General features: G+C 41.5%; 6 protein-coding genes across 10 annotated transcripts; 5 read left to right on the top strand and 1 right to left on the bottom strand.

Moving 5' to 3' along the window:
- The first annotated feature begins 45644 nt into the window (after window positions 1-45644).
- Window positions 45645-55029, top strand: urp2 (urotensin II-related peptide). Its single transcript, XM_047354784.1, has 5 exons — window positions 45645-46178; window positions 51969-52295; window positions 52408-52442; window positions 52905-53064; window positions 54206-55029. The coding sequence occupies exons 1-5, from the start codon at window positions 46058-46060 to the stop codon at window positions 54235-54237; spliced, it is 675 nt and encodes a 224-aa protein (XP_047210740.1). The 5' UTR covers window positions 45645-46057; the 3' UTR covers window positions 54238-55029.
- Window positions 55030-55128: 99 nt separating this feature from the next.
- On the bottom strand, window positions 55129-68296 carry LOC124861238 (chloride intracellular channel protein 4-like). 2 transcript variants are annotated; one of them, XM_047354782.1, is made up of 6 exons: window positions 65381-68296; window positions 58945-59054; window positions 58593-58718; window positions 58195-58301; window positions 56441-56622; window positions 55129-56332 (listed from the first exon to the last, which is right to left on the bottom strand). In XM_047354782.1, exons 1-6 carry the CDS (start codon window positions 67796-67798, stop codon window positions 56171-56173), a joined length of 3105 nt encoding a protein of 1034 aa, XP_047210738.1. In that variant the 5' UTR covers window positions 67799-68296; the 3' UTR covers window positions 55129-56170. The 2 variants fall into 2 exon arrangements, with proteins under 2 accessions (XP_047210738.1, XP_047210739.1); XM_047354783.1 differs by having other exon boundaries at window positions 68166-68286.
- Window positions 68297-68840: 544 nt separating this feature from the next.
- Window positions 68841-74597, top strand: rcan1b (regulator of calcineurin 1b). Of its 2 annotated transcripts, none has more exons than XM_047355572.1 (5): window positions 68841-68997; window positions 69147-69294; window positions 70662-70835; window positions 71182-71341; window positions 71736-74597. In XM_047355572.1, exons 2-5 carry the CDS (start codon window positions 69163-69165, stop codon window positions 71918-71920), a joined length of 651 nt encoding a protein of 216 aa, XP_047211528.1. In that variant the 5' UTR covers window positions 68841-68997; window positions 69147-69162; the 3' UTR covers window positions 71921-74597. The 2 variants fall into 2 exon arrangements, with proteins under 2 accessions (XP_047211528.1, XP_047211527.1); XM_047355571.1 differs by having other exon boundaries at window positions 68858-69012.
- A 2729-nt stretch (window positions 74598-77326) lies between these two features.
- LOC124861672 lies at window positions 77327-91914 on the top strand. Of its 3 annotated transcripts, XM_047355570.1 has the most exons (12): window positions 77365-77407; window positions 77545-77630; window positions 77713-77790; window positions 81606-81769; window positions 86020-86167; window positions 88715-88851; window positions 89225-89349; window positions 90147-90220; window positions 90324-90467; window positions 90638-90796; window positions 91058-91141; window positions 91239-91914. In XM_047355570.1, the coding sequence occupies exons 3-12, from the start codon at window positions 77730-77732 to the stop codon at window positions 91367-91369; spliced, it is 1227 nt and encodes a 408-aa protein (XP_047211526.1). In that variant the 5' UTR covers window positions 77365-77407; window positions 77545-77630; window positions 77713-77729; the 3' UTR covers window positions 91370-91914. The 3 variants fall into 3 exon arrangements, with proteins under 3 accessions (XP_047211524.1, XP_047211525.1, XP_047211526.1); XM_047355568.1 differs by lacking the exon at window positions 77545-77630 and having other exon boundaries at window positions 77327-77417; XM_047355569.1 differs by lacking the exon at window positions 77545-77630 and having other exon boundaries at window positions 77328-77407.
- Window positions 91915-102650: 10736 nt separating this feature from the next.
- plcd4a (phospholipase C, delta 4a) lies at window positions 102651-128102 on the top strand. Its single transcript, XM_047354680.1, has 15 exons — window positions 102651-102860; window positions 103049-103207; window positions 103383-103611; window positions 103892-104021; window positions 104101-104332; window positions 104404-104605; window positions 105672-105816; window positions 108729-108881; window positions 110082-110249; window positions 120061-120217; window positions 120318-120434; window positions 124444-124622; window positions 124720-124852; window positions 126379-126528; window positions 126891-128102. The coding sequence occupies exons 1-15, from the start codon at window positions 102836-102838 to the stop codon at window positions 126980-126982; spliced, it is 2271 nt and encodes a 756-aa protein (XP_047210636.1). The 5' UTR covers window positions 102651-102835; the 3' UTR covers window positions 126983-128102.
- A 2347-nt stretch (window positions 128103-130449) lies between these two features.
- On the top strand, window positions 130450-142813 carry slx9 (SLX9 ribosome biogenesis factor). The gene is made up of 6 exons (XM_047354681.1): window positions 130450-130941; window positions 131093-131210; window positions 139673-139741; window positions 141227-141398; window positions 142426-142491; window positions 142561-142813. Exons 1-6 carry the CDS (start codon window positions 130759-130761, stop codon window positions 142685-142687), a joined length of 735 nt encoding a protein of 244 aa, XP_047210637.1. The 5' UTR covers window positions 130450-130758; the 3' UTR covers window positions 142688-142813.
- Window positions 142814-144179: the final 1366 nt, after the last annotated feature.

Genomic DNA, 144179 nt, shown 5'->3' with positions numbered 1-144179 from the left:
GTGTCTACACTCAGTAGGTAAAGCCAACATTGTGACAATGTAGGGACACAGAATTGATGTGGAAAAAGGTGCTGATCAAATGAAAACAAAATGGGTAATTGTATGTAAAATTGCACATGATTGTTTATCACATTATACCTATAGTGAAACAAGAAGGTGGCAGAATCATACTTTAGGAATGATTTTCTTCATTCAAGACAGTAAATCTGATTGGAAGTTGGATAGGACTGAAGAAAATATGTTTGAGGGTACAAAAGACCTGAGACTGGTGCAAAGATTCACTTTCCGGCAGCTAAAAAACATACAGCCAGAGGTACAATAGAATGGATGAGATCAAAGCATATTCATGTGTTAAAATGGCCTAGTCAAAGTCCAGACCTAAATGAAATTGAGAATATGCTGTTCAGTAATGCCCTCCACCCAATCTGACAGACTCTGAGCTACTTTACAAAGAATGAGCAACAATTTTGTTCTGTGGATGTCTGTAGACACACCCTACAAGACCTGCAGTCAGAGGTGTTGTTTAAAATCATTTGCATTTAGTGTACCACTTATTTTGTAAATGTATCAAAAAGAATGTTACAAAATGTAATGCTAAAAGAAAAAAATGAGTGTAACCGTGCTGCACATTTGTGTGCAGGCTTTCTTTTTGGGTTACTTTTCCATAGAAGGAAAAGAAGGATGTAGGACCTACTGACATCAATGATGGGTTCTTCCACATCTGGATACTGGTTCTACAAGATGTGTTCTGCCAAGGGATGTGGTAGGAGCAAATTTAAGGAACTTCGATCGTCAAACATGTTGTGCAAGTAATTCACGTGTGGGAGGCGTTAGAATGGACAAGATGAGGCAGTGCTGTGTTTAGCTGTGTTTGGCTGCACTTCTGCTATGGAAAAACATCTTGCTGAGCTGATTACAGACCTGGAGAAAAAATACACGGACTCTTTCATCTTAATACTGGGAGATTTTAACAGCGCAAACCTCTCAAATGAACTCCCCAAATACAGACAGCATATTAAGTGTCCCACCAGAGACAAAAATACACTGGACCATTGTTACACAGCTTTAAAGGACTCATATCATGCTGTTTACCAGGGCTGCTCTGGGTTTTTCGGATCATTATCTAATCCACCTCATCCCAACCTACAGACAGAGACTAAGAGCTTCCAAACCCAAGGTTCACACTGTTAAGAAGTGGACTGAGGAATCAAAACAGATGCTACAGGCCTGCTTTGAATGCACAGACTGGACTGTTTTTGAAACCTCAGCCACTGACTTAAACCAACTAACTTATGTGGTGACATCATACATCAGTTTCTGTTAGGAGATGTGTGTGCAGACCAAGACCTTCTGCACCTTTGGGAACAATAAGCCATGGTTTACTCCATACCTCAGGAATCTGCGCAGGGAAAAGGAAGAAGCTCACAGCAGTGGAGATTGGGCGCGGTACAGGCAGGCCAGGAACAAACTAACAAAAGAGATCAAAGCAGCTAAGAGAAGCTACAGTGAGAAGCTTAAGAACAGCCTTTCTACTGGTGACACTTCAGCTGTATGGACTGGTCTGAGAAACCTGACTGCCTACAAGAGCCCCTCCACCCATCCTGAACAGAGTCGTCTCCTGGCCAACCGTCTGAATGGCTTCTACTGCAGACATGACAAGAAGCCATTCACACCTCAAATCCTCCCCTCTACATCCCATTCAGGAACAAATTCCTCCCATAAAGCAACCAACCCCCCACCATCAGATCCTCTGCCTGCACTAAAGATCTCCGAGGAAGAGGTAAACAGGCTCTTTCAGCACATGAAAACAAAGAAAGCTGGAAGCCCTGATAACGTCTCCCCATCATGCCTGAAAGCCTGCGCACATCAACTCGCTCCAATCTTCACAAGGATCTTCAACAAATCACTGGAGAAATGTGAGGTCCCCTCCTGCCTCAAACGATCCACCATCATCCCGGTTCCCAAGAAACCCACCATCGTAGGATTAAATGACTACAGGCCTGTAGCCCTGACGTCTGTGGTCATGAAATCCTTTGAGCGGCTGGTGTTGAAGCACCTGAAAGACATCACAGGCCCCCTGCTGGACCCCCTGCAATTTGCTTACCGAGCAAACAGGTCAGCAGATGATGCTGTTAACGTAGGTCTACACTTCATCCTGCAACACCTCGACCACCCAGGGACGTACGCCAGGATCTTGTTTGTAGACTTCAGCTCGGCCTTCAACACTATCATACCAGACATCCTCCACCAGAAGCTCACACAGCTCAACGTCCCAGCCTCCACCTGTCAGTGGATCAACAGCTTCCTGACAGACCGACAACAGTCAGAACTACCTTGAACTCAACCCACTCAAGACTGTGGAAATGGTGGTGGACTTTCGGAGAACACCACCCCCATACCCTCCCCTCACCATCCTCAACAACACTGTATCGGCCGTGGACCACTTCAGGTTCTTAGGAACCACCATCTCTGAGGACCTGAGATGGTCTTCACACATAGACACTGTTCGAAAGAAGGCCCAGCAGAGACTGTACTTCCTGTGGCAACTCAAGAAGTTCAACCTTCCACAGAAGCTGTTGGTCATCTTCAACACTGCCATCATTCAGTTTGTCCTGTCTTCATCCATCTCAGTGTGGTTTGGCTCATCCACAAAACAGGACAGGTCCAGACTGCAACGAATAATCAGGACTGCAGAGAGAATAATCAGAGCTGACCTTCCCTCCATCCAGGACCTATACAGGTCTAGGGTCAAAAAAAGAGCTGCCAAAATCTCTGCCGACCCCACACACCCTGCACATAAACTGTTTAGAGTTTGACCTTCAGGCCGCCGCTACAGAGCACTGTTTACTAAAACCAGCCGCCACAGAGACAGTTTCTTCCCCCAGGCTGTTTCTCTGATGAACATTCAATAGAGTACAGAACAACAGCATACAGATGTTGCAAATGCACCTTTTTTATTAGATATGTGTATATTGTACATTGTAAATTATAAATTTGTATATTCTGTAATGCAGAATATTGCATTGTACATTGTATATTGTACATTGTAAATTGTAAATTTGTATATTTTGTAATGCAAAAACAGAACAAAAGAGCAAAGTGTACCGGAGGCAAATTCCTTGTTTGTATGTACAAACTTGGCAATAAAGCTGATTCTGATTCTGATTCTGATTTCCTGTTTACTCTCTTACTCTGTGGTAAATAACAGGTTAATACTCACTTAAAACTGTGCACATATATTTATATTATATTGTAGATATGTTTATACTGTCTAATTTGTATTGTATTGCACCGACTACGCCAAAACAAATTGCTTGTATGTCCAAAAACGTACTTGGCAATAAAGCTTTTCTGATTCTGATTCTGATTCTGATATAAGTGTAGGCGACCCAACACTGCTCTCTACAGGCAAGGAGTACATAACATACATCACATCTCCGTTATAAAAAAAACTACCATTTTACCCAAATAGTGTAAATCACACTTGAAGCTTAATAATCATCCTTTGCAAGGAACTTCTCAGACTTTAAACTCTTACTTTTTAAGAGTTTTCTTTCCTGAACAACAACTTAGTTTAACAACGATACAAACCAACAATAACTTCACATTTCTTCACTTCTTTTCACAGTGAATGACGTTTCGGAGGTTTAATTACTCTACCAAAGCGTGATGTTTTTAAACAACTGTGTCAGTTTCTTTAGGCTTAACAGTTTCATTTACAGGTGAGTGAACAGGTCTTTCCATTACTAAAGAGGTGTCTTCCGGTTCATCAGCAGACATTGCAGAGACTTCCTGCATTGCGCTGACTGTTTTTCTGGAAAACTGTCCCCTCTTCTCTTCAGCAGATGTCTTTGGTTCCTCCTATATGTGCATCATTCAGCTGTTTGGACCACAATAGACTTGGGCTGATACAGGCTTTGTTTTACAACAGCTGGCTCCCATTTTTTCCCCAATTCTGAATCTTATAGTTTCTCCTTCCTTTAATTTAGGCAAATGTCTGGCTGTACGATCAAAATAACGTTTCTTTCTCCATTGTTTTTTCTTCAACTGTTTGTGTATACCTTTGTGGAGCTGAGGTTTTAACAGCTGAGCAGCTGTTGGCAGCTTAGTTTTCAACCTGTGACCCATCAGTAGTTGTGCAGGTGACAAATGCACTCCATCTAAAGGTGAATTTCTGTACTCTAGTAGAGCCAAATATGGGTCCCCAGCACTCTCCCTAGCATTTTTCAGGAAGCTCTTCACGGTCTGAACTGCTGTTTCACTTTGACCATTGGACTGTGGAAAATCTGAGCTCGACGTCGTGCGTCTAAACTCCCATTGTTTTGCAAACTCTTTGAATTCTTCACTTGCAAACTGTGGACCATTGTCAGACATTACCTCATCAGGAATTCCATCTCTAGCAAACATGGATTTCATAGCTACAATGATATGTTTGCTTGTTGTCTGTGACAGTCTGGCAATCTCTGGATACTTAGAGTAATAGAGTTTTAGAGTTTTTTGTTGTTTTTTTTACTTCTGCCTCTCTGCCTGCTCAGACGCTTTTCTCCTAAGCTCCCTGCTTCCTTGCATTCTTTTTCTACTAACTTTTTATCTCTTAGCCAAAATTACGGAAATATTGGTAAATATTCTTACCAGTGACTCCCAAGGATTATTATTGTTATTATTATTATTTTTTTATAATCAAACTTGAAAGCAGGACAAGTTGACGCCAGCTAATCAGCACAAAATGCCTCCCTTCACCACAGAGGACTTCGACAAACTTTTACAGAAATTGGCGCTTTTGGAGATGAAAATCCACCAACTAGAAGTGAATGTGGAGGTGAATATGGGGTATAACGATGATTCAACTCTGCCTGTGATCCCAAACAGTGACAGCCAGCTCAACAACTCAGCCGGCAATCAGAACACTGAGAATAAACCTACTGGCAGACACCCCCCTAGCATGTTTTAGGGGCATGCCCAAAAAATCAAGGTGGATGACTCACTGGAAGATCTCAGCAATTAAATAAATTAGAATGGCCTGAATTACAGAGAAATGTCCCCGTTTCCCCTGAGAAAAGGAGACTTCGACAGCGAGCTGCTGTCACAACAACTGATAGGAGTGAGACAGCTGGAAATAATGGAATTCCACTCCAAAACAGATTTGCTCCACTACAGAATGAAAACCAGAAAAATTATCCATCTTCTGAGAACAATAAAAGGTTTGAGAACAACCTTCATTCTAAACAGTCTTCTCCTAAATTACCCGAGAAAAAGCCAGACCAAGAACCCTAATAGTGGGCAACACAGCTGTGGATGGGATTAAAAACATCTGCAACAAGAAAAACACAGATGTCATGATTGGTACCAGTAACATGGTCTCTGATATCTCAGAGAATATTCTTGCAATCACAGAAAAGCGCCCGTCTCTAGAAAACCTTATTATACAATGTGGAGCCATGGATGACGTGGCTAAGAAAAAATCAGAAAGATTGAAGGAGGATTTCCCTTCTCTTTTAAATATTGTTGGAGGTCTCAATATCAAGGTGTTTCTCAGTGGACCCTTTGCACTGATTTTCTGTGGAGATGTGATTTTTTCGAGACTTCTGATGATTAATAAGTGGTTGAAAAAAACATGTGCCACCACACCTGTGAAGTTCATCGACAACTTTAATATTTGTTTGGAAAAAAGACAACTCTTCAAGCAAGATGGTTTCTGTTTGAACAAGCCAGGAGCCAGACGTCTCACATCTAATCTCTTCTATTCAGTAAATAATCTGCCAGCAGCTTCGACCTTCAGCAGAGAACATGGAGTATCAACAACTGGCTCCAACAGCTCCAGCAGAAACAATCAGCCAGTTGGCTGAGAAAGAGAGGTCATCACAAAAGGTCTCCCCGTCAAAATCCACAGGAGAAGTGGACACCCCCATTATACCCCCATCTCCCCAAACCCAGACCCAGACCAACACCCCCGGTAAACCCCCCTCACCCCAGACCCCGACCCAGACCGCACAGAACTCTCCCATCTCCCCACTGAGCCCGCTTTTTGCTTTACTGGATTCTGATAACATGAAAGGAGCTCTTAAAATCGGGACCCAAATGGCTCTGACATCTTCTCCATTCAACACCCCTCGTGGCCGAGGCCCTGCAACTAAACCAACATCTTCCAAATCCCGCAGAGCCCCACCACCTCCTAATCTATCTCCTCCTAATCAGGACCTTCAAATCACTTCTCTGTGATACAGTCTGGGCCCCAGTGGTAACTCTATCATAAATGAGCATGTCCAGGAAAAACTTGGGCCCCTAATAGGAGATAGTTGTAAAATCTCTGTGCTTATACATAACAGAAAGAACAAAGCCAAAAGGATAAGAGACAGTAATAAACAATCAACAAAAGCCATAAACTGTCAGGTACAACCACACACAACTAAGTCATATAAACTGGCTTTACTGAACATTAGATCTCTGTCAGGAAAATAATTTTTAATCAATGACTTCATTACTGACCACGATCTTGATGTTATATTTTTAACAGAAACATGGTTACATGAATTTAATGAAGCTCCCATTCAGATTAATTACAATTTTCTTTGTGAGAGCAGACAGCAAAGAAAAGGTGGAGGGATGGCCACTTTGTTTAAAGATTTGATAGAGTGTAAAAAACACACAAACAGGGACATATTTTGGACTTGATCATCACTAAGGGTCTAAACATTTCCAAGCTGTCTGTAACGGATGTTGCCCTATCTGACCACTTTTCTGTTATTTTCGAAAGCATCATCTGCAATGACTCAGTTTGCCAAAGAGACATTATAAGAAAATGCATCTTTAAGGACAGTGCTGCTGAAACCTTTAACCAGATTTATTCTTCTACCTCCACTTTGCCCTGTAACACTGTAGATGAGCTGGTAGAAAACTTTCATTCTAAAATCTCAGACATCATTGATTCAATTGCTCCAATTAAAGTGAAAGTCGTTTCTGGGAAGAAAATGTCTCCGTGGAGAAGTGCTCCACCAGTCAGAAGTGAAAACCAGGAGTGTCAAAAAGCTGAACGCAGGTGGCGAAAGACTGGACTCCAGGTTCACTATATTATCTATAAAGAGAGACTATACAGATATAACCGACAACTGAAAAAATGCAAGAGAATCCTTCTTTTCTGAGATCATCAGCAAAAACATTAACAATGCTCATGCATTATTTGCCACGGTCGACAGGTTAACAAACCCTCCTCTAACTGTAGCATCTGAACTCCACTCTACAAGGGCCTGCAATGAATTTGCTAAATTCTTTACTGAAAAAACCCTAAAGATCAGAGGAGCAGTCAGCACATCCACATCAACTCTAGTACCAATGTTGTCTCCAACTAGAACTGATTTTGACAAAATTTCCCAATTTCACCAAATAAACTACAAAAACGTAGAAGAAATTGTACAACAACTAAGCTCTTTTTCCTGCTGTCTCGATCTTTTACCCACAGCTTTCCTTAAGAAAGCTTTGCCTGTAATAACATCTAATTTAACACAAATAATAAACACGTCCCTTTTGTCAGGTGTTTTCCCCCAGGCCCTAAAAACAGCAATTATCAAACCTCTATTGAAAAAGAGCAACTTGGACAAGTTGCTACTGCAGAACTACAGGCCTATATCAAACCTCCCCTTCATCAGTAAAATAATTGAAAAAGCTGTGTTTCAGCAGTTAAACAACTTCCTAACAACGACCAACTGCTTCAATGTTTTCCAGTCAGGCTTCCGTGCTCACCACAGTACAGAGACTGCTCTTGTCAAGGTGTTCAATGACATCCGTATAAGTGCAGACTGTGGAAGAACCACAGGGCTGGTATTATTGGACCTTAGTGCAGCATTCGACACTGTTGATCACTCCATTTTATTAGAGCGCCTGGAAAACTGGGTCGGCCTTTCTGGTACAGCACTCAACTGGTTTAAATCCTACTTGAAGGACAGGGACCTTTTTGTGTCAGTAGGTAACTTTACATCAGAGAGCACAAAAATCACATGTGGCGTTCCCCAAGGGTCCATCTTAGGGCCCCTCCTATTCAATATCTACATGCTTCCCCTAACTCAGATTTTAATAAACAGCAACGTAAGTTATCATAACTATGCAGACGACACACAGCTATACGTTATGATGTCACCAGATGACCATGAACCCATTCAAGCGCTGGGTAAATGCTTAGAAGAAATCAATGCATGGATGGGCTTAAATTTTCTTCAGCTGAATCAAAACAAAACTGAAGTAATAATCTTTGGACCAAAAGAAGAGTGTTTAAAAGTTAGCACACAGCTTCAGTTAATACAGCTAGAAACCACCAGTCAGGCTTGAAACCTGGGTGTAGTGATGGACTCAGACCTGAACCTTCAGAGGCACATAAAGGTAGTAACTAGGTCGGCCTTCTATCACCTAAAGAACATCTCCAGGATTAAAGGACTAATGTCTCAGCAGGACCTTGAAAAACTAATTCATGCGTTCATCTTTAGTAGAATTAATTACTGCAACGGTGTCTTCACAGGCCTGCCTAAAAAGTCGATCAGACAGCTGCAGTTGATCCAGAATGCTGCTGTCCGCGTCCTCACTAGAACTAAGAAAGTGGCACACATCACCCTGGTTCTAAAGTCCCTACACTGGCTCCCTGTAGCTCAGAGAATAGAGTTTAAAATACTTCTGTTAGTCTATAAATCACTGAATGGCTTAGCACCAAAATACATTACAGACTTGTTGTCAGTGTATCAACCAGCCAGACCCCTCAGGTCATCTCGCTCAAATCTACTCTGCGTACCCAAAACCAGAACCAAACATGGAGAAGCAGCTTTTAGTTCTTATGCTCCACTAATCTGGAATAAACTGCCAGAAAACTGTAAAAGCGCCGAAACCCTAAGTTGCTTTAAATCAAGATAAAAAACTTATTTGTTTAGAGTGGCCTTTGACTGTGCCATCTAGGCATGATTACTTGCGTTTTCAATCCAATTTTCCTTTCATTTTCTTGTCCATCATTCTATTCTCTTTATTTTATTTTACTTTTTTAAATTACCTCTGTTGTTTGATTTTATCATTTGATTTGTTTTCTGTGTCTGTATCTGTGTTTATTTGCTTAGTGATTGTATTGTAATTGTATGTACAGCGCTTTGAGTGTCTCGTTGCTGAAAAGCGCTATATAAATAAACTTACCTTACCTTACCTAATAATCTACACCTAGCAGATATTCACTTTCATCAAAGTAAAACAAATCCACACCAACGTTTGCCCATAATCAGTCTTGTATATCATGGAAAACAAGTGGTTCTTTCACATTGCATCCTCTAAATGTATTACACACAGCTGATTTCAACAAAACATCCTCTATGTCTTTAGACCTGTTTGGCCAGATAGAGTGCTGTTTAACCAGTTTCTGTGACCACATAGACAGTTTCCTCATCCAGGCTGTCGCACTTAGCTGAGTACCCTAACTGACACTTAAACAGCTAAAGTACTCAGCTATACCTATTTACACATATTGACATCAAGAAGGCACTTTCATCCACATGAACTCACTAGATATTTTCTGGTGAGCACTTGTGTTCGGACTTTTCGTTGTAAAACAGAGAAATAGTTGTACAGGAAAATCGTCAGAAGATCAACAGTTTTTTATTAACCCACCTGGCACTAACAACCATGCCATATGTAAAGTGACTTAAATTAATTTTCTTCACTTTCAACATCAGCAATTGGTCTTCACTAGATATTTAAATGCAATGAGTTCCTTTTATATCAAAGACTGAGTCACTATTTTTGTCAACAAACTCTGAAACAGGTTTACCCAGTGAAGTGACTAGTGAGACTATAATATCATTGTGTTTGGACTTGTGCTGCACGACAAAATTTCTCCAATCTTAGAGTAACATAGTATAGTTCAAATGGAAAACTTATCAAACAAAAAATTAATTATACTCAAGAGAACATAATATGCATGGGCTAGGGTTAGGTCCCAAAGTTATCCCCAAAGATAAAGATTTCCTTCTTCAATCGCTCCTCTCCCATGGTCTTTGTCTGGTTCCTTATTTCTCAATTTGTTTTATCCTGGCAGGGCCATTAACTCATAAATTCAATACAGGCCACCTCAACACTATTTGTCTTATGCCAATAGACAACGGGATGGGATGACGGAGCAGAGAGGAGAATCAATGGCTCTCCTGACTGTCAGTTCGCTCACTCGTTTTCACATCTATTTACCAGCTGCCTCTCCCACCTTATCTCCATTCCCTTTCTCTCTCTCCTTTTGTCTTTTGAAAACCCAGTGAAGTGTTGTGCTTGAAAGACTGAGTGTTAAAAAAAACGTCCTAAAAGTGTAATCTGTGAGGCTTCAGCACTCCTAGGTTAAAAACCCTAAAAAGTTGAAAATATTTTCTGCCTCTTAATACACAGTATGAACTTTTCTTTAATTTAAACACAATGCTGCAGAATCTGTAATTGAAGGGTTTTAGAGAAAGTGTATTTTAAGCTCTATATCATCAACATCAATCAACAGCCTTAACAAGACCAAAATACTCCTTTGCTTCTTTTAGTCAAGGATGCAAATTATACAGAATGACAATAGAGGAGTGGGGGAGCACCTTTTAACCGACCTAATGGCCGTTATAAACTGTAATTTTGGGCCATTGCAGACAAAAGACAAGGATTGTAAGAAAATCATAGATAAATCTTTGTGCCTCTAAATCTGTGGTCCAACGTCATAGTGTGAGACGGGTTTAAGGATGGACGTTGTTAGGGTCTTGCGACCAAAGATACCCTGCGATAAATATGACAATGTCTGATTAGAATGACTATCTCACAGTGTGACAGCTTCTATGACCTACTTCTATTGATAAAACAATAGAATTGCAGAATAAAACCAGTGTTGTGCGAAATTCGGTTCTACAGCAAACCCCTGAAATCCCCTGAAATACTGTGTTCCCCTGGTCACACTGCACCTGTGTTACACCACAGAGAGGCTACGTCTATTTTTCCATATAATGTTTCAACAGTATTCTGTAGGTTTGGGTATGAGTCCTGTGAGGTTAGTTAGTGGATAGCAGACTGGTGAGGAGAATCCAAGGCAAGCACATGGTGGTCACAGAAGGGGAACAGATCATTAAAGGAGAACTGACTTTCAGACATCACCTGCATCTCAAGTCAGCCTATTTTCCCCAGCCACGACCGTGTCCACATTCTCCTCCTCCTCCTCCTTTTGTTTGTATTTATTTCAAGGCACATACATGACACAACAAGGGCTGCATTGTTCATTATGTTTGTTATGGTTAACTCTGGCAGCACAGACGGATGGAGCACCCTGATGACATTGCTTATTGCCATACAACGTAGCCTATTTATTTGTAAATGGTCATCGTACAATGTGGAAACATCAGACTTGATGTATCAAAGTTCATCAGGTCCACATTGCATAGTGTTTCATGGAACGATCTTATAAAAGAAGGCCATTATTCACATTATTATTATTTTTATTATTATTATAAAAGAAGTGCAGTGGACAAAAACAAAAGATATGTGAAAAGTCCACATTTATTATTTTGAAATAACAAATAAAAAAAAATAGGATTTGTCAAATAATTTTAGAAGAAACTTCTACTTCCTCTGCTCTGCTTGCTCAGATCCTTGCTGTTTGCTTGCATTCTTTCACTCGTAATTTCTTATCTCCCAGTCAAATACTACAGAAAAGTTAGACTAAACTACTTTAAATCAGTGACACTCAAAGATTTTCAGCAGTATTTTATTATTTTAATCACTAATGAGATGAGGACTAGAGGAGCAGATGCACTTTTCATGGCAACACAAGCTAATTTACAAGATGTCTCCCTTTTCCACAGATGACTTCGACAAACATCTTCAAAAAGTAGCAGTGATAAAAATTAAAATATATCAGCTTCAAGTGAATGTGGAGGTAAATGCTGTGTATGGAAATAAAACTACCCTACTGATGATTCAAAACAGTAATAAGACTGACAGCTAACTAGCACCACCAAGAAAAATAATGCTGATTTAAATGAGAGTAAACTGACCAGCAGTCCTCCCTGGACCTCTCTTGGTTCAAAGCCTAACTGTAAGAACGATGCACCGAGATGAAATCACCTGGCCGGGACTACAGAGAGACGTCTGTTAAACCGCGGCACCAAGAATTAAACAGCCTCAAACTGTGCTCATAACAAATGATAGGAGCAGACCAACTGAAAACACTGGAATCTCACTTAAAGACATGTTTGCTCCACTACTACAAGACTCTGATTCCCCAATGGAAAGCTCATCTTCAAACACCAGCAAGAGGTATCAGAACACATTGTGCTTCTAAACGTGTTCAAAAAGAGCCGGCCACCAGGCCACAAACGCTAATAGTGGGTGATGAAGAGCCATTAATGAGATTAAACACCTTTCAGCAAAAAACAGCAATGTAATTAATTTTTTCAATAATATGGTGTCTGTTATTTCAGAGAGAATACAGATGATTATGGATGAGTATCACAGTGAAATACTTCGTCATACATATAGGAGCACTTGATGTTGTGAAGCAACAATTGGAAATCTTGAAAGAGGATTGTATTAATTTGCTGAACAAAGTTCAAAGTCTTTATATTGAGGTGTTTTTCAGTGGACCTTTACCAATACCCTGCCATGGAGATGAGAGATTTAGCAGATCCCTAATGCTTAAAATAATTGCTTAAAAAAGCATGTGCAAAATCAGTAACCTTTATTAACCTTTATTAGCTACTGCATTTTCTGGGAACGCAGCATCTGTTCAAGGCAGATGGATTTTGTCTGAATAAATCTGGAGTAAAATTATTATGAATTTATTCTGTAAATCAGACACCAGAAGCCTATGCCACATTCAGGAAATTACAAGAAAATTCACAACTGATAAGAGGGTGTTCTGAAGGACAACTACAGCCTGCTGAGATAGGGATGAATCATGGAAAACAGATGACCCAGATTGAGACTTCTGGACCCCCCTTTAGCCCCAACAGATGATCCCAAACCTCCTTCCCCCAAACTCCCATCTCTCCACTCTCTACTCAACGCAAACTCCCCTCTCCTAGATTTCACTGACAACAAGAAAAACGTTCTCAACGTACTGGTATTATTGGCCCTTAATGTAGCATTCAGTGCTGTTCATCATGATATATTACTGGAGTGACTGGAGAACTAGGTAGGTCTTTCTGCTATATTTTGGTTTGAGTGTTAAAGGACAGAAACTTTTTGTGTCAATAGGGAACTTTAGATTGAAGTGCAGTTGGAGTTCATTGAATGATCGTTCAGTACTTGTGTTCCGATGTAGAACAAACTTCTGGAAAGGTGCAAAAAGTTTGAAATTTCAGTCTGTAGTCCAACTTTTCTTTCCTTTATTATTGTCACTGCAATGCACTTTCTTATGTTTTCATTATGAAAAGCAATCTGAATTTTTTGTTGCTGAAATGTGCTATGCAAATAAACTGTATTGTTACTGCGGTTGTTGTTCTTTCAGTTGGCTAATTTCTTTGTACCTCTTATGTCTCTGACAATACTTCGAAGATTCTCAATGGGGTTCTGGTCAAGGCCGTTCGCAGGCCGACCAAGTGCAGTAACATCCATTGTTGGGCACATTACTGTAAAAAAATAACTACTTATAGTCAGAAGTTTCTTCTCCCTATAAGTAGTTGAGTTAGTAACTAAGCTCATGCTACCCATTTCCTGGAAACGGGGGAGGGTTTGTACTTTTTTTTTTCTACGTTCATTGCTCTACAGTCCCTTAGTTAAACATAAACATGTGCGGTACACTCTAAAATGTCAGAATCTTGGCAAAAAGCTGATATAAACCACTTCTACGAACAACAGTTAAAAATACAAGCAGTTGAATCACCTTGTACACACCCAAACAGCATCAGCAGACAACACAAACCTAATGAATTCCAAAAATATAAGTTTTATCTCAATCCACCCAGGATTTAGTAAACAAAAACAGAGTTCAGGAGGGCGACCAGGAGGTCGTCCCGTGCAGGCGCAGAGTTCAGGCGGGCGACCAGGAGGTTGTCCCGTGCAGGCACAGAGTTCAGGCAGGCACCAGGACCCGCAACACAGAGTCCTGGGCAGTCGGCGGCGGAGACTTGAAGGCCGACAGAGACACAGAGACCGCAGCGGCCAGCGACGGCAGCGGGAACCCACAGGCTGACCAGGAGGCCGTCCGAGCAAAGTAGAGGACCCTCGGAGCATAGCGTCCGGCTTGGACCCTGGGGAACTGGATCGTGTGTCAGGCTGTGGTGTGTCAGGCATGAATTCCATGAGCACCACCCAGAGGAAACCAAGAAGGTGCTCAGGGCCTGGTCGTGGAGGCAGCCCGCCCACGGGCTCCTCCGGAACATGGCCTGGCAAGCCCTCAGAGGCTGAAGCTGAGCCTGCAGAGCCACCGGAGACAGGAACAGAGACTGGGGAACCCTCGGAGACCAGAACGAGGAAAAGCTGCTCTTTGAACTCCCCAGAGACAGGATCCGGCAGTGCGTCCTCCTCGAAACCTTCATCTATGGGTCACCCTCAGTGACGTGGGCAGGAGCTGAGGCTTCACCGAGACCCTCAGTGGCATGGGCAGGAGCTGAGGCACCGCAGAGACCCTCAATGGCGTGGGCAGGAGCTGAGGGTCGACGAGACCCCCGTTGACTTGAGCCGAGGCGTGGACGCAAGAGGAAGCTGTCTGAAAGGGATGTTCGGGTGCTAACCCGGATTGTATCCAAAAACATAAAACCACGGCTGCCCAAATCACGGCAGAATTAAATGTGCACCTCAACTCCTCTTTTCACCAGAACATTCCGTCGGGAGCTCCACAGGGTCAATATACACGGCCGGGCTGCTATAGCCAAACCTTTGGTCACTCATGCCAATGCCAAACTTCGGTTTCAATGTGAAACGTGTATTGTTCTCTGATGAGTCCACCTTTACTGTTTTCCCCACATCCGGGAGAGTTACGGTGTGGAGAAGCCCCAAAGAAGCGTACCACCCAGACTGTTGCATGCCCACAGTGAAGCATAGGGGTGGATCAGTGATGGTTTGGGCTGCCATATCATGGCATTCCCTTGGCCCAATACTTGTGCTACATGGGCGCGTCAATTCCAAGGACTACCGAACCATTCTTGAGGACCATATGCATCCAATGGTTCAAACATTGTATCCTGAAGGCGGTGCCATGTATCAGGATGACAATGCACCAATACACACAGCAGGACTGGTGAAAGATTGGTTTGATGAACATGAAAGTGAAGTTGAACATCTCCCATGGCCTCCACAGTCACCAGTTCTAAATATTATTGAGCCACTTTGGGGTGTTTTGGAGGAGCGAGTCAGGAAACGTTTTCCTCCACCAGTATCAAGTAGTGACCTGGCCACTATCCTGCAAGAAGAATGGCTTAAAATCCCTCTGACCACTGTGCAGTACTTGTATATGTCATTCGCAAGATGAATTGACGCTGTATTGGCCACAAAAGGAGGCCCTACACCATACTAACAAGTTATTGTTGTCATGATGTAGGGTTGTTTGGTTTTTGGTTTCGGGTTTCTTCTTATGTTTTTCACAGTTACGGTTTTGACTCGTTCTTTTGTTATTATTCTTCTGAGATTTTGAATCATGCTTCTGTTATTTTCCTGGTCATGCTTTTGTTTTGTCGTCTTGTTCATGTTTTGTCAAGTTTGGTTTTCGGATCTGGTTATGTTTTTGTTTCATGTTTTTCTAGTTATATTTCTGTTAGTTTGTTTCCTTGGATTTGCGTTCTGTTCAAGCCATGTTTTGCTCCTGTCACGTTGTGTTTTCTGTAAATTAAGTTTATTCAGTTCACCTGTCCAAGTTAATCTGTCTCCTTGCTCCACCTGTACCATGCTCCATTTATACACACCTGTTCAGTTAGTCATCGTGGAAACATCTTTCACTCTCATGCTCATGTTTTGTTGTAAAATCCACTCTTATTTTTTGATCATGCCATGCCTGTCTTGCCTGCCCGTTTGTTTTGTTCCTGCCTCCTGCTGTGAGTGAGTTTTCGTAATTAAACCTCTTTTTTTTCACTTGCCATCACGCTCACAGCCTCAGCCTGACAAACCACAGCCTCAGCCTCAGCCTGACTCCAGGCCAGACACTCCACAGCCTCAGCCTGACCCTAAGTCAGCCTCAACCCCCTCCACACGGCGCAGAAGACGTTGTAAGAGGGACGCCCCGGATCAAGTCATCGGGGGCCCCGGCGATGCCTCAGCTCACGCCACTGAGGGTCCGGCCGACGCCTCAACTCACGCCACTGAGGGTCCGGTCGACGCCTCAGCTCCTGTTCCTAGTCTGCAGGAGTTTAAGGAACGTTTTGTCCTCGTTCTGGCTTTTGAACCCAGAGCTGAGGGTTCGCCAGGCTCTGCTTCAGCCTCTGAGGGTTCGCCAGGCTCTGCTTCAGCCTCTGAGGGTTTGCCAGGCTCTGCTTCAGCCTCTGAGGGTTCGCCAGGCTCTGCGCCACTGGAGTTCCACAGAGTGTCTGGGAAGTCCTCTACTCTGCTCAGTCGGCCTCCACGTCTTTGGGGCAGGCCTGGTCGCCCGCCTGAACTCTGTGCCTGCTCGGGACGACCTCCTGGTCGCCCGCCTGAACTCTGTGCCTGCTTGGGACGAGCTCCTGGTTGCCCGCCTGAACTCTGTTTTTGTTTTTGGCCCTCCTACCAAGGCCCCCACCGCCCGCCCTGGTCGGGTTGTTTTTGTTTCTGGCCCTCCTACCTAGACCCCCCCCGCCCGCCCTGGGCGGGTTGTTTTCTTTTTGTTTGGACTGTTGTGGGCGTCTGGTATCCACCCTTAAGGGGGGGGGGGTTCTGTCATGATGTAGGGTTGTTTGGTTTTTGGTTTCGGGTTTCTTCTTATGCTTTTCACAGTTACGGTTTTGACTCGTTCTTTTGTTATTCTTCTTCTTAGATTTTAAATCATGCTTCTGTTATCTTCCTGGTCATGCTTTTGTTTTGTCGAACCTCAGGGGGATCAGCTGAAGCTGTGGCTGGAACACAGAGAGCTGTGATAGTCCTCTTGACAATGAATCCAGGCAGCCTTGAAAGCCGGACAGGCTCAGGTTGAATAAACCAGGGGCTTGGCTGGGCCGTAAATCCGTGGACAGAAACTGTTATGATTTGGGGTTGTTTGGTTTTTTCTAATGTTTTTCACAGTTAAGGTTTTAACTCGTTCTTTTGTTTATTATTATTATTATTATTCTTAGATTTTGAATCATGCTTTTGTTTATTATTTTTCTGGTCATGTTTTAGTCTTGTTCATGTTTTGTCAAGTTTGGTTTTGTTTGTATATTAGTCTCTGTTTTTGCCACAGCCACGTTTTGTTCTGTGTGTTAATTAAGTTTATTCGGTTCACCTGCTCAAAGTTAATCTGTCTCCTTGCTCCACCTGGTTTTCACTCCAGATATACACACCTGTTCAGTTAGTCATCGCGGAAACATTTCTCATATCATGTCTTATTTTTTGATCATGCCATGCCTGTCTTGCCTGCCCGTTTGTTTTGTTCCTGCCTCCTGCTGTGAGTGAGTTTTCGTAATTAAACCTCTCTTTTTTTCACTTACCATCACGCTGCCTGCTCGTCTGCATTGTGGGGTCCAATATCAAGTAAACCGTGACAATTGTGGTCTAAAACCAGGTGTTTCAGTTTCATTGTCCAACCCCTGTAGATATGATTATTATTATATCCAATGTTTATAATAGAAGCAAAGCAAAACAAACAAGATGTTTTAGAACTTGACATTTATTGCACACTAACAGACTACAACTGGCTATGAAATATATACAACACTCAAAAATAATACTTTTCAAGCAATTTAACAAAAAAATAAAATACCATTTGTGGTAAAATTAAATAGATGTCCCACTGTTCCAGACAAAAGCCAGGTAGATTGTACCTCATGTTTATCAGAGTAAACAAAAACATTATACCATTCATGCACTGAAAAAGTAAAGTGCTATGTATTTCAAAACTAAGGCATCCAGTTTTAAACATAACATAAAAAATAACAAAAACGTTTTGGCTATCTTATAACCATTTAAAAATCTAAACCTCTCCTCGGAGAACCTGTTTCTCTTTGGAAAAAGTACAAGCTTTCCCAGGCTGAACAGTCTCTCTACCAGGGTACTGGACCAAGTTGCTGCATTACATAGAATAGAAACTTTATTTGCTAGCCATGAGTTTTGTGGAAGGATGAAGCCATGTGAGTTGCTTCATTATATTAGAGTTGCTTGTAACCTGTATGGTCCAGGTCCCCGGTCGGTGCATGCATCCCTCTCGTGGACTGGTGGGCTGGGGCTGTCTGGGGGTTTGGGCATGCTTGGAGGTGTGCTGCTTTGCTGGCTGTCTTGTCCGAGGGGGGATCGGGGCGGTGGGCTGGGGGGTGGCATGGAGGGGCTGCAGCCTGTGGGGTGGAGGGGCTGTGTCCACTTCTAGGGCGTGGGGTCACTGGCATTTGGAACGGCTGGGCGGCGATGGTGGAGCTGAGCTGGATAGGGTTTCTCCCTGGGCAGTCGTTGCAGTGGCAGTGATGTAGTGTTTTTTGTTGCTGAGGGGGGTGTGGTGGGGGACACTGGCCCTGGCCAGGGACCTCTTGGTGGATGAGTTTGTCCCGTCATGGTGTGGGGTCGGGGCTCCGGTTGTGGGTGCTGGGTGGGGTGTGCCCTGCTGCGCCAGTGGGCGGGGGTGGCGTTGCGCGGGGCCTTCGCCTTGTCGTTGCGGCGTGCTGTGTGGTGGGGGAGCGGGGTGTGGCGGGGGGTTCTTAGAGCGGGGCTGTGTGTGGAGCTTGTGCTGTGTGGGTGTGGCTTCATTGGCTTCTCGGCCACGGAGTTCACCTGTGGGGTTGTGCCCCTGTGGGGGTGGGAATTCGTGGCGTTTGGGTTCGGGGGGATGTGGTCGATATCGGTGTCCTTGTTGTGGGTGGCCCTGTGGGGAGGTTCTTGTTGGGGTTCACTGGGGGGTGGGAGACTCATTGGGGTTGGGATCGGAGCTCGTTGGGGGGTCGGGACTGCTCCGTCCTGGGGCGGCTCCGGTTGGCCATGTGGACCCCTCTTTTGTACATAGCCCCCTCTCCAGAGGTGGATGGGGGTTGTGGTAAGGTAGGTAAGGTAAGGTAAGTTTATTTATATAGCGCTTTTCAGCAACGAGACACTCAAAGCGCTGTACATACAATTACAATACAATCACAAAGCAAATAAACACAGATACAGACACAGAAAAACAAATCAAATTATAAAATCAAACAACAGAGGTAATTTAAAAAAGTAAAATAAAATAAAGAGAATAGAATGATGGACAAGAAAATGAAAGGAAAATTGGACTGAAAACGCAAGTAATCATGTTTAGACGGCACAGTCAAAGGCCACTCTAAACAAATACGTGTTTAATCTCGATTTAAAGCAACTTAGGGTTTCGGCGCTTTTACAGTTTTCTGGCAGTTTATTCCAGATTAGTGGAGCATAAGAACTAAAAGCTGCTTCTCCATGTTTGGTTCTGGTTTTGGGTACGCAGAGTAGATTTGAGCGAGATGACCTGAGAGGTCTGGCTGGTTGATACATTGACAAAAAGTCTGTAATGTATTTTGGTGCTAAGCCATTCAGTGATTTATAGACTAACAGAAGTATTTTAAACTCTATTCTCTGAGCTACAGGGAGCCAGTGTAAGGACTTTAGAACCGGGCAAAGAGGAGGGAGAAGAGTAAATCTGGTTGAAAGTTTCAGCAGCACCGTCCTTAAAGATGCGTTTTCTTTTCATGTCTCTTTGGCAAACTGAGTCATTGCAGATGATGCTTTCAAAAATAACAGAAAAGTGGTCAGATAGAGCAACATCAGTTACAGACACCTTGGAAATTGGACTCTTAGTGATGATCAAGTCCAAAATATGTAATTCTAGAATTGCGCCGCTCAAGGTGGCAGCAGGTTGGAGTAGCTCTGTTACTTTTGATTCTGATTTATTCTTTTTTGGGAACTATTCCTCTTGTGGTGGATACAGTTGATTTTTTTTGGACTACTGTCCACTCTGGTGTCGGATGCTGTGCAGCTTGGAGGATTTTTCTTGATACTTTCTATTTTTGGACATTTGTTATGATGAATTGCCATGGCAACGGGGTTGTTTCTTACAACCGGGAGCAGCTGATTAATATCTCAAAAGCTCAAATAATGCTTCAACTACAACCCCAAATCCCTGATGAGTTGAAAAGGAGACGCCGTGGATGCAGAGCAGGAGCTAAGAGAAGAGAGAGAAGGAGGAAGTTCAAACCATCTCTTCCGTCGATTATGATGGGCAATGTGAGATCGTTGGGAAACAAGTTGGATGAACTCCAAGCCCTACAAAGGACCCAGCCAGAGTACCGTGCATGCAGTATCATGTGTTTTACTGAGACATGGCTGCAGGATCATATCCCCGACTCCAGCGTCTCTCTGCCGGGCTTTTTAACCATACGAGCAGACAGAGACTTAAAGAGGAGCGGCAAATGTAAAGGAGGTGGACTGGCAGTATTTGTGAACAACAGATGGTGTCATCCAGGACATGTTACTGTGAAGTGTCAACTCTGCAGTCCAGATATTGAACTGTTGGCAGTAAGTTTTCATCCATATTATTTACCCAGAGAGTTCACCAGTGTTATTTTGGCAACAGTTTACGTTCCACCTTCCGCTGTTGCCGACACTGCATGTGATGCCATCAGCTCAGTTGTTGCTAAGCTACAGACAGAAAACCCCAATGCTTTTGTGGCAATTTCTGGTGATTTTAACTATGCTTCACTCTCTGCAACACTTCCAACGTTTCAACAGTTTGTCAGCTGCTCTACCAGAGAAAACAAAACATTGGATTTGTTTTATGCAAATGTCAAGGACTCATACATCTCTACAGCAAGACCTCTGCTAGGCAAATAAGATCACAATCTTGTTTTTCTCTGCTCGAAATATAAGCCCCTTGTTCAGAGGCAACCTGTAATAAAGAGGACTGTGAGAAAATGGTCACAGGAAGCTGAAGAAGTTCTGCAAGGTTGCTTTGAGGTTACAGAGTGGGACGCACTGTGCCAGCCACATGGAGAGGACATCAATGCCATGACTGAGTGTGTAACCGACTATATAAACTTCTGTGTGGATAACATCATCCCCACCAGAACCGTGAGATGCTTCCCCAATAACAGACCATGGATCACCAGTGACCTGAAGGACCTGCTTAACAAGAAAAAAAGAGCCTTCAGAGAGGGAGACAGAGAATTATTGAGGAGTTTACAGAAGCAACTTAAAGTCAAGATAAGAGACAGCAAGGAGGTGTACAAGAAGAAGCTGGAGAGCAAGCTCCAGCAAAACAATATCAGAGATGTGTGGACAGGGATGAAGTAGATCACAGGCTCCAAGCAGAAGGATGATCAGACCGATGGACGTCTGGACAGAGCCAATGAACTGAACATATTCTTCAATAGGTTTAGTTCAGAAAGAAGCTCAGCATCCTCCTCTCCTGCTCACAGCCAAACAGACATCCCACCCTCCTTTGACCCACAGGACCCACAGCTGTTCAGTAACACCTCACATTTTTTATCTTCCACCTCAGCCCTAGATCCTTCTACATGTTTGCCATCAACCATATCAGAAGATGCTGATGCTTCCTTTGCTTCCCCCTTCCACCTGTGTGTCTCAAGAAGTCAGGTGAAGAGACAACTGGAGAGACTGAATAGGAATAATCAGAATCAGAATCAGAATCAGAAAAGCTTTATTGCCAAGTACGTTTTTGGACATACAAGGAATTTGTTTTGGCGTAGTCGGTGCAATACAATACAAATTAAACAGTATAAACATATCTACAATATAATATAAATATATGTGCACAGTTTTAAGTGAGTCAGAGTAAGTATAGAGCAGTATAAGATGCAAGAGCAATACAACAGTGCAGATGATCAGTGTGCAAGTATGGCAGTGCAAGTAAAGCAGGAGTCCAAGCTGAGCGTTAATGTAACGCATAGAGTTACAATTTACAAGTGTCCTGTCAGCAAAAAAAAAAGGGGGGAAAGGGGGAGTGTCAGTGTGGTTTCCGGGCTTTGTTAACAAGGCTGGTGGCAGATGGGAAAAAACTGTTCTTGTGGCGTGAGGTTTTGGTCCGGAAGGACCGCAGCCTCCTGCCAGAGGGGAGAGTTTCAAAGAGTGCCCGCTTCAGGGTCCTGGAGGTGTACAGTTCCTGGAGCGACAGTAGACTGCAGCCAATCACCTTCTCAGCAGACCGAATGACACGCTGCAGCCTGCCCTTATCCTTGGCTGTAGCAGCGGCGTACCAGATGGTGATGGAGGAGGTGAGGATGGACTCAATGATGGCTGTGTAGAAGTGCACCATCATAGTCTTCGGCAGGTTGAATTTCTTCAGCTGCCGCAGGAAGAACATCCTCTGCTGGGCTTTCTTGATGAGGGAGCTGATGTTTGGATCCCACTTGAGATCCTGGGAGATGATGGTTCCCAGGAAGCGGAAAGATTCCACAGTGTCAATTGTGGAGTCACAGAGGGTGATGGGGGCAGGTGGGGCTGGGTTCTGCCTGAAGTCCACAACCATCTCCACTGTCTTTAGAGCGTTGAGCTCAAGGTTGTTCTGGCTGCACCAGTCCAACAGATGGTCCACCTCCCATCTGTACGCGGACTCGTCACCATCAGAGATGAGTCCGATCAGGGTGGTGTCGTCCGCAAACTTCATAAGCTTGACAGACTGGTGAATGGAGGTGCAGCTGTTGGTGTACAGGGAGAAGAGCAGAGGAGAGAGAACACAGCCTTGGGGGGAACCGGTGCTGATGGTCAGGGAGTCAGAGACGTGCTTCCCCAGCCTCACGCGCTGCTTCCTGTCAGACAGGAAGTCAGTGATCCACCTGCAGGTGGAGTCGGGCACACTCAGCTGGGAGAGCTTCTCCTGTAGCAGAACTGGGACGATGGTGTTGAAGGCAGAGCTGAAATCCACAAACAGGATCCTGGCATAGGTTCCTGTGGAGACTCAGGTGGAGGCCTCAACAATCTCCTGGATTAAAGACTACCTGACAAACAGACCACAGTTTGTGAGACTGAAGGGTTGTGAGTCTAACCAGGTAGTCAGCAGCACAGGAGCACCACAGGGGACTGTACTCTCACCATTCCTTTTCACTCTGTACACCTCAGACTTCCAGTACAAGACAGACTCCTGTCATCTGCAGAAATACTCGGATGATTCTGCAGTCGTGGGGTGGATCAGAGATGGACAAGAAGCTGAGTACAGGATGGTGGTGGACCGCTTTGTGGCATGGTGTGGAAACAATCATCTCATGTTGAACGTGACTAAAATAAAAGAGATGATTGTAGATTTTAAGAGAAACAGGAATAAGTCAAACACTATTTCTATCATGGGAGAAGAAGTGGAGGTGGTGGAGGTGTATAAATACCTCGGTGTTCACCTGGACAACAGACTAGAGTGGAGATGCAACTGTGAAGCCATCTCTGGAACCTCTGGAGATCATTGTGGAAAGACGGATTCTTCATAAAATGAAGAACATTATGGAGAACTCTGAGCATCCTCTTCATGAGACTGTCCTACAGCAACAGAGTGTCTTCAGTCAGAGGCTTCTTCAGATCTGCTGTAAGACGGAGCGCTACAGGAGATCCTTTCTGCCCACAGCCATCAGCATCTACAACGGCTCTTTGAAGAAACCTACATAATATTAGCTATAACATTTAATTTCCCTTTGGGATTAATAAAGTATTTTTGAATTGAATTGAATTGAATTGAATGTCCCTATTTGTGCGTTTGCTGTTTAACATGTTGAGTCAAATCAAAATTTCCAAGAGTGTCACATAGATCTATTGCACTTCTGTCTTCAGGATTGTCCATGTGAATGTTGAAGTCTCCCACAATAATTACAGTCATAGTCAACACACATCACAGATAAAAGCTCATTAAAATTACTGATAAAGTTTGTTTTGGACTTATGAGGCCTGTAAATATTCAAGAACATTGTTCAGACCGGGCTCTTTACCTGGAGAGCCAAATATTCAAAAGAGTCAAATTTGCCCAGAAATACCTTTTTACACTCTAATAAATCTTTAAACAAAGTGGCCACCCCTCCACCTTTTCTTTGCTGTCTGCTCTCACAAAGAGAGTTCGGAGGCGTCGGCTCTATCAGAATGGGAGCTTCATTAAATTCATGTAACCATGTTTCTGTTAAAAACATAACATCAAGATTGCGGTCAGTAATGAATTCATTGTTTAAAAATGATTTTCCCGACAGAGATCTAATGTTTAGTAAAGCCAGTTTATATGACTTAGTTGTTGATATTAACTCTGTGTGTAGTTGTACCTGACAGTTTATGGCTTTCGTTGATTGTTTATTACTGTCTCTTATCCTTTTGGCTTTGTTCTTTCTGTCACGTATAAGCACAGAGACTTTACAACTATCTCCTATTAGGGGCCCAAGTTTTTCCTGGACATGCTAATTTATGATAGAGTTACAACTGGGGCCCAGACTGTATCACAAAGTAGTGATTTGAAGGTCCTGATTAGGAGGAGATAGATTAGGAGGTGGTGGAGGTCTGCGGCATTTGGAAGATGTTGGTTTAGTAGCAGGGCCTCGGCCACGAGGGGTGTTGAATGGAGAAGATATCAGAGCCATTTGGGTCCCGATTTTAAGAGCTCCTTTCATGTTATCAGAATCCAGTAAAGCAAAAAGCGGGTTCAGTGGGGAGATGGGAGAGTTCTGTGCGGTCTGGGTCTGGGGTGAGAGGGGTTTACCGGGGGTGTCGGCCTGGGTCTGGGTTTGGGGGGATAGCGGTATAATGGGGGAGTCCACTTCTCCTGTGGATTTCAACGGGGAAACCTTTTGTGATGACCTCTCTTTCTCAGCCAACTGGCTGATTGTTTCTGCTGGAGCTGTTGGAGGCAGTTGTTGATACTCCATGTTCTCTGCTGAAGGTCGAAGCTGCTGGCAGATTATTTACTGAATAGAATAGATTAGATGTGAGACATCTGGCTCCTGGCTTGTTCAAACAGAAACCATCTTGCTTGAAGAGTTGTCTTTTTTCCCAAAAAATATTAAAGTTGTCAATGAACTTCACAGGTGTGGTGGCACATGTTTTTTTCAACCACTTATTAATCATCAGAAGTCTGGAAAAATCTCATATCCACAGAAAATCGGTGCAAAGGGTCCGCTGAGAAACACCTTGATATTGAGACCTCCAACAATATTTAGAAGAGAAGTGAAATCCTCCTTCAATCTTTCTGATTTTTTCTTAGCCACGTCAACCCTTGGCTCCACAGTGTATAATAAGGTTTTCTAGAGACGGGCGCTTTTCTGTGATTGAAAGAATATTCTCTGAGATATCAGAGACCACGTTACTGGTACCAATCATAACATCTGTGTTTTTCTTGTTGCAGAAGTTTTTAATCCCATCCACAGCTGTGTTGCCCACTATTAGGGTTCTTGGTCTGGCTTTTTCTCGGGTAATTTAGGAGAAGACTGTTTAGAATTAAGGTTGTTCTCAAACTTTTTATTGTTCTCAGAAGATGGATAATTTTTCTGGTTTTCATTCTGTAGTGGAGCAAATCTGTTTTGGAGTGGAATTCCATTATTTCCAGCTGTCTCACTCCTATCAGTTGTTGTGACAGCAGCTCACTGTCGAAGTCTCCATTTCCCAGGGGAAACGGGGACATTTCTCTGTAATTCTGGCAATTCTAATTTATTTAATTGCTGAGATCTTCCAGTGAGTCATCCACCTTGATTTTTTGGGCATGCCCCTAAAACATGCTAGGGGGGTGTCTGCCAGTAGGTTTATTCTCAGTGTTCTGATTGCCGGCTGAGTTGTTGAGCTGGCTGTCACTGTTTGGGATCACAGGCAGGGTTGAATCATCGTTATACCCCATATTCACCTCCACATTCACGTCTAGTCGGTGAATTTTCATCTCCAACAAAGCCAATTTCTGTAAAAGTTTGTCGAAGTCCTCTGTGGTGAAGGGAGGCATTTTGTGCTGATTAGCTGGCGTCAACTTGTCCTGCTTTCGAGTTCAATTATAAAAACATCAAAGTCCTTTAAAAAAATAAAATAATAATAATAATCCTTGGAAGTCGCTGGTAAGAAGTTGTTTTAGTCCAATATTTCCATAATTTTGGCTAAGAGATAAAAAGTTAGGAGTAAAAGAATGCAAGCAAGCAGGGAGCTTAGGAGAAAAGCGTCTGAGCAGGCAGAGAGGCGGAAGCATCATTTGGGGACTGGGTTTGGGGCTGGGGGGTGGGAGCCGGGCCAGGTCACCCAGGTCTGCGCAGTACCGGCGCTGTCTGCCTGCCTCTGCCCCAGGAGGGAATGGGACCACCTCCTGGGTCCAGGGGCTGGTTGCCCCTAGGGGGTACCGGCGCCTGGACCTGGGAGTATAGAGTATGCATGGGGAGTGTGAGTGAGTGTATGACATCCATTGTTGTTTATCCTTATGTTGGGTGTGAGTGATTTTATGTGTATGCATGAGGGTGGGAGTGGGTGATTGTGACTGTGTGTGCCTGTTTTTTTTTTTTTTTTTTTTGCGAGAGGTTGGGTCTTGGACTGCTCCCTCTCGTGGATCAGCTTCCTCCCCGCCACACCGCCTGCCGGTGGTTGGAGTCTCTGCCCGCTGGTGTACTTGTGGTTCTCGGTGTCCGGGGCCGGGTGCTTTGGTGTGTGCTGGCTCACTCCGGGTGGCTGCTTGCCGGGGCCTGGCCCCCTGGGCTCTGTTGGGCCTCTGCTTGGGGGGTTTGTGTGTCACGGGGTCTTGGGCCTCTGGGTCCATGGCTGGATCTGCTCGGGCATGGACGGCTGCCGGCGGGGCCTGTGGGCTTGTCGCTGCGGCTCCCTGGGACTCTCCACTGCTCTTTTCTGGGGGGGTTGCGGTAGTCCTGGCGGTGCTTCTCCTGGGGTTCCTGTGATTTGGGGGGCCTTTAAATGTCTGTGGCTCGGATCTCCTCAGTGTCCGTCCAGGGACCATGGGGCAGACCTGTGGGTCCTCACACTCGCTATTGCATATTTTTGTGGAGAAACCTTGTATACAAAAGCGCGTCCACACCCATACTCACAGGTGTTAAGATTCAGGTGTTGACAGATACACAGATGTTCTATATTGGGCTGCACCTCTCACTAAGTACATTTTACATTCAGAATTACCATGTACTATTTTGTTAAAAAAAAAAACTGCTGCAGGTGTATAAGCAAGCAGGATGTAATCGTGTATTCTCTTCATCCTTCTTTCTCTCCTCCACTCTTTCTTCCTTTTCTCCCCTTTTTCCCCCATCTCTCTCTTTTTTGAGCTTCTTTTTTCCTTTTCATTTCGCTCTCCGTGTCCGTAACAATTGAAGTATTCCCAAAGAAGTTTATAGTAAAGTTTATTTTATAAATATCAAGCAGAGCATTAAAGCATTAGCTGTGATGCTCTGCTTGTGAAAGTAAATCTGTTGGACAATTTCTTGGCACTCAGAAAACAATTCTGAGCGATACTCAGTAAAAAACAGTAAAAAAAAAAAAAAGAGTTGCTTGTAACCGACATGGATAAAGTCTTTCCTGGTCATAATGTGCAAATCATATGTACATGTATACCAGAAGCAGCAGCAATAGCAACAGAACCAACAGGAGGAGCAGCAGCAGCTAACCCACCAGGCCTCTCTGGTAATTTTGCTGTCATAAATTCAGTATGATTGCTCAAAGATTTTTGGAATTTGTTTCTTTAGATTTTTTTCTTTTCTCTGTTTTTGTAAATATTCCTTTCCATACAAACCTTTTTCAGCACAATGCACTTTCACTGGCTGGGGAAGAAGGGGGAAAAAAGAATACAAACCAGCCCCAGCTGAAGCATAAAGTCTGAGTCCTTCCACAGCTTGGCCACATCCTATACAAACACAAGTAGCCCATGGCTACTGTTTTGGTTTGACAATGCGAAGAGGAGGACATAGTGTAAAGGACAAATAAATATCTACATACAATGTGGAAGAGATTAAGAAATCCTTTGGTTTTATGTCAAGTGAACTGTCCAAAATTAACATTTCAGCAAGAACAATTGATTGGTTTACTGAAGAACATGTGTGGTTCTAGACAAGGGCTAACAGGGGCCGGTGCCCCTGTAGAACTGGTCCTGACCTGTTGTGGCCCCTGCACTGAAGACATAATACAAAATCAATTTCTTGTGATGATATGTGCTGGCACTGAAACCGTAACTGATTGGTCTATTGGACTAATTTCATTTCTTACCTTTACAGTTTTACTTTAAATATTAGGGTGTTGCACCTTTAGCTTCAACCATATTGAGATAGGATCAGAGTTTTCATGTGCTACATCAAGGGTCTGCAACCTGCTCCAGAGCCGCAAGAGGCTCTTTGGCTCATATTGCCCTGTTTTTATGTTTTTGTTTCATTCTTTTGTTTTGTGCCCCCATGAAAAAACACTGGCCCCACCCTGTCCCCCCATTGGGAAATTTGGTCTAGAACCACCACTGGAGAAGGAAGTAAAGTAACTAAAAGTTTTGCTGACTAAGACAGACAAAAAGATAGCCATGTTGGAGCAGAGGATGGATGATAAGGAAGATTTGGCTCTAACTGGTCTTGAAACTGGACAGCGATCCTACGCTGGAGTTACTGTAAATGAAGAGACCAAAGAGGATTCAGGAAGAGTTGCCGAGTCTACAACAAGTAGTGGACTTTCTTCACAGTAAAAACAGACATTCAAAAGGAAGCTATATCTTTCTGTCACATGTAACCAAGAAAAACAAAGAAGGCAAAATCTGCATTTGTTATAAGATCCATCAGCAAAAAAAACTGAAATAACCTATTAATTCAATCAACTCAAAGATAGTAATGTGTACATAAGTGAACATTTCACAAAAAGGAATAGGGAGATTGCACAAGATTGTAGGAGAAATTCAGATGAAGCTAGAGAGAGATCTGAATCTACTTTTGCACGGTGATTATCTAGTTACAATGTTGGGAACAATCTTATGAGTTTTGCCTCATAAATAAAAAACAATTGTATTTCAAACATATCCCATGAAGTCACCACTGAGATGTAAATGAACATAAGGGTCAAAATACTTACGACCGTGTCAGCGTGGGCTCTGTACTTTAAAGAAATCTAGGATTATTATTGTTCTTTGGTAATAGTGATGAGTAACTTGCTGTTCATGATTTGCAGTACACATTAATGACCCTTTGCACTTTCTGATTACTTTTAACTTTTAATGTAAGTAATTAACTAAACAGGCCCTGATGATGAAGATCGTATGCACAGAGAACCAATTTTCTTTTGTTTGTTTAGATAAAGCAGAAGTTTCCTTTTATGTGGAATTCTGTAAATTACTGCTTTTGACTTTATTTGGCCATAGACAAGACGCTGTGATGCACAGGTAATGGCATTAAAGCACCCACAGAGAGGTGTGTTAGGTTATGACTTTGCTTCCTGGTCTGGACACTTCATTGTTACCATTTTGGAGGACTAATCTATTCAAATCAAACCAGGTTTTCACCAAAACATTTCCCATTTATCATTGAAGCCTGCATTGTTTCCCAGACACCACCTAGATAACCAGCTTTTACATGACTGCTTTTGGCTAGACATGTCATCACTGGACAAGTCAGGGAGGGGACCACAGAAAGTTATAGAGTACGAACAAGTTTTGGCAAACTCTTACACTAAAGCAACATTAATTTTAGTGACTTATGATTGATGTAACAGGATTTAATTGGCGTGAAAAACATTCTTACTTATATCCTGATGTCAGTCAGTTGTATTCATCCCTAAAACCTGATGAATGCGATAATTTTGTTAGATTCTGTTAATAAACAAGCCAGAGACAAGGTAGGCCTGAGGAGAGCCAGGGCCAACCTCTCCCATGCCATCACAGTGGCTAAGAAGCATTACTCTAGGAGGATAGCTGGACACTTCAGTGACAGCAGAGACGCAAGGAGCCTGTGGTGGGGGACACAGACTATCACTTACTACTAGCCCCAACCACAAACCTGTGATAACTCTGTCTCACTGCTAAACGAGTTCTTTGCCCAGTTTTAAGCACACAACAGCACATTTGAACTGAAATTATCATCTCTGGGGGCTGACGCTGTCACCAGCAGAGCATTGATTCACAGCAGAATTAAGAGCTTGGAACACCTGGTCATGCACCACATCAGGACTGCCCATCCCCTTTTCCTGGACCCCCCACCCTGTTTGCATATTGGTCTAACCAATCCATTGCTTTCTTTCCTGACAGGATGCCATAACCAGTACGGGTCAGCAAAAACACACCCAACCAGTCACACTGAACAAGGGTACCCCCCAAGGATGTATGCTGAGCCCCCTCCTCTTTGCTTCCTGTGCTGACCCTTGACTGTACACCTTCACACAGCTCCAACCTGTTCATCAAGTTTGCTGATGACTACTACTGCTGACGAGCCCTACTACAGAAGTAAGGTGAGCCACTTGGCCTAGTGGTGTGGCCACAACAAACCCTCTCTGAATGTACTAGAGAAGACAAAAGACATCGTTGCGGACTGTGGACGTCAGGAGGACACACCTCCCCGTATGCTTCTCTTGACTGACAAATATAGAGCTGCAGCAGAAAGGGTGAAAAGTATCATGTTCTTCAGTGCGCACTTCACACAGGTTCTCTCCTAGACCACCAACACCTCATTACCACCAGGCTGACAATGCTGTCCCCAACCAAACAGGATTTATCAGAGCCTATCTCCAGAACTTGATAGTAAAGAAGATGCAATGGCCTGTCAGTAATTCTGTCCCTAATGCCAATATAACATTTGTGAGATCAGTTTGGGTGTGGTCTTTGTGCTAGAGTGACCAACACAACCACATTGACAGACTTGTGACAAATGTTGTTTGAGGAATAGGATGCCATCCCACAGCATTGTAGGATCAGGCAATGACCAGCTGGTGTGGTTGTGAAAGATTCTCCTGTGATCTACTGAAGGCACTTTTTGTTAAGTGACTAAATTGTTAAAGTGCCCACATCTTTTGTTTCTGTAAACTTTCATCATCCAATCCAAAAAAACAACACCAAATAAGAATGTTTTTTTATTATTGGAAGCGAGGAATCAGCAAGTTTTTTTAAAGGTGCAACCCCCACACCCAACTCTGCTGCTCAATCAACAAACGCATTTTCATTACAAAATTTGAAAAATTTAAAGGTGAATAACCAGGCTTTCCAGCAATATAAGATTTATTGCCAATAATCATTGTGACAACAAAGACATAATCGACCAAAAACAAGCATCCATATTTTTAGTGCAAAGTTAAGATCCATACTATTAAACATGCATCTTAGTTTCTTTCTCCCTGATTCTGTACTTATCATACACTACCACCCAGAGAAAGACAACACATACACACATGCACACACACAGAGCCAGGTCATGCCCTTCTCGTGTTTCCTCTGACACATTGTAATAGATTTCGCTGTTCTTCCACACCACATCTAAGTGGCCTCACCTTTCACTGAAAACAAATCACTCTCTCTCTAAGTCTTAGACACACACACACAAACACTTTTTTTGACCACTACCTCCTTTTGTTCACACATTTCAAATCTTTCACCCCCTTTTCCAATTTTTTCTCATCTCTGACCTTCCTCATCTTTTTTCTCTCATCTGTCTCCCAAGGGTGTTCTCCTTTTCCTGTTCATCAAGCCCACCAACCTTTTCTCTCTATTCTATCTCTCCCACTCTATACCCTTCTAAATACTCACACTCTGCCGGCTAATGTTTTGAAACAAACAGCTTTCGACAAACACTGAAATGGGCTGGTTGGGATTTTACTCTTAATTGAAATCAATATCATGGCAGTGTTCTAATAGCATATTCAGCTACTCTGTTTTAGTTTGTATTAAAGGGAGGGATTTCACTATTATTTAGCTAAACAATTCTGATGTAATATTTTAAAAGTATTACTTAAATTTGTGATTTACCTAATGCATATATAGACAACTGAATTCTTTTAAAACATTATTTTTTTTAATAAGACTACTTTAGAGGGTATAATTTTCTATTATTTTACTTTAAATATACTGTTAAAACATAATTGTTAATTTTGTACTATGTATCAGACCATCTCTGTCCCTACTGAGAAGCGTTTGAATTGAGGTGGAATGATTCTGAACACTGCAAATATACTGTAGGAAATTATTTATAAATATTATATGTTAATGATAATGAATTAATTGTATAATCTAAAAAATATAATCTATATAATTATAAAAAGCAGGTAATATAATCAATATTCCAGTTGGTTTCCAAGCAATATAATGTAAAAGAGAAATAAAAATATTGAAAAATTAATTTATACGTACCAACTCACTTGGGAAAAATCTATAGGAAATTCACCAAGTAGCATGCATGCATACAGAACCTATCCTGTCACTTATTATTTCATAAACAGAAGCCAAAAAAAAACTCAAACAAGATACTTGAATGAAAATGAGTCATCTTTGGTTTGGTTTTGTTTGTATATTAGAGTCTCTGTTTTTGCCGCAGCCACGTTTTGTTCTGTCTGTCAATTAAGTTTATTCGGTTCACCTGCTCAAAGTTAATCTGTCTCCTTGCTCCACCTGGTTTTCACTCCATATATACACACCTTCAGTTAGTCATCAAAGAAACATTCTCAAACCAAGTCTTGTTTTTTTGATCATGCCATGCCTGTCTTGCCTGCCCGTTTGTTTTGTTCCTGCCTCCTGCTGAGTGTGAGTTTTTGTTATTAAACCTTTTTTCACTTACCATCACGCTGCCTGCTCGTCTGCATTCTGGGGTCCTATATCTCGCAAACCATAACACAAAATGTATTATTTGGTACAAAAACCTTTGTTTGTAGTTACAGATATCAGGTGTTTCCTGTAGTTCTTGATGAGGTTTGCACACACTGCAGAAGAGATCTTGTACCACTCCTCCATACAGATCTTTTCCAGATCTTTCTCCAGGTCCTCATCCGATCCTTGTGATTTTTAAGTAATTAAGTTGCATTTTATTGCATGACAAGTATTTGATCACCTAACAACCAGTAAGATTTTCAGCTCTCACAGGCCTGTTAGTTCTTCCTGTTCTCCACTTGTTATCTGTACTACTATTGGTCAAAAGTTTTATATATATCAATTACTCCAGCTGTGCAGCAGCAAGCATATTTGCAGCATTATCAATGACAATGATGACAACAGTGATGTTTAGCCCCCATTCTTCAGCTGCAGAGTAAAACATGGGATTCAGGTTTAATGCAGTGTGGCTTTTGCTCAATACTCATGTCTGCAAAACACACAACTTCATGTGCCAGTCATTTGTAATGAAGTGTGCCGTAAATGTTACAACAACTTGGTGGCTCTTGAAGTCCAGGTGTCAAACGTTAGTGCAAATCTAGTGGCATTATTCATCTTCTCCCACTTTATGCTTTCTTTTATTGTAAAGGTGTGGCACTGCTTTATCATTAAAAAAGCTACGTGAAGGTATAACGTACCTTGGGTTCAGCGTATTTACCATAAACCAAAACCCTTCGCCTTCGACTAAGCTGTATGCTCATAAATCCTTTGTGATATAGCAGGCAATGGAGTGGTAAATCTTCATAGCCCTTGGGAAATTAGCTGGAAGTTTGTTGCATTACTCCAGAGTATGCTGGTCTGCTGGTTTTGGCCGTTTTTCAATTTCTTTTAGCTCTGTGTGATGTCGCACCAAATGGGCATTTGTGGTATTTCCGAAGTACCTCAATTTCATTTTACATTGCTTGCAAAAAGTTGTGCTCATGTCAAGCTCTCTCCTTCCTGGGGCATTGTAGAATCCAAAGTGTGCCCAGACTCTGGCATTAAGCGACGGCGGAGTGGGTGGAATCACGCTCTCCTTCTGCTCTTTGCTAGCAGACTCCATTTAGACAAAGTGAGTTGGCTAACTAGCTTACTGTACGGTGGCCTAGACGGCCACTTTCTACATTGCCCTATTGGATGCGTAAAGTGATATGCAGTACGCTTGTGAGTAGACCTTAAACGTACTTTAAAAACAATACTTGGGCATTTTTAATCGATTGTGAATCTCCATGACTACTTTAAAGAATCGTTTTTTTTCAGCACCCATAGTTTTCAGGCTCTTTTCAGTAAAACATATCAATCCATTTTCTATACTGTGTTAAGAGAGAGAAACATCCTGGTCAGATCACATTATGACAAAATTATGTACTATTCAAACTGTGCATCTGTAAATGAATATTTTAATTTTACCAAATTAAAATCTTACAGCTTGATGTAATCTTCTAATACACTGGAACAACATTTATACAACATGAAAGCATGGAAAAAGATGAAACCTTTTATTGAACATTGCAAAGAAAAAGATTGAGTGCTGTAATATGAAAGTATGTTTGTATTGTAAAAAACATTAGAGTATATTTATGAATTCACTGTAAGACATTTAAAGTAAAAAGGAATTGTACAACTGAAAAAATAGAGACAGATACCTAATAATAAATGTGACTAAGTTTGCCTAAATTGTCGTCATGGTCTAGAAAGGACTCTGGTGGAATACAATATCACAAGACTGCCCTCTAGTGGAGTGAGTATACAATCTCCACCAACCCAAGGATCTCATTAATGTTTTTATTTTTATTTTTTTATTGCATGTTGTAGAAAATAAAAAAATAGGAATCTCCTGCTTTACACTGAAAATTTCCAGATTCACGACATAACAATTCAATTCAAAATTCAAAAATACTTTATTAATCCCAAAGGGAAATTAAATGTTGTTGTAGCTCATATTATGAAGGTTTCCTCAAAGAGCCGTTGTAGATGCTGATGGCTGTGAACAGGAAGGATCTCCTGTAGCGCTCCGTCTTACAGCAGATCTGAAGAAGCCTCTGACTGAAAAAACTCTGTTGTTGTAGGACAGTCTCATGAAGAGGATGCTCAGGGTTCTCCATAATGTTCTTCATTTTATGAAGAATCCGTCTTTCCACAATGATCTCCTGAGGTTCCAGAGGAGTCCCCAGAACAGAACCAGCCTTTTTTATCAGCTTGTTGAGCTTTTTTAAGTCCCTGGCTCTGATGCTGCTTCCCCAGCAAATGATGGTAGAAGAGATCACACTCTCCACAACAGACTTATAGAAGATATGCAGCATCTTGCTGCAAACACCAAAGGACCTAAGCTTCCTCAAGAAGTACAGTCTGCTCTGTCCCTTCTTGTAGATGGCTTCACAGTTGCATCTCCACTCTAGTCTGTTGTCCAGGTGAACACCGAGGTATTTATACTCCTCCACCACCTCCACTTCTTCTCCCATGATAGAAATAGTTTTTGACTTATTCCTGTTTCTCTTAAAATCTACAATCATCTCCTTTGTTTTAGTCACGTTCAAAATGAGATGATTGTTTCCACACCATGCCACAAAGCGGTCCACCACCTTCCTGTACTCAGCTTCTTGTCCATCTCTGATCCACCCCACGACTGCAGAATCATCCGAGTATTTCTGCAGATGACAGGAATCTGTCTTGTACTGGAAGTCTGAGGTGTACAGAGTGAAAAGGAATGGTGAGAGTACAGTCCCCTGTGGTGCTCCTGTGCTGTACAATAACAATAACAAATAACAACAACAATACCAATAATACTGGTATTTACAACTTTATTGCAATGTTTTAACAATGTTATGTATTATCATAGTTATATCTCATGTAGCATCCTGTCTGGTGCAAACAAACACACCACACCTATATTCTGCGGCAACTTCCAAAATAATATTGTGTCTTTTGATGTTTCATGTAGAAATTTATGCATCAGGCTTCATACTTTTAATAAAATGTCTGAATGGAAAAAGGGAAAAAGCAAGCGGTCAAAAAAACTGCTCCATGACACACTATGGAAAATTAAAATACATTATAAATGCCTTTATCTAACATAGAAATTCCAGAATTAGATATTTCAGCAAAAGGGTAGTGACCAAGATTGGTCTTCAGCAGGTCATAGTTATAGTCTTTTGTGGTACGCACTCCTGTGTAAACTCATCAGGTTGATTAAACAGACTACCCTCCATCAGTCAATAAAGTCAATAGTCCTCAAAAGGCAAATAACATTTCAATGTCAAAACACTTATTCAAAATATTAAATTATTAAACAGAATTTAATTAAATTTAAAATGTATAGTAAAAGAAATGAGAAAGGCAAAGGAAAACGCGGGGAACAGAAGAGCGGGATAGGGTGGTGGGAACATATAAACAAATGATGGAATATTACCTCAGATGTCTTCTAAGACAATCTCCACCCCTAATGGTAGCCGTTTTCCTCAATAATGTCCAATGTACTCACAACATAATGTTTAGATTGTTTGTACTGTACATAATGCAATGCCATTATATAATCCACTTTCTTTGTCCAAAGGGCTTTCATTCGCTCTGTAGCTTTGTGTTTGTCTATCCTATCCTTAGAAAAATGGTCATTCCAACCAGTAGATGACTTGTAATGTTGCAGTTTGCAGACTCCTTGATCTAGTACACATGTTAAATATCCAAAAAAGTCTGAGTCTGAAAAGATAATCTATTTAATAGCATATTTTCTTCGCAAAGCCCTGAATACATACCTCGTCGCCACCCACATGAAGTAGGTGTATGACAGCAGTTTGCCATAGGTGAGGGTAGAAAGGGAGACCGACCAGTAAATCGAAAGCTTTGCTTTTCAGTTCAGCTCTCTCTTCACCACTATGGACCAGGACAGCGTCCTCATTACTGCGGCAGCCGCACCAATCGGTTTGTCGATCTGTTCTCCCCTCAACTCGTGAACAAGACCCCGAGATACTTGAACTCTTCCAATTGAGGCAGGAGCTCCCCTCTAACCTGAAGAGGGCACGCCATCCTTTTCCAGCCCATGACCTTGGACTTGGAGGGGCTGATCCTCATCCCAGCCGCTTCACCCTTGTACTGGGGCGAACCGCCCCAGTACATGCTGCAGGTCTTGGCTAGAGGGGGCCAGGAGGTCCATGTCATCTGGAAAAAGAAGAGACAAAATCCACTGGTCCCCAAACCAGACCCCCTCTGGCCCATGTGGACCAGTTGGGCAAATTCCCATGAACCCTCCAATACCATGCAGAGGGTGTAGAGCTGGTCCAGTATTCCACAGCCAGGAAAAAAACCACACCGCTCCTCCTGAAGCCGAGGTTCAACTATCTGCTGGACTCTCCTCTCCAATACCCTGGCATATGCCTTACCAGGGAGGCTCAAGAGTGTTATCCCCATGTAGTTGAAACACAACCTCCGGTCACCCTTCTTGTAAAGGGGGGGACCACCACCCCGCTTTGCAAATCCAGATCCTCGAAGTACTTCTTCCACCACCCGAAAATGTCTCCTGTTGAGCTCAGCAGCTCCCCACTCCTGTAAACAATGTTGGCGAAGCACTGCTTCCCTCTCCCGAGACACTGGATGGTTTGCCAGAATCGTTTCAAGGCCGACTGGTAGTCATTCTCCATGGCCTCACCGAACTCCTCCCAGGTCCGAGTTTTTGCCTCTGCCACAGCCTGGGCCGCGGCACACTTGGCCTCACAGTACCTTCAGCTGCCTAAGAAGTCCCACAAGCCAACCACACACAATAGGACTCCTTCTTCAGTCCTTCAGCTGGTGCGGGGATTGCCGCCACGACAGGCACCCCAGACCTTATGGCCGCAGCTACGGGCGGCAGCATCGAAAATAGAAGAGGAGAACATAGTCCACTCGGACTCTATGTCTCCAACCTCCCCCAGAATCTGGTCAAAACTGTCCCAGAGGTGGGAGCTGAATACATCCCTGGCTGAGGGCTCTGCCATCCTTTCCTAGCAGACCCTTACTATACGCTTGGGCCTACCATGTCTGTCTGGCTTCCTCCTCTTCCGGAAGATCTAGCTTCCCACCAGGTGGTAATCGGTGGACAGCTCAGTCTCTTTGCCTGAGTGTCCAAGACATGTGGCCGAAGGTCCGAAGACACGACTACCAGGTCAGTCACCAAGCTCCTGCCTAGGGTGACCTGGTGCCAAGTGCACTGATGAATACCCTTATGCTTGAACATGGTCACTCATTTTCCATATCACTTCTTCCATAGTGGGTTGCGGAGAAGCTGGTGCCTATCTCCAGATGTCTTTGGGCGAGAAGCGGAGTACACCCTGGACAGGTCGCCAGTCCATCGCAGGGCAACAGACAAACAACCTAGCACACACTCATTTACACACCTAAGGGCAATTTAGAGAGACCAGTTGAACTAACAAGCATGTCTTTGGACTGTGGGAGGAAGCCAGAGTACCCAGTGAGAACCCATGTATGTACAGGGAGAACATGAAAACTCCATGCAGAAAGACCCCTGCCCAGGAGTCAAACCCAGGACCTTCTTGCTGCAAGGCAACAGTGCTACCAACTGCGCCACCGTGCAGCCCGTGACTGGCACAGATGTTCAATAATGAAACATCACTCTGGTTCAGATCGAGGACGCACCTCCTCCCAATCACACCCCTCATTGTCACTGGGTGTCACTGTTATTTCCCACGTGGGCGTTGAAGTCCCCCAGCAAAATGACGGAGTCCCCGAAAGGGGCATTATCCAGCACCCCGACAGGAATGCCAAGAAGGCCCTAAACTCTGCACCACTGCTTTCCCCACTGGACGAAACAACAGAGACCTCTCCCCAACCCAAAGGCACAGAGATGTGACCCTCTCATCCACCGGAGTAAACCCTAACTTGAGATGGCTGAGCTGCAGGGGGGCAACAAGCAAGCCAAGCAATAGTTAGTAGAAAATTTTATTGGCATCACTTTACTTAATGCCATCTTATAACTACTGACCAGGTTTTCCCATTTTTCCTATGGTGTTCTAATTATTTATCTTTGAGGTAGGATGGCCTCTTTACCATCGCCCTAATCTTTTGCTTTCACTACAGCTTCTATATCAAGTTTGATTGAATTGACTTTATAAACGAAGTATTGTGAATTGGTGCTATATAAATAAACTGAATTGAATTGAGTCAGGACTGGCTGCGGTGCTCCGAAACATTAACATTACTTTCAGTCCAAACAGACATGTTGGTCACATTCAAAGATTACTTTAAACCTAAATCTTCCACTGGTATGAATACTTGTGCGCTTAGCAGCGTAACAAGCAGTGTTGGCATCATGTGGGATTTAGACCGCATTATAACTATGGAGCGTGTATAGATTTAGTGGTGTTTGGGGTTTTTTCTTTTGTGTTTATTGATTTTTGACCATTTTCTTGCTGTTTATTATATTCCTCAGGTCTGATCTTTTCAGTTCATTAGCTGTCCTCTTTTTTGTTAGATGTCCTCCTTATTAGTTCATTCTTTTGTGTTTGATTCTTGTTACCTTTACATGTCTTTTTCAGTTCCCACTTTGTAAACTCTTATTTAAGTCAAATTCAGCTTTTTGCCTTATTCCTTACACAATATACATCAAAAAACATTTTATTCATTAGTGAATGCTCCAAAGCTTTTAGGAGGACTCTTTCTAACTTAAACCCTGTTAATACAGGCTTAATAACCCTGTTAATAAGTTTCTGGTAACTCTTTGTTAAATGCCTGCTTAAGGAATCTAAAGTCTATTGCTAAAAATAAAAAGGTATTTCGTTGATAACGACTTTATTTCCTCATAGTTTAGATCTTCTTAGTTGAAACTTAATCTGACATTGATGATCCTTTCACTGAGGCTTGTCGTCCTGGATAATCCCCTCTGTCTTCCGGTCATGGTGGAGGGGTTACAATTTAAAAATGATTTTAAATTTACATCTGTTACCATCATGGAGTTTAGCTCCTTTGAGCTTTTGACTTTTTCGATGTCTAACCGTAGTGTTTTTATTGGCCTATTATAGCTCCTGAGGCCCTCGTCGCTTTGGGATATCTAGCCATCAGCAGAGAGCAGTTATTCAACTCCGACCTCGGACGAGACAACCCGCCGAATTTAAGCATATTACTAAGCGGAGGAAAAGAAACCAACAAGGATGCCCTCAGTCACGGCAAGCAAAGCAGGAAGAGCCCATCGCCTAATCCCCATCTGACTGGTGGGCGTGGAAGATGTGGCGTACAGAATACCACTTGCCCGGTGTCTCTAGGGGGCCTGAGTCTTCCTGATCGAGGTTCAGCCCACGGATGGTCTGAGGCCGGTAATGGCTCCCGTCGCGCTGGGGTGTGGTTTTCTCGGAGTCGTGTTAATGGGGGAATGCAGCCCAAAGTGGGTGGTAAAATCCATCTAAGGCTAAATACCAGCACTAGGCCGATAGTCGACAAGTACCTCAAGGCGCCTAATGCGGAAGGTGGACAGGGGAGCCCTTCTCGTAGATATCCGCAGCTGTGTTGCCCACTTGGGACCTGCTTGCACGAGCCCTGGGCAGGTAGCCTCAGCTGGTTCTTAGAAGCTGACTTAGAACTGGTACAGACCATGGTAATCCAGCTGTTTAATTGAAACAAAGCATCTTGAGGGGCCCACGGTGGGTGTTGACGCGATGTGATTTCTGCTCAGTGCTCTGAATGTCAAAGTGAAGAAATTTAATGAAGCACGAGTAAATGGCAGGAGTATCTATGAGTCTCTCAAAAGGATATGTCTATGAGAATGTTGACTAAGAGAACACAGGGGGATGGTATTGGCCTCAGCAACTGTGCTGGCATGTCACCCTCACCTCTCCATGGGGCGTAACGGACATGTTAGGGCTATGTGAAGGTCTTTCAGCATGGTTCACGTAAGAGGTGGTGTCTGGGCAGAGAAAATTAGTTTAGGAAGAAATAATCTAAATAATGTTTTTTTCATGACATTTGGTTTTGTCTGTTGAGAAATACCAGCTACTCAAATGCTAGCAGGCAATCTACTTAGCTAAGGTGAACAGAGATTTCAGCCTGAGGCTAATTATTTGCTCTGTGTTGTGTTTTAAAGTTAAGACAACTTTATTCAAAGGTTGATTTTTAAACACAGATCAGCCATAATGTCCCATCATTGCTCATGCATTTTATTAATGGCATTTTAAAGGTAAATGTTATAGGTTGTTAAGCTATAGGCTTTCCTTTGTTAGTTAAAACAGCTAACAGGTAAGGCTAGGTGGTTCAGATGTTCCTTGTCGTCGCGTGATGGCTAGTTAATAATTATTTATCCAGAAAGGTTGTTGGTTCCAATTCAAAATAATATTTCCTTAAATATTATTGTACTAAATAAAGACAGCTAATTAAACACTATTGAGAATTTAGTATCCAGAAGGTTGGTTTTTATTCAGCAAATTGTTCTTTAAAATATTAGGGTATACCAATTATTGCCCGAGTTAGTTCTAGGACTAAAATAACATAATTTCCCAGTTCCTCAAAATAGCCATTGGTTCTCAAACATAAATGGTATTGAATGGTAATGTTGCATCAATTTGTTGATCATGGTTTTAAGCCATGACCGACTAATTGAAATGTATTGATTCTCTTGTTCCTCATTTGTATATAGTTCATTGGTTTTTCTTTTTCTTTCATTTTTCTTGGTAGTTTCAGTTGAGTTGTTCTAGTAGAGTTTAATTGTCATATGTTTGACTTTGAGTTCAATGAATTTTGTTAATAAATTCTGATTTTTAAGAAATTGTGTGAATTTATTCAATGTGTGTGCAGGGTTTTGCAGAGCTTGTTTCATCCTTTTTCCTATAGTTCTTACACCATAGCTATATTGGGCTGGTATTCACAGGACAACACTTAACAGACAAAATTATTATTTAATTAAATATGTATTATTATAATTATAATATGTATTACAACACTGCACTGCAAGTTTCAGAATTTCTCCCTAGTATGAAAACTGCACCCTCTTTCGTACATGAGGCCCCAGAACTGCCATTCAGTGCATAAGTGCAAACACAACAGTTGGAACCTGCCCTCTTCCAGCTCGAAGTTGTAAAGTGCCAACTTTTTGACTCATCTATAGAAACTTCATTAATGAGGCACCAACCAGAGGTATTGTATCTCCACACCGACCCAATGTATATTTAACTGGGCAACTACAAAGATGTAGGAGAGAGTCCTGCCTCTCTTCAGGAGCTTTGTTTCAGAGCCCAAACTGCGTGTTCAGGTGAGTCTAACAATATCTGCTTCGTATCCTTACCCACCAATAAGGTGACAATCTATGTCCCAAAAGTGAGATAATTACATCGACACCGACCAGCCCAGGCCTCCCACCCGCCCATCAGGGCAACCAATCTCTTTGTCCTTTTCTGCAGGTAGTGGGATCACATGGAAACCCACAGAGTTAGAGTAAGGTTTTCTCATTCTGCTTAAGGCAAGGTTTACCAAGCATGGTGGTCTTGCATCATCAACATCTTTGAAAACATCTGTCCAATCTAAGAGCTTTAGCTATTTTACAAAGAAAAATAGCTAAGAATTTCAGTCTCTAGATGTCCAAAGCTTGTAGAGACATACCCCAAAAGACTTGCAGTAAAAGGGGTTCAACAAAGTATTGACTAAGGGAGAAAAAAATACAAATGTAAACCCATTTCAGATTTTCATTTGTAAAAAATGTTGAACACCATATACAGGTCCTTCTCAAAATATTAGCATATTGTGATGAAGTTCATTATTTTCCATAATGTCATGATGAAAATGTAACATTAATATATTTTAGATTCATTGCACACTAACTGAAATATTTCAGGTCTTTTATTGTCTTAATACGGATGATTTTGGCATACAGCTCATGAAAACCCAAAATTCCAATCTCACAAAATTAGCATATTTCATCCAACCAATAAAAGAAGTGTTTTTAATACAAAAAACATCAACCTTCAAATAATCATGTACAGTTATGCACTCAATACTTGGTCGGGAATCCTCTGGCAGAAATGACTGCTTCAATGCGGCATGGCATGGAGGCAATCAGCCAGTGGCACTACTGAGGTCTTATGGAGGCCCAGGATGCTTCGATAGCGGCCTTTAGCTCATCCAGAGTGTTGGGTCTTGAGTCTCTCAACGTTCTCTTCACAATATTCCACAGATTGTCTATGGGGTTCAAGTCAGGAGAGTTGGCAGGCCAATTGAGCACAGTGATACCATGGTCAGTAAACCATTTACCAGTGGTTTTGGCACTGTGAGCAGGTGCCAGGTCGTGCTGAAAAATGAAATCTTCATCTCCATAAAGCTTTTCAGCAGATGGAAGCATGAAGTGCTCCAAAATCTCCTGATAGCTAGCTGCATTGACCCTGCCCTCGATAAAACACAGTGGACCAACACCAGCAGCTGACACGGCACCCCAGACCATCACTGACTGTGGGTACTTGACACTGGACTTCTGGCATTTCCTTCTCCCCAGTCTTCCTCCAGACTCTGGCACCTTGATTTCCGAATGACATGCAGAATTTGCTTTTATCCGAAAAAAGTACTTTGGACCACTGAGCAACAGTCCAGTGCTGCTTCTCTGTAGCCCAGGTCAGGCGCTTCTGCCGCTGTTTCTGGTTCAAAAGTGGCTTGACCTGGGGAATGCGGCACCTGTAGCCCATTTCCTGCACACGCCTGTGCACGGTGGCTCTGGATGTTTCTACTCCAGACTCAGTCCACTGCTTCCGCAGGTCCCCCAAGGTCTGGAATCGGCCCTTCTCCACAATCTTCCTCAGGGTCCGGTCACCTCTTCTTGTTGTGCAGCGTTTTCTGCCACACTTTTTCCTTCCCACAGACTTCCCACTGAGGTGCCTTGATACAGCACTCTGGGAACAGCCTATTCGTTCAGAAATTTATTTCTGTGTCTTACCCTCTTGCGTGAGGGTGTCAATAGTGGCCTTCTGGACAGCAGTCAGGTCGGCAGTCTTACCCATGATTGGGGTTTTGAGTGATGAACCAGGCTGGGAGTTTTAAAGGCCTCAGGAATCTTTTGCAGGTGTTTAGAGTTAACTCGTTGATTCAGATGATTAGGTTCATAGCTCGTTTAGAGACCCTTTTAAAGATATGCTAATTTTGTGAGATAGAAATTTTGGGTTTTCATGAGCTGTATGCCAAAATCATCCGTATTAAGACAATAAAAGACCTGAAATATTTCAGTTAGTGTGCAATGAATCTAAAATATATGAATGTTAAATTTTCATCATGACATTATGGAAAATAATGAACTTTATCACAATATGCTAATATTTTGAAAATGACCTGTATTGTTTGCCTTTCACCTCACAATGATGCATTACTTTGCATTGGTCGATATATAAAACACTAACAAAATAGGGCTAGGAAGTCATAGCTACTAGTTGATTAGTACATTAATATGAAATGCTAAGTAGATTTAAAATATATGGTAATGTCCTTGTGGTCCAGTGGATGTATGATGTTGGGGAAAGACATGGTAAAGGAAAATAGTAACAACTGCATTTTAGATTGTAGAATTATGTGCTGTTGAGCACTAAAATCCATTTTGGTGGAAGGCAATTAGTTCATGTTTTACTTTCATGTGGTAAAAACACAAGTAAACATATGAAGTGCAATGTGACGTTAAGTATCTTGTACAAAACAGCTTTAACTTGTGGAATATGGAGGTTCATTTAACATCACTACTTTCATCAATGGAACTGCCCCTATTCCAACAATTTGATTTACTCACCAGGCATTAGCGTCAAAGCTAAGCAGACAGACGAAGAAGCAGTGATGAGATGCTCTTGAGTTGACTTCTCTTCACCCAGCAACTGATACACACACACATTTTTATTGTTCTTGCTTTTCCAAACATCATCTTGCAATCTTCCTTTACATCATCCGTCCATTAAATAGACGGATTTAGGACAAGGGTGCATATTTGGCATTGCATTCCACCATCACTCTCAACTTCCTGTCTGAGGGATTAGTGGTGTGAACGTTAAAAGAAAAAGCCCCTTACGTGTTCCAATCTTCTCTGTGACCTTTGCTGTGCATATCACACTTCTTTTTATAATCTCTGGTTATGTGTGTGTTTGCAATTTTTAACATGTCAATTTTGGTTGCTTAAAGAGCTCTGTGTGAGTGTGTGTGTGTGTATATGTGTGTGTGTGTGTGTGTTCTAGCATTTGTAGCAGTGTAAGGCCCATTTTTCCAACACTTATGACATTCTGAGGACCCACTGTCTCTTATTGGGCCCAATGCCTGGTCCTCATAAAAAGAAGTGTTGTTTTGGGTTAGGGTAAGGTTTAGGACTAAGGTGTGAACTATGTTCAGGGTTATCTATGTACTGTAAAGGGTGAGTTTAGGGATAGGCCATAGAAATAAATGGAAAATGAATGGAAATCAGTGCGACATCCCTGTAAAGATAGAAAGACATAATGGGTGTTTGTGTGTGTGTGTGTGTGTGTGTGTGTGTGTGTATTCCGAGTGGCTCCAGGCCCTCATGCGTCAGAGATCCTTTCTATTTCTATGGCCCCTAAGCAAACATATTAAGAACCACGTTATCACCGCTTATGCAGCGAGGGCCACAGACACACATTTGCACAAACACACACATGCACACTAACACATTAAACTGTGTCCTAAGCACACATTCCACATTCACAAGAAATAGCTTTAAAACCAATCACACTAAGCTCTCTGCCAAACTGTCCAAATGTCACCAATCCACACAGTAGGAAGGGTGGGCCTAGAGAGCTTTAGGTCTTTAAGTGGTTCCTCTGAGCAGTCAGTCACATATTCAGCAAAAAGCTCAGGTTATAAAGGCAAAATTAAACAAGTGCACTAGGACCAGAAAAACATTTTAACAAGCCTTTTTCAAGAGGTGCAACTTCGGAGTATTTGTCTTAAAAAGGAAACCCAACAGTCCAGGTGTTTGGAGGACTTGGAGTTAACTCAACCTTCTGGATCTGTCACTGGGCTACAGTGCTTGAAGTGATGTCAATGTGTCTTTAAAGGAAGTCAAAATATTGGCCTATCTTCAAAGAGTTGTGATAATTTAAAAGGACAGCTTGAAATTTAACTTAGCTGGGCTATAGAGCACCAACCCGGCATCAGCAAAACACCTGAAGAATTTAATGCCAATTTGAAGATTAGAAGATAGCATACTATCGACTGAGAAGCAGCTGGAGTTTTTGGAAAAGAATCCGGATTCTGAAACAATAGCACACAGTGAATTCCTTAAAACTAACAACAGGCCGGGACAGACTTACAGACGCAATGCTTAACAGAGCAGCAGCTGTTTTTGTGATGAAGGTGGTTTTAATCAAGCTGATGCTATATGGAGTACAAGTTAATTCAGCACCCACTGAGAGAAGTGAAGAAATGGCTGAAACAACAGGTGAGACAGACCAGTTTGCAGACATGGTAACTGTTGAAATCAGCTGCTTTCAAGTAAACACTCCTCTTATTATCAGATACATTGTTGTGAACAAGCTAACTATATCTACAAAAATCTGTACAATTATTTGAAAAAGTATTGTTTTCCATTTATGATCCTGAGTAAAAGTGCCACAGTCTGATGGTAATTACACAAAAAATTGAAAACAAAAATATGATGGTACTTGTTTGATTTAGAACAGAAACAACAACAATGCCCACCGCTGCAAAGTTGACATTTGGACAGTTAACATTTTAATAATTACATTTACAAATGTTTATTGTTCATTGTTATATACAATATATTTACAAATATAAATACCATAAAAATTTATGAAAAGTATTTATATTTATTAATATTTCATCAGCCAGCTGACCTTAGGCTGCACATGCTTCTCTATATTCACAACTAATAATAGGTCATTTATTTCCTGTTTGTGTTAACCTATCAGACACCTTTTTTTAATTTACTATGTAAACATTTTTGTTTTGTAATCACAGCACCATCAAGCATTATGATCACACACAATGTTTAGTTGCTTGCACAAACCCAGGGAAATCCATGAATCAGAGCCGTCTCAGGACCAACTCATAATTTCCTGGAGACCGTCAGATGAAGGCTGTCAGCTGAGTCAGCTGAGTCGACATTCTGTACGGGATGCTAGAGCTGCCACAAATGTGTGGGGATTTGGTTGGGCGATGGACACAGCACTGAATGCTCTCTGATAGAGCTCCGGGTTCTGAACTGTCGAGCTATTTAGAACTTGTAGAACAACATCTGGCTTGAGGAATAACACTGCAATGCTATTTCCAAATCAATGTGATGCTGCAAGATGAAACACAGTGGAGTGATGGATTTCTTTAACTCAGTCATCTGAAGTTAATAAGCACTGATTGAAGTTAATGAGCCTCCCTAAAATAAGCTCCCTTGTAAACTGAAGCAATTATAATTTTTTTGTCATACATGAAATCAATTCAGACGTACATTGTATAAAGCAGCAGATCTAAACAAAAATAAATAATACAAGTTTCTAGTATTTATTTGCACTGATCATATAATTACTTGACTGAAGTTCTGGTGTTTTCCCTTTTAGTTCTCACTATGAGGGGTAATAGTCAGCAGAGTAACTGAGCAGGAAGATCTGATAGTTTTCCAGTTAACTGTTTAACTTTACAAACATTTAAGAAAAAGGCCACACTGTAGTTAAGTATTTTAAGACCAACTTCTAGCAGCTGTCTGTTCCTTTTCCATTCCACCTCTGTAGTGTTTTGATACAATGTCCAATTGTTTCGATAAGCTCCTGCAATGTCACAAGATCATAGCACTGCCCCGTTATTTTTGCAGCAGTGCGACTGAAATTATTTTTCTTCATTTGCAATAAAATTACCACCAGCTCCTAGATTTTCGATGCAGCCTGTATGATGCTCATGGTTTGAGTTTTCCAAAGTGAAGAATTGTTTGGTCTGTGTGTAGTTTACATAAATATAAGTAATAAGATTTTTCTGCTAAATGCATGCATGATCCCTCATTTTATTATGGGAAACAGTTTTAGCGCAAAGAGACGCTTGGTTTCACAATTTGAAATAGATGCAACCTCAGGTTTGCAAACATTCAGCTCCCTTTCATTGCTTTGTGCTTCAGTGCTTCAATGTATTATAGTCTGGCCCAAACAAGACCTTAGCATTAATCTACTTTGAAGAACACACTTTTTCCTGCAGTGGCATATACAGTTGAGTCAACTTGGGTTCTACAGATACAGCACCCTCGGCATTTGTTGTCCCCCTCCCTACAAAAACGTACAATATATTTTTTGCAGTAGAATAATCTCAATTTGAACATTTCCATTTTTTTTTCTGCCTTCCCATTGTGTGTAGTGACCAACAGCCTTGGTATTTGTCATAGTTCATTGTTGTAAACTTACTGCACTGACTGTGGCAAAGGAGGCTATATTGTATTCTTGTAGCCATTTACTGATCAACACACACCTACATTCTTTGAATAGGATGGGATAGAATGTGTCAGCTGTGATACCCAGACCATTATTGGAAAAAAAATAGCTATAGGCTATTTTAAATCTCTTTTTATGTGGAAGAATTTGAATAGAAATGCACCTCAGTGTAATGTCAGATTTATACCCCCAGAAAAATAGGAAATCGTGTATTACTAATTTTAATGTTCCTTGACACTTAAAAGAGTGCACATTAAAAAGGTTACATTTTTTCAATTGGCCATTGTTATGGAAAAAAATAAATAAATAAAATGTTCCAACTACAGGGGGATCACACTCCTCAGCCTCCCTGGTAAGGCCTACGCCGGGGTATTGGAGAGGAGAGTTCGGCCGATAGTCGAACCTCGGCTTCAGGAGGAGCAGTGTGGTTTTCGTCCCGGCCGTGGAACACTGGACCAGCTCTATACCCTCTACAGGGTGCTCGAGGGTTCAGGGGAGTTTGCCCAACTGGTTCACATGTGTTTTGGGGACCTGGAGAAGGCATTCGGCTGTGTCCCTCGTGATGCCCTGTGGGGGGTGCTCCAGGAGTATGGAATCGGGGGCCCTTTATTAGGGGCCATCCGGTCCCTGTACGAGCAGAGCAGGAGTTTGGTCCGCATTGCCGGCACTAAGTTGGACCTGTTCCCGGTGAATGTTGGACTCCGGCAGGGCTGCCCTTTGTCACCGGTCCTGTTCATAACTTTTAGGGACAGGATTTCTAGACGCAGCCAAGGGCCGGAGGGGGTCTGGTTTGGGGACCAGTGGATTTTGTCTCTTCTTTTTGCGGATGACGTGGTCCTGCTGGCCCCCTCTAGCCAAGACCTACAGCATGCGCTGTGGCGGTTTGCAGCCGAGTGTGAAGCGGCTGGGATGAGGATCAGCTCCTCCAAGTCCGAGGCCATGGTACACGACCGGAAAAGGGTGGCTTGTCCTCTTCAGGTTGGAGGGGAGTTCCTGCCTCAAGTGGAGGAGTTTAAGTATCTCGGGGTCTTGTTCACGAGTGAGGGAAGAATGGAGCGGGAGATCGACAGACGGATCGGTGCAGCTGCCACAGTAATGGGGGCACTGTGCCGGTTTGTTGTGGTGAAGAGAGAGCTGAGCCGAAAAGCAAAGCTCTCAATTTACCGGTCGGTCTAAGTTCCTACCTTCACCTATGGCCATGAACTTTGGGTCATGACCGAAAGTACAAGATCCCGGATACAAGCGGCTGAAATGAGCTTCCGCCGTAGGGTGGCCGGGCACTCTCTTAGAGATAGGGTGAGGAGCTTGGCCATCCGGGAGGGGCTCGGAGTAGAGCCGCTGCTCCTCCACATCGAGAGGAGCCAGCTGAGGTGGCTCGGGCATCTATACCGGATGCCTCCAGGACGCTTTCCTCGGGAGGTGTTCCACGCACGTCCCACCGGGAGGAGGCCCAGGGGACGGCCAAGGACACGCTGGAGGGACTATGTCTCTCGGCTGGCCTGGGAACGCCTTGGGCTCCCCCTGGAGGAGCTGGAGGAGGTGTCTGGAGAGAGGGACGTCTGGGCATCTCTGCTGAGTCTGCTGCCCCCGCGACCCGGTCCCGGATAAGCGGAAGACGACGAGACGAGAGACGAGCCATTGTTATGGGTACCATTTAAGTCCGGCTTCCTCCCGCAGTCCAAAAACATGACTTAATTGATCTCTCTAAATTGCCCTTAGGTGTGAATGAGTGTCTGTGTGGTTGTTTTTCCTGGAGATAGGCACCAGCTTCCCTGCAACCCACTATGGAAGAAGTGGTAGAAAATGATGACTGGATGACCATTTGAGTCCCTTTTCTGTTTCGTACTAGTAGTCTGTAGCAGTTCTGTTTTTACTATGTACTGGACCAGGGTCCCAAGCGACTCAAGTCTTGCTAAAAAAGCAATACTAAAAACTTACCTGTCTATATCTATCGCTCTATATCTTCCTACACTCTCCAGTATTTTTTCAGTGTTCGAGCCACCTTGCTATGAGGACCCCAACTAATTTGAGGTGGTACTCAGTGTAATATACAGTGAAAATGCTTTCTGTCTGCCCCCCAACACATACCAAAACATGTTATGATTAACATTCAACCACTACAGCCCTATAACTAGCAGAATTGTATTGTCGACAGACAGGTTAAGACAGGCTCCTTGGATTGTCAGCCTGTGGAGCGCTGCTGCTCCGAAATCATTAGAGATGATTTAAAAGCTAACTCTTAAGACATATATTCCCTCTATTCACTCCCCTTGGCATTTTTCATGTTTTGTTGTCTTACAACCTGAAATGCTGCAATTACAGCTGCAAGAGGCTTAGGATAGCTCTCTATGAACTTGCAACATCTTGCCACTGGGACATTTGCCCATTCCTCCAGGCAAAACTGCCCCAGCTTCTTCATGTTAGATGGTTTTCTTCAAGTCTAGCCACAGGTTCTCAGTTGGATTGAGGTATGGACTTTGTCTAGGCCATTCCAACACATTTAACTGTTTTCCCTTAAACCACTTGAGTGTTGCTTTAGCTTTATGCTTCCTCAGTCCCAGTCTCAAATCACAGGCCGACTGACACGGGTTTTCTTCAAGAATATCCCTGTATTTTGCACCATTATACCTTCCCTTGACTTGGACCAGTTTTACAGTCCCTGCTGCTGCAAAGGAGCATTATACTGCCACCACCTTGTTTCACTGTGGGGATGGTGTTCTTAAGGTAATGGGATGTGTTGGGTTTGCGCCAGAAATAGCGATTTCCTTAGTGGCCGAAAGGTTCAATTTTAGTCTCATCAGACCAGAGCCCCTTTTTTGTTTTCTTTATTTCATTGTTCTTTTGTATATTTTTATTTCACTTCACCAACTTAAAATGTTTAGTGCAGTCACTTAAAATAAGATAAAAAAATTAAATCACAGGTTGGAATGTAACAAAATAGGTTAAAAGGAATAAATCTTACTTTTGCAAAGCACTGTATTCTTCTCAGAACACATCTTAATACTACAATTGGTTACACTTAAAAAAAAAACTGCTTGTTTGGGTACTTACTTTCTCTGTCCAGGGAGAGGCTTGAAAATCTTAAACCTCCCAGGAGACTATAAATGCAAGACAAAAAGAAGGATCCTGTCAAAATTTGTATTCATAATCAGAGCTTTGCAAACTGCACAGAACTGGATCACAAATACAAATAATTTTTACAGATGCAGAAACCTTAATTTCTCATGGTTACAGAGCTCGATTTACAACCTCATATTATACACAGTACTAAATATACTTTTACATGTCAGACGTCAGGCTTCTTAAAGAAGATTTTATTTTTCTGAAAGTACCCAAAATGTTGCTAAAACGTTGAAGGGTCTTCTTCAATGCTTTCATAACTGAGTCTTTACTAGTTGCCTGTCAGCATAATGGGACAATTTAAGGATTAATTCCTTTTTTCTTCAGAATAAGCGTTCTACACACACAACATGATTTCAAGCACTTCCTCACTCATATCCATGCCTTAACATAATAATTACTCCTGCAAAGTCACATGTTAACATGAACTCAGTAGCACTCTGTGAGACACACTTCACTTTGACAAGAAATGCTGGTACACTGGCATGAGATCTTGTTACAGCTTTAATGGCTTCATTATCCCTGTACTAAGGATTTTAACTCTCTTGAGAACAGCTCAGACAAGTTTTAGGAGTCGTTAATCTGCAACTTTTCTGCATTTCCAGAGAATTACTTAAATTTATGTTCACTAAAATCAATATCCTTGCAGCATGCACATTGTAACCTATTTGTCTTTCTAGCAGGCTTTGGGAAAATGGCAAATCCTCTACCAGCTGACACTGTTGCATCATCAGTCCTGTTAAAACCCTCCCCGTTAAATCCAAGTCAACACATGAAATGCTGTTTTTTAAGCATAAAATCAGCTGGGCTTGATAGAACAACAAAAAACACAGAAAAAATGACTCCAACAAGTATGACTACTGGCATCATGCCTGGAAGATCACATACAAGCACAGACATAGCCAGAACAGATAATCGAGCGAAGATCCTGAAGATGATCTCAGCCCTCGCAGAGCTGCACAAGACCTTTAACAGCACTATGAGCTCACAAATCACTCTCATCTCTCATGGTAATATCACTATTTTTTTTCTCATTTGTGTCTTTTATAAAACCAGTTCCCATTCTTCTTCCTAATCAGCATCTGACATTTTCTGTTATATTTCTTTTGTTGTTAATTTCAGCAAACAGCAGAAATCCCAGAAGAAAAAGTAAAGTGGTAAGCTCCAGAATTCAGTTCAATAAACTTTATTTTAGTTTAATGATTTACAGCAAACATCATATTAAGGCACTTAACAAGACAAACAGGTTTGATTAAAATATTATTTGGAATGTGATTCAAATCCAAACTCCAATCATATAGTCAGATTATAGAATATAGTCCAATTCAAGCCAAATTGTAGCACATTACGGTCAGTTTAAGCTGATCATGAAAAGGCGATTGACCCTGGGGAAGAAAGCAGATAGTATCATGACTGGTTTGGACCATGAGAACTGGGACAAGAACTGAAATAAATGAGATTATGTTCTAAATGTTAGCCTACATTCTTGTTTACTTCAGGAACATTACATCATACTGATGATATTATTAAAGCAGCATAGCTTTATGTGCTTGATACTAGTAGTAGGTGCTGTAAGTTCCACTGCCTGATGTTTATTTCTGTTGTTGCTTTGTTGGAAGCATCCTGCTCCAGAGAGAGGAGTGAAGACAACTACTGCCACCCCGCCAGCCTTGGAGACCACTGCTTCTGGAGCAAGCCCAGACTTTTGTGCCCTGAGTCTTTCAGGTCGAAACGTCAGGAAGTCTCTGCCACCACAGAACAAGAAGACCAATAAAAGAGGTAAAGAAAGCAAAAACCCTTCTCTGACAGAGTCTGAGTTGAAGGGATAAAAGGAAAGTTCCTGAAATGCACCAACATGAGACGTGATCTGCTCTTTTAGCTGGTTTGCATTCACTAACATGGCTGTGATTAATTTTTACGAAATCAAAGTGGTGTCATATTTTTATTAAAGTAAGTCTGTCTTATAAAGCTTTATACAGCAGCTGTCAGCACATAGCTTCATCTAGTGAAGTGTAAGATATTACTGTAAGCACTGGATGTAAAAGTGAATGCTTTGGGCTTGACACAATGCATCTGTGTTTGGGACTCCTATTTTGAAGTATGAAAGGAAGAAGTTCTTGAGTTGTCCTATTGTGTCATTTAATAAGGCTTTTAGCCTGGGTGGCCAACAACACTTGAAGTACACTTTGACTAAGAAACCCAGAGAATCAATGGAAAATATGGGCTATAGGCTATTTTAAACTGATATGACTGAATCAAACACTGGAAAACCATTTTTTTCTATTTTGACATGTTCAGCAGCACTCTCTCTCCATAAGCAGTTCCTGGTCATAGAAAAAATACTACCTTCCTACCAGAGCCTTTATCTGAGGTGGGTTTCTGCCCTGCTCATCCTATTTTATAAAAAAACGTTGAAGCTTTTACTTGTTTTCTGGCAGGATTTTGCCTCCTTGATAGAAAAAAGGAAGCATGACAGAGAGGATATGAATAGTTGTAATCACGTGGAAATACTGCCGCTGGCTATCTGATTCACAGCCTCTTGGCCAAAACTATAAGAGCTCATCTCGAGCTCACTACTTGAAATATTTAGACTGATCTAAACTGAAGAGACTCTTTAAAACACATCACGTGGGACAGTAAAACCTAAGCTCTACACTGATTACAGATTATTTTAAACAAAATATGTGAAACCTTTGCCCTACTTGTCTATATTGCTAAATATGTCATTTTTGTGAACTGAATATTATGTATATTCTATTTTCATGAGCTGAATGCAACATTATACTGTAACTCTGGTGAATAGATGTAATGGGTGATTAAAGTAAAATTAAAGGCAAACTCTTAAATATATCTGCACTTTTTAATCAAGTCATTGATTAAAAGTAACTAACCAAGAACCAATTGTGTCTTTTCTCCACAGTGTGTTTCTGGAAGTACTGTTCCCAGAACTGATGTCTTCCAGCTAACACTGGTGTCCACTCCCCACTCAGCATCCATGTCTGATCTTCCTACCAGTGATATATTTTTGGCTAAGCATCAACGCAACCATCTACCCCAAACAACATTTCAAAAGAATCACATGTGTTCTCTTTTTTCTCTCTCTCCTTCTTGTTGCATCTAAATGTCAATAATGTTTGGTTATTTTCCAGCATTGTAATGGTTACATAGAGGTTCTCATCAGTGCATGTAGAACAATATCTGCTACAATGACAGGCTAACTGCACTGAATGCTGTGAGTGTATCATACATCCCTTCCTCTGCTGTGTCTTTTCTCTGACTTGTGCTAGGAGACTGTTGCTGGGCATCAGGAGGCACCGTACTTACCCACAGGCTGGCGCCAGCCTTGACTTGGCCTTTTTCATTCACTCATTTATTAACAAGACTGACTAATCAAAAAAAACGATGTGTGCTCGTGGCCAGGGCACATGAACCGACACCTTTGTTAACACGTTCTGTAAAAGGACGGGCACATGTCACTTTTGTATGTGTGCCATGTTCAAAATAAAGTTCATCTGTAGCATGACAAACAGCAGCCATGATGATGATGTATAAATATTTCATCAGCTTTGATTTTCTTTACTTTCACTGTCAAACTCTGATTCAAAGTTATGTTAGAAAAGCTGCTTAGTTAATTAAACCTGATGTTATTAAATGAAGAGGAGATCTTTGGGGCTTTTGTTGAGTTTAACTCTAAAACTTGATTCACAAAGATTTAAAGAGCTGTCTGCAAACTGGAACAAGTTGAAGCATGTTCGTTGATGCTCCTAAAAAACCTTTTGGTTTTTTTCCATGGCCTCTTTAGGACATCTCGTTGGATCAAACAAGCATCCAATTCACACTGCATTAAATAAAATGGATTTTTATTGACAAGATCAGCTGCAAAATCTGTAGCATTTGCCTGTAATTTCATCACCAGTTGTAAACAAAGCTGGCTCTAATTGTACAATACACAAAGTAGATACGCATTACAGAGTTTTAATTGTTTCTGACCAGCAGGCAGAGATGTTATACACCTGTCAGTTTGACACTTTATGAAGCCTGTCCCTCTTCACCATTTTGTACCTTATATTTTATAATTCACTTACTGTAGTTCCATCTGCTTGAGGCCAGCTAATAAATATCATGCTATAATTCATAAGAGGATGTTTGTTGCCTGCTGTCTCAGACAATTTCAAGTCATTTAAATAGGACAGTAAAGTCTTTATATTTTTGAAAAACTTGGTATGGTTTGATGTTCACCATAAAATTCTAAAAAAGTTCTTAATCTTAGTTTAAACATTTTTATGAGATGTTGGTTTGGTGGCATAAGAGAAGCGCACAGTAAGAAAAATAGTAGCAACTGCCACTTACTATTACACTAAAGAATATGAATACACATGGTACTGTTGCTCCCAGTCAGAAAACAAACTGAGAAACTGTGAAGGAAAGAAATAAGGACACCGGATGTTTAAAAACCAAGGCCTTGACTTGTGATCACAGTATAACATGTCTCATTTAATTGTTTGTGATATTTATTTTTGTTGTAAGTTATATCTCAAGCAGTGATTTTTGCAGTAAACCTGGCTCTGCCATCATAAGAAAATAAAGAAACATGCTCCATAAAGATGCAGCCCAACCGGTGAGTGCACAAAGACAAAATAATCTGTGTTTTTAGTAAATCTCTGTCTTTATATAAAAGCTATAAATTTATATCAGATCATGCTTGGTTATATTTTGACTCTCCCTTCATGTTGGCTCTAAACTTTCAAACTAGCTAATTGTAAAACTTGGATTTTGAATTTTTCAGGTTATCTTTTCCCTCTATAAAGATAAAACTTTAAATTTTCTTTAATCAGGCAGTTTATTTCTTCAAACCAACTCCTTCCATGTTTCCCTGGTCCTGCTTTTATTTGATTAGTTTTGCAACGTCCATATAGGCAAACTTGATCTCCTTTTCTGCAGGGCAGGTGCTGGTGAACTCTTTCCTTTGGTAGGCGCAGGTCAAATATCTCCACACACCAGTCATTTCTGCAGGGATCTCAAAACCACGATACTTCTTCACTACAACCTGAAGGAGAAACCAGAGAAGAGTGAGCACCACTGGTTGCTCTGGTGTAGGAGAACAAGTCACACAAGCTCCCCTGAAAAAAATGGTACTATGCTTTAGTGACCAAACCTTTAGAATGTGCAGCTTAGGAAGCAGGTTACAGTCTGCAAGGGTGAGTTCAGGCCCATCCAGGAAACTCCTGGATGACTCAGGCAGGTCTCCATCAGCATCAGCATCAATCTCCTCAGACAGGGGAGTCCTCAAGAAGTCATCAAGATGATGGAGAGACTTTAGCAAGACTTTCTCTAAGGCTTTAATTACAGAGGAATTGAATGAAAATACTGAACCATAAAACTGGATCAACATTGACTTTGTTCATTCTGACATTACTGTACGATACAGCCTCTGTTCTCATACCTTGTTTTATCTTATTTGACAGCAGTGCACAATGCAATGTTCTGTAGTGCAACTTTAAAAGGTGACACCAAAACAAAACAGAGTGAAAATACAGAGGCAAGGAGAAATGACCAATGAACAAGATCTAATCAGGTGGAATGTGGAGCAGCTGGTGGGAGGAAGAATGCAGAATTTAGATGATGATGATGATGATGACTGAGACAGGAATGTAGATGAAAATGAGGCAGATGATGGAGCCAGAAGTGAAGATGGTGAATATGATAATGAACAGGAGATGCAGATGGCTGATGCTAGTAGTGAGCTCAGCTGCACTAAGCTGCACAGAGGGAATTGAAAAAGCCACTCTGTTGTTGACCACTGGAGGGTGCTGAAGGAAACGTAACACAGGAGGATCAATCATCCATACAAATAATCTATATTTTTAAAGGTCATACAAACAGAGGTTACAACCAATGTCTTCATGTGGTATGTCTGAAATGCCATGACAGGACATGTGGGAAAAATAAAAAACCTGAAGGAGGCTGCATACCAGAGGTGTGGACTCAAGTCATGTGACTCAGACTGATTCAGACTTGAGTCAGAAATGTAACAACTCGATAAAAATCACAAGACTTGGACATTTACACTAGGGACTCATAACTTCAGTTGGACTTGAGGTGTTTGACTTGAAAATACTTGATACCTTACACCAAACACAAAGTTTGTTATAATGGAACCAGGCCTGGCACACAAAGACGAAACAGTGCCCGGTGCTCAACCCAGCCCACTGTGGCCCTCCAGAGAAGAAAAGATACTCCTGATCAAAATGAGGATGTGGAATGCCTTTATGGTAGTCAGAGGTATGTATTCACTGAAACTGTTCATGATCAGAGACAATTATTCTTCTGGTGTTGATAGTATTATTTTAAAATAAATAAAATATTCTCACTGACATTGAGCTTTTATAATTCCTGTGCTGTTTTAGTGTAGTAAACATCACAACCTTAACTTCAAAGAAAACACCAGAAATTGTGCATGAGATATTAATAATAAAAACTATTTGAAGATCTGAGAGATAAAGCTGGGCCCAGACCATATGTGAATCTCAGTCATTTCAACAAAATCCCAACAGATCTACAAATGCAACATAAACAATGGATCATTAACACACCCAACCAAAAACATCCTAATCTTCTGACACTCACTCGTATGCTCCCTATCTCTACACAAGAACATTATATCTGCAATGACGTCATCCATACATCACACTGTGGATAAACATGACTTGGCATAATTTGACTTATTAATTATTAATATGAACTTGGCCTATAGCGTCCAAGAACAGCATGACATTGGCTCAGTAGGAATGCACTGCCACATACTTACCACATGAGGGCATTGTCTAGGTACTTTAATCACAGATGCAGAAGGATTAGACCAATATGAAGGCAAACAGTTTCTTATACAAACCATAATCTGTCTCTTACCATCATGTGCTTCTCCTCTTGAGTTTTTGATGTAAGCAGAAAACTTTGCAAAGATATCAATTCCTGCTGTGTTGGCTTCAAGATGTTTGGGAGCTAGTCTTGGGTACCTGGTTTTTGAAGACACAAAAAAGAGCTGAATAAACTGTGAGCTAATGTGTTTTGGGAGGGTGTGTAGTCATTCGGTCAGTCAGTCAGTAAAGTGGGCATAAACTTAGCATGTGCCTCTGCGTGTGTGTGTGTGTGTGTGTGTGTGTGTGTGTGTGTGTGTGTGTTTGTGTGTGTGTGTATATACTTGAATTTGCTACCGAAAGAGGATCGTCATATGTTTTAACCAACAAAGAGTGGCCATTTAAAGTCTGTGCTGGCTAGTTGGAAAGTGAATGTGTGTTAGTGTGTACCGTGGAGGAGCCAATTTCTCCTCCAGAAACTCCTCTATCTTGTTAACATCAACCTTGACTTTGCCATTAAATGTCATGAAAGGAGGATTGATCCCTGGAGCGAGGTTCTGTAGGTTCACCGGCTTTCTGGAGGTACACAGTCCAAACAAAGATAGTAACTGATACATAAACAACAGCATGAACATACAGGAACAGCCTTTAAAAATTCCTGTTCTTTCAAATGATGACTCTGAAGTTTAGGATCAAGAATGTTTTGGTAAAACATTTAGCCAAAGACATTAAGAGAATAAACTTTAAATACCTAAACTCCTAATGCAGAAAGATGATGATAAAAACGTATGCAAAGAGTTACCTCTTGACATCCACTGTGGTCACGGTAAAGATGACTCCTTTCAGCAATAGGATCATGAAGATTCTCTGAGAAAAAGGACAGTTTCCGATGCTCTCTCCGTCACTTCCTGCCTAAACACATGTACAAATACATCTTCTTTATATATGTCACAATCTCCAGGTGTTTGGGTTTTGAGTTTCTTGGTGTGTGCTCAAGCTTTTGTCTTTGGTTTCTTCTTTGTTGCTCTGCTGTGTGTTATGTTCTTTATGCATTTAGAGTTATTGCTCTTAGATCCCTGTTTGTTTTCTCCTCATGTATGGTAGTTTGTACTCCGTTTCTATCTCTGTTCAGATCCACTCAAGGTAATCAAGTAATTAAGTAAGTCTTCCATCCTCACCCTTAGCCACCATGCACTAAAATTACTTCTACTCACCTGCACTTCATTCTCTCCATTGCCTGCACCTGTTCCACCTCTTTCATAAGCTCCATGTTTGCCATTGTTCCCTGTCGCATTATACTGTTCTGTTCATGCCTTGTCAGCCCATGTCCATGACTGTTTTTTTTTTTTTTATTTGCCTGTGTTTTTGCCTTTCACTCTGTTCTTATTCATGAAATTGTTTCAACTCACTGTGCTGCTCCTGCAATATCTGTAATTTAAATGCAAAAACGTATCCCAGCCTTTGTATGTGGTCTTTAAACACCATCCTATTGCTATGGATCTTTTAGCAACCATTGCCAGACGAACACGTTTTTAGGTCTTATATCAAACCTTTCACTTTCACTTTAACAAGTCACTAAAATAGCTCCACATGTTTCAGTTCTATATCAATCCGTATCTGATTTTTAAACTCAATCGTTTAGACAGGCAACATGATCAAATTTGCAAGAACGTGAGGCAGCACAAGACAATTTTTAGGAGAGTTAATAATCCTCATTTTAGGTTTTGCAAATAAAATTAAGCTTTTGCAATGAGTTTTAAATGATGGTTTGACTACTCGATATTTTGCAGTTTTAATGGTTATGATATATCAGGTTGTCCTAATGCCATAAAAGCACTGAACATGCCCTTCTTGTGTATTTACACATAAAACAAGGGATTCATACATCTCACACTGTGTTGAGTTTCATGTTTGATCACTGTAACTATTCCAGGTTTGGAACTAACGATGCAGTTCAGACTAATTAAACCAAATCTGAAATAGCCCCTTAATTCAGAACACACAGAAAACCTGGAGGTTGATGACAACTTTACCATTGCTAATGTTCAGCCAGTTATGGTATTCTTACAGTGCTTCCAAATCATCAAAGGAAGAAGATCCTCAAGAAAAGAGAATTCTGAGTCTGAGCAAGTTGTCCAAATGCACATCACTCCGGAGGAAAACAAAGAAGGCTGCCATTTGGAGATTGTCTGTGGCACTGTTCATCTCATCACCAACAGGTTCTATACCCAAATAAACCCTAAGCTCACCAGTAGTAAGGGTACTGTCAAGCAGAACATACAGCCAATACAATCTTTGTTTTAACGACAACACCAAACCACTTTCATCTCCACCTGCAGTTCGTTCTTTGAATGGCAGAAATTTAGGAACAATCACTCATTTGACACAACCGTTACAGTTTCTAGACTCAGGCATTCATTGCGAGAACATCACATTCTTTATTTTTTCCATTACAAACTGTTCATGCTTCTAAAATATTCTTGGCTTCGGAAGCATAACCCACACATAAACTGGTCACAACAACATATTTAATCTTGGAGCTCAACCTGCCTTTATTCCTGTTTACAGTCTATGCACACTTCTTCACCCAAAACCCCTGAAAAACTACCTTCACCAGATGTCACTAATGTGCAAAAGGAATCCTACTCCATCAAATTTTATGTGTAACCCAAATTAAATCAGGCACTGCCGTGCAAAGCCTTTTCCCTGAGCATCCACATCCTTTTCCTGTTGAATTAACAGTAGGTCCCATGGTCTTGTAAGTACTAAGCAACAATTAGACCTGGGCTTTGGAGGCTGAAGGCCTGGATGGTTTTAGAACAACCACAGATCTTATGAAGGCAAACATTTGAAATATCTATATCATCAATAAGAAACCGGCATTAAGCCCCAAAATTACCACCTGGGACTTTATATAAGACAACAAGCACCTTTGCAATTCTTGTGAATGACAAGGAACACATGGATGGATGGATGGAATTTTCTCTTCTCAAAACACTAAACATGTGGCACTGCAGCTAGTGAATGCAGTAAGACTACATGCATTCACTAGTCCGTACTTGCTCTCGAAATGTCTTGTCACGTTACAAGAATCCAGGAGAAGTCCAGCAACCTCCTGATGCAGGACCTTAGTTCTTCAGTTGATCATCTACAGTACTTTATAATGAGTAAATCATAGGTCAGAGTAAGGTGGCTGAATAAGCAAACAAAAAGTTCAATTCCATCCACACATACATTGGTTATACCCATTTCTCCTTGCTGGGTCACAGGTGAGCTGCTGCCCATCTTCAGAAACCCTGTGAGAGACAGGTCACTTGTCCATCACAGGGGAACACAGAGACACACAGGATGGACAACCATGCACACATACTCATACCTCATGGCAATTTAAAGGAACCAGTTAGCTTCACAGTCCTGCTTTTGGACTGTGGGAGGAAGCTGGAAAGCCCAGTTTTTCATAGGGAGAACATTGAAACTTCACTGAAATCTAAACATGGAGATGAGGAGTGGATCACATTTAGACTCTCTGAATTTAGATACAGCCTTATGTCAGACTGAATGAAAAGAAAATGTTAATATCTAATTTCACAACATGTTTTTTTATCAATTATAAACTCTAGATATTTCTCTGTGTTTTAGTGCAGCTGCTAACAATTAGAAATAACCAGGTACAAGGGCTGTAAACGATGTTTGTTTAATACACATTCCATCATATTTATTCAGAAACACAGTTTACAAGCAGAAAACTGGTACAATGTGTCCATATTATTTTAAAATTAAATTACTCAAAAGTGTTTATGCTCTCCTATGAAAATGTAAGGATTTGTGGGTTGGGCTTAGCTCCCAGTTTTTCAGGATTCTAAGAACACCTCTGAGTGAAGGGGGGTCCTAAAGCTGGAAAACAGAGTATCTGATGTAACAGACTACTAGCATGTCTGATATTTACCAAAACCTAAGGTCCCTTCAATGTGCCTGAAGTAGGCTCTGAGACGTTACACATTTAACATCAGTACAGCAGAAGTGAGTATCTGTGGCCAGCAGCTCTCCTAAAGTAGTAGACCTCAGCATTGAAAAGCATGTTAATCAGCTTAAAGAGCAAAAATGGAGAGATTAACCTGCTGCTGGGAGCAGAATAACAGAGGTACACTGCTGAGCCTTTGGTTTTCACACCATAAATAAAAGGGACAAAATGGATGTTATTTCTTGAAGAGCTTTTCCATACTTTTCCACAATGTAACCCGTTTACACAGCCGACTCAGTGAAATCCAATCAATTAACATTTTCATGTACTTCAGTCTGTAATGCAGACCCCTGATAAAAGAAGCTATTGTTTGAATATGTGGTCCCGTGGTGTGTGAGCTTGTTGTGCAAATGTTTGAGGTAAGGCTCAAATATCCCCCTATTGTGGAGTTGAACCTCTGCTAATTCCCTCCGTTAATTATGCCCTAGTTCCAAAACTACTGTTTAAACAAAGAGCAGAATTAGCTGCTGTGTGGTGATGAGGAAAACATAACTCTATATTCACATCTAAACACACACAGCAGAAAACATCTAAAATGATGGAAGAACTAAGTACCAGTACGTTAATGTGTTATTTTGTCCCCTGCCACTAGGATTGCAAGCCTTAAGTAAAGCAGGCTACCTTGTCTGTTGGATTAGAACAGGACTGGCCTAATAGGATAAAGAAAGCAGCGTGTCAAACACACATACATGCAGCACAAATCCTAGTAGGTGTGTGTTGTTAATGAAATGTAAACAGGTTTTGAAGCTGAATTCCTCAGTCAGTATTATCAGATCTTTTGACATATTTTGCGTGTCTCAGTTTGGTGGTTGGAGAGAAAATAAGTCTCCTTAAACTTTGAATGGCAAATTCTTTGGTGGCATTCCTTAACCATGGTCAAATTCTCTGAAGCAATTTTTCCTTTTTATGCACAAGTTTAAGAGCAGCATGGCAAAGAGGTTGTGATGCTATCAATGACCGCTAGCCAGAACTACTGGCTTGAGAAAAGTATTTTCAACACTCCAACCTACAAAACTTTGAATGTTTGTCAGTCCCCCATTCAGTCTGGTGCCTTGCAGAAGTATTCTCACCTCTATCTCCACCATCTCCAAATTTAGGAACAATCACTCATTTGACACAACCGTTACAGTTTCTAGACTCAGGCATTCATTGCGAGAAAATCACATTCTTTATTTTTTCCATTACAAACTGTTCATGCTTCTAAAATATTCTTGGCTTCGGAAGCATAACCCACACATAAACTGGTCACAACAACATATTTAATCTTGGAGCTCAACCTGCCTTTATTCCTGTTTACAGTCTATGCACACTTCTTCACCCAAAACCCCTGATAAACTACCTTCACCAGATGTCACTAATGTGCAAAAGGAATCCTACTCCATCAAATTTTATGTGTAACCCAAATTAAATCAGGCAATGCCGTGCAAAGCCTTTTCCCTGAGCATCCTCATCCTTTTCCTGTTGAATTAACAGTAGGTCCCATGGTCTTGTAAGTACTAAGCAACAATTAGACCTGGGCTTTGGAGGCTGAAGGCCTGGATGGTTTTAGAACAACCACAGATCTTATGAAGGAAAACATTTGAAATATCTATATCATCAATAAGAAACCGGCATTAAGCCCCAAAATTACCACCTGGGACTTTATATAAGACAACAAGCACCTTTGCAATTCTTGTGAATGACAAGGAACACATGGATGGATGGATGGAATTTTCTCTTCTCAAAACACTAAACATGTGGCACTGCAGCTTGTGAATGCAGTAAGACTACATGCATTCACTAGTCCATACTTGCTCTCAAAATGTCTTGTCACGCTACAAGAGTCTGGGAGAAGTCCAGCAACCTCCTGATGTAGGACCAATCCCAAACATTACTATATTTAACTAGGATATTATGTGACAGAACAACACAAAGCATTGCATAACTGTGAAGTGGAAGTAAAAACATATGTGATTTTGAACTGTATATACAAATACAAATCTGAAAAGTGTGATGAGCATTGGTGCAGCTTCTCAGTCATCCAGGACATGACAATCATGTGCTTAAGTCGAAGGACCTGGACTTCTCTTGTTTCTTGAAAACATTTCAGCTCTCATCCAGAGGACCTCTTCAGTTCTTAACATGGTTGGAAGTAACAGGTTTATATATTACAGAATAATCACTCGGATAAGGTGGTTAAGGTCATTAGAGGGACCATTAAGGTCACATGGGTCGCTGGCATTACCCTTCGTTTGGTACAATGGTTTTTTCAGTCAGGGCTGCAGAGTAGGTTTATCATGTTTAAAATAGAAAGCTTCTTTCAGTCCTTTTCCAACCACCTGCCTTCCTTGTCCAAAATGTGTACATTGCCGTCTTTAAAAGAGTGTCCTTTGTCCTTGAGATGTAGATGGACCGCAGGCCTAGAACTGATGAGCTGGCTCTTCTGTGTGGGCCATTCTTTTGTGTAATGGCCATTTTGTTGCTCCAATATAGAGGTCTGATACTTCAGCCATATATAGAATAATGATGTTCTTGTGCCTCTTTTTTTTTTTCCTTTACTGTACTGAGCTTAGTGTTTTCTTGATATCCTGGATGCCTTGAGATGGACCCCCTGAGAGTCCTTTCTAAGAATACTTTTCTGATGGTTTTGTGGTCCTTGTCATTACCATCCATCATTGTGAGGATGTGTTAGGGTCGGTGCTGTAATGTTTCAGTGATTGGTGAGATTAAAAACATTAGTTACTTGTTCAGGTGTGTGAGTAAGCCTGATAGTTCCAATCTATAATCAGAACTACAGAAGCTTTTTGGATGAGATGTGAAACATCTTCAAGAAACAAGAGAACATGCCTAGTTGCCTTCTACTTAAGCACTTAGGAAAGTGTTGCATGCTTCTGTATTCAGCCCATCTCAGTGAATACTTTATAGAAACTTCAGGAGGCTCTTTAGTGTTCTTTAACCTTGTTGCTGTTGTTTTATCAGTAACATCTATGAATGTTTGTGATAGTGGTACTGGAATGAAGCTCTAACCAGAACTACCAGTCTGAGAAAGGTACTTTCAAAATTCATCCTACAAAATCAATGAAATATTTTCCTTTGAAAAACTTCAGTTTCATTCTGTATGTACTAAGGTCAACAAAATTCTATAATCTTACAGGCTTATCGGATCAGGACCCAGGTTTTGTAGACTGTAAACCCAGACTGTACATATGAGATGCTGTGTGAGTACTTGTTTCATTACCTTCACAAAGAGAGAGATTTCAGGATCTTGGTCTTGAAGTGTTCCGCTGTTCCTGTATTCAGGATGTACTGGGCTCTCCACCTTCCTGTGGAAGATTAGCCCGACTTCCTCCCTCTGTACTGGGATCATCTCCTCCCGTTGTGGTATATATGAATGGCCTTCCTCCAATAGCACCACTCGCTTCTTCTTTACTTGGTCATCCTTTTTGTTGGGCTGGGATTCGTCTTTGATCACTGACTTCAACTCTTTTATCCAGTCCTCCTTCTTCAGTGAACATTTCTGTTCTGGCACTTTTTCTTTCATACTCCATTCTTGGCCTCTCATTTCATTCTCCCAGATGTTTTTTCTTAAAGGCCTCAGTTCTTTTCTCCAGGTCTTCAACTCCTCTCCTAATGCTTCACCTTGTTGGTCTCTTTTAATCCAGTCATCATCTTTTCTCATGGTTGACAGCGGTTTTGACCTCCCCAATTCTTTCCACAGTGGTTCTGGTTCTACAACCACAGTCCCGTTGTCTTCTGCTGGCTTCAATCCTTTAACTTCTCTATTTATTTCTGAGTCTTTCTGTTTGTCGTCTACAATCTGATTATCATTCTTCTCTTTGTCATTTAATGTCTCCTCATCATCTTTGTCTGTGATAACTTGTTTTGTATGCTTTTCTTCTTCTTTGACTTGTTTCTTTTTTTCTTCTTCCTTTTCTCTTCCAGCTCCCATCATATCTTTTTGGAGTTTTTTATTCTCCCCATCCTCTGTTGTAGCACCAAAAGGCAATCTTGCAAGTTGACTGCTTGGTATTTCATTTGTCTCTATAATGTAATCATCTAAAACAGTGACAGGTTCCTCTCCCATCTCCATCTCTTCTTCAATTGCATTTTCCTGTTCAATCTCTTTCTTATCTTCATCAAGTTGCCTGTGTTCCTGATGTCCTAGCCTGTCCACCTGATCTATTTCTGACTTTTTGTGATCTTGCACAGGATGCTCCTGCATTCTGCCTCTTTTATCTGTTGTAGATGTATTTTCTTTTAATGGGACTTCTGCTTTTGTGTTTATTTCAGATGCTTCCTTCTCCTTATCAAAACCCTTATCTTGGTGTCCATCTACAGGCTCACTCTCTACATGCTGCACAACCGGTTCTAGAGGAACCTCAGCAGGCAGGCTTTCAAGCTGGGAAAACATTTTGTTTTGCCTTTCAGGAAGACCTCTTCCTTTATCTTCCTCCTCAAATACTACCTCTGTAATAACATCCTGGCATGTCTTTCTCTCATCTTCCTCATCCTTCACAGTATCAGCCCCACTCTGTTGTTTTTTCTGGCTGAATCTGGCTACTGTTATCCTTTCCTCATCCCTACTCTCTGACAGTGGCTGTTTTTCAAATGTTACAGTGAATGGTGTTCCCGGTTCTGTCTCCTGATATGCTTCACTTCCTAACTTTGACCCCTCATCAGAATGGTGTTCATAAGATGCAGAAACAATATTTGTGTTTTTCCTTTTCTCCTTGACCTCCACATCCTTGGTCTGCTTCTTTTCTGTACACTCATCGTTTTCCACCGCAAACATGTTTGAGATGAAATCTGAGCTGTTGTTTCTCTCTGTGTTTTTCACCTCATCTTGATTGTTAGTTATGAGCTGGTTGTTTACAAAGGCTTTTTCTTCAGTTTGGTCCAGTGTGTTGACATGTATGCAGTCATTGCTTTGGCATGGATCACCTTGAGTACTGACATTTTTATTCATTGCAGGGATAACTTTGGTTTTGTCTGTTGCTGCTTGACTGGGATACTGGATTCTGTTTTCTGTAGTTTTCCTAACAAAACATTTTGTCCCATCTCCTGATTGCCTCAGACATGAATCAAGACAGCCAACATTGTCTTCTTTTCTTTCCACTATTGGATCTGTTTCCATACTTTCTTTTGCTTCATTTAGATTTTGGATTTCAGCCCCTCTCTTCTCTTTGTGGACTTCATTGGTCCCCAATATTTGGTGATTAACTTTCTTATCCTCTGCTGATGCAGGAGAAGAACCTGGTGTATCACAGATGATCTCATATTTTTTGTATGTTGTGTGTTCATCCAAATTTTCCTGATCTTCGCCCCCCACTTTAGTTTCATCATTTACATGTTCCTCTCCTTCCTCGGGTTGTCTTGTTACCCCATGTTGTAATGAAGCCAGTTCACTTCTCCTTATGGCCTCAGTTTCACTTTGCTCTCTGGATTTCATGCCATCAGCATGCTCTTGTCCTACCACAGCTAAGATCAAGACATCTTCCCCTACCTCCTCTGCTAGTTCCACCTCTTCATCTCCCCCCACTGTCTCCTCACTCTTTCTATCGTTCTGGGTATCCTGGTCTGAACAGATGGCTACTGGGCTGTAGACAATGGCTCGGTTTGACAGGTCTGCAGGGTGGCAGGAGCTGAACTGAGCCATGAAGAACCTTTTACCAAATTATGGAATTTAATCCAGAATAAATACTCCCCAGGTTCCCAGGATAAGTTTGACTCAATTGATTCAGTTTAAAACTTTCTGTGAGTCCCAGGCAAAGCTAAAAGTAGACTCTGGACATATTAAGAAACAAAAAAAAAATGTTTAAAAAAAATTATTAATCTCAGTTTGCAGCATCAGCCAAGTGCAGAACTTTGGGTCAATGATGAATATCCAGTTCCAAAGAGTATTAGACAATAAAATCTAAAGGAAGAAAGTTTAAAATGGTGCCACAGTTTCTGATGTTTGTAACCAATTAGATCAAAAGTAGTCTTTAAATCCACAACAAATCTGAGATGAACATTTACCAAACCTTAATAATCACGGAGGAAGGATTTGTCGGTTTCTTCAAAATCCAGATTCCAAATTTTCAAAAATGAAGAACTTGAAACTTAAAATATGGATAATATCCACCTCAAGGATTATTGTCTTGATGTAAGGCTCTTGTGCTGCTGCCTGTTAGCAGCTGTTGGATATAAACATGTACATTCTCACTCCCTCCTTCTCCTTCTTTTACTCCTCCTCTTTCTCGAGCTCTCTCTCTGTTCAGAGATTAAAACAAGGCTGATCCCCATATGACCAAAGGCTTTAATTGCTTTGCAATTCAGGGACCAGCACTGAGAAGAACCTATACTGAAATCTTCTGACCTCCTGCATTTGAATACATACAGTCATATTCAGTAGATTAAAGGGGTCCAACCTGGCAAGGTGTATCTAATGAAGAGATGAGGGAGTGGACATGATCACTTTATATTGTTTTGTAGTTTTCACCCAGCATTATTTACAGAGTCTAAGGGCATTGGTCCCACCTGAGTGGACATGTGAGACAGTTTGATGTCTAAAAGTAACTGAAAAGAAATCATCATAATCAGATGAGTCATTTTACATGAATGAATGCAAACTGAGGCGCAAGAAATGTATATAAATATTCTACTTAAAGTAGAAGTGCAGCTGTGCTGCTCCAGGCCACTAGGGGCGGTAGCTCGCCGTAAACTGTATGTGGCGCGGCAAGGAGCAGAGGCAGAAGAGCGTCATGTCCTTTATCCTAAATGTGCAGCTGTCACCCCAGCAGGCTCAGTATTTCTGTCTGTGTCCAGAGACATCTCGGAGTTCATTTTGACTCTGCCTCCTCGTCCTGACGCAAGTTAGTACGGAGTTAGGTTAGCAAGATCTGCTCAGATCATCTGGTCGCTCACAGCAGCTTTACTCTGCTGGCTGAGCGGAAGAAACTTCGCAGCTTTTCTCTGTGAGGACATGATCTGCTTTAGCTTACTGTGATATTGTGTCTGTGTAGGAGGGAGAGCCTGGTGATGGAGCTACAGGAGGCTGTGAACGGAGCTGAGGAGGAGGAGGTGGCTGTAGATGTTCAGGTCACTGATTTACTCAACGCCCTGATCGCCTGGAAGGTCCCGGAGGATCTGTTCACCGTCAGCAGCCTGAAGGTAACAAGACATGTCGCTGAAAGCTCATCGGGGATTCGGGTTTGCCTTCCACTAACTATACAGCTGATCTGCAGAGCTTTAATAAGTATTTACACCCCGGAACTCCTTGCATCACAGCCTCAGACTTCATTGCGTCTTATTGGGATTTACAGCGACAGACCCTCACAACATATTGTGAAGTGGAGGGAAGTGATTCGTGGTTTTACGACGTTTTTACAAATATTATTATAAAAGTGGCATGCAGTCGTATTCTGCCTCCTTACCTGATAGCCCTAAATAAAATCCAGTGCAACCAACTGTCTTTAGATGTTAATTGTGAAATAGATGCCAGCTGTCCAAGTGCAGCTGTTCTGTTTCTGGTCTCAGAGGTCTGTGAGAGAACATTGGAGAACAAACCGCATCATGAAGACCAAGGAATCCAACAGACAGCACAGGAAAGGAGAGCATTAACCTGAGAAACAAACAGAAGACCTTTGGTTTCTCTGGAGGAGCTGCAGAGATCAGAATCAGCTTTATTGGCCAAGACTGTGTGCACAAAGAAGGAATCTGACTTTGGTTTCACATGTTCAAGGCGTACAGAAAAGTATAAATATATAAACTTTAGAGGACATTTAAAGGTTTTACAGCAGAGTAGCTGACTACACTATACGGTGGGGAAAGAAACCATCCATGTGCTGGGTGATTTTTGCTAATAGCGCTCTGTAGCACCTCCTGAAGATGAAAATCTAAACAGTTTGTGTCCAGAATGGGTGCGGTCTGCTGATATGTTAGCTGCCCTTTTTCTGACCCTAGACCTGTGCAGGTCCTGGATGGAGGGAAGGTCAGCCCTGATGCAGACCTGATTGTTCGCTGCAGTTTGGACCTATCCTGGACAGACAGACTAACTGGGAGCACAAAAGGTGACACTATGTACTTCTTGAGTTGATGCTACAAGTACAGTCTCTGCTAGGCCTTCCTCTGAACAGTGTCTGTGTGAGGACCAGCTCAGCTGCGGAGAAACGGTGGGTCCTAGGAACCGGAGGTGATCCACAGTAGAGACATTGGGGGTTTTTTTTGTCTTATTTTGTGGCACTGGTGACCTTTATTTTGTAACTTGACTGACAGGAATTGAGGTGGAAAGAAAGAAGATGACAAATACAAACACACCTAACATTTCAAATTCCAGTTTGTAAAATATGTAGAAAACCATGAATCATTGTACCTCCATAGTTCTGCTCCACTTTGTGTTGGTTTGTCACAAAAATAAAATCCATTAACTGGAACATCTAAGAATGTGGTTCGAGGGGTGTCAATACTTTTAGCAAAGTATTGAGAGTATTGCTTTGTCTGTTCTTACTGTACTCACTTTACCTCGTTCCTTTTTCCAGGCCAGTTTTGAGTCACTGTTCCGCTCATTTGACCCAGATGTTCAGTTCCAGTACTTCCGGTCCTTCCAACGGGTCAGAATCAGCTTCAGAGACGCTACGGCAGCAGCTGAGGCAAGGCTCCGGCTGCACAAGACCGACTTCAATGGAAAAGAAATGAGGCTGTACTTTCCTCAGGTGATGCAGATGTTCCTCAGGATGGAGAGATCTTTGCTCTTTTCTAATGTCATTTTCCACATTTTTTGAGAGTTCATTATGGCAGAGAATGTCTTCAGCACAGTAACCACACAGAAATGTTTAGCTTTCTTTTTAATAGTACTGTGAATTTGTTAGTTTTGGGAAATGTATCTGTAATTGTTCTGTATATATTTCATCTTTCTTATTATCAGTGCTGTTTGTCAATTTTTACTTTTTAGCTGTCAAGCTATGAGCTGCTGATTAGGTTTGTAATCATGTTTGTTCTGCCCAGCTGGGAACCAAAGCAAGGATCTGTAGTTTTTTTAAAATGTTTTATTACCTGTAGTCCGTCCACATCGGGAGTCCTCGCCTGGAGCCTCCCAAGCCGGAGAAGCAGTTCCTTATCTCCCCTCCTGCCTCTCCTCCGGTTGGCTGGGAGCAGTCTCAGGATGCCATGCCGGTCGTCAACTACGACCTGCTGTGTGCCATCTCCAAACTCGGACCAGGTACATAACACAGCTTCTCCTGTTTGTAAAGAATTCTTCACGTTTTAATGCAGGACGAGGGGATTTGGACCTAAAGTCAGACACCTGAACTAGAGCTAGATCCAGTATCTGACCCAAATGTTCCTCGTTATGTTCTGCTTCACTTATCATCTATTCCCTAGAGATAGAATTGTTGATCTAGGCTTAGGACAAAATCTTCTCTGTAGTAGTAGTCACAAACAAAAGCTGATCCACATCAAAGGAACTGTCTTTTTAAGTCTTTATCACATATGCAGAGGGGAACGCACTGGTGCATTCATTGTTCCCAGAATAAATCTGTGTGATGATTCTGGGCCCCTGTTTGTAACATCATTAATGCTGACGGTGCTCCTCTTCTGTGTGAATACCCCCCCAGGAGAGAAGTATGAGCTTCACACGGCCACGCCCACTACCCCTAGCGTGGTTGTCCATGTGTGTGAGGACGAGCACAGAGATGGTTCTGCAGCTGTTGGCCCCAAGCAGGAGGACAAGCCCTGCCCCCCCCGCCCAAAGATCGTCCAGACTCGACGCCCTGACTACGCGCCCCGGGTGGAGCAGTGAACGGTGACGACAACAGAGGGCAGTTTTTCCTGGAGTGATTGGTCATGAGCGGAACATGCTCACAATGATTCTGAGATGGTTTTAGAGCGCCCTCTAGGGAGCGGTGGTATCCTAGAGAGGAGCCTGTTTTCTAAAATGGAGACAGAAAACTAGCTGCTGATTGGACTGAAGGAACTTCATTGTGAGATTTTCCTGTGAGAGTAAATTGAGTTTAGCCATCAGATGATATTTACTGTTTGAGTTTGATGGCTGGAAGAAATCTTAATGTTGCATCATTGTAAAAACTCACTCACTGTCAGTCCTCATCCAGTTTGCCTGATTTTGGTGAAATCCGGTGTTAATTCAGGCCAAGCCCAGATCATCCATCCACAGTATTCTATGGTTGCATTAATTTCCTACTTGACTTGAAAGCAGCATAGGTCAGGTGACTGGTGTTTGTGTTGGAACTGAAGAAGTGAACCCTTGGAGCTACATGTATGACCGGACTATCGAAACTAATGAACTCTTGGTGACTTCTGCTTTGCCAGTTTCTCAAACTGATGCTGATATCTGCTCTGTTGAACCAAGCAGGCACCCTTAGCTCTGGGATACCTCTGACACTGCAGTTCTGGGTTTAGCTTTGGTGTAGCCTCTGTCTGGAATGTGCAGCAGCACAGACTTCCTTTTAGTCCGCAACAGGGAGCCAGGTGGGGGTGATCTCAATCATGGTGGATGTGGGTTACCTCATATTCTGTATTTAGTGTTTGAACATGTTGGAAAGTCCATCAGAGGCTCAGAGACGTTTGCTTTTTTGTTGGGATTCTGTGTGAAGTCAGTGATTGTATGACTATTTCCTGCGGCTTATGCAGCATGGCAAAATTATTCACACTCCCTGATCTTTAAGTTTCAGTTGAATTTTTTTGTGATAAATGAACAGAAAACAGAAGCACAATCTGGAGTGTTGCTACCAATTGTATTCTGCTCACTTACTCTGAAAATCCAAAATAAAATCCAGTGTAACTGATGCTCCATTGAGCCCCTTTGCTCTGATAGTTGTAAATGCAATTTAATTCAACCAGTTTTCTTCAGAAGTCTCACCAGTTTGAGCTTTGTTAGAGAACAAACAGCATCATAAAGACCAAGGAACACAGCAGGCAGGTCATGGAGAAGGTTGTGTGGAAGTTTAAAGCAGGGTTAGATTACTTAAACAATATCCCAAGCTTTGAACATCTCACAGAGCTCTGTTCAATTCATCATCTGAACATAGAAAGAGGATGGACCAACTGCAGACCTACCAGGACATCGAGATATACCTAAACTGACAGGCTGGGCAAGGAGAGCATTCATTAGAATTACTGTGTATTTTTGTGGCCTACATGAAAAAGAATTTGTGGCAGGACAACAGACTCTGCACAGGATCCCTATTGTCTAGCATGGTGGTGGCAGCATCATGGCTTTAGAAAAAACTGTTAGAGGCTGCAAAAGACATAAAACTGTGGCACAGGTTCATCTTTCTGCAGAGCAACCATAAAAATACAACCTGAATACATTGGAGTGGTTTAGATCAAATATATTCATGTTTTAGAATAGCCAAGTCTGGGCCTATGTCCAATTGAGAATCTGTGGCAAGACTTGAACATTGATACTCCATATTGAATATGACTGAGTTTGAGCTATTTTGTAAAGAATGGGGCTAAAGTAGAGCTTGGCATATAAACAGAAAAGTCTTCATTTTAAGTTGTTTTTTTTCTTATCGAAACAGGTTTATGATATGATGTGGTTTAAAATTAAAAGTCTAGTTTGAGTTTAAATACCAACTTTCTCAACTAGCAAAATACTGATGTACAAATCCCACTATCAGTACTGTGCATGTGTTTGATTGCAGCCAAAAAATGAAGCTTATCACACAACTGTTTCCAAAAATGCTTAAGTAATGACGACCCCACCTACTTCCTGTTAGGCCACATGTATTGTCTGGCTAATCGAATTTTAAAACCTACCTTCATCATTATTATTGAGATTTTCTGTTTCTTAATAAATGAATAAAATCCATTCATTGGGCAGAACACTGCATCACTTGACACTGTTTCCGGTTTAGGGTACAAATAAAAGATTGAAAACCATGAATTGTTCTCCTTCATAATACTGCACTCAGTTGTGTTGGCCCGTCACATAAAATCCAAGTGAAATACACAGTTTGTTGTTGGATCGGGACAGAGTGCGGAAAAGTTCACGGGGGTGATTACTTTTTTGGCTCTGTGTCCTGCTGTAACTGAAGGCGCGTTTGCACAGATGTCTGGATGTGCAGTCCTGATGTACCTGTGTTGTCTTCAGTGTTAGCATTGCTTATTGAGCAGCCATTACTGCTAGGTTGTCTAGATTTTCAAAGATATGTTCATGATTGGAAGAGATCACACTCTGCAGAGAATCCATTTCTCTTTGTTTCAAAACTAATTCATGGCTATATAAACACTGATAACATGACAGCTGACCATGTGTGACCAAATGTGCAGGTTCACTGGAAGAGCTTGGCTCAATGTTCTAATGGTTTGATGTTTATTGTGTGTTGGTGGGATGGGTTAGCAGCACTGTGATAAAACATGTCTACATTTGGACCCTCTTCTGGCTTCAGCTCTGGTAAATTTGGTTTGATAAAGGACTTACTGTTTGTGAAATATTAAAAAGAAGTTTGACGTTATAAACTTGTGTTTGTGTGTTACCTTGTCATGTAATTGTTACAGACAGCTCTTTATAGAAATCTATTCATCTATAAGTCTCTCCATGAGACAATTTTTCTTACCGACAGTAGTTTTTACGTGTTCCATTTTCAAAGCTGCAGAAACATCAGTTCCTTGTCACATTTTCTATTTATACTTTAGAATTGGAAAAGTAGGGACTTGTTCTATGTCAAATGTGTAGGAAGCCTGTTTTTATTAAATGTCTGTGGATTGCTGAAGGCCAATAAACATTTAATAAGCTTTAAATGCTCTTATTGAGAAATACATCAAGTTTATGTAAAGTGCAACTGAAAATACTGTATCATACGCTTGTCGTTTGCATTCACTGTCACCATGGTACTGTCCTTATTTTACTCTCCAGACAGTCCTTTTTCCAGATGTCCCTTACAGTTTCAAGGGTCCTCACTGGACAAAATACACTTACCCTGGTCCTCTGCAGCCTAGTACTTCCTGCAAAACATCAGTTTGTCCTGGATGTTTTCTTATTCACACCTGGCCAGCTAACCATGGTTGAAGAATGAGTTCAAGCTCGTCTCCATTTTAAGGCAACTGTTCTGCTCATGTGATTCAGAATAGCAGAGTGCTATCAGCTGGTGCTCCTTCATTAATGTTCTCCTCTGAGCTAACGATGAGATCACTGGAGTGTTGCTGCAGCTCTTTTTGCAACAGGGTGAAGTCACAGCACATCAACTTCTTAGTTCAAAGATCTTAAAGGCCTTTTGTTCTTAGGACGAGAAGGCTTGCTGTCACATTGTGCTGTTATCCCATCACTGTTCTTTGATGAAGCTACTGCTCCACCTGCAGTTTGTAGACAGAAGTGAAGCAGCAGGGAGGTGTACAGGCTCCAGATAAATCTTTGACATTAAATGAAACTGAACAGTTCTCTTCTTGATGTGAATAAACCCAAACTCGGTAAAACACTGATCCAGTTCCCTGAACACTTCATTCCAAAACAAAACTCAAACTTGACTTGCTGCAAAAAGTTTAAAACAGTCATACATTTCTAAGACTTTCTGAGCAAACACGCTAAATGTATTTAGATCTTTCTACTTTAATACCTCAATGGATTTCTGAAGCATCTAAAGGATTTACTTACATTAAAAATCCAAGATAAGATACATTCGGGTCTGCACTGAGATTTCCTTTTGATCATTTATTATTATATAGATTACAGTTAGGAAATATCAAAGTGCAAAAAAATCTGGCAAATTCCAGTGAAAACTTTAATCCAACATTTCTGTCAAAAGAAAACACTGTCTGCATTGAAGCATGAGAATAAAAGCAACAGTCCTGACACTACTAGTCTATGAGGGAATGTTTTTTTTCCCAGTCACTTTGAATGCATCTTTAGTTGGCATCCCTGTGGTCACATAAGAAGCTGGAATCCACATGTATAGGCTCTGAAATGTGTCAGTTCTCACGTTCCTCATTGTTGATGCAGTGCTTGTATGACTGCAAGAATTCACAGAACTCTGCAGGTCTGTGCAGATTTCACTTGAGAAAATCCAGTTTTTATGTAGTAAATTTAGTTAAACTGATTTTAAACGTAGAGCAATCTTCTTCTTTGCATTCTTCGCATGTGATCATCTTACACTGAGTATTTCCTCTCAGTTCTTCTCTGGGTTTAGGCTCCACAGAGTCTTCATACCACTACAGACAGCACCCTGCGCTTGGCATCAGGATTCTGTGGGCTCCTCACCATCTGCAGAACCTCTTGCAACATTTTAAGTCGTGTTCCTCCACATCAGTATTCCAGATGCTTACTTTGCATTTTGAACATTATTTGCATGTAGAAATCCTGCCACGTGCCTTTTGGTGTCCGATAACATGTCCGTTGTTAGCTAAGTAAAAACAGCAGCAGGTGCAGCAGGTCATGTTTTTACCCTCAGTATGGATGGGTCAATACAGATGAACCTATCAAAAATCAAATGAAAACCACCTGCAGCTTCAGCTGTCCTAAAAGACAACATTTTTCTTTTGGCAAATGTGCATGTTTGTTTCCATAGTGGTGGAGGAAGCAACAAAAAACACAGTGCCTTGAAAATGTCAAACAACACGAAGTAGTGAATTATTTTTGAAGTGGAAAGACAATGATTTATGGTTTTCTACGTTTTTTAGTCAATACTTTGTAGAGCCATCAGGCTGCAGGTCAAGCTCACTCAGATTAGATGGAGAGCAATTGTGAACAGCAGGTTTCAGATCTTGCCATAGATTCTCGATTGGGTTGAGGTCTGGACTTAGGACTGGGCCATTCTAACCCTTGGGTCTTCATTGATCAAAGCCATTCCATTGTATCTCTGGCTGTATGTTTAGGGTGGTTGTCCTGCTGGAAGGTCAACCTCTACCCCATCCTCTAGTCTTCTGTAGCGTCTAACAGATTTTTTTCCAGGATTTAGCTCCATTCATCTTCTCATCGACTCTGAAGAAGAAAAACATCCCCACAGCCTCAAGCTGACATATTAATGAGGAATGTGGAGAGTTAGTTGTAGTCTATAAATCAAGTAAAGTTTGCGGTTTTAATGTGACAGATTGTGGATAAATTTAAGGGGTGTGAATTATTTTTGGGAGGCTATCTAACGTTTTGATTGTGTAGTTCTGTGTAGTTCAGATATGACCCATGGCACTTGAAAGCAGCCTGTGGTGCAGCTGAGATTGGAGGCTGTCTTGTAAAGTGAGAGGAAGCAGCTGGTGTTATTTAAAACATATGAACGCTGAAGGGAACACCTCAGCTCTGAAGGATTCCCTTTTCTCTTCATGCAGCCTTTTCCTGGTAAGAGCAGGTTTGTTTGAGGCTATTCATTTTTGTTATTATTATTTTGTGCAATGATAACAGGTACAGTGTTATCAACCTACAGTTAACCCTGAACATCCCAGAAGAATATGATGTTAACAGAAAATCTTTTACAGGGAGAATAGAGTCTGCAAGGCAAATTAATATCACTGCATTCAACTATAAAAGCAAACTAATGAGGACAGCTTTTATTGAATTCATGGTGATGTTTTGAATTAATAAACCTATTGTTCTATCTCTGATGATTCACCACATGCTGAACCAGACTGTTGTGTTTTAATCAGCACTGCAGGAGAACAAGATGTTTAAACTCTGTGGTTTGGTGGCGTTGCTGTGTCTTCATCAAGGAATGTTCTGCATCGGTGAGACTGTCATTCATAACATTACCTATTGAAATCCTTCATTAATAATCGATAATAATATGATATTTAATGTCTGTTTTATTGGAAAAAAAAACAGAAGTACAGTGATGTGAATCTGTTTTCTCCTCACATTGAATTGTCTCAGATCATGAAAAATGTTTTAATATTTTCATATCATGATTTCTTTATAAGAGGAAAAAGTCTATTTGTCTTTTAAGATGTCATTTTTCTCAAACATATCTGAGTCTGTTCTCATCAGAGAATGTTCTGCATTGGTGAGACTGTCATTCATAATGTTTCCTGTTGTTTAATCCTACATTAATAATCTATAATATTATGATAATTAATGTCTGCTTTATTGCAAAAATAGGTCAGAGTCCCAGTCTTGCCCAGTAAGCTACGTTTCCTTGAAAGTTCAAATGCAACATTCTCTAAAATCCTTACAGAGACGAATATCCTGCTATAGCTCATCCATGTTGTTCCTCAGAGACCTTACTGTGGCCGGGATAATGTCAGGCAGGAGAAACAGGGCAAGAAAGTTTTCTCAGGCATAGCTTCACACCTGCCTGTTTGCCCAACTACCTTCTGTTCTCCAAATGAGATCCAGCAGGTGTGATAGGATGTCTGCCACACCAGATATGCTCTACAGGTTAGGTTGCAACAGTACATCTCTAGAGTACTGTTGTACAAGAACGAACCCCCCACCCCCACCCCGGCATGTGTCAGTTAGCTGATGATGACCTGGAACACAAACTACATCCCAACAGCCATTGTTCTTTTAACTTTAGACTATAGGAGCTATCGACTGCAGCTTGACTTTCATGATGAGAACATGTCTCATTATGTTCAGTAACATTTGTTTACAGTACTACCATCACTTTGAGTAATCTCAGGTACATTTCACACCACTTTCCCATTGTTCATCCTGTGTTTGCTAGGTTCCTTTGAAAATGTAACAGGTTAAGGTTCCAAGTTATGCCACATAAAATGGAATAGTAGTGTAAGCATTTCAACAACTTTATGAAACTAATTACATTTAGTTACCTTTAAATAGTTTCCAACACGTTAGTATTTGTCATAAGTACTGCTGCTCTGAAGGCCTGCAGCCAAGAGGCAGGTGAAGTAGCAGACAGGCAGAGGGCGCTGTAAATTAAACTTGCTAAGTTACATGTGGAAATGGGATTCGTGGCTCATTGTAGGGTGGATGTTGTGACTTTTAACAAGTCCTTCAAAGGACTGGCTCATTTCTTGCATAATACTAGACACTGGCTACAAACGTCATTTTCCTCATGTCAAGCCACTGCTGAACCAGAAGCAACACCTGGGCTAAGGAGAAAAGGAACTGGACTGAGGCTCAATGGTCCAAAGTCCTTTTTTCAGATGAAAGTAAATTCTGCATTTCATTTGGAAATCAAGGTCCCAGAATCTGGAGGAAGAGTGGAGAGGAACAGAATCCACGTTGCTTCAAGTCCAGTGTGAAGTTTCCACAGTCAGTGATGGTTTGGGGTACCATGTCATCTGCTGTTGTTGGTCCACTGTGTTTCCTGAAGTCCACAGTCAATGCAGCCATCCACCAGGAAATTCTAGAGCACTTCATGCTCTCCTGAGAATCTGTGTAGAGCTGCTGATTTTATTTTCCAGCAGGACTTAGTACTGGCCTACACTGCCAAAGGTATCAAAACCTGGTTCAATGACCATGATGTTCCTGTTCTTGATCAAACTCCCTTGACCTATACCCCTTAGAAACTCTATGGGCTGTTGTCAAGAGGAGGATGAGAGACAACAGACCCAACAAGGCAGATGACCTGAAAGCTCCTATCAAAGCAACCTGGGCTTCCATTACACCTACGCAGTGCCCCAGGCAGAACCCCATGCCTCCTCTTGCATGAGGCAACCAATTATTGAATGCACAGCAATGGGTATATTTCAGAAGCCTGACATTTGTGTTTAAAACCTCCTTTTTTGAGTGGTCTAATGTGATATTCTAATTTTCTGAGACACTGTATTTTGGGTTTGCAGATAATCAAAATTACATTAAATAAAAGCTTGAAATATTTTACTCTATGTGGAATTAATCTCTATGAAATCTCCTATTTTACTTTTTAAAATGACTGGCAAAAAATTGCACTGTTATGCAATATAAAATTTTTTTACCTATACATTCATATTTGATCATTCTCTCTCAGTATGATACTTACATGTTCACTCTAACATTTTTCCACATACTTTGGGCTGCAGGTCTTTCTGGGGAGTGATGCAGTTTTGGCCTACGCTTCCTAATATCAATCTATTCAAGTTCTATTTTAACATTTTTCCCAACATAGGAATCCTCCATTTTTTAAGGTCTTATAACACTTGTAGCCTGTGCTGGTTGACCCTGAGAAAATAAACACTGTCTTTAGTTAGTTAGAAAAGGTATAAAGAGTTTAAAGTCTTTGAACATACTGGTGTTCTGACTTCACATCCTGTATTTGTTTCCATCATAAATCACAATTTAGTATAAGAGGTGGGGCTGTGTAGCACACTGAGTGTGCTACGTACCAGCAGCACCAGTCTAGACAGCTAAAAATGTAAATACATGTAAAATTGTTTAACATTTTATTAAACACACAGATTTACTTTTTACACAAGGTAATTAGATGTAACAAAGTTGTACTTTCGAATATGTTCATAAGTAACTCATTTATTAATGTATTTTACTGTCACTAAACAATGTATGATTAAATTCTGTAATGCCATTACATAAAACTTGTTGCTCACCAGGCTGCTTGCAGCTCAGCACAGTAATTCTCATTCATAGTTTCCCAGTTTGGCTTTCAGTTTAATTGGATAGGTACTTATTATTTATGTATGTTTTCTTCGTTCGTTCGTTCGTCGTCTTCCGCTTATCCGGGACCGGGTCGCGGGGGCAGCAGACTCAACAGAGACATCCCTGTGGCAGACGTCCCTCTCTCCAGACACCTCCTCCAGTTCCTCCAGGGGGGAGCCCAAGGCGTTCCCAGGCCAGCCGAGAGACATAGTCCCTCCAGCATGTCCTGGGCCGTCCCCTGGGCCTCCTCCCAGTGGGACGTGTCTGGAAAACCTCCCAAGGAAGGCGTCCAGGAGGCATCCGGTATAGATGCCCGAGCCACCTCAACTGGCTCCTCTCGATGTGGAGGAGCAGCGGCTCTACTCCGAGCCCCTCCCGGATGGCCGAGCTCCTCACCCTATCTCTAAGGGAGTGCCCGGCCACCCTACGGAGGAAGCTCATTTCAGCCGCTTGTATCCGGGATCTCGTTCTTTCGGTCATGACCCAAAGTTCATGGCCATAGGTGAGGGTAGGAACGTAGACGGACCAGTAAATTGAGAGCTTTGCTTTTCGGCTCAGCTCTCTCTTCACCACAACGGACCGGCACAGCGCCCCCATTACTGTGGCAGCCGCACCGATCTGTGTTTGTTTTCTTGTTTGATTTAAATTTTTGCTAACAATTTTAACAAATGTTATGGCTTTTCATCTCAAATATCTTCATCCCTAAAAGATTACTATCTATGTTTTTAGGTTTTTAGAATTTGTGTGTCTTTCTCCACATTTATATTTATTTCCAGTATTTCTCAATAAACTATTCTAAAATATGTTGTTGATTACCATAAAAATAGAGGCAGCTCATGTTTTTGATAATGAAACTGAAGTAGATCAGGAGGGCGAATATGTACAAAACATGGAAAGTTCATCTTAAAATGGAAACAAACCTGATTGTAGTTGTTCAACTTCATACTCAACATTCATTCAAATTTGTAAGTCCCTCTCCCCTTGTCTTTTCGTGGCTTTTGTCCAGCCTTTTATGTTTCACAGATGCAGGTGGACTATGGGCAGCCTGCTGTATTGCGCTGTGATGGCTCAGTCTTAAAAGAAGCGGAGGGGGCGGTGCACTGGGAGCTCAGAGGAGAGGATGTAGTAACTCTACGAGAAGGCAAGCCACGAGTCTCAGAACGTTTTAAGGTCAGGAAAGGTTTATGTTTATTTCTAGTTGATTTTGTTCGGCCTTGATTAAATATGAGAGTTTGCTACTTATGGAAATATATTTAGTCTCTTTAAGGAAAGAGCCACATGTATAGAGTGATTCAATAACATAACTGAAGTGATCATATACCAAATTTCATTATCACCATTTAGTTATAAGTAATTAATTGTATCAGTTAACATTCTAGAAATTTAGTGCTAGGAAAAAAAAACACAAAAATCGAGTCAAAAACAAATCCACTCCAATATAAGCAGATTCAGAAATTAAGTCCATTTCAGACTTACTTATATAGCAATGCATTACAATCAAGTTAAATAAATTCTAATCAAATAAGCATTTATTACTTTTAATTTAACACTTGAATCTTCTCTTATATTAAATTTTAAAATGTTATCATGCTCAGTGTCTTTTGTGATAGGTTCCTTTCAACAGGAAGACCCTCTTTCAGAATAAGTGTCGTCAGGCTTTTGCCCAGAGCAGGCAGACACTGAAAAACACTGAATTCCTAAGTAAGAGAGAAAATTGGGAAGGTATATCCAACAGAAGCCTGGCTACAGTTAAAGCCAAAGCAACTCAAACCCCAGGAAGATTTTGATGTAAAATTTGTTTCATTCCACAAACAAGCCTGTTTCTGTTAGGAAACAAGAGACATCTCTCAAAATATATTAAGACAAAACAAAAGCAGTATGATAAAAAAATATTCATCTGTGTTTATTTACAGTTTTTTTTAAATAGCATGCTGACAATTGTACTATTCTCAATAATCAGTAGAAAATGTAACTATTTTAATTAGCATTACACCAATCAAACTCTTCTTCTAACTGCTGAGTAGCTTTCTGCATGTTTCCTCTGGTATTTAAACGATTACCTCAAGGAGGGTGTGTTGAGTCTTTTCTGGTGATCCAGGTCACCACCAAAATTTAATGGATCATAAGAACACAGACAGATGGACAGACACATCTGTCTGTGTTCTTATGATCCATTAAATTTTGGTGGTGACCTGGATCACCAGAAAAGATTGCTTTAAATCTAAATCCAACGAGGCAATGAATCATTTTGGGCTTAAATGTATAACCTTAACCTTGAAGCAGGTTCAACAATAATAATAATAATTTTGTATTTATCTTTGGAAATGAAATGGTTTAATTTTAGATAAACACCATATATGAACCTTGTTTTACTAAATGAACAAAACACTCATACTCGTACTCATCTTCCGCTTTATCCGGAACCGGGTCGCGGGGGCAGCAGACTCAGCAGAGACACCCAGACTTCCCTCTCCCCAGACACCTCCTCCAGCTCGTCCTGGGAAGCCCAAGGTGTTCCCAGGCCAACCTAGAGACATAGTCCCTCCAACGCGTCCTGGGCCGTCCCCTGGGCCTCCTCCTGGTGGGACGTGCCTGGAACACCTCCTGAAGACGGCATCCAGGAGGCATCCGTTATAGTTGCCCGAGCCAACTCAACTGGCTCCTCTCGATGTGGAGATGTAAATCGAGAGCTTCACTTTTCGGCTCTTCACCACAACAGACCGGAACAGCGCCCCCATTACTGCGGCAGCTGCACCGATCCGTCTGTCGATCTCCCGCTCCATTCTTCCCTCACACGTGAACAAGACCCAGAGATACTTTAACTCCTCCACTTGAGGCAGGAACTCCCCTCCAACCTGAAGATGACAAGCCACCCTTTTCTGGTCAAGAACCGTGCCCTCAGACGTGGAGGAGCTGATCTTCATCCCAGGCTCTTCCCAGGCCCGAGCTTTTGCCTCTGCCACAACCCGGGCCGCAGCACGTTTGGCCTCACGGTATCCGTCAGCCGCCTCAGGAGTCCCACAAGCCGATAGGACTCCTTCTTCAGCTTGACAGCATCCCTTACTGCCGGTGTCCACCACTGGGTTCGGGGATTGCAGCTGCAACAGGGACCGCAGACCTTACAGCCGCAGCTACGGTCAGCAGCATCGACAATAGATGCGGAGAACATGGTCCACTCGGACTCTATGTCTCCAACATCCCGCGGAATCTGGTCAAAGCTCTCCCGGAGGTGGGAGTTGAATACATCCCTGGTCGAGGTGCCAGACGTTCCCAGCAGACCCTTACTATGCGCTTAGGCCTGCCAAGTCTGTCCAGCTTTCTCCTCTTCCAGCGGATCCAACTCACCACCAGGTGGTGATCAGTGGACAGCTCAGCCCCTCTCTTCACCCAAGTGTCCAAAAGATGCGGCCAAAGGTCTGATGACATGACAGCAAAGTCGATCATCGACCTCCTGTCTAGGATGTCCTGGTGCCAAGTGCACTAATGGACACCCTTATGCTTGAACATGGTGTTCATTATGGACAATCCGTGACTGTCCCACCCCATCCCTCCGCCTCTCCCCGTGGGCCACTCCAGAGTACAAGAGAGTCCAGCCCCTCTAGAGGAAATGGGTTCCAGAACCTATGCTGTGAGTGGAGGCGAGCCCGACTATTTCTAGTTGATATCTCTCGACCTCCCGCACAAGCTCAGGCTCCTTCCCCCCCAGTGAGGTGACATTCCACATCCCTAGAGCCAGCTTAAGCATCCGGGGATTAGGCCGCCGAGGTCTCCACCTTCGTCTGCCGCCCAATTCTCTTTGCACCGGTCCCTCATGGTTCCCCCTGCAGATGGTGGGCCCACTGGGGGATGGCCTTGCGTCTCTTGTTTGGGTTTGGCCGGCCGGATCCCGGGAGGAGCAACCCAGCCACCAGACGCTCTCCAACGAGCCCGACCCCGGGCCTGGCTCCCTGGTGGGACCCCGGCTCTGCCGTACCAGGCAACGTCACGTGCCTTGGTGAAATTGTTCTCATGAGGGTGTCTTTGTCTGACTCATCAGCCTGTTTGCCATGGGAGACCCTACAAGGGGCATTTAAGCCCCAGACAACATAGCCTCTAGGATCATTCGAGCACTCAAACCCCTCCACCACGTTAAGGTGGCTGTTCAGGGAGGGGTAAATAAAACACGTCAACAATAATTTGTCTTCTAACTGAGGAAACGTTAGGACACCCCACTTCCTGCAAGTGTTACCCACTCTGTTAGAAACACCTTAATGAGCTGCTTCTGGTCTCTATCTACCATCAATCTGAGGATAGTTTGTCCCAATCCTTGCTTCCAGCTGGGAGATGTTTGAGGGGTTTGTTGCTTGTTCAGTCTGTTTCAAGTCACCCCATAGCATCTCAGTGAGATTAAGATCCAGGCTTTGACTAGGTCCAGGACTTTCTTTTTTTTTATTTTTCAGCCAGTCATTGTTGCTAATGTTGCAGGGTCCAATTTTGCTCCAGCTTTCATGTTGTCACAGATGCTCTCACATTTTCGTGCTCCCTTAGGTAAACAATGCTTGAGCATCTGATAATGTAGCGTGTGCAGTTTGATCACCAGTTAAGCCAGGCTGTCACAGATTTTTGGATTTGTGTAAAAATCTGTAGCAGCTCTGAGATATGAATTATAAATTGGGTGCGTATACAAGTACATGCACATATTGTTCCCTTTATAATTTATTTTATTTCTTCTAAGTTTTTATATTTATATTATACACAATGTCTGGCCCTGCGATGGACTGGCGACCTGTCCAGGGTGGATCCCGCCTTCCGTCCATAGACTGCTGGAAATAGGCACCAGCTTCCCTGGGAATGGAACTATGGAAGAAGCGGTAGAAAATGACTGATTGACTGACATAATGTCTGTACACTGTGAGCAGATGAAGCCAACGTTGAATTCCTTGCTTTTACCCACAATCTTGGCTAATAAAGCTAAATCTGATACATTACCTAATTCCATTCTACATTATGCAGATGCTGTTTGTGCTAATGAAGATTGACTTTCTAAATGCTTGCAGCCGCTGCAATATTTTAAATATTTCTGCCTACACCTATTGGACCACTAGGGGGCACGTCTATACTGTGGGTCTCCAAAGCCAGTCCTCCAGAGCTTCTGTCCTGCAGCTTTTAGATGCATCACTGTTCCAACTCGTCTGAATCAAATGAATGGCTCATTACCATGCACAGTTTTGAAATTATTCATTGTGGCCTAATATTTTCCCACACCAAAACTAGTATTTTAACAAGGGTGTGAACAATATAGCCACTGTAGCTTTCTGGAAGCAGATATTTTTAAACCATCCATTAAAAAATTAGCAACTAAAATTAGCTATATACAGTCATATATGTAAACAAACATGTGGAGACAAATTTGACCAAGTATTGCTTATTATATCTTCCAGGGACGGATACAGCTACCTTCAGAGGAACAGATAGAGGAGGGGAACTGGTCTGTGGTCCTGAGAAAAACAAAGTTCAAAGATGCTGATATGTATGAGTGCATCTGGCAAGAAGTAAAATCCATATCAACTGTCTGGCTCTCAGTCAAAGGTGAGTTGGATGATGTAATGAAAATGATATATTTTCTTATTATAGGTAAATAACAACAGCAGTGCAGTGATGCAGATGTTTTTTAGATCTTTTTGATCTTCTAGCACAACATGGTAGTGACTCATGCACCACTTGAGAATTAAAGTACCATAGAACACTGCACTGTAGATGGTTATGCTCTGATATAGAGCACCTGCTTCAACATTTTGCCACATTACAAACACAAATTCCAGCCAATTTTATATAAAGTCGGACCTGTTCCCGGTGCATGTTGGGCTGCCCTTTGTCACCGGTCCTGTTCATAACTTTTATGGACAGGATTTCTTTGGGGACCAGTGGATTTCATCTCTTCTTTTTGCAGATGACGTGGTCCTGCTGGCCCCCTCTAGCCAAGACCTACAGCATGTGCTGGGGCGGTTCGCAGCTGAGGGTCAAGCGGCTGGGATGAGGATCAGCTCCTCAAAGTCCGAGGCCATGGTTCTCGACCGGAAAAAGGTGGCTCGTCCTCTTCAGGTTGGAGGGGAGTTCCTGCCTCAAGTGGAGGAGTTCAAGTATCTCGGAGTCTTGTTCACGAGTGAGGGAAGAATGGAGCGGGAGATCGACAGATGGATCGGTGCAGCTGCAACAGTAATGGGGGCGCTGTGCCAGTCCGTTGAACGAAGCTCTCGATTTACCGGTCCGTCTACGTTCCTACCCTCACCTATGGCCATGAACTTTGGGTCATGACCGAAAGAACAAGATCCCAGATACAAGCGACTGAAATGAGCTTCCTCTGTAGGGTGGCCTGGGACTCCCTTATTGATAGGGTGAGGAGCTCGGCCATCCGGGAGGGGCTCAGAGTAGAGCCGCTGCTCCTCCACATCGAGAGAATCCAGTTGAGGTGGCTCGGGCAACTATACCGGATGCCTCTTGGACGCCTTCCTCAGGAGGTGTTCCAGGCATGTCCCACCGGGAGGAGGCCCAGGGGACGGCCCAGGACATGCTGGAGGGACTATGTCTCTCGGCTGGCCTTGGGTTTCCCTGGAGGAGGTGTCTGGGGAGAGGGATGCCTGGGTGTCTCTGCTGAGTCTGCTGCCCCCGCGACCCGGTCCCAGGTAAAGCGGAAGACGACGACGACGAGGGGCCTATAAAGTAGTGAATCATTGTGAAGTGGATGGAATGTGAATATTTTTTTATTTATCTTTTTAAATCACATTTGAAAATGTCTGTAAAACGTTTATCCCTAGCAGTCACCTGATCCAACTCTAATTATGTATGATGAAGGTTTTTTTTTCAGGTTAATTTACAAGAGTTGTTTCTTGTACAAGTACAGCTCAAAACATTAGAATAACTTGAAAAGGTTCACTCGTTTCCACTCATTTCAGAAAGCAAAACTCATATAGATTCATTACTATATATATATAGTAATGAATCTATATGAGTTTTGCTTATATAGATTCATTACTAACAAAATTAAATATGTCATACCTTTATTCTTGTAATTTTGATTATATATGGCTTACAGACATTTGGCACAGTTGGTAGCACTGTTGCCTTGCAGCAAAGAAGGTCCTGGGTTCGACTCCTGGCCAGGGGCCTTTCTGCATGGAGTTTGCATGTTCTCCCCATGCATGCGTGGGTTCTCACCGGGTACTCCGAGTTCCTCCCACAGTGCAAAGACATGCCTGTTAGGTTAATTGGGCTCTCTAAATTGCCCTTAGGTGTGTGAATGAGTGTGTGCACGGTTCTTTGTGTGTTGCCCTGCGATGGACTGGCGACCTGTCCAGGGTGTACCCCGCCTCCTGCCCATAGACTGCTGGAGATAGGCACTAGCTTCCGCGTGACCCACTATGGAAGAAGCGGTATAGAAAATGACTGACTGACATTAAATACTGTATTCAGAGAAAGTTGAGTGGAAGGAAAAAGTGTGGTAGGAAAAGGTACACCCACAACATGGATAACACAAGAAGTGGACTTAGGCTGGAGTGCATCAAGAGCTTCTACACACAGACAAATCCCACACATGGGCTAAAAATTTTGCATTCCTCATGTCAAGGCCCTGCTGAGCTGGAGACAACTTTAGAAGCATCTCTAACTAGAAAAAGTACTTGATCAGTATTCAGTGGTCCAAAGCCTTGTCAGACTACAGTAAACTTTGCATTTCATTTAGTTACCATGTTCCCAAAGTCTGGAGGAAGATGTTGCTTGAAGTCCAGTGTGAAGTTTCCACTGTCAGTGATGATTTGGGGTATTAGGTGCATAGAAATGAACATACTTTTCTGAAATCTGACACTTCTGTTTAAAATATCATTTTTGATTGATCTCCTGCAATATTCCAACTTTCTAAGACAGACTTTTGGCTTTTCATTATCTGTAAGTTATAAACATCCAATTTAGAAGGAACAATGGCTTCATGTGTCATAAATCTACATATAATATATGAGATTTGCTTTCTGAAATAAAAACAATATTGGACTTTTTCAAGATAAATTCTAATGACATAATCATTGTATTTTCTTTCCATGTGCTGACCTGGCTCTTGTCTTTTGTTTCGGCTTCTCACACCAGAGCCCAATGTCAACCAATCCATCACCGCACTTGACGATGCAAATGTGGACCTAACATGCTTCATTAAACCCCAGAGAGAACCACTCCGGAGTTTGTTTTGGACAAGGAATGGCAAACATCTCTATTCACACGATCTTGTATGATACACTCCAAATGGCAGCTCATGCTTGTTTACTTTTTTCATCTGACAGAAACTTCCACACACACACTGAGGCAAATAAGTGAAAGATCATAAGCTAACCAAACCATTACCCAACAACAGTTTCAATCAAAACAATTTTGGAGGCACATTATAGTATAGCCTGAAACTTAAGTAAAGATCTGAATAGTAGAAAGCATTTTGTTTGGGTGACTCTGCTTTTGTACATAGACTTTAAATCCAACTAAATATACATCTGCTTTTCTTTTTGGAATGACTGCATTGGTATTTGCTGAAGATGTTTCTAAACTTCTTTGACACCACATCATATGTATTCTGTTGTGTAATCAGTCTTTCGTTTCCACTTTAAGACTTCCAGTGCTGCAATGGAAGGAGAGTTTCTTGTACCAAGCAGATTTAATGAAGAAGAGTTTCATCTTTATTTGAGACCCACTGTGAGTGACAGTGGGAAGTACCAGTGTTGGTATACAACTGGGTAGGTTTCATCAGCTCATCTTTCTGTGGTGAGGGGTTTGTTGTATTTAGTTATACATGCATCTCTAAGGTAAGTGGTTGATGGCCTGCACTTGTATAGTAACTACAGATACCTCACAAGTCAAGACTCGGTATACATCACAGAGGCAGCCATCCAAGAAAGAGTCTCAAGGATGAAGAACTGGGCCACACCAGGCCTGGATATGATCAATAATAACTGACTAAAGAAACTGACAGCACTCCATGAATACCTCGCAACACAGTTGAACCAGCTGATAACTGATAGGACCCCCCCCCCCCTAGAGTGAATGGACCCCAGAAAGGAGCTATCTCACCCAACAACTGATCAGTAACATTCCTCCGCACAATGAGGAAAGTCCCACCAACAGCTTGTGAAGGCTGGACTGAAAGAGAGTACAGAGAAACTAGTCCTGGGAGCACAGAAACAGGCACAGAGCTCTAGAGGCTGGGGTCTACCACATCGGACAGAGCCCAAGATAAAAGCATTACATACAATATTGTTGTAGATCCATTTGTGTCAGTGGTGTTTATTGAGAGAATTCATTCATGCAACCAATTTATTCATTGCCATGTGTTTACCTGTCAACCTCACTTCTACTGGCAGCAGATCCAGATGATACAGCAGATTGTCAACTTCGTCATTGTTTTAGTTCTTTTTTCCACAGTAATGTTTTCTTTCACTGCTGTTCTAATGGGACATTGTGTTAAGATTATTGACATAAAACATTATAAAATGATAAAAAGGATCATCATTTCCAACTTTTTTTTTATTTTTAGGGAGTCTGACCCTCCTAAACTTGGAATACCAGAAAGTTACACACTAACTGTGATGAAAAGAGTCATTTCTGATGGTAATCTTCATTCCTTTATAAAGGCAGAGCTGATTATCACCAGGGCAGATTATTGTTTGTTCACAAGAAACAAAAGTAAAAAGATTTCACCCTTCTGAAATAGTCATGGATCTGGAGGAGTCTAGTGCAGATGACTGGATGAGCCCTGTTACATTCTGGGAAGAAGAGGCAATTGCTGCTGAAACTACTGAAACACCTACTGATCGTCTTGCAGTTTATTTGGAACTGTCCACTGAGGCAATGAAAGGTGAGTATCCCACAGTGATCAGTGAGTGAACATGAAAAAGCCATTTAAATGCTTTGTGATATACCAGCACCTGCTTTTGTGTCAATAAAAACACCAAAAAATAACCCAGGAACATAGATAAGTTTGGGAATTATGAGTCAAAACACAAATTGTTGTTTTTTTCCCCGCAGTTATGGAGCATGATGAGACGTCCACTGTAGAAGAACAGATCAGGACATCCCATGAGGTGGTGACGCTTCTTTCAGATGATGTGAATGGTGTTGAAGCCACTGGATTTCCCACTGAGTTTCTACCAATTCTTCTGGAAGAGTCCACTCAGCTGACCCAAGGTAGAATAAAAATATCAGCAAAACCTTTGTAGTATCAGTCTTGTAGGTCAGACAATTATGCAGATGGCTAAATAATAATATATATTTAGCAACCAAAATAACTAAAATGTTTTTAAAATCTCACCTTATCTCAATTTTTGAAGTCAGTATCTTGTATGGTCTCTCTTTTTAGTTGAATGTTCTTGTTTCATTCCTGGTCATCATCTTTCCTTTACTCTGGAAACTGAATGTTTTGTGATTGTTTCTGCACTGTGCTTCCAGATGAACAGAATCTGCTTTCTAAAGATCTCACCAACTCAAAGCAGACTGATGACTTTAAGGAGAAAGAAACATTTTCAGATAATGGTCAGTTGCTACACACCTTCTGAATTAATACTAGAGTTAGGGATGGAGAAAGATCATGACCTTTTTCCTTCTTTTATTAAACCCCGCCCCCCTGCAGAAAACCTGGATCCAACATGGAATGATTTCCAGCTTGAGACTTTCCCATGGATTCGGGCTGGACTCATTGGTGGAGTGCTGTTGATCACAGCCATGGTTCTGTGTGTTCTCGGAGCTCTGCGGCATATTTAATACACAGAGGAGGAGAAGTGGATCCCCACCTATAATGTTCATTTGGGTTAGGGATGGGTTAGCGAAACAATGTGCACAGCACCTAGTACATCACGTGGTAAATGCAGATCATGGATTCCCATAGGAATATTGGGGAACTGCAGCAATGGTTATGTGGAATTCCTGAAATGCATTTCATTTTAAATGTGAGCTAAGGAAACTAAAATCAGCAGTTGGGCTGAGCTGCACAGTCACACATGCAAAGCATAATTCATCTAACAACAGCAGGTGAGGCATTGATCTCACTGAGTGCATAAACCCCAGATGAAGCTGTGTTGGGGTGGGAGAGGGGGTGCTTGTACCACAGCTGTTATTAAAATAAATGAAAACCCTTTTTTTCTAACTAGTGTGCTGACGTCTTTGAAGTTGCTCACTCTAACTCCTCACAATGTCCTTACCTGCTGCAACACAATTTGAAAGCCAAGTGGCGCTGATTTATGTGTTTGTTGATTTTTCTTCAAAGTTCTGCATTTTTAAAGCAACTTATTAAAGTGCAACAAGCATCACCAAGCGTGTAAATATTGGTTTTATTAATTTAAGCGAACAGCTGAACCTGTTCCTACTGCAAACCCATCAATATAGATGTTAAATATCAAGAGTTTTTTGGAAACCCTCCAAAAAATATATTTATTTTTGACAATTATTCTATGGTATTGGATGCTGTGAAGCAGGAAGGATTTCTGCTAAAACATTTTTACTATTGAACATTTGTAATGATGCATAACCATAGCAACAAGGTATTTTTTACAACAAGGAGCAGCTGATTAATACCTCTGAAGCTCAAATAATACCTACCTAACTACAACCCTAAATCCCTGATGAGTTGAAAAGGAGGTGCCGAAGATGCAGAGCAGGAGCAAAGAGAAGAGAGAGAAGGAGGAAGTTCAAACCATCTCTTCCATCGATCATGATGGGCAATGTGAGATCATTGGGGAACAGGTTGGATGAACTCCAAGCCCTACAAAGGACCCAGCCAGAGTACCGGGATTGCAGTATTATGTTTTTCACTGAGACATGGCTGCAGGATCATATCCCCGACTCCAGCGTCTCTCTGCCAAGCTTTCTGACCATACGAGCAGACAGAGATTTAAAGAGGACCATCAAATGCAAATGAGGTGGATTAGCAATGTTTGTGTACAACAGATAGTGATTTTAACCATGCTTCACTCACTGTTACACTTCCAATGTTTCAAGAGTTTGTCAGCTACTCTACCAGAGAAAACATAACGTTGGATTTTTTTTAATGAAAATGTCAAGGAGTCGTCTCCAAGCCAAGACCTCCTCTAGGCAAATCAGATAGATCACAATCTTGTTTTTCTCTGCCTGAAATATAAGCCCCTTGTTCAGAGTCAACCTGTAATAAAGAAAACCTGAGAAGATGGTCACAGGAAGCTGAAGAAGCTCTGCAAGGTTGCTTTGAGGCTACAGACTGGGACTCACTGTGCCAGCCGCATAATAAAATAAATGAAAATATCTCAAGCAAATAAAACACATAAAATCATAGTGAAAGAATAACTAAAAAAACAAAGCTGAAATGAGATGAAACTCAAAACCCATGAGATTATGAAAAACTAAAATATTAACAGGAATATACCTCATAATTGTCAAGCATTGTCATCCACAGAGCTGTGTGCAAGTTGGTGTGTGTTTCCTGTGTCTCTCTCACCTCTTCTGTGCAGGGTGTGATTAGCAAGTGTGGCCCTGCAGCCGCAGCTTGTCAGGACTAATCAGGAGGAGTTTAAAGAGGCAGATGCCAGATTGTTAGCTCACTCAGTGTGGTAATCAACTCCTTGGATCTAAGGAAGAATTCTGCTGAGATTTCCCCAGTGAATTTCCTCACTGCTTCCCAGAGAATAATTACTTACCTCTCCTCCTTAGTGTTCCATCGGAGTTTTGCCAGGAACCCAGAAGATCCATTACTTCAACATTCATTTTCAATGAACCTGTTAAACTTTCAAACTGTGTATGCAATTGTTGCCTGTACTAGGTTCAAACTTAAAGCAAACATAACAAGCATGGTGGTGGAGGTCTGATGGTTTTGGCTTGCTGTAGGCAACATGTCTTGTACATGTGCAAGGTCATGTCCTCCTTGGTCCTATTCACAGTACTGCTGTGTACCATATAATTCTGATATGTAGTCTTATTTTACTTCACTTTAAATCTATTCAACTTTTATGCACATAAATGGCATTAATATTTATTATGTTAAGGGTAGCATTTGATTTGCACTTGGTATCGATCAATCTTTCATGATTCAGATCAGTACCAGATTTGGTAAATGTCTAATTTTAGAATTAGAATGAGAGACAAGCTTAGCCAATGTTGATTCATCAGCAATAGAAGGGTCCCAATTTATAGAAAGATGGCCGCAAAAGAAAGAAAAACAAGCAAGGATTTTCAATTACAGTTTTATTGACAATTTAATGGTAATACAATGCGCTGCCACAAGATGGCAGTATACATTTTAAACCAAATGACACTGCCTCTGGAATGACACATAGAGAAAATCTTCATGATGTGGAAATATTAGTTTTTTCATCAGGATCAGAGAAGTTGTTCAGAGCTGATAGGAAGATGAATGGGGCTAAAGCCAGGACCATCATAGAAGAGAACCTGTTAGAGACTTCAGAAGACTTGAGGTTCACCTTCTAGCAGGACAAGAACCCGAAACATACAGCGTGAGCTAGAATGGATCATAACATATTCATGTGTCCTTCTAAACTTTAAAGCTCTGAATAGCCATTATTTTATGTTGCCCAGTTAAAGTAAAGGAAGCAGAAGACATTTTAATGGCATATCAGCTTACTTAAACCTGTGAGGTTGCTTTGACTGCTTCACTGCTCTTCAGTTTGGCTTAGTTTGTGAAAGAGGACAGGATTATCTGATTGGGATTCAGTCAAGTCCATTGTTATTGTCTTAGCCTCCAGGAAATCTTTTTAAATGGATTTCCTTGAGATCCAAATGCCATCCAAAATTCATGTCTTTTCTATCTAAGAAAACCCAGCAGATTACATAAAGTCAGTGACTTGCAGCATTCCCTCTGGATGAGCATGTAGCGACAGTGGGCAGTCACTTGCATTGTGTCAACTTTGCAGCAATCCCTCACACTGAGCATGTATGTAGTGTCAGTTGAAAGGGAATACCACTTTAAAAAGGAAGACACCCCCAGCAGAACCTGGCTCAGCTTGAAAAGCCATCTCTTTGGCTGACAGGGGCTTTGAAAAGACAGAGCATACATGCACAAAATAAAACACACACAGAAGCACTGATTAAACCGTACTTTCTATGTAAAAGAAAAGTAAAACATCAAAGGCAGTAGTAGTTCCTTCAGTGGCTTTATCTAGGAGAGAAAGACAACTTAGGCAAAAAACTCTGAGCTGTTTTTCAAGTCTAGAGTATGAAAGAGAGCACAAACAGTTAGTCATAGTAAAAGGTGAGCTAATAGCTATGTGTAGAAGAGAAACAGGGTTAAACACTGAAAGACAGGGCCAAGTGCATCATCTGTAAAAGGTGAACATTAACAGCAGCAGCTCAGCCAAGTTTTTCAGCGTCACTCCTGGATAGGATATTTCTAATTTTGGCAATATTCTGGAGGGAATTCTAGAAACCTGTTTAATATGGGATTCAAATGACATTTCCTAGTCTAAGCTAACATCAAGGTTTTCTACTTTATTACTGGAGGTCAATTTAATGCCACCTAGATTAAGTGACTGACTAAGCAGTTTCATTTTCAAAGACTCTGGTCCAAAGTCGATAACTTCTGTCTTGTCTGAATTTAAAAGCAGAAAGTCACCATGTAGTCTACCTAACTGATTAAATTAATCAGGATTTATGGATAAACAAAACTATCATCAGCATAACAGTAAAATATGTATTTTGACCTAAACTAAATGTGCCTGCTTGGTCCATTTAAGATTATAATGCGGGAGATCTGTCCACTTTAGTCTTGGCTCAGTGTGTGTAATCTGATGTGTGAAACTGAGCTGAAGCTGTGGATTATTAATGCCTCTCAACCTTAGCAGGGAGCATGGCTGAAGCAAGCAACGAGAATTCTGTCTGATTGAAATTAACCTGTGAGTGCATCTGTGTGTGTGTGTGTGTGTGTGTGTGTGTGTGTGTGTGTGTGTGTGTGTTTGTGAGGTGTGAACTGTGTGAGTAATGTATGTAATGACTCCAAAGAGTATGTGGATCCAGTCAGCAGGAACTTATGTTCCCATGCTGCCATGCCCTCAGCCCTGCTGAGAAAACTAAGCTCATCGAAATTTGATGAGCAGATCTTAGTAACCTGAGATGTGACAAAAAATATGGTGGCTCATGGTGTGCAGGAGTTCGGCTCTGGATGGAAGGAATAGGGTTAGGTGGTCCTCACAAGCTCATAGTACCCCTACAACGCTGATCATGTGGAATGAGAGCAGTCAGGCCACCGTTATACACAGGTTTAATGAGTCGGTATAGAAACAACTGAAACAAATTGGGACAAAACCTTTCAAACTGCACACTGAATTATTTTTAGTCATTTTCAATAACAGCAAACTGGGCATTCCTTTGCAATGTATATCAGAATTTATTTATTTTGTAAATCTAAACACATTTCTAGATAACTTGCATTAAGTGCAACAGACAACTGAACACCACATATCTGCTTTGTTACTGAAGCCAGAGAGAAGAAGAAGGTGAGGGTAGGAGGGGTGACTCTGCTTTCCAATGTTGCTGCCTTTTATCCGTGCGGTCCACAATGCAGACAGACAGCAGCAGATCCACATGATCAGCGACCAGGATTTAGGAATGAACATCCAACAGGTCAGATACGCTTTCATCTTTCAAACTTTTCTCCTCTCTCTTTAAATTGTTATGATATGGTGTTTTTTCTACATAGACTTGTTAAACCTTATATTGGCCAGTTCATTACTGTCATGTACCATGATCTGACCATCGGTTTGGATGTATGTACTTCTGATTTCATTTATAAAATCAAAGTCAAATATAGTTTTGGAAAGATAAGTTTAAACAACATTTTATTAGCTAAAAGCTCCTGCTAAGCTCCTGCTATAATCAAAGTCATATATCTGTAGTGACTGTTTACAGTTGTGATCAGATATTTACATGCAGTCATCATGGGCGTTACTATGATGTTATGTTTCAGCTTGAAATTATTCTTTTAAGTCATCTCTTCTCCTGGGTGGAATACTTATACAATTGTCCAATCCTTTGACTTGTAGTGCACATCTTCAGTTTATTCAGCTATACAGGTCCTTCTCAAAATATTAGCATATTGTGATAAAGTTCATTATTTTCCATAATGTCATGATGAAAATATAACATTCATATATTTTAGATCCATTGCACACTAACTGAAATATTTCAGGTCTTTTATTGTCTTAATACGGATGATTTTGGCATACAGCTCATGAAAACCCAAAATTCATATCTCATAAAATTAGCATATTTCATCCGACCAATAAAAGAAAAGTGTTTTTAATACAAAAAACGTCAACCTTCAAATAATCATGTACAGTTATGCACTCAATACTTGGTCGGGAATCCTTTTGCATAAATGACTGCTTCAATGCGGCGTGGCATGGAGGCAATCAGCCTGTGGCACTGCTGAGGTCTTATGGAGGCCCAGGATGCTTCGATAGCGGCCTTTAGCTCATCCAGAGTGTTGGGTCTTGAGTCTCTCAACGTTCTCTTCACAATATCCCACAGATTCTCTATGAGGTTCAGGTCAGGAGAGTTGGCAGGCCAATTGAGCACAGTGATACCATGGTCAGTAAACCATTTACCAGTGGTTTTGGCACTGTGAGCAGGTGCCAGGTCGTGCTGAAAAATGAAATCTTCATCTCCATAAAGCTTTTCAGCAGATGGAAGCATGAAGTGCTCCAAAATCTCCTGATAGCTAGCTGCATTGACCCTGCCCTTGATAAAACACAGTGGACCAACACCAGCAGCTGACAAGGCACCCCAGAGCATCACTGACTGTGGGTACTTGACACTGGACTTCTGGCATTTTGGCATTTCCTTCTCCCCAGTCTTCCTCCAGACTCTGGCACCTTGATTTCCGAATGACATGCAGAATTTGCTTTCATCCGAAAAAAGTACTTTGGACCACTGAGCAACAGTCCAGTGCTGCTTCTCTGTAGCCCAGGTCAGGCGCTTCTGCCGCTGTTTCTGGTTCAAAAGTGGCTTGACCTGGGGAATGCGGCACCTGTAGCCCATTTCCTGCCCACGCCTGTGCACGGTGGCTCTGGATGTTTCTACTCCAGACTCAGTCCACTGCTTCCGCAGGTCCCCCAAGGTCTGGAATCGGCCCTTCTCCACAATCTTCCTCAGGGTCCGGTCACCTCTTCTCGTTGTGCAGCGTTTTCTGCCACACTTTTTCCTTCCCACAGACTTCCCACTGAGGTGCCTTGATACAGCACTCTGGGAACAGCCTATTCGTTCAGAAATTTCTTTCTGTGTCTTACCCTCTTGCTTGAGGGTGTCAATAGTGGCCTTCTGGACAGCAGTCAGGTCGGCAGTCTTACCCATGATTGGGGTTTTGAGTGATGAACCAGGCTGGGAGTTTTAAAGGCCTCAGGAATCTTTTGCAGGTGTTTAGAGTTAACTCGTTGATTCAGATGATTAGGTTCATAGCTCGTTTAGAAACCCTTTTAATGATATGCTAATTTTGTGAGATAGGAATTTTGGGTTTTCATGAGCTGTATGCCAAAATCATCTGTATTAAAACAATAAAAGACCTGAAATATTTCAGTTAGTGTGCAATGAATCTAAAATATATGAATTTTAAATTTTCATCATGACATTATGGAAAATCATGAATTTTTTCACAATATGCTAATATTTTGAGAAGGACCTGTATATAAAACTGTTTTATGTGTTCTCTCTATAACACACACAGATATATCCAGTACTTAACCAGTTTGGTTCCCACAGCTGGAATGCCCAACTGTGTCCGAGTTTAGACTATATAGCTGCTGATTTGAGTTGGAGTTAAGGAATTTGGATTTAATCCTCCTTTTTCGTTGTTCCATCCACTGTGTATCCCCTAAGTATAATGCTGCCACCACCATGTTTGACAGCACTCTGACCAAACAGCGCAATCGTTCTTCCATTTGAATATAAACCTTTTCCTCAGAAGGCATTTGACCCACCCTTGTAGACTGCAGCACCTTTCCATTAGACCTGAAGTAGCTTATTTTGAAGCAGGGGCTTCTTTCTTGCTTGGCACCATCTCTGACCAAGTTGACGTCTAACTGGTTTCACTGTGGGAGTGGTGGTGGTGATTTTATGCTGCAAATAGAAACTACAAACTGCACTCAATTATAATCACTAACCAGAAGTCAATAGTCAAGTAAAATGACAGCACTGTCTGTTCAGAGGCTGCACGGTGGTGCAGTTGGTAGCACTGTTGCCTTGATTCAAGAAGGTCCTGGGCTTGACCCCCGGCAGGGGGTCTGTCTGCATGGAGTTTGCATGTTCTCCCCGTGCATGCGTTGGTTCTCTCCAGATACTCCGGCTTCCTCCCACAGTTCTCCACAGTCCAAAGACATGTCTGTTATGTTAATTGGGCTCTCTAAATTGCCCTTAGGTGTGTGAATGAGTGTGTGCATGGTTGTTTGTGTGTTGCCCTCCGATGGACTGGCGACCCGTCCAGGGTGTACCTCGCCTGCTGGAGATAGGCACCAGCTTCCCCGCGACCCACTATGGAAGAAGCAGTATAGAAAATGACTGACTGTTTTTTTAGATACTTATGTAGGTGCATGTATACCTGTAAATTTGAAACAGAACCTCTAAATATTTACAAATACTCCAAATAAAATAGGGTTTACCTTCTTTTTACCTTGACGTTATTCCAATATATCACATGGTATAAGTGTGTAAATATATGAGCATGCATGGATTAGAGAAAAACGTATGAGAAATGCAAAGCTATGCACACAAATGTTTATTTGAAAAATTGCTGCAGTGGAATGCCGTGTCATTAGCTGGACTCCCTGATGCTAGAAGCTACACTTCTGCATGCAACTCTATGTGTAATAAAAACCAATGTGTTTCTATTGAGATCCTGCAGCATGCAGAGAAGACCAGGTGCTGCTATGGCCCAGAGTCGAGGTCAGGAGTCAACGTGACTGGGATTTGGGAATATTAGTCGGCTTAGGCAGCTTTTCAAAAAGTGCAGGACAGCCGTGAATGCAGGGAAACACAATGGGGAAGCAAAGCGACATCTAGATCAGCTTTAATAGTGACCCAATGAGTCACAGCCTGAATAATCACACTGCTATTGTCTTCTTTACCAGTCATGTAATGTGGTGACAGTGAAACATGCAGAGGTGGAACAGCAACTGAAGGTTTCCACTATGTTACAGGACATCAGCTTACAACCTAAATCTACCAGCATGGTAAAAAGTAAACACATCCTGTTGAATTCTACTGTCAGGAAAGGTTCATCTTAAAGTTTTTATTATCCTTTAGAATTATTTATATTTAGCATGAACTGCACACAAACACAACAGTTTGTACACTGTCATTACTTCTGAAACACAGATTAAACCAAAATAAAAAACTCAGTTTACTCTTACTTGTTTCATAAGATTTGAAAAGGAATGTGGCAGCCAGAGTCATCAGCACACATCTGTAGAAGCAGTTTACTGTTTGATGCCCTTTGGATAGAGGAGACCAAGTATAGATGTTTGGCCATATTACAAAAAAGCATGTTTGGAAAAAGACAAAACACAGCCTCAACACAACCAACTGTCAAGCACGGTGGTGGAGGACTGATGACATGGGTTTGTTTTGCACCCACAGGGTCGGAGCATTAGCAGTCACTGAGTGGGCATCAGTCCAACAGCTTCCAGACTGGCTAAAATTGGCTCATGCAAGTAATGAAGCAATGTTGTACAAGGAAAAGTGTCCCAAAATTCATTTTGAATGTGAGAGACTAATAAAGCCACACTGACTAATGAAAGGTTAACATTATGACCTGATGAATTAAAAGAATGTACTTTTTCCATGACTGATAAATTACCCTTACATTTTGTACATAGGCAGTATATCGGCATGTAATACAAGTCCTTCTCAAAATATTAGCATATTGTGATAAAGTTCATTATTTTCCATAATGTCATGATGAAAATTTAACATTCATATATTTTAGATTCATTGCACACTAACTGAAATATTTCAGGTCTTTTATTGTCTTAATACGGATGATTTTGGCATACAGCTCATGAAAACCCAAAATTCCTATCTCACAAAATTAGCATATTTCATCCGACCAATAAAAGAAAAGCGTTTTTAATACAAAAAACGTCAACCTTCAAATAATCATGTACAGTTATGCACTCAATACTTGGTCAGGAATCCTTTTGCATAAATGACTGCTTCAATGCGGCGTGGCATGGAGGCAATCAGCCTGTGGCACTGCTGAGGTCTTATGGAGGCCCAGGATGCTTCGATAGCGGCCTTTAGCTCTTCCAGAGTGTTGGGTCTTGAGTCTCTCAACGTTCTCTTCACAATATCCCACAGATTCTCTATGGGGTTCAGGTCAGGAGAGTTGGCAGGCCAATTGAGCACAGTGATACCATGGTCAGTAAACCATTTACCAGTGGTTTTGGCACTGTGAGCAGGTGCCAGGTTGTGCTGAAAAATGAAATCTTCATCTCCATAAAGCTTTTCAGCAGATGGAAGCATGAAGTGCTCCAAAATCTCCTGATAGCTAGCTGCATTGACCCTGCCCTTGATAAAACACAGTGGACCAGCACCAGCAGCTGACAAGGCACCCCAGAGCATCACTGACTGTGGGTACTTGACACTGAACTTCTGGCATTTTGGCATTTCCTTCTCCCCAGTCTTCCTCCAGACTCTGGCACCTTGATTTCCGAATGACATGCAGAATTTGCTTTCATCTGAAAAAAGTACTTTCGACCACTGAGCAACAGTCCAGTGCTGCTTCTCTGTAGCCCAGGTCAGGCGCTTCTGCCGCTGTTGCTGGTTCAAAAGTGGCTTGACCTGGGGAATGCGGCACCTGTAGCCCATTTCCTGCACGGTGGCTCTGGATGTTTCTATTCCAGACTCAGTCCACTGCTTCCGCAGGTCCCCCAAGGTCTGGAATCGGCCCTTCTCCACAATCTTCCTCAGGGTCCGGTCACCTCTTCTAGTTGTGCAGCGTTTTCTGCCACACCTTTTCCTTCCCACAGACTTCCCACTGAGGTGCCTTGATACAGCACTCTGGGAACAACCTATTCGTTCAGAAATTTCTTTCTGTGTCTTACCCTCTTGCTTGAGGGTGTCAACAATGACCTTCTGGACAGCAGTCAGGTCGGCAGTCTTACCCATGATTGGGGTTTTGAGTGATGAACCAGGCTGGGAGTTTTAAAGGCCTCAGGAATCTTTTGCAGGTGTTTAGAGTTAACTCGTTGATTCAGATGATAAGGTTCATAGCTCGTTTAGAGACCCTCTTAATGATATGCTAATTTTGTGAGATAGGAATTTTGGATTTTCATGAGCTGTATGCCAAAATCATCCGTATTAAGACAATAAAAGACCTGAAATATTTCAGTTAGTGTGCAATGAATCTGAAATATATGAATGTTAAATTTTCATCATGACATTATGGAAAATAATGAACTTTTTCACAATATGCTAATATTTTGAGAAGGCCCTGTAATTAAACATGAATATGTGAATCTGGTTGCTTATAATCCATTACCTAACCTGTAAAATGTTTGATGAGCTGCATTTATACATTTATACATTTATACAGTTGTACCCCTGCAAGTGATGGGACTTATGGGCCGGGCCGTTCAAAAGAGCCGTTGCAATGATCCGTTTTTGAAAATGTGCATATTTCCAAGGAGAAGCAATTTTACCCTTAATATAATGTTAAATATAGAAACGTTTGGCCTGGCATGCATGGAAACTAAAACTAAACCTAATCAACTGAATTAAGTAAGTTTAACATTATTGTTTAAAAGGTACAAAATAGAACCACAAGATGTTCATGCAAACAAAACTCTTTATATATATAATTTCCAAAAAACAAAAGTATAAAATATCAAAACATAAATATCAAATACCCATGTAGTTCTTTACTACAGGTTTTGTGTGCATTAATAGCATTTTAATGCTATATGTAATATAGAAACAATAAAGAAAGGTGCTCTTGAGTTGCTTTGGCAGAAATAAAACTCACCAACTGCAGCATTAAATATAACTATTAAGGCAACGCACTAATGTTGAATAACACTTAACTAGAAACATTAACCAAATAAAGTGTGCAGACGTTTTGTTGCACGACTCACCAAGACTCGGGTCCTATCGTTCAAGGTAAAGAGCCGTTCAAAAGAATCGATTCGTTCGTGAATGTCATATTTCTAACCCCTGCCTGTTGTGTTATCCTACTTAGATGACTTTGTAAGACAACAGGAAATGGCTTCCACAGAGAGAGGCTTCTGTAAGTCAAGTCAAACTTTGTTTTTCATATGATTCTAATAAATGATAGCGATACAAATGAATGTTTACTGATTTAAATCACTTACTGTGGAAAATAAATTCATTAAACAATCCTTTGTATGTCAATAGATACTGGAGGAATGTCAGCGGATCTGAACATTTCTATTTTTCTTCTTTTTTTCTTCTCAGGTGTTAAGGGAGATGAAAACATTCAGTCCATGCTGGTGGGGACATTGATGAGGAAAATTAAATCTAGAAATTGGAAAAAGCAACGATACTTCAAGCTCCAGGATGACATCATGACCATCTGGTACAAGTCCAAGAAGGCTGGCAAAGCCCACTCCACCTGTAAGAGCTGTGACTTTAGTTATATTGTAGAAGTATGCATGCTGAAAAGCAATCTCTGTCTTGCTTGATCTGGTTTCAGAATGTTTGCATTGTTTTTGGGGCTATCACCAGTCACAACTCTGTGCACAGACTGCACTCTATCAGCATGCTACTTACACCCTGCTTTTGTGTCCAGTTTCTGTGAGCGATGTGGAGGTAGTGCGAGAAGGCCATCAAAGTGAAGTACTACTCAGCATCGCAGACATGTTCCCTGCTGACCGATGCTTCACGGTGGTGTTCCGTGGTCGCCGGGGAAACTTGGACCTGGTGGCCGAGTCAGCCGAGGAGGCCCAGTCCTGGATCAAAGGCATGAGGAAGCTGATTGAGAACCTAGAAAATATGGGAGAGAGGGAAAAACTAGACCAGTATCCTTTATTGATCCGTTCAGGCGTTCAAATCACTTCCATGGCCACAGATGTTTCAAATCATCGTCTAGGCACGCAGATGCCCTAAAGCCCTATTGTCATCGAAGTTCATGTGTGTGTGTAAAGGCAAGCATCTCAATAATTTTAGATATACAGTGTATCTCCCTAACTAGCACAATAATGAGGTCCAAGAGTGGCTTCTTAATGTTTGCCATACCATTTACCCAACTTGCAGGACAAAAACACAGCAGATTGTTGCTTCTTTAAGCACTGTTTCCAGATGGATAGGTGATTGGTTCAAGAAGGCTGACAAGAATAAAGATGGCAGGATGAACTTCAAGGAAGTGCGAGATCTCCTGAGGATGATGAATGTGGACATGAATGAACACCACGCTCATCGTTTGTTCACAGTGAGAGCTTTTTTACAAAACGTGTAGTTTTGTCATTTATTGCAGGGCCACACCTAAATTATTTTTTTGTTTGCATCAGATGGCAGATAAATCACAGACTGGTGCCCTCGAAGGTGATGAGTTTGTCTTGTTCTACAAGATGTTGACCCAGAGAGAAGATATTTTGAAAATTTTCCAGGAGTTCTCGTCTGATGGTCAGAAGTTATCCCAGACTGACCTTGAGGAGTTCCTGAGAGAGGAGCAGTTGGAGGGGGGTGATATCCATCACCGTGCTCAGGAGCTCATTGAATGCTATGAGCCCTCAGACACAGGTACATACTCAGGAAAACTTGTGTGTTGCTTTTATCTTACATTGAACTTATCAATTTCTATTGCATTCCAGCCAAGCTGCTGAAGGCCATGACATTTGATGGCTTTTTGATGTACCTCGGTTCAGCTGAGGGCTCTATCTTCAGCCCACAGTGCAGGGGCATCTTTCAAGACATGAGCCAGCCGCTGTGCCATTACTTCATCTCTTCCTCCCACAACACATATCTGATGGAGGACCAGCTCAGAGGACAAAGCAGCGTGGAAGGATACATCAGGTAGCTCTGCAAAAGATCATTTTTACTAAATGTAGTGTTGGAATGTGGAAAGATTGAAGAAACATCCTGTATGTCTCACAAAATGCCATCTGGTTGTTATGTCAGCTGAAACCATTAGTATGAGGTCAGGATGTGGAAGTAAGTGCCTTATGATTAACATCCCGCTGTATATAATATGGCAGTGAAGTTAGCAATTGCTTTGCAGCTTCCCACCAGTGCCTCACTAAAGGCCTGTTTAAGGAATTGCATTTGATTATTTCTACTTTAAAATTTAAAATACAAGCAGATGTGATGTTGATATTCTTACGGTGAACAGATTATTGAAAACACAGTTTGGGATTTCTGAAACGTTTATTCTGTTAGTGAAAACAAATGTAGTTAATCTTAGTTTGCTTGAAATTATTGTTCAAATCCCCTAGTGTCTTGTTCTTGGGAACCCAGTACAGTATTTTGTCTCGTGAGTTAAATAAATTGTGGTACAATACAAAAATGGAGAGCAAGTAACCGACCGAAAGATGGAATCTCAATGGGCCTGAGATTCTGCATTGCAAGTACACTGTGGCTGTTTCTGAAGCTGTGGAACTGAGGCAGGAGCTGACAACACTGGGGGTGCAGTACGAGGAGTGTCGGACCACGTATGTAGACATACTAGTGTTCTGGACTGTCTTTACTCTCTGACTACTGCAAACTTTATCCAAACTGTGAGTGGAATCATATCACTCTTAGAACCTAGTGTTTTGTAAAAAGATTTTTACTTCAGCGATTTAGAAAAACCTTTTCCTCATGGCTGTTTCAATGTAAGGGTTTACATTAGTGGAAAATATGCTCTTTGCTTCAGTGAGCCTCTCTATGAAAATGAGATTTGCAGTGACCTTGCCCGTATTTAACCTTAATTGTTCAAATTTTTTTTTTATGAAAGCTCTGATGATCCGAAGTGATTATGTCTGTTTCATTATGCTGATATTGGGATTAACAGAAGAGATAAGCTCGGTGGTAGCGTTTTTGTTTTTTCTGGTGACCCAACATGAACAAGTGGATGAAAGATGGATTTGTCTTCACTGTTTAGGGCTCTTAATCGTGGCTGCCGGTGTGTCGAGGTAGACTGTTGGGACGGTGCCAATGGAGAGCCTATAGTCTATCATGGACATACCTTCACCTCCAAGATACTCTTCAAGGATGTGGTCAATGCACTGGGAAAATATGCCTTCAAGGTAGCATCATCTGTGACATTTATTGTCTTCGAAGTTTGAAATTTTTGGTTTATTGAAAATTATGCTGTGCTGAAACTTGAACATAAAAATGAAAGTTTTTGAGCAGTCTAGCCAGAGTTGTGACTTGAAACTCATGAAAAATCTTTGGAAGTAGCTAAAAATTAAGGTGATGGTAAGGAGACTTTGGAAGTCATCACTAAATATAAATCATCAAAATACCAGAGGAAACACACAAAGCTGCTCAGCAATTATAAGGGTCAGGTTGCTGTAGTGCTACTGAAGATTCTTCCATTGATTATTTAGAAGGGCATGAATAATTTTTGACATGCCGTTTTATAATTAAATTAAAATTAAAAAAGATTTCCCTCACTGTCCTTACCCAGTCATAGAAAGATACATCACTGTGAGCCTGTTGAAAAGTAAATACATCCTATAAGTGGTGGCAGGTTGAGTAGACTGCATCAAATAGCTTATTTGCAAGATCAGCCGATTGTAAGTCTACTGAACACATAATCACACTTCCTACTCCACAACTGAGAATCTGATGCAACCTTGGCAGAGCTAGAAAGCACAGATGAACCACAGCGGATCTGGTGGATTGTAACAGCCGGAAGGCTCAAACCAAGGTGACTCCACATAGCAACAAAGATGTTTAGATGAATAAAACAGGACCAGGTCTTAGAATGGTCTATTGTGAAATTTTTAGACTGTTAATGTGCAGTTATCAAAGCATATATCCCACTGATATGATCATTTGTTACATATGATATTAGCTGGGATGCTTCCTGACCCACATGCAGAAACCAGTCAGTACTCACAAAAAGATTTACATGTTTTATTTACAAGAAAACAGATAAAGAGTTCAAGCAAAGGTTTCGGTTCTCCACAATTTGGTTCTGCAGAGTCTGCAAGGGAAGAAGAACTATTAGTCGGAGCTTAGTAAAATAATGAGGAAAACTTCTTTGAATTATTAGAGAGTATGAATGGCTTACTGTGATCGGTGGAAAGGCGGATGTTGGAGGAAGTTGCTGATCCAGGAGATTAGTTCAGTCAGGGAGATTTTTTGGAGGTGTGCTTGTTTCTAGAAGGCTTTCAGACAGAGCCAAAGGAGGTAGAGTTTGTGATCCAGGAAAACAGGGAGTTGTATTGAGACCAATGTGGAAGGATTTCCAGGGAACGTCTGTTATGGAGGGTTCTTGAACCGTCTGAAGAAGGCATGGAACGAGTTAAGTGACTTCAACCTGGACTGTGCAGAGAGTACTAAGTGAGGACTGAAGGAAAAGCAATCAGGAAGATTCATAAATAATTACTTGAAGATTCTACCAGGTAGGTTGACCATCAAGTGAAGGAAGATTGTCTCACAGCCCTTGAGATGAGATGACATGAGGATGACATGAGATGACATGACATGAGATGACATGACATGAGGTGAGGTGAGGTGAGGTGAGGTGAGGTGAGGTGAGGTGAGGTGAGGTGAGGTGAGGTGAGGTGAGGTGAGACTACCTGCAGATATGCTGTGTGTCACACATCCACCAGAATCATGACAATGAGTTGTTTTAAGCTGGCTAAAACCAATGAGGTACCTCTGATTAGCTTGTTAGTTTCCATCACTCTGAGGATTTATTTACTCTTCAACAAGCTCACAGTGATATGAAAGGGAACTATTAATGCTCTGCAGTACAGAACGAGTTGGAAAACCACCCTTCTAATTACGATAAACTCAAAATACCATGAATGTATATTTCGTATGTTTGTTTCGTTTTTGTTTAGCTGGTAACATTGAAAAATCTGCCTTTAACGACTTATTTATGAAATGAGCCCAAAAGCAACTATGAAATGTTATGTTATTTATTAATGAACTAAAAACTTCAAAGCAAATAAAATCTGTTAACCCAATTAGGGTGTTAGTCAGCACATCAATCAGGGAAATAACAGTAAGTGTCAATTCCTAATGACCCATTTATCCCAGCACTGGGGAAAATTTAAAAACAGGTATTATACCCCTTAAACATCTAACAGGAAACAAGATTATTAACTTTTCAAACACTTTTGCTATTACTTTCAGACAAATTAAACTTTACTGCAGCATAACCATTCACCTGTAACGATATACAGTATGTGACATGAGAGTTCAATGGTAACTTTAAATGTGGGACCACAGAAAATATTACTTTAAGAGCTGGAAAAAAACCAAATAAACCTTTTGCAGGCCTGTATGAAGCTTAGGCGCAATGTGTAAGGTAGTGGTAACAGTTCAGTGTCAAAGGTCTCCTCTTTTACCAGTTTTGCCGTCCAGCAGTCTCCCGACTAAAACCTCCATGGGCGAGAAAAACAATCCAAACTCCATCCACAGCTGCTCCAGAGAGGTCCAATGCTTTTCCTCATTGTGAAAGGAAAGTCCCTGGTAATGAAGCTGGGATGCAGACAGTTTCCCACCATCCTCACTGATCTTGGCTAGGTGCCAGTTACACAGTCTCTCTTTAAAGGTATCATTTCTGCAAACAGGCTAATTGGTAGTAGCTTCTTCAGCCACCATGAGCCCTCAGTTTCACAGCAGAGGAACAACTAGCAACAATTCAACACCTTCTTCACAAAATATTTGGAGGGACTATGGTTGACCATTGATGACCTTTGAAAACGGATGCTAGGCAATGGCATAATCCTTATCCTAATTTATGAATGACATCATGACCTCTATAGATTTGACCTTTTAAGACAAAATCTGATTAATGAACAGGACAAGTTGAACTTAATTTAAAACTAGTTCTTGTTAAGGATAAAGGGGCACAACACAGCAGCTTGGGAAAACTCATAACTGCATGGCAACAGGTGTATTAGTTTCCATCTATGGTTCTGTTCTCCAATATTACATTTCACTCACACCATATTGCCCATACCTTTCCCTCCTCCAGGTATCGGAATATCCGGTCATCCTCTCAATCGAGAACCACTGCAGTGTTGACCAGCAGAGAGTCATGGCCCAACACCTTAAGCACATTCTTGGTGACAAGTTGCTTAAAGGCATGTTGGACGGCAGGGCCCCAGTAGGACTGCCAACTCCTGAGGTGAGCTATCTGGCACTGTTGTGTAATGGAGATTTTCTTTGAGAACATTGTTGTATAATTGGAGTTTACAGGGCTTTGAAATGTGTCGCAGCAGAATGGTACGTCAGTTCTCAACAACTCCTGAAATGTTGTCATGTATTACCATGGGAAATTAACTACTATATTACATCCTGATGCTGACATGGACTTGTTTTTCGCTCAGTGTCATTGTTAACTTTATTTATGTTAACTTTATTTATATTATCCACATCAAACACAAAATGAACACATAGAAGAAGACATAATAAAATAATTCAGTAATTTAAAAATAATAAAAAAAAATAATGTAAAAATAGAAACAGGTAAAATATCAAGCTCTTTTAAATTCAGAAGCCAAAGAGAAGAGGTGGCTTTTGAAGCACTTTAAAGTTCTGAGATTCTGAGAAGCTCTTATATGGATTGGTAGATTATGCCACAGTTTTGGGGCAGCAACAGTGAAGGTACAATCACCTCTACTTTTCTGTCGGACCTCGGAACATCTAAGAGCAACAGGTTAATTGACCTTGTGGATAGATGGCATCTTAGAAGATCCTTTTAATTTGATGGGACAGTAGTCACAGCGAAGTTGTTCGGTTACTGTATCTGTCTCAGCTCTTTAAGGGAATGATCAAATGAACCTTAATTACAGAAAGTGGATCAGGGTCTTTGTTTGTGAATTGTGATCACTGAATTAAGGGCTGATTAATGGTATCACCAACTAAAATTCAGTTCAATGTTCTATAAGTTGTATTTTAACAGGAGCATTTTGTGTAGTCTAGCATAACCAGAGTTAGGTTCAATGACAATTTTACCTCCTGTGTAATCCTAATTTTTATTTGCATATTGCAACCTGTACCTCAGAGCCTGGGGGACATGCAGCTGACCGTGGTTTTGGTAAAGCTGGTTGGTTCAATAAAACCAGTTCTTGGGGAGAATGTTCCAGAATACGTTCCAGTTTAATCATGGTGGTAATGGTATTAGGTTTTTTAGTTAGGTTCACCAGGAACTGACAAAAGCACTGCTGTAGTCACAGAATTATACTTTATCTTGATCCTGTCTGCATTAAAACCAACAGTTTTCCCCCACCATCTCCTTCAACAATTGTATTTTCCTCTAAATTCAACAAGAATGATTTCATAAATTATGTGCAAATTACACCAGAGACTATTTGATCTTTCGTAGGAACTTAAAGGGAAGATTCTTCTGAAGGCAAAGAAAATTGGTGGCTTGGAGGAAAGCTTCAATGGGACTGTGGAAGACTCTCTGACAGGAGAGGTCAGCGAAGAAGACGAGGTGACTGAAATAGATGAAGATAATCTATATCGTGAAAGTATCCGGCGCAGAGTAAAGGTGGGTTTACTCATCGCTTCAGTCTCTGTGTCGTACACCCAAACAGCCTATTACACAGTTTGATAACACCGACTGATCTACTCTCAGAATCATCTGTTTAATTGCTTTTAAAGCCGTTGATAACATTTAAAGCAGGAAGTGGGTTGTGATGAATGAATGAAACTTTTAATAAATTAAGGTCATCCACAATAGAGACACTCCATTTTGATTAAAGGCATCATAATAATTGATTGCTCTCTGCCCCATTATATTTTCTGGAATATTTCAACGTCTTCTGTAATTTTAGAATTTATGTCGGACATTTACTGTATCCACATACAAGCATGAACGTAAACACTGCAGCACATAGAGTTCCTTGCAAACATATTTGTAGCTGTGGGTGTTCCCCACATTTTCTCTTGTTCCAATAACAAACACATTTACACAAAGTAGTGCATAACTGTGAAATGGAAACAATATAATACATGTTTTTTAAATATTTTGTACAGTTGAAAATCTTAAAAGTGTGGCAAGCATTTATATTCAGCCCTCTGAAAGCATTTATATTCAGCACTCTGATAGCCTTAAAACAATTTGTGGAAGCAGCATTAGAAGACCAAAGAACACAGCAGACAGGTCAGGGAGAAAGTTGTGGAGAAGTTTAAAGCTGGGTTAGGTTCTAAAACAATATCCCAAGCTTTGAACATCTCCCAGAGCTCTTTTCAATCAATCATCTGAACATGGAAAGAGGATGGACCAACTGCTGACCTACCAAGACATGGACGTCCACGTGAAGAAAGTTATTGTTGAAAGTCCCATTTGAAGTTTGGCACAAGCCATGGGGACACTGCAGACATGTGAAAGAAGATGCTCTTTAGTCTGACACGTATACAGTGGCTTGTAAAAGTATTCATACCCCTTGAACCTGTCCACATATTGTCACATTACAACCACCAACATAAATATATTTTTTATTGGAACTTAATGGGAAAGACCAACACAAAGTGGTATAGATTTGTGAAGTGGAAAGAAAATACATAATTTAAAACATTTTTTACAAATAAAAAACTGAAAAGTGCGGTGTGCAAAAATATTCAGCCCCCTTTACTTTGAGTGCAACCCACTGCCTGCAGAAGTTTCCTGATGTTTGCTAATGGCTAAACAGAGTCCACCTGTGTGTAATCTAATCTCTACAAATACAGCTGCTCTGTGACGGCCTCAGAGGTTGGTTAAGAGAATATTGGGAAGTAAACAGCATCATGAAGTCCAAGGAACACAGCAGACAGGTCAGGGAGAAAGTTGTGGAGAAGTTTAAAGCAGGCTTAGGCTATAAAAAGATTTCCCAAGCTTTGAACATCTCACAGAGCTCTGTTCAATCCATCATCTGGAAATGAAAAGAATATGGCACAACAGTAAAGCAACCAAAAAAAGGCCGTCCACCTAAACCTACAGGCCGAACAAGGAGAGCACTGATCAGAGATGCAGCCAAGAGGCCCATGGTGACTCTGGATGAACTGCAGAGATCCACAGCTCAGGTGGGGGAATCTGTCAACAGGACAACTATTATTCATGCACAGCACAAATGTGGTCTTTATGGAAGAGAGGCAAGAAGAAAGCCATTGTTAAAAGTCCTATTTGCAGTTTGCCAGAAGCCATGTTGGAGACACAGCAAACATGTGGAAGAAGATGCTTTGGTCAGACGTGACCAAAATTGAACTTTTTGGCCAAAATGCAAAACGCTATGTGTGGCGGAGAACTAACGCTGCACATCACTCTGAACACACCATCCCCACTGTAAAATATGGTGGTGGCAGCATCATGTTCTGGGGGTGTGTCTCTTCAGCAGGGATAGGGAAAGTGATCTGAGTTGATGGGAAGATAGATGGAGCCAAAACCAGGGCAATCTTGGAAGAAAACCTATTAGTTTGCAAAAGACTTGAGACTGGGTCGGAGGTTCACCTTCCAGCAGGACATCAACCCTAAACATAAAGCCAGAGCTACAATGGAATGGTTTAAAAACAGACATATTCATGTGTCAGAATGGCCCAGTTAAAGTCCAGACCTAAACCCCATTAAGAATCTGTGGCAAGATCTGAAACCTGCTGTTCACAAATGCTCTCCATCTAATCTGACTGAGCCTGAGCTGTTTTGCAAAGAAGAATTTACTCAGGGAGGCTGAATGCTTTTGCCCAATGCCCTTTTTCAGTTTTTCATTTGTAAAAATTGTTTTGAATCATGTATACTTTTCTTTCCACTTCACAACTGTATACCACTGTGTGTTGGTCTTTCACATAAAAATTCCAATAAAATATATTCATGTTTATGGTTTTAATGTGACAATATGTGGAAAAAGGTTCAAGGGGTATGAATACTTTTACAGGCCACTGTAATGATATGTGTGGAGAAAAACTAACACTGCACAGCATACTGAACCCATCCCAGCGGTGAAGCATAGTGTTAGGAGCATCATGCTGTGGGGATGCTTTTCTTCAGCAGGGGCAGAGAAGCTGGTCAGAGTTGATGGGAAGATGGATAGAGTTCAATCCAGGATAATCCTAGAGGAAAAGGCTGCAGAAGACCTGAGCTTGGGGTGGAGGGGTGGAGGTTCACCTTCCAGCAGGGCCACTATTTATGTTAGAATGGCCCAGTCAAAGTCCAGACCTAAATCCAAGTATTGACTTTTGGGGGCTGTGCAGAATACATGCCACACCTTTTAGATTTATATTTGAAAAAGATGGTGAAAACCATGTATATTTTATGTTCACTTCACAATTATGCACTGCTTTGTGTTTATCTATCACATTCACATATCACCAATAAAACACACTGACATTTGTGGAAAAACACAAAATGAGGAAACATTTAAGGCATTTGATACTATTGCATGGGGCTGCAGCAGTTGCATGAAATAACGAAATAACAGTAAAATACAGATTAGCAGAAACGTTTGCTTTAGATTTAACCAAGCTTCTTTGCATCCTTATGCTTATTTAATTATTTCCTGGTCCAATGTGTTTTGACATTGGATCAGAAAAAAAAAAAAGACCAGCAACCCACCCAGCATCCATGTCAAGAAGGCGAATGGACTGTTGGTCTGTCTTAATCTCTGCTTTTACGTTTCAGATTTCAGAGCCAAAGTTACCTAAAACTACAAAGCATCTTTTTTAAAGAAGTGCCTGTGTGTGAGTCGTGTTTATCCATGAAGTCATGTTTGTGGACTGTGGGAAGAAGCCAGAGTACCTGTAGATATGCATGGGGAGAACATGCGATCTTCATGCAGAAAGACCCCATGCCACTGGGGAGCTGTACTCGGGGGGTACGGCATGGTCCTATGGCTCCTGTCTGGCCTATGTTGGCTTGGTGGGGACTGGGCTGTGGGTATGGCCTGAGGCTCCCGGAGGGGTGTTGGGCTGATTGAGGGCTGCGTGGGCTGTGCTGGGATCTGGTTGGTATCCCTCCTTCTAGACATCTCAGGGACTGGCCCTCCAGAGTAAAATACAGTGTGCCCCTCCTACCGTGGTCCCTCCAGGTTCCAACTGCTGCAGTGAGCTGGTGCCTGCCCAACGTATGGGTTGCTCTGGGGGGATCTCCCCTGCTTGGTTCCAGGTGGTCTTGCTTCCAGGGGTTGGTGCAGACCCCAGGCCACAGGCGGGGACCGGCTCCAGGGCTTGGTCTGCACGGCTCAACAAAAACACACCTATTTCGACACATATGCTCATCCAGCCACACACACATCCACACACCAACACACAATTACTCAAAAGGTTGAAGATTATACAAACACAGGATACTAAAACATAAGTGTGGTCTACCTACTCTGATGCTGGATTGAATCTGGAATTAATAAAGTAAATCACGTAATTAGGATACTCTCTTGAGATATACTTTTTGTAGAGCAAAACTCCCCTGACACATGCAGCCAAACATCTGCTTCATATGGTATGCCTGAAACGCAGCAACAAGGCACATTTAAAAACAACAAAAAAGAAAGAAAGACCCCAGGCAGGGATTTAAACCCGAGATCTTCTTGTAAGGCAACAGTTCTAACAACTGTGGCACTGGGCAGCGCCCTCCCTATCCCTTCATGAAAAATAAAAAAGGTTTGAAAGGTGGAGAACAGAGACAGGCTGTTACACAAGGTAATCAGCTTCCACAATGGTGGCTCATAAAGGCAGAACAAGAATTAATCACCACTATGGCTTGTGACAGTACATTCATCATATGTCAACAAAAGAGCAATGGCAAGAAAACTATGACAACAACATAACTAAATAATACATTTACTGTCACTTTTGACTTAAACAAAACAAATAAATGCCACTTCCTTTTTTGGTAAATGTGTCTAAAATCTTACTCTGATAGGACAAAGTGGATAGTAATTATAAAACAAAAACTTCCATTTCATTCAGTCAGCCCACTACGATGCTATCTAGAGCTGAGACTGTGTTTAGTAAGGTAAAGGCTGAAGTCCTGCTGAACGGGACAGTACTCTGACCACAGTCACTAGTCATCTCTGTTTGTGTAGGGCAAGGTTCCTAAAAGTCTTGAATGCTTCAGTTCAATACAGGACAATTTGAGAACGACTGAATATGTATAACTTGTTTGGAAGGGTTGAAGAAGCCTTCTGCTCCCTGAAGATGTATAAAATCCTACTTACACATTTTTAGGAAACAACAATGAAATTAATAGGACACCCAATTTAATACTTACAATTTAATTGCCCCACTTCTCACTTGCAAATGTGAGATGTTTGAGGGTTTATGTTTGAGGGTTTATTGTTTGTTCAGCCTGTTTCAAGTCACCCCACAGCATCTCTATAAGATCAAGATCTGGGTTTTGACTATGCCTAGGACTTTCCATTCCTTAAGTTTCAGCCAGTCCTTGGCAAATTTCCTGATATGTTTTGGGAAATTGTCATGTTGCAGAGTCCAGTTCTTCAGCTTTAATGTCCTTCAGACCCCACGTCCACTTCAACGGACATAATATATTTCTGGGACTAAACCAATAAAAAATTAGGGATTTTCTCATTTGAATAATTCTTGTAACAGATCGGTTTCTTATTATCCAATAACGTTGGAAAGTGCTCACTCATAACTTTATATGGGTGAGCTTCAGGCATCAGACAAGACTGGAGAAGGGGAGAAATGAGTATCTATTTTCCATCAAAAAATGTACATTTATGTTCATGGTAGCCTATTAGATATTGCTCTTAGAATGGTTTTAGGTATTTTCAGTGATGATATTTGACGTTATTTTAAAATATTTTATATCATTGAAATGTAGGATGTTTTTAAAGTTGAATGTCCATCCCAGTGGTCATCAGGACTTGAGATATATTAGCCAATACATAATATTCAGTGTTACCATCCAAAGAAAAAAGTTTATATTTTATGGCAAAATTTTGATTTCACAACTAATTTATTTTATCTTATTTTTTCTAGAATGTTTTTTTAGAGTGTAAAGTCTCAGATTTTGGAGAGTTATCTGATCTTGAGTGCTTGTATGCAGGAAATGAGGCAGATGAGAACCGGAAACAGATAGATGGCAAGTTGAGAAGCAAAGATAAATTCAGGACGTAGGGTCTCTGCCTGAAGTGTAGTATGACATGGCTGATCACATGCCAAATTATGATGAGAAGGTAGAGGCCACCAGATGCAAGAAGCCATACTGCAGAAGAAACACTCAAGTCTTTAGTGACACATGCAACATCCACCTGTGCTTTGAGTCACCAAATCCTGCTGCAGTAAAATATCCTACCTCAAAAAAACTGGAAGACTAAGACAAAGTTAAAACCATCATTACATATCCTCTGTGAGATATCAGATAAACGGTTGGAATATTAGCCTGACAAAGTATTAGACAGATGACATTTGTGTTCTATCACCAAAGGTCTAGCATACTGAAGTGAGAGACAGTAAAGAGGCTTTCATTTTGGCAGCACAATTTTATCTTCAAATCTTAATGAAAGAGATGGTCATTTTTTAGGGTCAGTAAATATTTTACAACTTAGTAGACTCCCAGGCACAAGAAACTATTCATAGAGGAAGGATATATCCACTTTGATCTTTAGGTTAACCACTGCATAGAACAGTTCCTCTTTCAAGCCCAAACTCACATGAAAGTGCAAAACTTCATGAAATGCCCCGTTAAACTAAAAAACCAGGACTGCTGCAGTGAGACTGGTGTCAGTATATTTACCACAGTTGATGCCTGTCAACTTGGACAGTGATGTATTCGCTGCAGTGTCCATGCCCATGGTTTAAGTGTCTGCTGAGATGCCTGTCTCTCTGTCTTATAGACAGGTGAAGGTGACAGTGGTGGTGGAAGGCAGGGATGCCCTCACAGATTGGCTTTCATGTGAAAGCAGCCAGAGAGGCAGGCATGCATACAGAGGTTCTCTGATGGTCTTGCTGCCATGTCGGCACGCCTCCTTGGCATGCAGTGGGGTATCACTTCCACTCATGATGGGATTTGTTTTCAGCACAAGGGTTCACGATATCATGTGTTTGGACTGAAATAACAGTCAGCTGATGTTAATGCACAGTAAGTTCAGGGGTTTAATAAAAAAAAACTCATGCTGTGACAGTAATCAAATGAAGTTAAAAGTGTAGGTCTGGAAATCAGACTGAAGAACTTTGTGAAATAAATACTCAGGTCAGTGTTCTCAGCATTACACTGGAACCTGCACTTTCACATTTGTTTAATGTCAGTAAAAGTAACCAGCGCTTCAAATTATCCACCACATTAAGCTGCTTTCAGATTGTTAACTATCTCTCACCCTAATTACTTTGCCTGTATCTAGTGTTAGTGACGAAGATGCAAACAGTCATCAATTTCAAAGTTTGATGATGTGCAAATTTTAAAGCTGGCTTAGAGACTGATTTTCCATTTGAGCTGAGAACCGTGGTAGTAATGCATGGTTTTTTTATGTCACACGTTCACAATGTTATTGAGGATTTTTGGCCCATCCTTCTTTACAACATTGCTCCATTTCTTTGAGATGTGTGATATAGTTTGTACACAGCTCTCTTTAGGTCCCACCACAGCTTTTCAGTTAGGATTTGGTCTGTATTTGGGCCTTTGCAACACCTTGTTTCTTGTGTTTTTCATGTTTTCTGAATTTAAAAAACTGTATGTATATTTCTCAAAGTAAAAGTACTGCAATCAGACTTAGGTCTGTTTCTGGTTTCAAACCTTACCATGAATCAAAAAATGTTTATAATAAGATGCCAGAGAAAGTTTGCAACACTTTACTGGTTGCAGGAAGCACAAATTTGCACACCATTCCCCTCCATATGCTGATGCACATAGTTAGTTATGTTCGAAGTTTTACCTCATAATAAAGTAGACGTGGGTGGCCTACCAGAGGAGCACAATCTATGAATATTTTCAGGGGACTTTCACATAGAAGATGGGATGTGCTTTTCTTGCTGATTGAGGTAGCCTCAAAGCTTCAGAAAATTCATTTTATTAGCTGCACAAATGACATAGACTTTATGCATTGAGAAGAAACCAACAACACTTTAAGTACTCTTAAACCAACTTCATTACCAGAACAATGAGTTTCGGCTTTGTGTGCACCACACTTTCTGATTAGACGTGCTAAAGTATCTATTTGGAACACAGTGGTCAAAAAGTTTAAATTTGTGCACAAGGTGCAGGATGGCATGCTGGGAATGCAGCTTAGCTTTTCCGTCATATAACACATAACACATAACTCGATCCACAACTTGAAATCAGCAAACCGTTCACCCACATGATGCCACACACGCTGTCTGCCATCTGCCCTGAACAGTGAAAACCAGGATTCATCTGTGAAGAACACACGTCTCCACTATGCCAGACGACATCGAATGTGAGCATTTTCCCTCTCAAGTCGGTTTCGACAACGAACTGCAGTCAGGTCGAGACCCTGATGAGGATGAGGACCATGCACATGAGCTTCCCTGAGACAGTTTCTGACAGTTTGTACAGAAATTGGCCCTGTCCCAATACTCGCATTTCCACCCTTGTGTCCCTCGATTGCACGTTCCTGTTGATGGGTTCGAGTGTGTCCCAATTCTCCAGAGTGGTCCTTAGCCCCACCCCTTTTGTGCATATCTAAGCGGACTTCACCGAAGTATATTACCCACAATTCAATGCTGTAGGTGACGTTTTGAGTAAAAGCCAATCAATACCATCAATGTAACCAACTATCAAATCAGAATAATAGAAACTGCCTAAACTTTAAACAGCAAGCTGAAAAAAATATATTTTTTTACTGGTTTTCCAGGCTCAACATTATAAGATGCCACTGGCTTCCAAGTGATTCTGAGCAGTCACTGGCACCATGGTGAGAGTCTGGTGTATAAGCCTCCTTCGCTTCCTGCACTTTCTGCTCTTCAAAACAATTGCTTGCTGCAGTTTTAAAATATTTTTTAGCAGCAAGACTGCAAAAGCAGTAACTGGTCCCGTCATTTTTGATGTCTCAGTTGCGGTGCAGAGGTGCAAGTCAATGACGTAACCCCTACAGTCCCAAGTCTCCAATTCTGCACGCTTGTAACCAGCGCACTTCAACCCGTACGTGCACTTTCACAAAGTACACACTTCATAGAGGGTCATAGGGTGTAGTGTGGTAATGCAAACAGATTGTTTCAGCAGCTGTCCGGGTGGCTGGTCTCAGACAATCTTGAAGGTGAACATGTTGGATGTGGAGGTTCTGGGCCGGTGTGGTTACACGTGGTCTACGATTGTGAGGCCGGTTGGATGCACTGCCCAGTTCTCTGAAACGCCATTGAGATGGCTTATAGTAGAGGGATGACCATTCAGGTCATGGGCAACAGCTCTGGTCGACATCCCTGCAGTCAGCATGCCAATTGCACGCCCCTCAAAACTTGCGACATCTGTGGCATTGTGCTGTGTGATAAAACAGCACATTTTAGAATGACCAGCCTAAGGCACATGTGCAATAACCATGCTGTCTATTCAGCATCTGGATATGCCACACCTGCGAGGTGGGATGGATTAGCTATACAAAGGAGAAGTACTCACTATCACAGATTTAGACAGATTTGGGAACAATATTTGAGAGAAATTGTTATTTTGTGTTTATAGACAATGTTTTAGATCTTTGAGTTCAGTTCATGAAAACTGGAAGCAAAAATAAAAGTCTTGCATTTATATTTTTGTTCAGCGTAATTGACAGTTGTAGATATGGATGGGAATTGCCATTATGGCTTTAAAAAGAATATTGGTTACCTAAGTCAGAGTTCAGAACTAAATCTGACAGAAAATCTGTGGAACTCACATGAAGAGAACTAAAGATGCCCTCACAATCTGACATATTTGGAGGGATTTTGCAGGTCCAGTGGGCAGATATTACCAAGTCAGGATGAGAGTTTACAGGCTCCTACCAATGAAGCTTGAATGATCACAACTAAATTCAAAGATGCTTCAAGCAAGTATTAGTGTTAAGATTGGCACATGTATGCAATTGAGTTGTTTCAACTTTTTCACATTTTCCCTCCAACAGATTTGTTTGTTATTGAGTAGAATTTTACAAGATAAATGTTTCAAAATTTAGAAAGTTTAGAAATAATTTATCATGGTTCTAGGTTAGGAGTTTCAAAAAAACCTGACATTTTAACAGTGGTATGTAGACCAATGAGAGCCCCTGAACACTGCCCATTGTACCTGTAAAGGAATCACTTTGTTAGCAGTGCAGTGACTAGAAGCCATGTGATTTTTCTTTTACTGCTATGATGTGCCTTTATCTTCAAAGTAAAAAAAAAGCTTTTCAGTTCATCAGTTTGTTACAGTTGTATTTCAATCGTTTGATTCTGTATTTCCCCAGAGGTCAAAGCAGCGTTTATCCAAGGAACTGTCAGACTGTGTGGTCTACTGTAAGAGTGTCCACTTCAGGAGCTTCAAACACGCCCGCATCCACTCCAAGTTCTACGAGGTGGCGTCTTTTACAGAGTCCAAAGCCCGCAAACACTTACGAGAGGCTGGTTAGTGAGATTCCTCCATCAATCCAATAATGTTGATGTCTGCATAAAATGTATTAGTTTCTTTTTTGTTGTGAATTGCACTGGATCATTTCCTTTTCAGGAGCAGAGTTTGTGCACCATAATTCACGGCAGCTGACCAGGGTATATCCCACTGGCTTCCGAACTGACTCTTCCAATTTCAATCCCCAGGAAATGTGGAACGCTGGGTGCCAAATAGGTGACTACAACTGAAAGATAACTGGTCCATGATGATGTCTTTGCAGGACTTTAATGTCAACAAGAGTTCTATTCTTTTTGTTCTATGCTGTTCTATTACTCTTCTGCCTATTGATCATTAAAGTGGTTAGTCAGTTATTATGTAGCTGGTCTCACCAACAACGTCTTGTGGAGTCAAATGGGGAATGTGTTATTTTTACAAAATGGATTAGTTACTATTTAACAGCTTGGGGGTGTGGATACAATTTCAAGGTTACTGAACTAGTTTTGTCCATGTGACAGAAGGGTAAAGTATGGGGGAAATTTACTGCCAAAAATCAAGAGCACATATTTTCAATTTGAGAGCAGGATTTCATTCTGATTGTACTCAAACTAGTAATGCTTTCACTCAAAACTTCTGCTTTCTTTCAAATATACTCTGTTCTCTCTCAAATCTTTGTTTCTGCACTCTGATCTAATGCTTCTTGCATAGATCATTTCTCCAGCTCCTTGCTTCATCCTCCATGCGTGCAAACTTGCTCTCTGTTCGGATCAAAACTGCGCTCTCAAGTTTCTTCCCTGCTCACAAATTCTGTTTGCTCTCTCTCAGACTAAAGTTGTATCATCTCCTAGCAACCATATCAGCCAATAGAATGACAACTGCTTGGTCACAGGCTTAGTTGGGGTGTGTTGTTTCCTTCTACTGAGCGTACCTGTGTTGCTACTTCAGTTACACAGGTCAAATGGAGCAAAATCTGGATGTAAGTGTTTCTATGCATCCGGTGTGCGTCGCAATTTCGTGAAATAGGTCAATCTACTTCAATGGCTAGCTCAACTCAGCAAAGTACAATGACAGTGGATAATTCAAACTATCCTGAAGTAAGTGATTTTAAACATTCAATAATTTAATATGTACGTCTGTTTCTATCAACATAAACAACATTAAAATAAAATATGACAATCAAACACATCTTTTCAGTGGAAGATATTTCAGAATTACATTGTACATTTGCTAATTCATCTAGTATGTCAAAGATAGAGTTAATGATTTACAATATCACTGTGATAACAATATTTTCAGTAAAATGGTGATGGAGCTAACCTTACATTTTAAGGGTTTGGTCCTTGTTGGGTTAAATTAAACACCTTTTTTTACTTATTGGTATTGCTGTTTATGATATCTGAATCATACATTTTATAAGTAAATGCTTATTCTTCATTTTCCATAATTAAAGCGCTTTACAATAAAATAACTATAATGTTATACTTTCTACCATTGTTCCAGACTCTGCTGAGGCTTCAAATTCTGGAGCATTTGCTGAGCCAAATGCAATATGTTCTCAGTCATCAATTGTAACAACATAGGCACAGTCAGTAGAATGAAACAAGCGCACCCCAAACTAAGCCTGTGACCTAGCAGTTGCACACTGTCATTCTATTGGCTGATATGGTTGCTAGGAGATGATACGACTTTAATCTGAGAGAGAGCAAAAATAATTTGTGAGCAGGGAAGAAACTTGAGAGCACAATTTTGATCCAAGCAGAGAGCAAGTTTGTGCGCATGGAGGATGAAGCAAGCAGGAGGAGAAATTATCAATGCAATTAGATCAGAGCGCAGAAACACAGATTTGAGAGAGAACAGAGTATATTTGAAAGAAAGCAGAAGTTTTGAGTGCAAGCATTACTAGTTTGAGTACAAGCAGAATGAAATCCTGCTCTCAAATTGAAAATATCTGCTCTTGATTTTTGGCAGTAAATTTCCCCCATAGTAAAGCACTATCCATACTCACCGAGAACAGAGAAATGGATTCTCTCTCCCAGGGGTGCAAGAACAAAATCAAATCATTCTGTTCTTGCAGCTGTGGTTTGGTAGTTCTCGCAGCTTGTTCTTGACACATATTATGGGTAGAATTTGGCTGCAAACTGTGCATAGACCTTAGCAGTGATATGACGAGGCTGACCATTAACTCTTCAGCCTCTCATTTGTCTTTCTACTCAAACAAATTTGCAGTAATGGGCAAGCTATTTAAGACTTACACCAACGTAACTTCTTTACTATGAATTATGGGAAGTTGCAATGATTCCAGATTGATCAGATGAAACCTCATTAATTAAAACTTTCACCTTATAACATAAAGCTACTTTGTGCTGTGTTTTAGTTCGCCTACAAAAATGGCTGGTAGCATCACTTCAGTGGTCTTATTAGTAATTTGTTATTCTGAGCAACGTAGAAGAGCAGAATATTTGTTTTAATAGGTAGTGGAGCTTTAAATCATTGTAGCCATTCCAGCAGGGGTTACCAAATAAGCACAGAAGAGTTTAAACATCAAGAACAAATTAAGGTTCTGCAGGAAGCACCAAGAGTGGACTACAGAGAACTGGAATAAATGTATACAGATGGTTTGGGATTAAAACCTGTTAGATCCATGGTAGGAACCTAATCATGAATCATCAATTATTTTCTGATTGTTACATCTTTACAGTTTCCCATAAAACATTTAAAAGGCAGACAATGACTCTCAATTAATTAATAATTAGTGCTGATCACATGCTCACAGCAGCATAGCCTTGTAACAACAGCTAGAAATGACCCATGCAGCTCAGTAAGGGTCTCAACTCAAAATACTAGTACCATATTTAGGTTAATTAAACACAGGAAAAATATTTTTGGCAGAAAAATTATCAGTAACTACCTCAATACTTGCAATTTTATCAACAAATTCAATTTACAAACATTAAAATTGCATAACATTAAAATAAACAGCAACAAAAATATTGCACTAATTACAGTGGAATCCATCAAATGCTAAAACTAGCATTGCCTTTGGTGGGCAAGGGGACACTGGATCCCCTGAAACCTAATTGGAATCCATACAGCTAGGGGTAGAGCTTTATAGTACACACAAGTCAATCAGAGGCAAGGAGCATCATGAAACAAAAGGTGGGATGGGGAAAGAAAAGGAAGATGGTTTTATTGGACCAAAAAGGCAGTAGGAGAAATGAGAATTGGAAGAAGAAGCAGAAGCGAAAGGAGGAAATTAAGAACTCCACCCACCCCTAGAGTGGGCGGATTGTTTAACAGGTGGGAGAAATGTGAATAGCCCAGCAGGGGTTCCTGAGTTTCCAGTGTGAGTTGTTGGATGAATTATTAGACAAATGACATGTGTGTAGAGGAAAACAGCTCTGGATCAAGATGATGATGGAAGAGATGTTAAACAAATTGAACCTGTCGCACAATGTTATCCTGGATGAAAGATTTCAGCTTGTCTCCAACTGTTCAGGCATTAAGGTAGCTAGAGGTTGGCAGCTAATCTGACAAAAGGTAAACAGACATTTTATTGCTGCCTTCATTAAAATGGTGAGTAATTGGGTTGTAAAGAAATCTTTAATAATTCTCCTGATCATATTGAACAGCGTTTATTATGAACCTAAAACGTATTGTTTTCTCTAATAAAACACTGCATATGTTAATTGGCTGCTTTTTTAATTTATCTTTTCTGAACAGTGATCTATGTATCAGTGCTCTGCTATTATCAGTGATATATTACTGTTTCAACTGTTGTGATCTAGTTGGTTATGGCTTGTTTTTTATATATTTGCCAGTCTAAAGTACTTTTTTTTCAAAATGTGCAGCCAAACTGCAGCTCTGTTTTACAACTGAACTGATTAAGGATCAATTTCAACTGTTGGATAAACAGCTGAAAAATATGTTGCTTTTGTCCTGCTGTTGAAAGGAGGTTTGGAGTCTGAGACACTGTTTGCTGCTGCATTTGAGGGTTGAACATTATTATAGTGATGAAGCACACATTTTGGGTCATATCACCCAGCACTACTTTGAAACATGATTTTTTTTCTTCATAAATCTAGTAAAAAAGATCTAAAAACAACGAAACATGTTGGAATGTTGGAAAGAAAATCAGAATTTCTCAAAAATGTTGGCCATGGCTGTCCAGTTGGTCTGGATGAGCTTTATGTAATGTGTTTAGAATTATAATGGACAACATAATACATTTCCCCACTTTTCCTCCCAGTTGCACTGAACTTCCAGACAGCTGGAGAGGGGATGGATTTAAATGATGGTCTGTTCAGTCAGAACAGCCGCTGTGGCTACGTCCTGAAGCCAGGCTTCATGAGAGACCACGATAACAGGTTTGACCCTGATCTGCCTCAGAAACGAGATGACTACCATCCCATCGTCCTCACCATCCAGGTACAACAAAATAATCTTTTTTTTCCTCATGAGTCGACTTCAAAGGCTGCACCAAATGCTGTATTGAAGGCATGTGTTTTACTGACCTCTCATAAAGGTGATTAGTGGCCAGCAGTTGCCTAAAGTCAACATCAAAGAGGATTCCATAGTGGATCCTCTAGTCAGAGTGGAGATCCATGGAGTTCTGATGGACCAGGTCAAGCAAGAAACCAGATACATTGAGAACAATGGTATCACACACTGAGCTCTGCACCTTTACATTCCAATGTGTACTATTTACCTGACACTACTGTAAAAAATTCAGAGCTATCTTTTTATAAGAATAGTGTCACATATGTGGTTTCTTTGGGCCTGAAATGTTAAACAAATAAAACAGAAAGGACAAACCAAAACTGAGATCATGGGCAGACCTTTCTGGTTTGAGTTTCTCCTGCGTGCAAACGATCGGAAACGGAGATAACAAGCTAGTTTTCACTAGATTCTATATTGCAAGTGTGCAGAAGACTAAAAATAAAATCCTGTAAAACTGTTCATAGATCATGACCTTTTTCACACTGGTCATGTTCCAATCTGAACTTCAGTATGTGATAGACCATCACAAAGCTGTCCATAATTATGAACTGGAACAGAAATGGCTCATGGACAGAGAACATCTGTGAACATCAGCTTTCAAGTTTTAATTTTTTTCTTCTGAGTTGAATTTAGGCCTGGACTTTAACTAGGCCATTCTAACACATGAGTAAGCTTTGATCTAAACCATTCCATTCTATCTCTGGCTGTATGTTTAGGATGGTTGTCCTGCTGGAAGGAGAACCTCCACCCCTGTCTCAGGTCTTCTGCAGCATCTTACAGGTTTTCCTGGATTTAGTTCAATCTTTCTTCCCATCATCTCTAATCATCTTCCGTGTTTCTGTTTAAGAAAGGCTTACCTACAGCATGATGCTGCCACCACTATGTTTTACTGTTGGGATGGTTTTTTGTTTGTTTTCAGGGTGATATGTGGTGTTTAGTTTTTTTCCTCCACACACTGTTTTGTATGTAGACCAAATCGTTCAATTTTGGCCTCATCTGAGCAGCACCTTCTTCCTCAAGTGTGCTGTATCTCCTACATGGCGTGTAGTAAACTTCAAACAGAACAATTTCTGGATCTCTTTCAACATTGGCTTTCTTTTTGCCAATTTTTATAAAACCAGATTTGTGGAGTACATCTGAGCTGTGGATCTCTGCAACTCCTCCAAAGTTACCTTGGTTCTCCTGGCTACTTCTCTGATTTATACTCTCCTCGTCCAGCCTGTCAGTTTAGGTGGACTTCCATGTCTTGTTTGCTCTGCAGTTGGTCCATCCTCTCTCTGTGTTCAGATGATGGATTGAACAGAGCTCTGTGAGATGTTCAAAGCCTGGTATATTGTTGTAGAACCTAACCCTGCTTTAAACATTTCAACAATGTTCTCCCTGACCTGTCTGCTGTGTTCCTTAGTTTTCATGATGCTGTTTGATCACTAATGTTCTCTAAAGAACCTCTGAAGCCAGAAACAGAGCAGCTGCATTAATACTCAATAACAGTGATGTATTACTTTGTGTTGGTCAGTCACTTAAAAATCACTGAAGTTTGTGGTTTTTTTTCAACAAAATGTAAAAAAAAAAAGTTTGAATAGAAAGTGTGTGTGAATACATTTATCAGGCCCTGTATGTGAGATAAGACTTACAAGCTCAGCTAAGTGTGTTCCATCAGCTACCAGTTTGTTGTGTTTTACAGGATTCAACCCTCTGTGGAACGATACACTGCGCTTTAACATCCACACACCTGAACTGGCTCTGGTCCGCTTTGTGGTAGAAGACTATGACAAGACATCCAAAAATGACTTTGTGGGGCAGTTTACACTGCCACTCAGCTGCATGCAGCAAGGTAGACTACACAGACAATCTTTTTAACAGCCTCGTTCTATCTTTCCTCTTAAACTGCAGAATTAAAGGAAGTATACAGTTCAGTACAAATAGGCTGGAGTTGTATGGATAATCCCAATGCAGTATTACTACCATTATTCCCAAGATTCAGTAATGAAATGGATTTCCAAACAAAACATGATAAAGTATTAAGAACATAGTCCACCTAAAGGGTTATATATATTTATTGTTCTGAGACAAGGTCGTAAAGATGGACATTTTAATTCGACTACAGGGTTTCTGTGGAAGAATATGTCCTCATATCAATGTTTGTGTTCCCACTCCTGCTTCCTAATGTCTGTGGTTTGGTTCTGTGTCTTTTAGGTTATCGTCACATTCATCTTTTATCCAGAGATGGAACCAAGATTTCTCCCTCATCCTTGTTTGTTCATGTTAGGATCACAGATCTGGAATGATCCACACAGATGTTCCACAAAGAACAACATTCCACATCTTATTAAATAATGAAGTCAATTTATATTTTTCTCATACAGCGTTAGATTAAATGTTAGTATTTATTCCTATTCTTATTTGAAGTGAATAAAAACTATGCCAAATGTGTAGATTTTACAAGGTTTATGCATGGATATCTGCTCTCCGTCTTATTGCTGTATGTGTATGTGTGTGTGTGTGTGTGTGTGTGTGTGTGTATCTGTGTGTGTGTGACTGGATGTACATGTATATGCTTATTTCTGCTGTTGTGCTATATTGTGCTGTAGTGGAGAATGTGCCACCAGATATTTGAGTCAGGAAACCCACCCCCTTGCTTTGTCTGCATTGATCCTGGCTGCAGTCCGGCTCCTCCTGTCATGTAACCCATGAAGGGAAATACTGAAGGAGCTCGTTTAAAGAAAGCAACACTTTGAGCTCTGACACATAGGTCAAACATTAGAAATAACACAGAGTGATGAAGTTGTTTCTTTTCAAACGGATCATGAAGGCATTCACATGCCTTGGTTTCAGCCTCAGATATGATCCTGTATTCTTCATTGAAAATTACACTGAAAGTTCTCTGCACATTGGCTCTGTTGTACTTCTGGATTCCTTCAAGATGTTTAAAAGAAAGAACAGGTGGATTTAGTCCCAACTCAGCCTAAGAGCCCTCCATGCCCCCACTGGGTTATTATCTTTAATCCTTACCTTTCTTAAATTAAAGTTCAGGATGTTTGAAGAGAAGCTATGACCCAGAAGCGAATGAAACCAGTGTAATTCCTGTGTAGTCATAAAAGCAGCTGATGTAATGATGGATCCATCTTTCAGATATCCTCTTACTGACAGATTGTTCAGCTGTTTTCCGGATCTCACAGAAAAAGTATCTCTGCTCCACCTTCTTTTTAAAGCACCCTGGTTTGAGGTGAAGCTGGAATGAGGAACTCCTCACTGTTCAGTATGTGTATATAATAAATATTTGTTTGATTGTGTTTTCATATGTATTTTGTATTCATACCATAACATTTAAAGCAGACTGTAAACTGTTATTGTTTGTTTTGTATTGGACATATTATCATTGAGCACAATCAGGAAGAAATAAAAGATTTTCACAGAATGTTTATTTTCTTTCAGTGAGTTTTGGCTGTAGAAATGAAGTAAAAATGAATTAAATATGCTTTCAAACCTTAAAGCAGTGGAGTCCAACTCCTTAGGAGCCACTGTCCTCTATTTCACTGCTTCAACATAGCACTGATTCAAATGTCTAAATTAGCCTATCATTAAGTTGTGCAGATGCCTGCTGATGTTCCATTCACACCGCCAAGTATGACTGAGCAAGACCTGCAGGACACCAATGCACAAAAGAAAGCTGTCCACAAGTAGATGTCGGACAGTACTGTGTGAGACTGGGTTAATGACATATAAACTGTATAAAGATTATTACTGCAGCATTCACTCAGCCTTATATACTTTGATCTGGTCCAACACGGACCACTCAATATTCTTAAAAGTGTGAAGAAATGTTTAAACTTTGAACAGTTTAAACATTTCGGCACACTTTTAAGAATATTGAGTTTCTCCACACTTAATATTCTTAAAAGTGTGCAGAGATGTTTCATCTGTTCAAAGTTTGGTAACTGGATGTTCTGATTGGAAACCAAAAAAGAGAAATCCTAATTGTCATTATTTTTGCTGTCATATATTTATACATTTACAGCCCCTTTGCCACCGAAAGCCCCAGGATTTAAAGCAAAGGATAGAAACTAGATGGATATACAGGTCCTTCTCAAAAAATTAGCATATTGTGATAAAGTTCATTATTTTCTATAATGTAATGATGAAAATTTAACATTCATATATTTTAGATTCATTGCACACTAACTGAAATATTTCAGATCTTTCATTGTCTTAATACGGATGATTTTGGCATACAGCTCATGAAAACCCAACATTCCAATCTCACAAAATTAGCATATTTCATCCGACCAATAAAAGAAAAGTGTTTTTAATACAAAAAACGTCAACCTTCAAATAATCATGTACAGTTATGCACTCAATACTTGGTCGGGAATCCTTTGGCAGAAATGACTGCTTCAATGCGGCGTGGCATGGAGGCAATCAGCCTGTGGCACTGCTGAGGTCTTATGGAGGCCCAAGATGCTTCAATAGCGGCCTTTAGCTCATCCAGAGTGTTGGGTCTTGAGTCTCTCAACGTTCTCTTCACAATATCCCACAGATTCTCTATGGGGTTCCGGTCAGGAGAGTTGGCAGGCCAATTGAGCATGATACCATGGTCAGTAAACCATTTACCAGTGGTTTTGGCACTGTGAGCAGGTGCCAGGTCGTGCTGAAAAATGAAATCTTCATCTCCATAAAGCTTTTCAGCAGATGGAAGCATGAAGTGCTCCAAAATCTCCTGATAGCTAGCTGCATTGACCCTGCCCTTGATAAAACACAGTGGACCAACACCAGCAGCTGACACGGCACCCCAGACCATCACTGACTGTGGGTACTTGACACTGGACTTCTGGCATTTTGGCATTTCCTTCTCCCCAGTCTTCCTCCAGACTCTGGCACCTTGATTTCCGAATGACATGCAGAATTTGCTTTCATCTGAAAAAAGTACTTTCGACCACTGAGCAACAGTCCAGTGCTGCTTCTCTGTAGCCCAGGTCTGGGGAATGCGGCACCTGTAGCCCATTTCCTGCACACACCTGTACACGTTGGCTCTGGATGTTTCTACTCCACACTCAGTCCACTGCTTCCGCAAGTCCCCCAAGGTCTGGAATCAGCCCTTCTCCACAATCTTCCTCAGGGTCCGGTCACCTCTTCTCGTTGTGCAGCGTTTTCTGCCACACTTTTTCCTTCCCACAGACTTCCCACTGAGGTGCCTTGATACAGCACTCTGGGAACAGCCTATTCGTTCAGAAATTTCTTTCTGTGTCTTACCCTCTTGCTTGAGGGTGTCAAAAGTGGCCTTCTGGACAGCAGTCAGGTCGGCAGTCTTACCCATGATTGGGATTAACCAGGCTGGGAGTTTTATAGGCCTCAGGAATCTTTTGCAGGTGTTTAGAGTTAACTCGTTGATTCAGATGATTAGGTTCATAGCTCGTTTAGAGACCCTCTTAATGATATGCTAATTTTGGGAGATAGGAATTTTGGGTTTTCATGAGCTGTATGCCAAAATCATCCGTATTAAGACAATAAAAGACCTGAAATATTTCAGTTAGTGTGTAATGAATCTAAAATATATGAATGTTAAATTTTCATCATTACATTATGGAAAATAATGAACTTTATCACAATATGCTAATATTTTGAGAAGGACCTGTAATGCTCTGAAAAATGCCACATTTTATCATAGACATGTGGAACGTTTATTCACTTGTTTTCTAACGACGGAGCAAACCTTGGCGCAAACACTTCCGTTATTTGTCTTCAAAATAAAAGATCCGCGGCGTTTGTTGCGGTTTCAATATTTTTGTCGTTCAACCTCGTGCTGTTAAAATGAGACACAAAATGAAGCAACATGTGGTTCGTACCTGAAGAGGTTTCTGCATACAGATAAACGAGATGTTACTGCCAGTCCGAAGAATAAACATTTACGAAATTTTAAATGTAAACTGGAGCTTCCGGTAGTTCAGACTGCCTGACCCCACGTGGTCTGCAGCACAGCTGTTGACCAGAAACAGAAACAGCTCCAAGCGGTCAGGTTGATATAACACACCGACTGAAGAAGAGGTTCGGTGCTGCAGATACTAGCATGGTTGGAAAGATAAAACATGTCCGCCAGAAGCTCCACCAGGAGGCGGTGAAGCTCCACGGACCCCGCAGCCTCCCTCAGGCCAGCGGGAATGAGCTGTCCCACAGTCCGCTACAGCTCCACAGCACACCGTCGGCGCCACCCGTGGACAAAGAGCAGACCCACTCCAAACATGCAGGACAGGTCAGATATCAGTCAGGATGGTTCTAGTGAACGCTGAATTGATAGGAATTGGAGCTGAGCTTGTCTGACGCTGTTAAAACACGAGTCAGTGAAAGGTGACTGATCTGTGAGGAATGTTGACCACGTTTATTGTATGCTTTACATTTCCCAGACTGATTGTCAGAGCTCCTTTCCTTCTGGGATATTTGCTGCCACCAAGATCTCTGCTGAGTCTCTGGTCCAAACACTCAGCTTTGAGGAACTCCCTCATGTCCAGCCTACCAACACAGGTAAGAAAGACGGCATCAGAAGGATTCACCAGAGCCTTTCCACATTTAGTCTTTGCCACCACAAACCTCAACGGATTGTATGTGACAGACTAACAAGAAATGCTAAATAACTGTGCAGTGAAAGGAAAGGACACAGTTTATATATTTACGTTTTACTAAAAAAAAAATCCAAAAAAACAAATTCTAAAATCTAACATCACTTTGTATTCAGCCCCCTTTACTTTGATAACCCTAAATAAGTCCAGTGCCTCTAATAGCCTTCAGAAGTCACCTAATTAGTAAGGGTTGTTTGAGAAAATCAGTAAACAATCACCATCATGAAGACCAAGGACACTGCAGACTGGTCAGGGAGCAAGTTGCAGGTACCAGTCATGTGTAAGAGGCACAAACATCTGGAACAAGGTTCTCTGGTCAGGTGAGTCCAGACTAAAACTTGTGGTCAGGTGGTGGTGGCATCATGCTGTTGGGATGCTTTACTTCAGCATGAACAGGAAAGCTGCAAGTCGATCCTGGAAGAAAACCGGTTAAGATGTAGCATCTTAACAGGTGTTGTCTTTCAGTCAGCTGACCAGCAGTGCACATCAACAACCACAGAAAACTGGTTACTCCAGTGCTTTGTCTGCCTTTTTAAAGGATTTTAAGCTGTGTGGACAGTTTGATGGACAGTTGTTTGTGGCCTTTTTCAAAACCTTGGTGCTGGTGCCTACTTTGAATTAGAGGCTTTAGGAAAACTGGTACACATGAAGAACCTGATCTTCGGTCAGAAAAAGGACCTGTACTTTCCAACTCTGAAAGGGTTTGTCTGCAGGTTATATTTGCAGCTCAGTTTACCAAGACTAGACATGCTTCCAGTCATCTGTCTGGTACTCTCTGCAGTACACTCTGACTGCTCAACTTGAGATTTCATCAGGATAAAAACAATGACACTGCATAGAAATTGGAAATGATTCCCAGTCTCTGAACCAGTCCTGCAGCAGGGCGGCCACTGATAAAATCATCCTATATCCATAGATTTCAGTTTGTCTCTTCTGACTTTATTTGGAATCTTTTAAATATTAAAACCCAAACCAAACACATGGTGTGCTTATTTAGTGGGTCTGAATATACCTTTCAGCTAATTACCCTGCATCATTTACAGTAGGGAAATAAGTAATTGATACATAGCAGATGTAGCAAGTTTTCCTACTTACAATGAATGGAGAGGCCCTCTTCAACTGTAAGAGACAGAATCTAAAAAAAGAAAATCTAGTCAATACCATTGTGTGATATTTAGATAAATGATCTCCCTCAGGCTGGGGCTCCATGCAAGATCTCACCTCGTGGAGTATCAATGGTCATGAGATAGCTGAGGGATCAGCCCAGAACTACATGGGAGTACTGGGTCCCGAGGAGAGCCAGGACCACAGTCTCCAAGGTTACCATTGGTAACACACTTCACCATGATTGGCTAAAATCCTGCAGCGCATGCTCAGCCCCCCTGCTAAAGCCAGCGCATTTCCAGGCCCATCTCAGGTTTGCCAATGACCCTCTGGATGATCCGGAGCAGGCATGGGAGAAGGTCATTTGGCCAGATGAGACCAAAATAGAACATTCTGATATAAACTCAACTCGCTCTTTGGAGCAAGAACAAGTATGTATACAATTCCAAGAACACCATCCCAACAGTGAAGCATGGAGGAGGAAACATCATGCTTTGGGGATGCTTTTCAGCAAAGGGAACAGGATGGAGGATGGATGGAGCTGTGTATCACGAGATGTTGGGCAGCAACCTCCTTCCCTCAGTGAGAGCATTGAAGATGGGTCATAGCTGGGTCTTCCAGCATGACAGTGACCCGATACACACACCCAGGACAACTGAGGAACAAAGCATTTTAAGGTCCTGGAGTGGCCTAGCCAGTCTCCAGACCTGAACCCAGTTGAACATCTTTGGAGGGAGCAGAAACTCCATGTTGCCCAGCGACAGGCCCAAAACCTAGAACATCGAGAGAAGATCTGTATGGAGGAGTGGTCCAAAATCCCTGCTGCAGTCTGTGCAAACCTGGCCAAGAACTACAGGAGAACGTCTGACCTCTGTAATTGTAAACAAAGGTTTCTGTACCAAATATTAAGTCCTATTTTTCTTCTACTTAGATACTTATTTCATGCAAAACAAAATGCTAATCAATTAGTTAAATATCATACAGTGTGATTTTCTGGTCTCTCACAGTTGAAGTGGACCTACAGAGAAAATTCCAAAGCTCTCCATTCTTTTTAAGTTGGAAAATGTGCAAAATGGGCAGTGTATCAAATACTTATTTCCCCCATTCTACCCTTTATGCTCCACTTTGTGTTGGTCTGTCCCAGTTTGTTGTTGGAACAGGTCAGAGCATGGGAATGTTGAAAGGCTCTAAATAATAGATAGTTGCTGCCTTCGAATTTGGTTGGCAGTCTGGGGTCATTTTGTAAAAATGAGATCAAAGTGTTCCTCTTTGTGCTCTTCACGTGTTTTAGCAGAATGTTTTAAAAGAAGCACACAGTGGAACCAGCAATTCCTTTTCTTGCCTCTAGTGGCAGTACTAGGTTTAAGGTACAGCGGTCCAGATTAATGCTCCGTTGCTAATTAAATTTGACTATTGTTATATACTTATGTTTTTCTTTAAATAAGTAATAAAAAGTAGCCATGTTTCCTCACCATTTTGGTACCAAGAACACAGACAGGTGAAAACAGTGAGCAGTGTAGATCCACCTGTAGTGGACAGGATACAGAGACTGTTTGTCAGGAACTGAGTCCAGAAGGTCACCGTACTTGTTCCAGTGGCGTACCACCCCTGCAGTAAGCTTCGACCATGTTAATGAGGAGCAATTAACAAGTACGATGTACTTGCAAGAAATCACTTTACTTTAGTCAGGATTACATTCAAATAGATATTTTTCCAACTATATTTAACCTTCCTGTTAAAAAAACACACCAAAAAAAACAAAAAAAAACAATTCATTTTACATTCCAGGTTTATTCAAATTTTTGGTAATTCCCATGAACGGAAGGAACCAGCAGGGGGCGCCAGCAGACTGGTCACTGACCACAGAAGGCCCATGCATTGAGTGGCATCTGGTGCGTAATGGACTTGTACTTGCACATTTTAATGTTGTGTTCAGCAGGAATAGGACCTTTTAATGCGATCAGATGGAATGCTTCACAAAATCATCCCCTTTGGTTCTGTTCCTGGTTCTTAGGCCACTTGTTTGGTTCTGTTCCTGGTTCTTAGGCCACTTGTTTGGTTCTGTTCCTGGTCCTTAGGCTGCTTGTTTGGTTCTGTTTCTGGTTCTTAGGCCACCATTTTGTTCTGTTCCTCGTTTTTAGGTCACTTGTTTGGTTCTGTTCCTCGTTTTTATGTCACTTGTTTGGTTCTGTTCCTATTTCTTAGGCCACCCTTTGGTTCTGTTCCTGGTTCTAAGGCCACCTTTTCGTTCTGTTCCTCGTTTTTATGTCACTTGTTTGGTTCTGTTCCTCGTTTTTATGTCACTTGTTTGGTTCTGTTCCTCGTTTTTATGTCACTTGTTTGGTTCTGTTCCTCGTTTTTATGTGACTTGTTTGATTCTGTTCCTGGTTCTTAGGCCACAGGGTTCTTTAGTATACGTGTCTATGTTCTGCCCTCAGTGAAGCTGCTTTATGAACACTGGTTGTCCTCCTGAGTTTCTGAGGCCAGAGTTGAGAAGAAACGAGGCAGATGTTTAAAGTCTGGCTGCTCTGGTGTGCATCATGTTCTGTCGTCCATGTTTCCACGTTGTCCTCTTCTCAATATGTTTGCTTTTGACATGCTTTTGATTTTCCTGAATTGCATCCAAAAACCCAGGTGTGATGAACTCACTTGTTTCCAAACAGATGTTTCAGGGGGATGATGAGGAAGCAGTTGTGGACTCACCACTTTCAGGCTATTGTTTTGATCCAAACTACCAGGATGTCAGAATGTTCTGCTCTTTTTACAGTGAGACCACCTCCTGTATCCTGACAAATAGAGCTATTTCTACAGCAGGAACCTTTTCCAGGAACCAGGATTGTTTGTTCTGTGAAATGGATTTTTCAGATGGACCCAGGGAGATGTAGGGTCCTAGGATTTCCACCATGTGAAACCGCCAGATGGAGTCCTGTGTATAATGTGGAATCTGGGAGAATGAAGGAATTTGGTCTAATGATGCTGGGTGGTATTGTTTACAGGGACAGAGCCTGTTGGTCACTGCGGTTTCCTGTCTGCTTGATGTGATGAAGTCAGACAGGGTGGGTGGACCTAAGCACAGCGCCACCTGCTGGTAAAACACTCATCATTAAGGCTTGTGGCAGGGCTGCGAGATGTTAGAGAATATCTGCCTATTTTCTTCTTACCTCTCCTTCTCATCAGTTCCTCCATCACTATGTGACACTTGGCATTGTGGGTAATGTCATTAGTGTCCAACTGTGTAAATATTACATTGGCAGGAAAAATAAAAGTTCATAACACTTGGAATATGTTAGCCAACAGTCACTGCACTCCAGACTGTCCTTTGTGATGTGAATATTGCACATACTCATGTTGCCTTGACGACATGTTCACCTCTTTCTTTCTGCTCTCGGTGGAGGAGGACGCTTTTTCTCTGTCTCCCACCCCCTCTTATATCTGCCCTGCTTCAGCTCTGTGTCTTGTCTTTGGAGCCTCTTCTTGCATATCCAATTCTCAGTTATGGATTTGATCAGCTGGTCTCTCAATGCAATTGATCAAATTTTCTCGAGGAGAAGACAGGGTGAAGGAGAGCCCAACTTGTCCGGACTGAACGTTTTTCTCTGGATACACAATGGACTCCTGGCAGAAGTGGAGGATTGTGTGTTTGTCGATAATGTCAGTCGAGGATGTGGAAGATGTGTATATAATTGGATGTTTGATATCAGGATTTCTGCTTTTTGGGGTCAGCGGTTACCTGGCATATCGAGAAATTCGGAGAGTGTCAGCAGCTGTTCTGGCTATTGTAAGGCTGCCTGGCATGTATGATGGGATCTTCAGGGCAATCAACACTCAGACTGAGATGTTACGTGAGCTGAATCGCAGACTGGATGTGATCCTTACACAGGATTGCAGGCAGGTTGCGGTTCCTGGACTCAAGGGTGAAATGGGATAAATCTTGGAGAAAGTTGTTCGCTCGGATCTGGCAAAAGACCAGGAATTTGGCTGTTTGGATTCGCCTTTGAGAAGCACCAGCGAGACTCTCAAGGCTGACGGAAAATTAAGAGTCAGCCTAACCCAAATAATTATTGTTTTTCTGAATCTGGCTCCCCTGCATGGCCTTGATGGCTGGCTATCTTCAACTTCTCCTGGAAGTTATGTAAACATGACGCTGTGCTCCCTCTGCCCCCTCCCTTCCCTGAGGACATCTGTGGACCTGCTCAGAACTTTGTGGCCGGTTGATGAACATTCCAATGTACCATCAAGGACAATGGCCTCTGTGACAGTGCTTCATGGACTTACTTGCACACACTCACTTGCACACACACACACATGCTCAAGATAAACATATGCACCCCTCACACCACCTTCACCGTTCCCGGCATGATGTTGTTTTGTAAACTTGTTGCTTCTTTGTGCTGAGGTTTTTTGCAATCTCAAACTGAATCCTGCTAAGGATAAAGTGTGAAATATGATTTTTTCCCTCTACTTACCTAATGTGGCCTCTTTTCTCATCTAGCAAGGGCAGCGCCTGTGAGTGGGCAGCAAAGCCTTGGTGACCCGTCCCCCCTTGTCTTGTGTCATGATGTATGTTTGGATGGGTTGTACTGGAATTCTAATTTCCCCTCTGGGATCAATAAAGTATCTTTGAATTGAATTGAATTTAATATATCGTGCAGCCTGAGGTCGTGGCCTTGCAGGCAAGGAGCTTATTAAATGAAGCAGGAGAATACGTTTTCTCTGCTCACAGAGACACATCATGCTGCACTGTGCAACAATCCTATGACGCAAGTCTGCTAGCTTCACTTTTAACAACACAACTTATGTTGGACATCAGTGTCCAACAGCATCTATGATGGTTAAATCAACTTTAGTGGATTCTTTGTTCTAAAATCCTAACCTGCAGGATTTTTGGGCTGAAAGACGCAGCCCTGCTGCAGCTGCATGTGTGTGAAGTTACCGTTTATACAGGAGACGTCTCACAGTCTGCGATTATGAAAGATCTGCAAATTATCTGAATTACAAGGAGTTTAATTGCTGTAAAATAATCCCAGTTTAGAGAGGTCAACTCTCCTTTCCTCTGCTCCATAGATGAGTAAACCATGTCTTTGTAATTCTCTGAAATTCTTTTCAACTTTCTTACATTTCCACCTTTCCATAAGATGTATGAGTGTGATCACTGAGACGAGTCAAATGTGGTTGGAATGGAGACTTTAGGAGTAAAAAGACACGTCCAGTCATGAGAACCAGAGGAGATTTTTGGCAGAGTTTTTGTTTTCTTGAATAAAATGAAGGTTTTAGAACTCCTGATTTGTTTTTCAAAGAATCTATCAGCAGAATATTCCAGCCTGGATTTGTTGGGGGTTTTATGTTTGCCTCATTCTCTACTGGTCCTCAAAAACTTCAGAACCTGCTCCTGTCTGTGTTTTCTCAAGCAGAATAACTGGTTCAAACACGTTAAGCTGAGTTTTAGAGAATCACTGTTCAGAACCAAGGTACCTGGTTCAGCTTGGAGCAGTCTGGGTCATCCAAGCTCACTACAAAAATGTGAAACAGTCAGACAGGAAGCGCTGAAGCAGATGCTTTCCTCGATGTGTGTGTGTGTGTCCTTGTGTCCATTCAGCCATAATTACAGCAGCTATCAATTTCATCTAACAGTAGAAAGCTGATTCTCCTCATGGGAGCAGATTGGTGGTAAATCACCCCCCACCCATCCTTGTCCTGTGAGAGTAGGTTTCTGTAGTCAGCATATGATGTCTATCTCTGCCTGTTCTGACTGCAAACACTTGTGTTGTTGCTACTGTGGTGGCAGATAAGAGCCCAGCAGGATCTCTGACACACTTTACAGACCATGATCTCAGCTTGCGCTACTTCCTCAAACCATCACTGCCTCTTCATCTCCAGGTTTTAACAGGTCTGAAAACTGGTGTGCATTTATGTTCAGCTCCTCTTACCCCAATACCTCTAAATAAAACAAGAACCCTAAACATGGAGTGGGAATAGTTTTCCATGCATCGTGATAGCTCCCTGTCATCCTGTCACTAGGTTTGGGTCTCTCTTTAGTGCGTGTGGATGTGCGTTTCAGTGCAGTATCTCCAAGGTGGGATGATCTATCAAAGGCTGTTTTATAGAGACTCTCCATGGTCGCAGATCCTTCACTGTAGTAGTTGGAATAAGGAGGACTCTTTAGCATGGCTAGCTTGATGAGCTGTTGGTTTACTGTGTTGTTTTACTTCTACATCTGGGAAACAGGTAATATAGTTCCTCTTGTTTCTCAAAAGATTTAGTCTCAGTTTCCCACATCGTGCATATGACATGGATCTTGTCCAAGTGATTGTGTCTTTGGTGCAGAATGTGACCTTATATGTTCACCATAAACTGCAGCAGTTATTGCGCTTCAGAGGTTCGCTTTCTGCGTTTTGCTCACAAGTAGGTCAGAAATCAGCATTAGGACAATCAAGTCATAATCATTCATGTCTGCATCTTGATGCATTTCTTTCTCCCACCCCTACTATACATGCCTAGTCAAAGTCCAGACCTAAATCCGCCGATTGCAAGATCAGAAAACTGATGTTCACAGATGTTCTCCATCCGATCTGACTGAGCCTGAGCTGCTTTGCTCAGAAGAATGGACCCGGAAGGAGGTTGACTCAGGGGACCTGACTATAATCACACACAGCACCTTTATATGTCTGCGTGTTCAAACATGTGGGGCAGCTCGGTCTTTGTTGTCTCAGCTTGGTCTCATATTCCTCGATAGTCGAGGCCAGCAAGGAGAAATCTCTGCATCCTTGTTCCAGCATCTCTATCCGACCCAGTTCCATTCAGAGGTTCCTTCTAGAGCAATGCTCTCCAAAGGGTTTGCCTTGAAGGCCAAAATAATTCAGTTGAATGTAGTCACAGGCCAAAAAAATTTGGTTTTTAATGTATAAAAATGCTAAAATAATTAAAACTAACAAAGTGATCTAAAATGAGTAGTTATCTTTAAATTATTTTACATCCTATGTCTTTTATGTTTGGATTATTAAAGAAAAAATATCTTTTTTTTAGTTTTTAAGTCGACTGTTTCTGCTTTTTCTAAAGTTATTAAAAGTTGCTGGATGTTTGTTGTCCTGTTTATTATTAAATTACCCGAAACATGGGAGGTGGGCTGCAAATGGCCCCTTCACCACATCTTGGGCCCCCCTGATCTAGATGTCAGCCCCTCCATGCACCGTGACGGCACATCTAACTCACTGGTGACCCAGGTTCTGTGTGTGCTACCATGTAACTGGGATTGTGTTTCCACAGGGCCTGTGGAGAAAAGACTCAAGTCAAAGAAAGAGAAGATGAAGGAACGAAGAGAAAGGTGGCTCAGCAGTAAGTTCATCATCACCTGAAGAGGAACATGTCCACATTCAAGATGTTCAGCCACTGAGAACATAGTGTTCTTCACTGAAAGTACAAATCCACCTTGTTAACATGTCTGTTTTCATTCATGAAGGTTGAATTCAGTTCATCTACATTCAGCTGAAACCAGATATTTACTCACAGTTTAACATTTAAATCAAACAGGACGTGTTCCTGTTTTAGCTCAGCTGGAAACGTTTTATTTGGGAAATGATAATAATTCTTACAATTAATTTCTTCAAGTTCACAAATGTTCATTCATTTCTTCAGTATCTGGTAGAATTCTCATTTTAAACTGTGTGACTCAGGTCCTTCTACAAGCTTCTTACTATATTTGTTGGAGTTTTGGTCCATTTCCCCCCGACAGAACTGGTGAAACTAGGTCAGATTTGTAGGCCTCCTTGATCTCACACACCTTTTCAGCTCCTACCACTAATGTTCTGGGACTCAGATCAGGGCGTCTGATCTGAACTTCCAGCTGATGTCCTGAGATGTTTCTTCAATATATCCACATCATGTTATTTCCTCATGGTGCCATCTAATTTGTGAAGTGCACCAGTCCCTCCTGCAGCAAAACACAGCATGATGCTGCCACCCCCGTACTTCACAGTAAAGATTTGGCCCCCGGGCTTACAAGCTTCCTTTTTTTTAACTCTAAAGACCAGATTACAGGATGTATCTCCTACAGTTAAGCTCCTTGTCATGGAGGACATTTGCTAGTTAGTTAACAGCCATTTTGGAGCCACAGATCCAATCTGCATGTGTCAGGAGAACAACCAGGGATTACTGAGATGTTAGTGGTTGTCTGCAATGAGCATTATGGAACATTTTCCTCCTCAGAATCCACCTATAAATGTGACACTTGCCTGCTTGGGTGGGTTCTGGGTTCTGGACCGTTATTGTGTCTCAGTGTAATTATTACAGCTCTCTAACTCTGCTGCCATCATCTCCAGTAATTGATATGAAGCCTGTAACTGAAGCCTTTTGCTGAGCCAATCAATTCCTCAGTAACACAACCCCCAGCTTCTTCATGCGTATAATTAGGTGCTAATGGCTGCAGCCCCAGACCCGGAGAAACCCGAGACCGGCTCCCTGACGGTTTTCCAGAATTAGGAGGTAATTAGGATGGCTTGTTCCAGGTTTCCTCAGTTTACAAGGAATGAAAGTATAAAAGGACAAAATAAAGCATGACTGACGCTTCATGTGTGTAGGTCAGGACTGAAACATGCAACTGATGCAGGAAAACTGCCAGAATGGGTCCACAATGGGTTTAACAGTTCTAATGATTGACCCGAAATGTTCCTTCATTTTCTTGTAACCCTAAAAAAAGCTGTTCTTAATAATCAGTGTGTAGGGAAAATAGTTTGCCTTAATTACAACCTAATCACAGGTCAGTCGCTGTCAGGATCTACATCTTCTAAGCCGTCAGTGTTTGTTCTGCTTTTGTTCTCTCAGAGATCAGCTCCATCAGACAGGCCAAGGAGCAGCAGGCGGCGGAGGCCCGGCGCCAGGCCACCCCTGTGGTGGGAGACCTGAAGCCGCTGGTGGACGCCCTGCCGGAGCTCTGCCAGCTCGTCGGACAGCCTACAGCTCTGGGATCCCGCCGTAAGATGAGGAAGAATAAAACGTACGTTTCAGCTCAGAGAGCCTAGCACCATCACGTGTCTTTGGTCCTGAACAGTAGGTCCAAGAAAGAACGGTAGCTGCAGGAAGCTGAGCATTTATACGCACCCCTGCTCCAACACACCTATCTAATCAAAAGGCTGAATCATCTCCTTGAAGTGTCGGCAGATTTGTAGAGGCCCAGTCAGTAACCAATCATTTGGGTCGGTGTGTTGGAGCAGGGGTAAATCCAAACGTTCCAGGACTGTAGCACTTGAAGACTGGAGTTGCAGACTCCTGTTTTAGTGGGAGTGTGTGAGAGGAAAAGTTTAAAGTTCTGTCAGGGTTAATTAATAAACACCATATCCCAGGGTGCTCTGGGGTTGAACTCAGTCTGGGATAGTTAGGACAGAGCAGCAGTCTGAATGATGAAGCCTTAACCAGACTCTGACCCGTCACCTTCTGCTTGATTCTCTCTGATTCAACACACACACACACTTCATCCATCCCCATAAACTGTTTGGTTTTTCTTGGACCACTAGTTTGGATTGGAAGCAAACGGGCAGAAACCTAAAGCACAGAAGCAGGTGCAGAGTTCTGAAGAAGTATTCATCCCCTCTGACCTCTAAGCTCAAGCTTCAGTCTCACAATGTGACAGACCAGCATAAAGCTGTGCATCACAGAAATAAGATCTGAAAAGTGCGGCCCGTGTTTGTATTTAACCCACTGAGATGCTACCATTCCCTGTTCCTGTTGCAGGTTTTTTTTTCCAGGATTTAACTCCATCCAGCTTCCCCACAGCATGATCCTGCCACCACTATGTTAAAAAGAGATGCTTAAGTTTAACCAGCAAGAAAGTAAATCCGCTTTCTTTGTGGGGGATTATTTATTTAATGTTTGTAACATATTTGCTTTATTTTTGCATTCCTGTTGCTTCCTCTGACATAAAGAAAACCTGCATTAAAGCAAATCTTTACTGTTCAATCACAGAGCAACTTGTGGGATTCTTCGGGGGTTGTCACGGTAACGTGTGTTTGTTTCTCCTGTTTCAGGCCAATGAAGAGGCCTGAACCGACGGACTTCAGTCAAATGAAGCAGTCCCAGAAGCGTAAACTGCTGTAAGCATCTGTCTGCTGTTTGATGAGCAGTGAGCGTGCTGAGGGTGAACCTGTCCTCTGCTTTCACAGGGAAACCGAGACCAGCCGTTTCAGCGACGCAGTCCGGACACTTTCCAGCAAACAGAACCCACTAGCTGATATCGGTGAGCAGCTGAAGAAGAGGATGAAGCATGAGGAAGAGCAGGGTCCCAGTTAGTAGCAGGTGGACACTCGGACTAGAACTAGAACAGCGGTGTTTAAGGAAACCCAGGACCACCTGATGACTGTAACCTGCAGCCTTCCAATGTGACTTTTTAATAAATGAGCTTCCAGTTATCGCCCACATGTTGCTTTTCCTCTGAACCGCCGGTGTCTTTTTCTTTCTGCTTAGCTTCTTTTGTTGTTCTCAAAGGTGGGTTCTCCAGCTGGTGGAACCTTCAGCATCCACAGGGATGTTCAGCATCTGCATCGGTTCTTCTGGAAGTGTCAGGTTGTGATGCTTTTCATGGATGGAAGCTCTAAAAACTTGAGCTGCTGTGGTCTGGGTGGTGAGTTGTGGTTAGATCAGAGGTAAGACGAACCTAATCAATACTGGACCATTAGTGTTCATTAATAATGGATCCTATGGGAAGCGCATAGGGTCAAATTAAGTCATCAAAGCTCTGTGTTACTGTTGCAGAACCAAACTGAATTTAGCTGATTGAACTTGCTAACATGTGACCATGTCGTTTTTATTTCGGTATCTTCATGACTTCAACATTGCTGAGAAGCTCTGTGTTACTGTTGCAGAACCAAACTGAATTTAGCTGATTGAACTTGCTAACATGTGACCATGTCGTTTTTATTTCGGTATCTTCATGACTTCAACATTGCTGAGAAGTTAGAGTGCCTTAATGTTATCACATTACAACAGCAGACTCCAGTGGGATCTGTGTTAGGTGGTGGCAGCATCATGCTGTGGGATCAGCATGATCCAGACAGAGGCTCAGAGCTGAACGAATGAATAAAGGAGGGGCTCGTTGATGAAGGCCTAACTGGTATCTGCTTCACCTTCTCTTCTATCTTCTCTGGAGGGAAAAACAGTCAAATCTAAAGGTGTGCATGTTGGGGCTGTGCTCATGAGAAAAGATGCTCACAAATCCAGTCAGATAGAAATAGTAAGTACAACCTCATTTGGCTCTCTGGCTTTAAATATCAGAACAGAACTCCACTAGGTCCTTTAACTAGTGAAATGTGATCTTAGGGTTACTAATCAGAAGCCAAAACCAATGAGTGAAAAAGTATGTACAGGTCCTTCTCAAAATATTAGCATATTGTGATAAAGTTCATTATTTTCCATAATGTCATGATGAAAATTTAACATTCATATATTTTAGATTCATTGTACACTAACTGAAATATTTCAGCTCTTTTATTGTCTTAATACAGATGATTTTGGCATACCGCTCTTGAAAACCCAAAATTCCTATCTCACAAAATTAGCATATTTCATCCGACCAATAAAATAAAAGTGTTTTTAATACAAAAAACGTCAACCTTCAAATAATCATGTACAGTTATGCACTCAATACTTGGTCGGGAATCCTTTGGCAGAAATGACTGCTTCAATGCGGCGTGGCATGGAGGCAATCAGCCTGTGGCACTGCTGAGGTCTTATGGAGGCCCAGGGTGCTTCAATAGCGGCCTTTAGCTCATCCAGAGTGTTGGGT

The sequence above is a fragment of the Girardinichthys multiradiatus genome, chromosome 24, assembly GCF_021462225.1.
Source record: "Girardinichthys multiradiatus isolate DD_20200921_A chromosome 24, DD_fGirMul_XY1, whole genome shotgun sequence".
Taxonomy (NCBI): domain Eukaryota; kingdom Metazoa; phylum Chordata; class Actinopteri; order Cyprinodontiformes; family Goodeidae; genus Girardinichthys; species Girardinichthys multiradiatus.
This window is presented reverse-complemented; position numbering and strand designations above follow the sequence as displayed.

Bases quoted from the DNA above. Each gene is read 5' to 3' on its own strand.
- plcd4a (XM_047354680.1), top strand. From the start codon at position 102,836: ATGGCTTCCACAGAGAGAGGCTTCT. The intron at 120,218-120,317 runs GTTAGTGAGATT...TTTCCTTTTCAG, and splicing joins CAAACACTTACGAGAGGCTG to GAGCAGAGTTTGTGCACCAT. The intron at 126,529-126,890 runs GTAGACTACACA...TGTGTCTTTTAG, and splicing joins ACTCAGCTGCATGCAGCAAG to GTTATCGTCACATTCATCTT.
- urp2 (XM_047354784.1), top strand. From the start codon at position 46,058: ATGCTTAACAGAGCAGCAGCTGTTTTTGTGATGAAGGTGGTTTTAATC. The intron at 52,443-52,904 runs GTAAGCTCCAGA...CTTTGTTGGAAG, and splicing joins CCAGAAGAAAAAGTAAAGTG to CATCCTGCTCCAGAGAGAGG. The intron at 53,065-54,205 runs GTAAAGAAAGCA...TTTTCTCCACAG, and splicing joins CAAGAAGACCAATAAAAGAG to TGTGTTTCTGGAAGTACTGT.
- LOC124861672 (XM_047355568.1), top strand. From the start codon at position 77,342: ATGAACGCTGAAGGGAACACCTCAGCTCTGAAGGATTCCCTTTTCTCT. The intron at 89,350-90,146 runs GTAGGTTTCATC...TTTTATTTTTAG, and splicing joins CAGTGTTGGTATACAACTGG to GGAGTCTGACCCTCCTAAAC. The intron at 90,797-91,057 runs GTAGAATAAAAA...CTGTGCTTCCAG, and splicing joins GTCCACTCAGCTGACCCAAG to ATGAACAGAATCTGCTTTCT.
- LOC124861238 (XM_047354782.1), bottom strand. From the start codon at position 67,798: ATGGCTCAGTTCAGCTCCTGCCACCCTGCAGACCTGTCAAACCGAGCC. The intron at 59,055-65,380 runs GTAATGAAACAA...ACATGTGTTTAG, and splicing joins AAATCTCTCTCTTTGTGAAG to GCAGGAAGTGACGGAGAGAG. The intron at 58,302-58,592 runs GTACACACTAAC...TTCAAAAACCAG, and splicing joins GAGAAATTGGCTCCTCCACG to GTACCCAAGACTAGCTCCCA.
- rcan1b (XM_047355572.1), top strand. From the start codon at position 69,163: ATGGAGCTACAGGAGGCTGTGAACGGAGCTGAGGAGGAGGAGGTGGCT. The intron at 70,836-71,181 runs GTGATGCAGATG...TATTACCTGTAG, and splicing joins TGAGGCTGTACTTTCCTCAG to TCCGTCCACATCGGGAGTCC. The intron at 71,342-71,735 runs GTACATAACACA...ATACCCCCCCAG, and splicing joins CATCTCCAAACTCGGACCAG to GAGAGAAGTATGAGCTTCAC.
- slx9 (XM_047354681.1), top strand. From the start codon at position 130,759: ATGGTTGGAAAGATAAAACATGTCCGCCAGAAGCTCCACCAGGAGGCG. The intron at 131,211-139,672 runs GTAAGAAAGACG...GTGTTTCCACAG, and splicing joins TGTCCAGCCTACCAACACAG to GGCCTGTGGAGAAAAGACTC. The intron at 142,492-142,560 runs GTAAGCATCTGT...CTGCTTTCACAG, and splicing joins TCCCAGAAGCGTAAACTGCT to GGAAACCGAGACCAGCCGTT.